The sequence below is a fragment of the Cydia splendana genome, chromosome 1 (genome assembly GCF_910591565.1).
Source record: "Cydia splendana chromosome 1, ilCydSple1.2, whole genome shotgun sequence".
NCBI classification, from domain to species: domain Eukaryota; kingdom Metazoa; phylum Arthropoda; class Insecta; order Lepidoptera; family Tortricidae; genus Cydia; species Cydia splendana.
In genome coordinates, this window is record NC_085960.1 from 12,432 (window position 1) to 138,826 (window position 126,395).

At 38.3% G+C, this 126,395-nt stretch overlaps 2 protein-coding genes across 3 annotated transcripts; one reads left to right on the forward strand and one right to left on the reverse strand.

Moving 5' to 3' along the window:
* Positions 1–7,295: 7,295 nt before the first annotated feature.
* LOC134791615 (uncharacterized) lies at positions 7,296–113,607 on the reverse strand. 2 transcript variants are annotated; one of them, XM_063762784.1, is made up of 8 exons: positions 113,383–113,607; positions 69,202–69,393; positions 15,594–15,705; positions 15,406–15,506; positions 13,608–13,784; positions 8,517–8,634; positions 7,763–7,875; positions 7,296–7,594 (listed from the first exon to the last, which is right to left on the reverse strand). In XM_063762784.1, exons 1-8 carry the CDS (start codon positions 113,494–113,496, stop codon positions 7,370–7,372), a joined length of 1,152 nt encoding a protein of 383 aa, XP_063618854.1. In that variant the 5' UTR covers positions 113,497–113,607; the 3' UTR covers positions 7,296–7,369. The 2 variants fall into 2 exon arrangements, with proteins under 2 accessions (XP_063618854.1, XP_063618766.1); XM_063762696.1 differs by having other exon boundaries at positions 13,608–13,802.
* Positions 46,219–68,720, forward strand: LOC134790925 (uncharacterized). The gene is made up of 5 exons (XM_063761940.1): positions 46,219–46,798; positions 47,181–47,243; positions 47,325–47,384; positions 51,721–51,826; positions 68,505–68,720. The coding sequence occupies exons 1-5, from the start codon at positions 46,719–46,721 to the stop codon at positions 68,718–68,720; spliced, it is 525 nt and encodes a 174-aa protein (XP_063618010.1). The 5' UTR covers positions 46,219–46,718.
* Positions 113,608–126,395: the final 12,788 nt, after the last annotated feature.

Consider the following 126,395-nt stretch of genomic DNA (forward strand, 5'->3'; position numbering starts at 1 on the left):
GAATAACATAAGCAATAGCGATATTAGTGTCGGTGGTAGATAATCTAATATACGCGTTGACATATCGTTAATATCCTGCGAATCTTTACGTTTGATATTTTTACATGCTTTCACCATTTCACATAAGGTAAACTGTTCATAATGGAATATAGGCGGCTCCTGTAGCAAATATTTATCAAGATATTGTAGGGCGGTACGGCAGCACGGTGGCCTATTGTTATTATTTATGTCTATGTAGTAGTGGTTTAGGAGTGTAGCAGCGGCCGCGGCGCGAGTAGCATCGCAGTTACCTCACGTGTTGCTAGCGAATATGTCGAGCGCTCTGTTTTTATTTTTATTATCACTGCACGTCTTGGATGATATTACGCGCCATACACTTCGGCACATGTTATCATTACAATTTTCAATCGCTTTGTTTACGTAGTGGCTGCGCGTATCTGCTAGTTTTCGTCACGAGTGATGGGCACTTCGAGTATGTTCGTATGCCTTTCGAGGTTTGCAATGGTCCTGCGGTCTTCCAACGACTGATGGATACAATCTTAGGTAATTTGCGTTTAGGGCGTGTCATTTGCTCATTGCCACAGAGACTCTAGAGGAAAATGTCGCTTGCTTAGATAATGTGCTGCAACTCCTTGAAAACAATGGCCTAACTATAAATATGGCAAAATGTAATTTTTTTCAAACAGAGGTCACTTTCCTAGGGTATCTGGTCTCACAAGAGGGAGTGCGGCCTAGTGATCGTAAATTGAAAGCAATAAATGAGTTTCCCACCCCAAAAACTGTTCACCAGCTAAGACAATTTCTGGGACTTATAAACTATTTTCGAAAGTTTATTAAAGATTGCGCTTTACTTTGTAAGCCTTTAAGCAATTTACTAAAGAAAGACTCTGTGTGGCAATGGAGCGACGAGCAAGACACGGCGGTAGCAAAATTAAAGGGTGCGTTAGTAAATAACGCAGGGATGTAACGGATGTGGTTTTATCGGAACCGAAAACGGAAACAGATGTTTTCAATTTAGTTTAACGGAACCGAAAACGGAAACGGAACCGAAAAAGGAAACGGAACCGAAAACGGAAACGGAACCGAAACCAGAATCGGAGCCTGACTTTTTAACGATGTAGTCGTTTTCCCCTTTCTAGAATAAACCTTCAGACAAAGTATACACTTAGCCGTGTCCCCACTAACTTCATCAAAATAGTTCCAAATCGAACTTGATTTCGGCTTCATTGTTGCTTTTTTTTACACACTAACATTCACCACACACACTACACACAGTCAGTAGTCAGTACACAACAGAACGCATACGATTCGACACGAATAAATCAAAGTATACAAACAAACAACAAATTAGTGTAGCACGTGGCAAGCGGGCCGATGAGCGAATTACTGGTATGAACCTGTTTGTTTTTGATGTACGCTGCCGCCGCCGCGCGAAGCATTGACATCCGTTATAACTTCCGTTTCAAACATAACGGAACCGGAACAGAAACGGATGTGTAAAACCAAACGGAAGTTCCGCCTTAACGGAAACGGAACCGGAGCTCCGTAACATCCCTGAAATAACGTCACATTAAGCATTTTTGATCCCAAGTTGCCAATCAATCTATATACTGATGCGAGTCGCGATGGTCTTGGTTGTATTTTAATTCAAACCACGGAAAATGGCGAAAGACCAGTGCATTTTTACAGCCGACAGACAACTAATGACGAAAAGAAATACCATTATTTTGAGCTTGAGCTATAATACAACACAGAGCTGGGTCACAAATGCAGCATGTTGACGCTTTGAGTCGCAACCCAGTTAAAAATGATGACTTAACTACTGAAAGGGATGAAGTTATGTTAATAACTGAGGGCGATTGACTTTTATCGGTGCAATTATTAGATCCAAATATCAGTCAAATTCGAGAAATTTTACAGTCAGGCGAGGCCGAAGCGAATAAACAATTGTTTAATGAATATGAATTAGTCGGTAATAAGGTATATGGCAGGTTATTCGATTAAATCACGATGATGTCGGACATTTTGCGGTGGACAAGACAGTCGAAAGAATAAGAGCTAAGTACTGGTTCCCACGGTTAAAGAAAATTGTAGCAAAATACACAAAAAATTGTCTCAATTGTATTTATAACAAACATGTCCACGGCAAAAAGCCCGGCGAGCTTTATCCTATACCTAAACATTGCAGACCGCTTCACACGCTGCATTTGGACCACTTGGGCCCCTTTGTCAAAACTACGCAGCAAAATAGCCACTTATTAGTAATGGTAGACGCATTCACTAAATTTGTGTTCATATCTGCTGTCAAGAACACAAAAAGTCAAATCGTTATAAATGAATTAAATAAATTGTTTAAATTGTTTGGGCCACCAAAACGGGTTATTTGTGATGCAGGTAGTGCTTTCACGTCAAAATTGTTTACTGAATTTTGTAAAAACTCTGGAATTAGGGCTCATATTATTGCCACGGGTGTTCCTCGCTCAAACGGACAGGTAGAGCGTTATAACCGGACCATTTTAGACGCATTACGTAGTTTAGGCGCGGACACTGATGATAATAAATGGGACCAACATATTACAAAAATACAGCAGGGAATTAATAGTACAATTAATAAAACAATAGCTGCGGTGCCAAGTGAAGAATTTTCGGGTATCGAATTCGGACTAGTAATGACGGAATCACTGATGATGATAATGTTGAGAACTCGGTCGATGTGACGGCACTCAGGAATCAAGTCGATTCCAACATCAAAAATAATGCCGTAATACAAAAACAAGCGTTCGATGTTAAACGTAAGAAAGCGCCTAATTATATGGTAGGTGATTTGGTAGTACTGAAAATTCCGAGCCAGTCAAATGAAGGACAAAGTACAAAATTATTGCCGCTTTACAAAGGGCCATTTCAAGTAACTGAGGTTCTAGGCAAGGATAGATAGGAAGTGAATGTCACTTACTATTTTATCGGGTATGTGGTGATACACGACTTGTAATCTGAACATTACAAGTTCAAACCACAATGGGGAGTGAGTTGGCCGGCGATGGGATAACAAACTCCACCCGAATAAAACAATTTATTTACTTGCACTATTCTTTTAAGGCTGCTTCATTTATACCTATACAGTTGTCGAATAAAATAACTTAGACATTTGTGTTCTGTCCTTAGCTCCTGCATTAGATCCGGACGTGACTCGGGACGAACACGTACTCCAGGCTGGCCGGATGTTGTCCCTCAAGCGTTTCCGGCATATTTATTGGACTACAGCGCCATCTATGGAGTACAGCTGGACGTGGTGACTCATCGGACCGACGAAGTGGCCTCCCACCACTCGAACTTCCATCACCACGCAGCGCTACTGCAGAGAAACGGAGGTGGGGACGTGATGATGAAGCCCGGGCCAGCACTTTGCCATCGAGCAGCGTCATGAGCGGTCACAATTGTATCCTCCAATTGATTTACTTTCCTAAGCTAAGCTTATATTGATTTGTGGTAAAGTAACTTTGAGTAATTTAGTAAATCATTGATCTAGTCAAGTATCCATTGCTTTTAGTAATTAGTTTTGCAGATATAATATGTAACTGTAATAAATAAATATATTGGAAGACTACTAAGTGATTAAATATATACGTTAATTTAAATAGAACTTACCTTCACATATATGCCCTGTATTATACTTATGTTGCAAATAAAAGGTATTAATATGTACTGTGCCTCTTTTCTTTTACTATAGCACCCTATTTATTGTCTGTACTACGACATAATTCAGATAAATAAAAATACTTTCAGTTTTACAATGTTAAAAGAAACAAAGTTTTCATACGCCATCACAGTTGCTGAGAACTTTATTACCAAAAAATTTGAAAGATTATGGCGGGTAGATTCACAACCTGCTGCGTGTTTCGTGGTCAATTGTGTGTTATTCCAGCCGTGTATGATAAGTAATTTATTTACATCAACAGTCAATTTAAAAGTATCTAATCTGTTTTCGTGTATTAATAAATATCCTGAAGCCTTTCTTCAAAGTTGTTTACGTTCGCAACATACTTAGACGCTATTTATGCCTCTCCCCCCCTGATATTGACGTTGATATTTCTGGTTAAGAATTACAGATGGCACTTCAAAATGGATGCAAAAAAGTTTCACCAGAGGGCTCTCTTTGTCCTAAATATTATACATACTACTCTTTGCTTAAATCTATCAGTCAAGGGCTCCACCTCCACAGACTTTGCAATAAATCCAGGCGATTTTTGATCCATTGCCGCCTATAGTGCGACATGAAATTGTAGAAATTGAATAAAATGGAACTCAAAAATGTCCATACTAAATTGTTGCCATGTGTATTAATTGTGTAAGCATTTTACGTCAAAAATGTGACAGTTACGTAGAAAGTGGTGCTCTCATTTATTTTCTACTAAATATTTTATGTCGCACTATACGATACCTAAGTAGGTGCAACAAAGTCAATCGCTCTATAATATTTTTTGGTTAACTGCGAGTTCTCAGTTCGGGGCGAACTACTAGTTTATAATTAACGTAAATTGTAACAAATGTTTTATTTATACGTTATATGAATGTTTTATTTTTTTAATTTGATCAAAACGAAATGAATGTTATTAAATATTTATCATCCAAAATCATTTTTTTATTTTAATAGTCAATTGTACCAGCAGACATAAGAAAAGAACTCAAAATCTGCATTTGATTACTTTGCCTCACATGTGAATAAAATGCAACTTTCAGGTGAAAATATGTTTTCACCACACCATCTCGGAAAGGCTTACTTTGCACTTCAAAAACTGATAGCAAAGTTGCATTTTATTCACATGTGAGGCAAAGTAATCTAATGCAAATTTTGAGTTGTCTTCTTATGTTTGCTGGTAGGTATACTTTTAAATGATGATTTTGGATGATAAATATTTAATAACATTAATTTGGATTTGATTTGGTTTGATTTTGTTTAATAATAATAATAATAATAACGGCCACCGGATGCTACTGTCATGAATGACTTCTGGCGTAGCATCTGGTCTGGCCTTGTGGACCGCGAAGTACCGTACTACAAGTACTTACCTGCGCCTGTTCTCGAGAATGGTCGTGCCACGCTCTATTGGGATCGATCTATCATCACTGACAGGACTATTGTCGCCAATAAGCCTGACATCGTGCTGATAGACCGATTGCAGCGCCGGGCCGTGCTCGCCGACGTCACCATCCCCCATGATGAGAATCTCGTGAAGGCTGAGAAGGACAAGTCCAGTAAGTACCTAGACTTGGCTCACGAGATAACCGCCATGTGGGATGTTGATTCGACGATCATTGTCCCGATAGTCGTTTCAGTGAACGGTCTAATAGCGAAGAGTCTCGACCAACACCAAGAGAGACTCTCGCTGGGTGGTTGGATCAAGGGTCAGATGCAGAAGGCGGTAATTTTGGACACGGCGCGTATAGTACGTCGGTTCCTCACTCTGCGGCCCTGACCACCGGCAGCTTGGGCCACGCCCCGCTGCCGGCAGCAATCTAGGTTAGGTTTTTTATAATGTGTTTATATGTAAGGTTTACTCGGGTAATTCCGAATGTCGAAAACTGTCGGATAATTCCGAATGAGACTTTTATTATGATGGAATTAAGGGTGATTTTCATCTGAATTTCGGAATTATCCGACATTCGGTAATACCCGAATACACCTTATTTTATATTGTTTTGTAAATGTTTTTATATTTTACTTTTATATTCATATTATAAATAACCTAACTTAAGAGGAGAAATAAATAAGGAGAATAATAATAATAAAATCATTTATTTCAGGCAAAGCCCATAAAAATTTTAGTATCTGTACAAAGCAAAACTTAAGACTATTGTTAATAAAATACAGAGTCACAAAACACAGACACAACCGGATGAGCATAAATTCATTAAAACAGTCAATATAATAAATGTAAAAATAAAATTAAATAATTGAATTGTGAATTACAGAAATAAATTAAATTAAAAACATTAAAATAATAACAATAAATGTAAAAAATCGATCGACAATAATAAATAAAAAAAGATTCAATAGCAATTATAATAAAAACATGTCATCAATTAAAAATTACCAATTATAATTTACGAATGTCGAATGAAGGCCGATCCATCTTTTAAGCATGGGTGAATCCCACCTGTCGGCAAACACCCTTAGAAGGCCGCTAGGGCTCCCCCGCATCCGTTCTAACAATGAGGGCTATTTTACATTTAATATTTGCTTCGGGTTGGTGTGGTGAAAAATTTTGTGATTCACTCGGGGGCAAATTTTATTTAAGTAATCCTCGTGCTTCGAAACCCTCGCAACGCTCAAGATTCAATTTATCGAACCACTCGCTACGCTCGTGGTTCAATTTTGGAATATATCGCTTGCTCGGGTATCAATATTAGCACGAGCGGTTAAACAACAACTTTGCCCCCTTGTAAAACAATAGTACATTATTGTCGAGGCTCGGAAGTAGCTACTTGCAGGCTGAGGATTCGTTTTAAACGGACGACCTTGGGAGTCCGTTTAATTGAATCCGAAGCCAGCAAGTAGCCTTCCAGCCGAGTCATATATAGTGCTTTTCTCAAAAATGGTGCAAGAAATATAAATATAATAGGAATATTTTACAAAAGCAACGTTCGTACGTATATATTTTCACAGAAAAAAGTAGAAACAATTGAAAAAATTAGCTTTGCCGCCTTTTTATTTTTTTTTATAAAAAAATAGAAGTGTATTTTTCTGCCGAAAATACGTCAACCTATTTGATACAGCTAAATAGTCGCGGTACTAATCATCTGTTTGGCTGTTTAATGGGCCTGTGCCTTCATTTGATATGGCCATTTCAACTTTTAAAAAGTTTGAAACTCGACAAATAATGGAATTTGTATGCAACATTGCAGTCCTAAAATCGAAACTGCAATGTTTTTAACTTTTTAATTTTTGACTGACCATAAACTACGCGCTTCGCGACCTATTTTTTAAACGGCAAAGTCGACTTTGCCGTCCATTTTTGAGAAAATAACTATTCCCGTCCTGTTGCGTCGCAGCCCGTCAGCGGTGTCGCTGTGCACTCTGATGCCGCGCAACCAATTGCAGGCGTTCAGAGACACAGTTGCAACCTGGGTCAACTCGAACAGGTACGAACTAGGATCGAATTTTAACCTGTAGGTACCTAATCGCTGTTTGCTCCTTATTATTAATTGTCTTTAGAAAACACCATGTTATAAGCTTTTTATAAAACGCGGCATAGGTTGTAAAAATTAAATAGTTTGTAATTATTAAAAGTTTATTGAGTATCTTGGCTTACTATTATGTAATTTTTCTGACACATTTAGAAAAAAAAGACCATAACTTAAGCCACTACGCTCATGTGTCCGTCTCCGTCACCTTGACTTTGACAACGACGGAGTCAGAGGGCGCGAGCGGCAGTGGCGCGACGCGCGCTGACAGGCGCGTGCGCACGAGGTGCGGCTGCGGGGGGCCGCGGGGACGCTCGCGGGGTGGGGGGCGCGAGCGAGGACGGGGCCTGGTGGGACTAGAGCTCTGGTTACCGACCCTGATGCTCCTCTCTTCATCGGTGAACCAAGGCGACTGTCAAGGCAAAACAAATGAGTTAACCGCCATTTGTAAAACTAGATGCGAATTGTTTTACATTGGTCAGTTCAGTTTGTAAAGTAGGTATAGTGGTAAGTTTATGGTGTTAGTTGGTGTGCGTGTATCGGTATGTAGGTACCTACAGCGAGTATGAAAGGTTCTTACTGTGAGGTTCTTGAAGAAGTTGTTGACGAGGCAGTCGACGTAGAGCTGCGAGCGGTCGCAGCCGGGCGGCCGCGTGGCCATCACGTCCGCGTTCTCGGTGAAAAGGTTCGCGGCTGCAAACATACAAGAGCTTAATTTTGTATGAGACGCGACCTGCCCTTTATTTTTGTAAATCTGCAATGATGATGATATTGATGATTGGAAAAGTGTTGGTTTACTTACCTATCGACTAGACTCCAATACAAACATATTACCTTCATTTTGAATAATTTTAATCTAATGAGTGTAACATAGGTACTAGGCACATTTTGTATAAAGACGAAACTGGCGACGACCGGTCTGGCCTAATGGGTTGGGTAGTGACCCTGCCTGCGAAGCCGATGGTCCTGGGCTCGAATTCTGGTAAGGGCATTTATATGTGTGATAACACAGATATTTGTTCCTGAGTCATGGGTTGTAATCTATGTATTTATGTATGTATTATGTATGTACAAGCTTTGCTTAGTTTGAGGACTTTGGGGCTAGATTGATCTGTTTAAGATGTCCCCTAAAAAAAAGGCTAAAATGGCCACGGGCTGTTAAAACCATTACAAACTGCATGAGCTCCGCAACGGCAACGTTCCGTTTGCGAGCGCATCCCTTTTTTATTTTTATTGCACAATACATGAAGGTACAAATGGCGGACTTAACGCCTTAAGGCATCACTTCGATATCGCGAGGCAATTTTATTCTGAATAGTGAATACTTAACGTACTTGTGACGCATTTAGTAGATTCCTCCAATAGTTGCGGTATTAAATCAGTTTTGTAGTAATACATCCTTATCGTCTCGTGAACGACGGGCAAAAGGAACTCTCCTTCTCTATCATTCATCTGAAAACGTCAAACAAATAGAATGGGTAGGTACATTATGGGTACAGTATACGGGTGTGTAATGATCCGTATAACAATTTTTGATATATTTTTAAAAGATATAACAACTTTTGATATAATTTCATGGTGTATTTGATTTATCACTTAAGCGGTATAATGAACTTTTGATATAACAACAAAAAAACTATTTTCATGGGGTATAATGTTTAATCGATACAAAAGCTATTCGATATAACGTTTACTGGATATAATGAATATTTGTTATAAGTATTTTATTTTATTTTATTTATTTTATTTTATTCGGGATGCTTACTGCCTAATATACATAGGTTAATAGACTTATCTACTATATGCAAATTACAAGCTTCCACATATATAATGCTAGATAATGTAAATATAAAGGTCTCAAATTAGCAGAATATTACACTATATAGGAATATTCCTGATAAACTATATGAACGCAAACTTAAGTCAGGTAACGTTAACTATCTATTGAAAATTATATTTTTAACATTATTGACCGAAGTGAAGCGAAGGTCTACGTTTTGACTCGGGCATTTTGCTTTCGTATGTCCGGATGTTCTCCTCTACAGGTCGCAATTCTTAACCGATTCTCGTGAAATTTTGTGACCGAATTTTATGTCTAAATAAAATTTTTTTGTCAATCCGGTTTTTGGAAATTTTTAAAAATGGCGGAGTCGTGATACCTGGCGCCTAAACAAATAGTCGTATCGATATCATAAGACTTTTTTCTTTTTGAAACATGTTTACAGAGTTAATAGCAAAAAATGCAGAAAAAACTTATCGCTGGTTTAGGCGGTATTTAGATATTTAATTTTAACTAATTTTAATTTGAGAAGGAGTAGCTAAATTTCGTCAACCCATCTAAGAACTATTTGGCTCAGTTTGTAAACGTTCGCTTTTTCTGTTTGCACAGAGGGTCTGGGTTCGATCCCCAGTAATTGTATGCTGGGATATTATAACTTTTTGTATTTTTTTACACATAAATTTCGTATTGTTTTTCTTTAATTTACTATACACCGTGTTTTTATTGAATTCCGTTAACTTCGGGGTATAGTTAAGTACGTTTATAAGAACTAAATGGTATAGTTAATTTTCAAAAAAAAAAAAAAAAATTTGTTTTCTTTTTTGTTTTTTTTTTTGTTTAAAAAGTAATTAAATGTAGCATATAGCGTTGTTGTAACACGGGAATTACATTTAACTCAACCAAACAATTGAAATCTGTGACATATCAATGTCATTTCGTACATCAATCGACCGAGATTGTACTTAAGTTTAGTAGCAAATGTATGAACTCATTCTAAACACTAATCAATATGTAAGCCGGCCCTAAGGCAAGTGTACACGCTTGTAGAGGCCTTATAGTAAAAAAATAAATTATGGATTATCTCCGAAATGGACTTAATTAGAACATCGGTGTCTTTGAGAAAGTTACTTGATTTAAGCTCAGGAATGCACCCTTGAAATTAACGGAAATCAAAAAAAACACGGTGTATTTAAAGCTCTTAGCACCATGTTATTTCAAGCTCTGCTCGCGAGGTCTACAGCTCACAGAGCCACTAGTTAATCTAGCTGTGAAACAAATCTACATCGGGCATATCATTAAGTTCATTAAATAACCTAATTGTACGAGGGAAGAAACATTTTTTACGAATGTTATTGCGAGAAAGAGGGATGCGAAGCAAGGGTCTTCTGCGCAGTTGCGAGACAGGTATATAAAATTGTACTTTGCTCACAAGATCCGGGGAATCGACTATACCTTGGGCAATTTTCATTAATAAACTTACGTCATTTGCCAATCGTCTCTTAAATAAAGGGACAAGATGGAATTTTTTGCATGACATAGAATAGTTGTCCATAGATAGCTTAAATTTAAAGGAGAGGAATCTAACAAACTTCTTCTGAATTTTTTCAATATTTTCTGCATACACCTTATAGAACGGGTTCCATATTTGAGAAGCATATTCGAGTTGAGATCTTACATAGGCACGGTATATGATTTTAATTGTTTTCTTTTTTTTGAAGTCACCAGCAGAACTAATCAGAAAGCCAAGAGCTTTATAAGCTTTGTCAGTAATACTTTCTACATGCTCATTAAAAGTAAGTTTATCATCATAAATGACACCTAGATCCCGGCAGGACATTTTAGTTATAAGGTTTTGTGATTTAATTTTGTACACACTTTTATAAACATTTCTTTTCCTAGTAAAACTCATACTAAAGCATTTTGAAACATTTAAATCTAAATTGTTGTTTTTACAATACAAATCCAGTCTATCTAAATCGTCTTGCAATAATTTTGCCTCAAATTCACTATTAACTATTTTGAAGATTTTCATATCGTCCGCATAAAGCAGAACATACTATTAATAAAAATTGAACCAATATCGTTGATAAAGATCACAAATAAAAGTGGCCCTAACAATGATCCCTGGGGAACTCCGGAGGGTACCCTTATCCAGGACGACTTATACGTACGACGTATTTATGGTATAATGTATTCAAATGTATAAAAATAAGTTGAGGTTATAATAAAAAAAGTCGGTTCTGGCGCTTCGCCGGCCGCTACCGCGGCACGCTCGCTTCGCTCGCTCGGCTCGCGCGCTGTAGGGTCGCAGTTCTACCTAACACTCCTCCTCGCTTCGCTCGTCGTCGTACCTAACTGAGACCTGCCTTAAGTTCGAATACGTAGGTTGTTATAATAGTAGTAAATATTACAAATTATACCAGTACTACATTATGCCAACTGAGCGTTATATCGAACATAATTATATCACATATACGTTATACGGTGTTAATGTTAGATTAGAAGTTGTTATATTACAAGTTCATTATACTTGACGATAGTTAGACTCTCTAAGAATATACCATGTATTGTTATAGCAAAAGTGCATTATGTCCCTCAATCGTTATATCGACTAAAAATATATCAAAAGATGTTATATGGACCGTTACGCACCCACAGTATACCTACGAATAGGTTAAGGAAACGCCTAATGAACGTGCCTTTCGTACTTTCTAATCAAGAATTAGAGTTTAGACTAATATATTCATATGTTGCATCAGATCTTCAACTACTACCTATCCACCTCATCTTCTACTCTACTACATATATGCGAAAGCGTCATTAAGTGTGGGGTTACGTGGCGTGGCCCCAAGGTGGAGCATTCGGATCGGACTACGCCCAGCTTTTAATAAAAAAACCGAATATTTGCAAAATGCGCCGTGATAGTTCTTAGCTAAGTTGACGAAATTCGGCTACTTATTCTCGATACGAGTATAAACTAAATATATAAATACCGCCTAAACTAGCAATACAATTTTATTCCGTTTTTTGCCATTTACATGTCTCAAAAAGAAAAAACACTGCAATGATATCGATACGACCAGCTACGACTATTTGTTTAGGCGCGAGGTATCACAACTCCGCCATTATAATCCTATAACTGGATGGACAAAAAAATCTATTTATTCATAAAATCTGGTCACAAAATTTCACGAGAATCGGTTGAGAATTGTGACCTGTAGAGGATAACATCCGGACATACAAAAGCAAAATGTCAAAACGTAGACCTTCGCTGCGCTTCGGTCAATAATACTAGGTCTATTAGAAGTACCTATTAAAACAAATTAATTGACCGAAGTGAAGCGAAGGTCTACGTTTTGACTCGGGCATTTTGCTTTCGTATGTCCGGATGTTCTCCTCTACAGGTCGCAATTCTTAACCGATTCTCGTGAAATTTTGTGACCGAATTTTATGTCTAAATAAAAATTTTTTGTCAATCCGGTTTTTGGAAATTTTTAAAAATGGCGGAGTCGTGATACCTGGCGCCTAAACAAATAGTCGTATCGATATCATAAGACTTTTTTCTTTTTGAAACATGTTTACAGAGTTAATAGCAAAAAATGCAGAAAAAACTTATCGCTGGTTTAGGCGGTATTTAGATATTTAATTTTAACTAATTTTAATTTGAGAAGGAGTAGCTAAATTTCGTCAACCCATCTAAGAACTATTTGGCTCAGTTTGTAAACGTTCGCTTTTTCTGTTTGCACAGAGGGTCTGGGTTCGATCCCCAGTAATTGTATGCTGGGATATTATAACTTTTTGTATTTTTTTACACATAAATTTCGTATTGTTTTTCTTTAATTTACTATACACCGTGTTTTTATTGAATTCCGTTAACTTCGGGGTATAGTTAAGTACGTTTATAAGAACTAAATGGTATAGTTAATTTTCAAAAAAAAAAAAAAAAATTTTGTTTTCTTTTTTGTTTTTTTTTTTGTTTAAAAAGTAATTAAATGTAGCATATAGCGTTGTTGTAACACGGGAATTACATTTAACTCAACCAAACAATTGAAATCTGTGACATATCAATGTCATTTCGTACATCAATCGACCGAGATTGTACTTAAGTTTAGTAGCAAATGTATGAACTCATTCTAAACACTAATCAATATGTAAGCCGGCCCTAAGGCAAGTGTACACGCTTGTAGAGGCCTTATAGTAAAAAAATAAATTATGGATTATCTCCGAAATGGACTTAATTAGAACATCGGTGTCTTTGAGAAAGTTACTTGATTTAAGCTCAGGAATGCACCCTTGAAATTAACGGAAATCAAAAAAAACACGGTGTATTTAAAGCTCTTAGCACCATGTTATTTCAAGCTCTGCTCGCGAGGTCTACAGCTCACAGAGCCACTAGTTTATTTTCAGTTAATACTAGGCCTATGTCACATGGGTAGTTAGGCATGTGAGCCAATTAAACTTTAGTCGACGGCTGCGCGCCAGCTAAAACATAAAATGTATGTTAATACCTATTCTTTTAATAATATTATTACGATGATATATTTTTGACGAGTTAGGATCAATACGAAAGTTGGATCGATTGCTGGGGTTACGCATGGCATCCATGTTCAGGTGCTGTACTATAGTCGGTAGTTGTTATTGTTACCCAGCCCATGTCGTAGAAGAGGCAGCGCCAGGCGCAGCCTTGTAGCGCGGGCGGCGTGGGGTAGCCGAGCGGCGGCGACGGCACGGGCGGGCGCGCGGCGCGGGCCAGCACCTCGCCCACCGGCAGCCCCTCGTCGTCGGCGCAGAAGCCCAGCCAGCTGCGCAGCAGCTCGACCAACTGCAACTTGTTCTCGTGCTGACCAATTACTTCTAAATGTCATTATATCCAAGTATAAATTGTTCTAATTAATAATCATATATAAGCCCCCAGGGCAGATTGTGGCGGTCCCATACCCCCGTGAGTCGGTCAGGCCCCTCTCTCCGGCTTGCCTTCATTGGCCGGCTGGAGTGAACACTGAGGTGGAAGTGAAATATGCCTAAGACGCGAGTTGGCACCGTGGGTGCTTATAGCCACTGGGTAGAAAGCAGTGCACACCTCTCCACGCCCTGAGCCGCTCATGTGATGTTGTCCCCTTGTCGCTCCGTGAGAGCGGCCGTTTTCGGGGACCCATATTGTGAGTTGGCGAGTCGCCACCTGGCCCATTTTTTCATGTTTTTAAGCATATGAGCAGGACAGGTGCCATAGTCACCTCCATAGTCCCGGTTACTAGTCCACTAGCTAGCAACTCAACCCAATAGCCCGGTTTCTTTTTGTACCTTTTTCATACAATCGTCCTACACTAACCGGGGCTTGTCCTTGGGTGCAATATAGTGCAAACAAGGATAATCGTCGGTTGGTGTCACATTACATTTAGATTAAATTGTCTTATTACAAGGGGCCTCTACGTGTTGGCTTCGGCCCCACGCACGCCTTCCGAATGTCCGGGACCTCAAAAACAAAGTAATTAAGTGCGACTCACGCTTGACTGCACATTTCTAATAGGTTTTCCTGTCATCCCTATATTGTATTTTTTTTTTTCAAAATTTTAGAACCAGAAGTTTTGGAGATAAAGGAGGGGTAGGGATCGATGGTCGGTCGGAGAGACAGCACGAGTTATCCTATAAGGGTTCCGGTTTTTGCTTTTGAGGTACGGAACCCTAAAAATTAAGTAAACTGTCCCGGTTTTCGATGATTATAACAACGTTTCAATGATGATGACTCAAACGAGGGGAACCCTTGAATATTGCACATTTGTAAATATGAAAGTAGGAATATAATACAAATACAAATAATTTATTACCATAAAGGTTGTATGTATACTACTGTATTGTATATATATATATGTATATGTGCTGCGATACATTTTATCCATCAGACTTCAAACTAGGCTGTAGTGTAGGTATGTGTGTGGTGTGTGTGTCCACCCTGTCTTCAATAAAACGACAAATCTAGATGAAAGGTTACTTTTTTACCCCGGAAAGTATTCCCCCAAGGTCTCTGCCTAATTAGGCCTCTAACAAAGTAAATTCATGGACTAACTTATTCATACTGTGCCTTAAACTGTTTTTTGACAAGTTTTCACAGACAATAAAATATGACATTGATGCATCAAGGCGGTTTGTTAACAAGGACCTACCGGTAAATTCGAAAATCGAAATTTAGTTATCTGCCTCTTTATCGCTCGAATGGGCAAGAGTGATAGAGAGATAAGATAACGAAATTTCGATTTTCTTGTTTCGCGGAAGACACCCAGATTGTGACAGATAGTGGTAGGTAGTGGCGCTATCTACGCAGAGTTTCGCGTAATATTCCCTATTGTTGAAGTCCCTAGAGGAAGGTCTCAAGATTGCTTATAAAATTGGCACTTGCGTTGCTTTTAGTAGGTATTAGGTACATACATACATTGAAGGCCTCTTACCGTAATCTCGAGATATTCTTCTTTGATGAGGCAGTTCTTCAGGAGCTTGCCTTGCTCGCAGTCCGGCACGTGGCCGGGCAGCTTCGCGTGAGGGTAATTCACTGGAAAAGGGATGACTTTGAGTTCAATAATAATAAGTTTAATGTTTATTTTTATGTGATCGTCTAACTTATATTATATTTGCATACCATATACGCAACGGCTGGCCTTCATACTGGTTTCCCACCCTCCCCCGAGATAATTCTCCATGTGTGCCAGCATCACGGGCGCCTGGAACGTTCCCTCAATATCGTCGTCTAACTGCAACCATAACAACTATAGGTACGTACCTATATATTATATATTACCTCTCTCATAACTTTTTCTGGTCACAATAGAGCCATTATTCGGAATGACCAAATGTCTTAAATTATGGGATTTGAGAAATCTTAAGCCCCCTCCTCACTCGTGCGCGAATCGCGGCGCGAAGCCGCGAACGCGAGTGTGGCGTCGATTTTCGCAGACAGCGAAATCGACTCCACACTCACGTTCGCGGCTTCGCCCGCGATTCACGCGCATAGTCTGGAGGGGGCTTTACGTCCTATGAACAACTAGAGCGAGTCTGCCCGATTCGAACTTTTTCGAACATTTCTTCAATAAAAAATTATAATACATATATAAGTACAATACAATTAAATTAAAATTATACAATTATACAATTATTGTTGATATAAAATTTGATTATTCATATTACTATGCTGTATTTTGTCGGCCATTTTAAGGCGACGGTAGCGGTGGGTAAAATTTTAGATTCTGTCAATTTACCCCATTTCACACACAAGCGCACTTCACGCACACTACCTCACTTTACTGGGACAGGTCAGTGACCCATCATGTTTTTTTAAGATTGAACTTTTAGTTTAGTATTCACACTGGCCTCCTTTGAGGATAAAAGCGTTCCATTGAAAGATGAAAGAGAAACAATGCATTCCCAAGTAACACAAAAGTAGCTGAATATTGTTTGAATAATAGAGCATGCCGTACTGTATGCTGAATAAGGTAGCTGTATATCGTCTGTATAAGCGCTATTACAGACGTTATACAGAAGGTTTGGGCGCAAAGTGGGCAGTGCCCACGCCGCTTATTACTGAATAACAGTAATGTAATAGCTGTATAAGTGTATGCCCATTGCCCACACATTGAATCGCTGAATAACACTTGTATAGAGGCTGTCAAAAGCTTCTATACCGCTTTTAAACCAAACTTATCCAGCTTTGTACACAATGCATCAGTTATTCACAAGTTATGAAGCTTTTGGTACCAAAGTGCAATTTTACGGAAAATATATTCAGATATTTGTGTTAAATCAATGATTTGTCTTCCATTTTAATTTGTGAACTCGTGTCTAAGTGTAGTTTCTGAAGTGAATACTTACAAAATAAGGAGGACATCACCCATATATTTATTTGATGTTTACATAACTTCAATTTCATTTGCGCATGCGACTTTACTGTTAATATATATATACATTTCATTTAAAATTTTAGAGCGCCGCGTAAATAATGCACTGTTTAAAAAGTAAATACCGAAAATTTAAATTTGTATTTTTTTTGCGGTGTTTAGATGTTTTAGTGATAGAAAATGTACTTTAACAAGTTATGATACGATAAAACTAGTTTTATAAATGAATAAAAATGGGATTTTCAGTTCATTTTAATTCTATATAATTGTACAGCTTAGAATATGAGCAACCGTAATGGCGTCCGACTATGCTGAATATAAGCTGCTGCCACAGCTATTATTGTGCTAAATTTCTGAATAAGCATTCACATTATTCGCGTTACTAAGCTACATGTTAGATAATAATGGTTTTAGAACAACAAGTTTTGAATAACATCAGTATAATAGTAATTGTTTTCTCAATCTTAAAGCCTATTAGGGTTCTATACACAAATAGTAAAAACCACATAGATCCTCACTAGTTTGATGAGAAACATTATAGGTATGTAACACGGGCAATATTCAATCCTACTTCCTACTAATATTATAAACGCGATATAATATTTAAGTTATATGATAAATCTGGGGGCACGGCAGACTACACAGTTATTTTTTCCGTTATCAGTTCCGACAAATATGTAGTAGGTAAAGGTATACGCAAAGATGTACGACGTGAGTACGAAGATGTGTATAGTATGAGTATGGTGTGGTTACGAGTATGGTATGAATATGAATATGGTATAGGTGCGAAGGTGCGGGTATATTAGTAGCGGGTATCACGGGTATGAGTACAAGTATAGTTTGGTATGGGCAGTATTGTTTAGGTATGAATACGAGTATAGTGTGGGATAGGTATGAGTAGACCCACTTGAAACCTAAAAACAGTCTGTTCAAAATCGACAGGAGAATCGATTTCGCTATATTTTAATGGGGGTGATTATTTTATTTTTCTCATACCCAGTCCAGTCTACAAGTTTTTAATGCAACAATATCAATAACTAGCATTTGACACCTTGTTTGCCAACTAGCAACAACCTTAAATGGCCATTGGTAAACTTTATCTCGTTGCAGTAAGGGATGCAAATGGTCAGTTAACAGTGTTTACGATGGTAGCTAGCAATTGCTAGCTACCATCGTAAACATTTGTAAAACAATTGTTTTACATCATTAGAACGACAATGCATCTTGTGTAAAATAACCAATCGAAGAGAATTGTTAAGAAAACTAAACCTCAATTTTTTAAAATAATGGTTGGATTAAAGAATAAATACGCAAGATGCGTTCAAACTAAAATAAAAACACGCTCAAGCTCAAGGCAATCAGGCTCAAGTAGCACTGTTGACCGTGTATAAAGCTACGGAACCCTCTCCACCGCGCACTTGTTGATACTAAGCAGTAGTTTGAATAGCGCTACTCATTGCGTTCATTTTGCAGCTTTTAGCAAGAAAAGATAGTATATGTGTACTAAAATCGCTATAACTTAAGTATAAGTGTTGTTTTAGTATTTATTATTCAGACGTTATGTCTATAAAAGCCATAATTAACCCATATATGCAGCTACTTAATAACAAATAATATGTGAATTTCATTACAGCTTCCAGTAATAGCGTCCACCTTTATTCAAAAACTAGCATTAAAACAGAAACTGCAACCGCTTTTATACAGTTGAAAGTCTTCACCGACGCTTCTTTTCAGCATTTAGTAGCCACTATCACATTTTTCTTAATATTGTCTGCTTAATATCTCACAACACAGAATATATCAATGACCTTTTATTTATGTAGACGTGTGACGTTCATAGTTGATAAAACTAAAATTTGATCCAACGATTTTGACAACTTGACAGGTTGGCGTCACCCATACGACTAACTAAATATAGGTTCCGGAACCTATATTTAATGGCTCACGATCGTGCGCCTGGTACCATATCTACCTCAATTTACTTACATCTATGGAATATATACAGCTAATTGCTGCTAATGCTGCTATTATGCAGCTTTTAGCAACCACAAATGCTTTAAGCTGAATTATGTCTGACTAACTGTGTAAGAAATAAGTATTATTCAGCTTTAATATGCAAAACCGATACTATGCAAAATGTATTCAGCATTTATTGGTATATAGGCCCCACTAGGCCTTCTTATTCCGAATTTAGTAATTTCCACCGCTTATACACAAAATTTATGCAATCTTAATTTGAATAAGATGATAATTTTACTCTATTATCCTGCTTGTGTGTTACTTGGGTTTAATCTTGCTTTCCTTGTCTGTTCATGTCACACGTGACGTACCTATTTAATTCATTTGATTGTTGACTGTTTTACTACCTAATATTGCTTTGTCAAGATACGCGTTTTGTACAATTAAAGCGAATAAAACAAGATGTAATTAAGTCAGATGTAAAATATTATTTACTACTCTTTATGGTTTTTCATAAGGTGCAAAATCCATTCAATGGGAATTTAAATAAATAAAGTTTCGACAGGGTGGCAATTCCATTTTGGCGGATAAAGCGAAACAGAATAGTTCTATCGAACCAGCTTACAAATTTTCACGAGAATCAGTTGAGAAATGTGTTCTGCAAAGGAGATTTTTGCCCAAGCTGAAATTACAAATTGGCTAGTGCACATTCGCCAAAAATATTTATATTTAGTGAAACGGAGACCTTTGCTAACGTTCGGCCAATGATGGTTTAGGTACAACTATAAAAAATGGTTGTCCCTGCTGTAATTTTAATATCTTTATATTTCAACCGGTATACATATTTAATTAGAATTCAACCACTATAGTTTTACATTTAAAATTAATCGGTATCGCTAAACAATAGCGGTACCTTACTACTTATATGATACGTTCACGACATCGGTATCTGCATAACTTGATTGTTAGTACCTAAACTAACCTGGAAAATAATCTCAAAATCACCGAAACATTTATGTACAGTCACCTGCAATAATATGTTACGTCATTGGCGCCAACTTTGCCTCCAGGGAAACTTTGCCCAAAACGACAATTTTAAACAAATTCGTTAATGTAGAAAAATTTATAATAGTTATGGCCACCCTGCTATTTTTAATAGAAAATAGGTTATATTTCTGACAAAACTATATACCAAACTTGTGCATAACTTGACTTGGGAATTTTCAGCGAGTTAACTAATATAGGGTATATTTTGGCGGGCAAAAAATTGATAAATAAGGAATGCAAGTAGAAAAATTTGAGAACCCTTTAACAAATATTTCCGGGTTTGAGTTATAACACATGAAGCATAGATTATATTTATTGAGATTTAAACTAAAAAGGCCTAAATACACAAAAGTTTTAGCGGTGGGCAAAGTAATCCGGTAATTTGGCATCCATACCAACATTGCCCACCACCAAAAACGGATTAGGGTTGTCACTTTCATCTAATTTACCCAACTTCGCAAGTAAAAGAAGGTTATGTTTGTACACTAAAATAAGTTTATAAATATATACTGTATTGATTTGTCTTATTATCCTTTATTTAGATGTTTTATCCCGTTAACGAATGAAAAACACAACAAAAATCATATTATTAAACTATTGTAACAGATTTTCTCAAAAGTGACAACCCTAGCCTTTGTAAAATGCTTAGGCGAGCCTTATTTGGAAATGGGCAAAAACGGGTAGGCAACATTGCCCAGCAAATTTATTTAAAAGTTTTTACACTTATGTGCTAAGTTATTAACAGGGAATGGTAGGATTGCCCAAAACCTTTAAGTGATCCTTAGACATCATCATCATACGAGCTGTATTTGAATACCAAATTGACGTGGGTAATGTTGGCAAAAACCCCGGATATCTTTGCCCGCCCTCTAAAACGCAAAAAAATGGGTGAAAATACGATAAAAAAATATTTTTCAAATAAACTGATGCGTTTGATCACAATGGACGTGCTGAGCAAAAAAAGTCATAAGATGTGATTTGTTTTTTGAGAAATTCGTGTTTTTTCAAAAAAAGCGGGCAAATTGGTGATAATGACGGTAACTACTCTTCGAAGGCCGCAAAAATATGTGACATGCTCTTATGGTTCTACAAATAAGATCGTGTCAGATATTTTTGCGGCCTTCGTTGTGTAATATAAATTGCAGGTGACTGTACATTTGGAATAATTATTTTATTTAGTTTCAAGTTTAGTACGATAATACTTCAGATATGCAATATGCACAAAATGTAGACCTACTTAATCGAAATAAAACATTGCTTTTTATAGTAAATTTATTAAACATTCGATACATAGGTATACATAACAATAACCAGGCCACAGCGGTATTGGCCTGTAAGCTTCATCTCGGTCTCCAAAGCCGCAAAAACTCGCTAGTACTTAGTGCTGGTCTAGCCGTTATTTTTTCTTGAAGATTTTCAGAGAACAGCACTTACACGCATTAAACATATAGACGGAACTAACGGCATAATCATAATCATTTATTCGTCGCGATCCATGGTATTACAGATCTAGGTACAAGACTTTCAGGTATTACTTATACGAATTACATAACCCTTCCTGTTAATAGGCAATATTTTAAGATAAAAGTTCTATAATATAATACAAGATTACAATTGTCATCAAAATTCATTGACGTACAGAAGTCAAATACGTTTTTAAAATGCCGTTAAATGAATATCAGCATAATGAAAATTAATCCCAATCAGTAAAGATGAGTCTTTAAACTTTTTAAGCGAGTTTTGAAGGAACATAATACTTAAATTCGACTGTAATCGTATTGTTTTAAGATAGTTTACTGCGGTTTTCAACCATTATGACCCGTAAATAACAGCAAATCAAATTTAAATGAGACGCGAGCTGATATTTATGTAGGTACCCTATTTTTGAAATACAATTTATCTACTGGTATGCTTTCTCGTGTGCGTATATGATTTAATGTCAATATAATTGTCAAAAGCAAGCAAATCAAGCTGTCATTTTCATTTGAAGAATATACGTGTGCTCCGGTGCAGCCCCAGCGGGCATCTGGCTTGAAGAAGAATTTTGAGTGATGTCGTCAATGTATGGAAATTGTTCGAAAGTTTACATTTGAGATTGAATTTCTGTGTTGTCCTTGTGAGTAAAAACATAAATCGATAATAAATTGGTAGTTGAATTATCTAGCTTTCAAAATCACACAATAATTCAATTACTGTCAAAGACAAAATTGTTTTGCTTGTTTCTCAAACGGAACTCCATATTTTGATTTTTTGAAACTTTTAGTGTCGATTTGTAGAGAATAACAGCAAATTAAAAATATAATGGCATGAAGAGTCGGTACACGGTCTCTTCGTGAACAAATTTACGAGTAATTTAATGCAATTATTAAACATTTATTGTACAAATTATGGTCACAAAGTGAGGTCTAAATCGAAAACGTCATATACCGGCCCCTTAAAGGCGGGTATTCGTCGTTTTTGATTGACACTGTTTAAAAAAATATAAAAAAATATTATGCTTAAATGTAACTTGTAAGCAGATTTGTATTTTATTTTCATATAATATAAATATAATATAGCGACAATTTTTAATATTATAATTTTTTACTTTTTTCTTTATTTATTTTTCATCTCAAGTTAGGTTATTTATAATATGAATATAAAAGTAAAATATAAAAACACTTACAAAACGATAAAAAATACATATAAACACATTATAAAAAACCTAACCTAGGGTGCCGCCAGCAGCGGGGCAAGGCCCAAGCTACCGGTGGTCAGGGCCGCAGAGAGAGGAACCGGCGGACTATCCGCGCCGTGTCCAAGATCACCGCCTTCTGCATCTGACCCTTGATCCAACCACCTAGCGAGAGTCTCTCAAGATGTTGGTCGAGACTCTTCGCTATTAGACCGTTCACTGAAACGACTATCGGGACAATGATCGTCAAATCAACATCCCACATGGCGGTTATCTCGTGAGCCAAGTCTAGGTACTTACTGGACTTGTCCTTCTCGGCCTTAACGAGATTCTCATCATGGGGGATGGTGATGTCAACGAGCACAGCCCGACGTTGCGATCGATCTATTATCACTATGTCAGGCTTATTGGCTACAATAGTCCTGTCAGTGATGATAGATCGATCCCAATAGAGCGTGGCACGACCATTCTCGAGAACAGGCGCAGGTAAGTACTTGTAGTACGGTACTTCGCGGTCCACAAGGCCATATAGAAGAGCAAGTTGCTGGTGAATAATCCTGGCTACGAGATTATGTCTGTGCAAGTACTCGCCTTTAGCAAGATGAGAACACCCGGAAATGATATGCCTGAGTGACTCTCCGGGACGGCGGCATGCCCGACAAATTTAATGTCGACCGTACCGTCCTTCAGGATATATTTCCGATAGTTGTTCGTCATCATCACTTCGTCCGCAATTGCACAGGCAAAACCCTCGGTTTCTCCGAAGAGGTCCCCGAATCGTAACCAGTTCACCGACGCGAGCAGGTCCACATCGGGTCCCGTGAGGGCTTTGTAGAACCGCCCGTGTAGCACCTTACTCTCCCATGCCGCCTTGCGATCCGCAGTACTTAGTACCACAGGTTTGCGCCAGTTCTCGTTTGCCAAGGAGAGCGACGTGAGGTTCCTGTCTACTGCCACTACATCACGATTTTTTTTATTATTAAAGACCTCTCGACGAGTATAGGCCTCCTCCATTTCTCTCCACTTTTTCCTATCTTGGGCTATTTTTGTCCAGTCGTCGTTTGTAAACTTTGTAAGTTCGTCCGCCCTATCTTTCTAAAGGGTGATCTCTCTTTTTTTTACCGGGAGGGGGGAGGGGGGGTAGCCCATGCTGAGATTCTTTTAGTCCACCATTCTTTGTCGTGGCGTGAAACATATCCGGCCCATCTCCATTTAAGCTTTTTGCAGTGGGTTAGAGCGTCAATGACTTTTGTCTTCCTCCTTATCTCGGTATTTCGTTGCCTGTCGAGTTTCAGATTAAGAATAAGTACGATAAGTAGGTACTTCGTTCCATGACTCTCTGGCATGTTTCAATTTTTCTTTTTGTGTGTGTGGGTGTTGTAGATCCAAGTTTGGCTTCCATACGATTTCCAAACAATTCGAACTTTAAGATGCGTCAACTAATAGATCTTGAACAGCGACGGAATATACTATAGACATCGCTCTCTGTTCGGTACTTTTGTATATGTACGCACAAATACTACGTATTTTCTTTTCATTATTTTTAAATCGGTTAAGACTTTAATCAACTAGCATGTAAGCCTGCTACGAAACGCTTTTATGAAAGCGCGCAACACTGGAAGCTCGAGTGTTGCCATATTTTACATTCCTAACGATATCAAAATCGAAACGCCGCCGCCGACTGCTCGCTCCGAAAGCTTGAGCTAATATATAAAACCAAATTCAAAGATCAAAGTGTTCAGCACAAATAGAAGAAGTCTAACGACGCCAGCCTATGAGATTACTACATTCATCATCGAAGGACAGGGGCCCCTGGGTAGCGGTATCCACGTCACACACCAGCGGGCTCAGCACGGTTCCATTTTTATCGACTATCACTATGCGCGTCCCTTTCGCACTTACATACTTGTTAGAACGTGACAGGCATGGTGACAAGGGATAAAAACGCGACCGTGCTAAGCCGCCAGGTTAGTCCCAAATTCTGGATATAGCATATAGTCTAGATATCAAAATATTCAACATAATTGTGTTCGAGCCGGATATTACTATCTGGTATCGTTTTATACTTAATATTTGTGCTGTACAATAGTAATTTCCAGTAAATTCCTTTGTCTTTGTTCGTAAGCTAGCGAGAACCTACCTCCGCTTACAATTAAGTATAAATATCGAGTTTCCGACTACGTCGTGCGATATTTCTCAAAAATACTGATACGTACAGTTAGATCTCAACGAGATCATTCTAAGTATATATAGTTTTGTATGGTTTTGAGAACTTTTTGCGAAATTACATTCGTATTTATTTCCGAGAACCGGGCGGTAGTTACATACAGCGGCGCGCGAGGAATCATTTATCTGGTATTAATAGGTCTAAATATAGTTTGTCGCAACTCTTTTCTTTATTTTGTACAACGTACATTACATTACATTTAGTATTTACGTACTTAAGTGTATTTTTAAGGTTCAGGTATAACGTACCGAAAAACCAAGTTATCGTTTGCTGTCACAATTACAGTATCGAATAAACTGTCGCTCGTATTGCGTACGGCACAGAGTTCACATTTCTTTAGCTCGGGTTCTACCGACGGGAAATACTATCTTTGTCTTTAACATTGCATGTTAAAATACAACTTACTTTTAATTTGCGACAAATTGTATTACTATTTTATTAACTAACTAACACTTTGCTAGTACCTAGCCATTTTAGAGATCTTAAAACTTAACATAACGTATATACTATACATAGTTTAATCATCTCTTATCTCGTGATAACATTATTATTTTACACAGTATAATAACTCAATTTTTTGACAACCGGTCTGGCCTAGTGGGTAGTGACCCTGCCTGCGAAGCCGATGGTCCTGGGTTCGAATCCCAGTAAGGGCATTTATTTGTGTGATGAACACTAATATTTGTTCCTGAGTCATGGGTGTTTTCTATGTATATAAATATGTATTTATCTATATAAGTATGTATATCGTCGCCTAGCACCCATAGTACAAGCTTTGCTTAGTTTGGGGCTAGGTTGATCTGTGTAAGATGTCCCCAATATTTATTTATTATTTATTTATTTATTTATTAATTTCTTACAAAATGACCGCTATGGAGATTGAACAATTGACATTCGAACGTGATTTAGCGATTAACAATATTCAAAAAATTGTAGACTGTTCGAATAATGCAGCCGAATTCCGAGTTCGAGTTAAAGATTCGATCAAAAAATCATTTTTCCAAGTTCAAGCGAAAATTGAAAAGTTATCAGCAAAGAATGAGTCATTCAACCGCGATGATAATTTAGCTGTGAGAAATCAATTCGATTCCTTGTATTTTAAGGTGCAAGTTGCCTTAGATACACTTAAGGAGGAGCGTATAAACAAAGCATTGCGTCATTTACGTCTGCTTGCGGCGGACTTAATGGGGTGTCACATGCGAGTTGCTGCGCTCAGCAATCAACTCAATCGCATATTCGTTTACCGCGCTTATCGCTTCAAACATTCACAGGTGTTTTAACTGAATGGAATGCTTTCTATGATTTATTTAAATCACTTGTACATGACAACGTCACTTTAACAAATGTCGAACGCTTCCGGTATTTGTTATTGTTTTTAAAAGATGAACCGTATAATCTTAATATCAAGTCTATTCCTGTTACGGATTCTAATTACGAAAATGCCTTACAGGTATTAATTTCGCGTTATGAAAATAAACGAATTATTTCAACAAAACATTTTGACAACATGTTTGACTGTGAGTCAGTTAACGAGAAAAATGTTGAATCAAGTTTACGTAACTTGATGAATAGTTATCACGAGAATATAACTGCTTTAAAATTATTAGGTTTACCAGTTGACGACTGAAGTTTCGTACTTTTAAATATTTTGCTACGCAAAATTACACCTAATATTCGTAGGCGTTTTGAATTATCATTGAAAACTTCATGTGAAATTCCTGACGTGACCGAATTACTCGATTTCCTCGATAAGGAATTAGCGGCATCTGAAGTGATGACCGCGTCCGCGCGTACTGCAAGTACATCCGCGGGGCCTGCGCAGCGCGCGGCGCCCGCACTCGCTGCTGCTGGCGGAGCGGCCGGCTCGGCCCGGTCAGCTGCGGTGGGGTGGATTTCAAAATCCTGCGAAAACTTATGGTTCGGTCTTTATAAAAAAAACTAGTAGGTTGTGCGAGTTGCAACTTTTTTATATGTTTTTAAGAACTATTATCTTCATGTTCCTTCAATTACCATCTCCAATAACTTAATAGTTTTTTTTATATAAAATGTTTTATGTGTCTAAAATCATCACCGTCTACCGGAAAAATCTGAACCTTATTGTTTGCAGTGAAAATTATAGCATACCTATCGTACGATTGCGATTTTTCTTTTACTTATATCTTTTCCATGTTGTTGTTTAACACATGGGAAAATATGCAATAATTCCTTCACCGAGAAAGTACATTTAAAAATATTTAAAATTTTGTCACGAATATTCGTCAACACCGTCATGGTAATGTCAATGTGAGCTTATCTCCGTGTATGAACAACGAAATACCGCTAAAGGTCCTTGCCCTATTTTTCACTTTAATATAGAATGCCAAAAATGATTTCACTATAAAGTCACATCATTGAATCGTGAGAAATATTACGAACAAATTTGTAAAACGTAGTTTGTCACAACAGAGCATCATCACCGTTATGCTTTGGTTTAAAAAAGTTACAAATGATATATTAGAAATAATTATTGAAATGAATGGCAAACTACATGAAGTTTATTGTGTAGCATAGATATTAACTACTATTATTCGTATTCTAGAAATAAAAACAAGAAACTCTCAAATCGTCAACATCATACCCATCATCACCGGGAAAAAATGACGACCGGTGATGATTTCATGTGTATGGTGATGACGGTTCTCAGAAACTTTTCTAGTTATTTTATTAAGCTGTATGTTTGAAAAACGTTCTCTATGTCTTCTAACACTATATAATGTCTACCTTATAAATGTAGAATAAATGTAGAAGAAGATATGACTATTTTTTTCACACAAGAGGATGGTTAGTTTTAAATAACATTTTGACTGAAGTAGGCAAAATTTAGGTCACTTAGAACTTAGAACATACAAATGTTTATTTTTTATTATCTAATAATGTAAATCGTGCAACTTAGAGTCTGTAATTGCATGTCAGTCGTGTTAAAACAAAGTATTTAAACAAGCAACATATATTAAGTTTTAAGCGACCATAGGCTACGGTACTGGCTCACTATCGTAATGGCCTTATGTTTTTTGATAATATTATATTAATTGATGTATATAATTACAGCAATTAATAATTATACCATTGGGTAGTCACCAGACCCAATACCTAACATTTTGTAACTTATGACATGCATTACAAGTAGGGGTCTTGCGACTTATAAAACACTAATTATATATTAATGTTTAGCTATTAAACAATATATATATGGATTTAAATCATTATAGCTATTTTTAAAGTTAATTTATAAAACAACAAAAATACAAACTTATGCAATGAATCAAATTATTAAAAAAAAGTAATATATCATAAAAATTAAGCTCACTGGTAAGCCAGCAATTTTATAATATGATATAAATACCAAATTATGCAGTAGATAAAAGAAGATACGGGTTTAAACTGATAATAAGAGTACAATATTGTTAATATGATTTAACATTGAAAAAACCCAAAAAAATAAATGAATACATAAATTGCCTATTTCGGAATATAAATTATTTAAAATTATACAATAAAAATACTTGTTATATATTTGTTTATATGAATAAAATGTATTTTTTATAATTTTCTAAAAATAATTTATGTATCTAGTCTTATGTTCAAAAACATGTTATTTGTAATGTTTATTAAAGTTCTAAAGCCTTACAATTAAAAAAAGTTTTTGTTTTTTTAATACGTTTTTAATACATATATAAATTAGTTCCCAAATCGTCATTACCGTACATGCAGTGTCATTACCGTCTATAAAAGAGTCATTACCATACCATGATTGTCATCACCATCTTGCGTTTTTATTTTCCGAAAGCGATAACTTCAAATATAAGCCACAAATGATTGTATAAATACCATAAATATCCTCAATATACAGCCCCCTATTACTTTACCCAGCTAGAATCGTGTTAAATTAAACATTAAAAAAAAAATTTTTTTGTATGGTGAAATTTTTGGTGATGAAATCCACCCGGTGACGTCATCGCGCCATGCTATGGCGGGAAAACGTGCAATGTCGCTTACTCGCGCGCACTCCGATGTGCAATATAATTAATGTTAAACGAACTTACCTGTACGTGAAGTTCAATCATAATTACTCGAAGGGTTTCGTTCGAAGATATTAGCATATATTACACATGTAGTTTCACAACAGACTCGCCATTTCGCACTATATTTTGGAGAAACAAAACGCAAATAAAGATAAAAAAAAAATTGGGGTAGAAGTAATTATCGCTTTGATATTCCACCCGCGCCAAGGCGCCATCATTCTGTTTGGAGAGATGCTGAGCTGTTTCCTACATTTATTTCACGACCTGGGGTCAGGCTAGTCCTAGGGCAGGGAGGGTTGCTAATATCTTCGAACGAAACCCTTCGAGTAATTATGATTGAACTTCACGTATAGGTAAGTTCGTTTAATCATTAATTACTTTCGGGTTTCGTTCTCGATATTAGCATATATTACACATGTAGATGTTTAGAGATAGTGTAGGTCGTGAAATATTTTAATAGATAAGTAGGTACTTATAATTAAAATATAGATGTAATGATTTGTATAGCATATATTTATCACACAAAAAAGAAATCTGTATTATCAATATTATTTGTAACGTTATAATCGGTTCCTAAGTAAGTAGGTACTAATGTTAATTACACCATGTTTATTTATACATAGATAATATTAATCATGAAGTATTTAATATATTTTTTATTTATTAACCAGCAGTTTTCCTAATGACGTCTAGACTTACCCCTAATTTAAATGCCTTGGAAGTAGACGCATGTCTAGTGCTGTGTGCAGTGAACAAAGTGGTGTCAATACCGGTGCATGATAATGTGTTTTTAATCCACCTACTTAAAGTCTGGGATGTAACCTTATTATGAGGTTTTCTGAATGAAATAAATAACGAATCAATATCACTTCGTATATTATTAGTTTTATCTAAATACGTTCTTAGGGTGCTTGCGGGACAAATCTGAGGCCTGGGCGAGAAAAATGGTAATGAAAGCACGGGGTTGATGTGATCCAGGCCGTGATGTTTTAATTAGATCAGGAATTTGAATTATAATATCTGAATCTAAGATGTTTATATTTTTAATGCTTATAGTAGATAAAGTTTGCACCCGGTGAGCAGTAACTAAAGCTAGTAATGTTATTAATTTTTTGGTCAGTTTTTCAAGATTAAAATCTTCATTTGGATACCAATCAGCTAAATAATTTAACACTTTGTCAACGTCCCAAGTCAAATTATATTTGGGTAACGCCGGCCGTAAACGAAATACATCTTTAACGTATCGCTTGATTAAATCATTGTTAGTAATATCTTGATTAAATAACAAGGACAATGCTGATCTACAGCTATTGATAGTACCATACCTAGCGCCACTTTCATATACATACGTTAAAAAACTTAAAACATCAAGCTCTGATGCCTTATAAACATTAATGCCCTTCTCTTTGCAGTATGAGAACCATTTTTTAAAACAAGTATCATACTGCTGGATTGTATTGTCTGACAGAGACGCTATTATTATGGGAATAGACGGTTCTTGGACTCCTCTTAGTAGTAGCGACGTCCGGATAGCTTCCCGACAACCAGCGTAATCCGGCGATGTATTGCACGATCGCTACAATGAGAAATAATTAATTCATCGTAAGGTCGTAAAATCAAAGGTTTCGAAATAAGTAATCTTTTGAAAAGAGGGAACCATGGCTGTGTATGCCAATTTGGTACAACTACTATACCAGTCGCATGATCATCAATAATTTTTCGCAATGTCTTTAAAATTATCGATATTGGTGGAAATGCGTAAAAGAAAAAATCGCCCCAAGATATTGTAAATGCATTTATTGCAAATGCGTCCGGATCTCTTTGCCATGACACATACTTTCTACATTTGTAATTAATTCAGCTCGCGAATAAATCAATATCAGGTTCCCCGAAATATTTTTTAATCCTATTATAGGCATCGTCTGATAATTCCCATTCAATATCGGGGTGCGATTTTCTCGATTCGGCATCAGCTATGCAGTTATCGGTGGAACGAATGTAATCAGCATGAACAATAATGTTTCGTGATTCACACCATTTCCATAATTGTTGAGTAATATTGGTTAAATGTGGAAATTGGATCCCGCCCATTCTATTTATATACGATATTGCTGTCGTATTGTCTATGCGCAACAATATTTGTCAATTTTTGACGTATTTAGCAAAAACTTTAAGCCCTAGAAAGGCTGCTAGGATCTCTAGGTAATTAATATGTAAGGAACCCTCATGTTTATCCCATGGACCACTAGCAGTATCATCGCCACAAGCTGCTCCCCACCCCGTTGTTGAGGCATCTGTGTAAATCTCCAAGGAATAGTCATCGCTTTTTATTTTATTAACAGATCTGTGTATCGCCTTTCATCAACATCATCAAACATCAACATTTATTCAGCAAATAGGCCACAAGGGCACTTTTACACGTCATCATTGAATTTACATACAAGGAAAAATAATAACATCAACAATTTTATAAAATAAAACTAACAATTCAATCTAACGTATTACAATTACTAAGAGATGTATAAGGTCTCTTAATGTCGAATTACATAAAAAATACAGATACAAAACACAAAAAAAAAATCTATAATATTTAGAGGTGTAAATGTCTCTAGGTGTCAGAACTATAAGATTATATAGTTTATCGAGTTATCCTTAGAGATGTATAGGGTCTCCAAGAGTCAATATCCTGTATAATTAATACATTCATTAAGAGAAAAGAAACATACGAGAGCAGAATGAGGCGTCTCACTGTAATTAATTAATAAAAATAAGGTTACTAAGTATAATAGCTTGTGTTAGCTTAAACAGACCAGTCTCCACAAACAGCACCCGTTCACGAGTATGACGCGTATCTCAGCCATCGCCTCCCTCAACCTTCATTCGGGAAAGTGGCGACCCGATCAACGACGCCACCGTAAGCAAAGACTTTTAAGCGAGCATGACATGTTCAAGCTACCGGCCTATAATAATATTAAAATAGTAATAACATGTAGCTGTAAGACACGGCATTTTGTGCTCGTATGTTATATAAAAAGACAGTATAGCTTCACATAATTACTAGCCTAAGTTGACTTAGAGATGTAAAGGTCTCTAAGTGTCAGAAACATTAAAAATATAGGTATGTACAATCAAAAATAAAAATAAAATATATAAATAAATACTTACAGATGTATAAGGTCTCCAAGTGTCCAAAACTAAAATTAAATTAAACAATTTAATCAAGCGAGAACATCATTGTCTCATGTGTCAATTCTACTGGACACTAGCATATTTAATTCACAATGTAAAAAAAAAAACAATATTTATTTAGCTCTTATTATACTAATGAAATCAAGCTACCTGCTTAAAGGCATCTCTATCGTTTATAAAATTATTTACAGTGTAGTACGCCTTACTTAACAAGGAGCGCTTAATGTGCGACTTAAATTTGTGAAGTGGTAAATTCACTACATCAGTGGGGACTTTGTTATAAAAACGTGTACAGTTCCCGACGAAAGACGTACTAACCTTACGGAAGCGGTGGGCGGGCACAGCAAGCTTATGTTTGTTTCTAGTGTTATAGTTATGGATATCACTGTTAACCTTGAATTCGTGGATGTTTTTCCGAACATACATAATATTCTCTAGTATGTATTGAGATGCAACGGTAAGAATGTTAACTTCTTTGAATTTCTCTCTTAGGGATACTCGAGCGCCCAGTCCATAGATGGAACGTACAGCTCGTTTTTGCAGCACAAATATTGTCTGAATATCTGCCGCTTTTCCCCACAACAGAATTCCATAAGACATAACACTATGGAAGTAACTAAAGTATACCAGCCTGGCCGTCTCTACGTTTGTTAGCTGTTTGATTCTCCTCACTGCATAGGCTGCTGAACTAAGTTTTCCGGCTAGAGTGCCTATATGTGCATGCCATTGCAGTTTGGAGTCTAGAGTGACTCCCAGGAAAACAGTTCGATCCTCAAATTCCAGCGTATCACCTTTTATTTTAATCTTGCTGTTATTTACCTGCTTGACGTTAGGTAGCGTAAACTTGATGCATTTGGTTTTCTTGGCGTTCAAAAGCAAATTGTTTGCCGTAAACCAGTTTACTATGGTAGATAGCGCGTCATTAATGCTCTCGAAGCTATTTTCCTTTCTGTCCACTTTAAATATAAGGGAAGTGTCATCTGCAAATAACACTATATCATGTCTATCTTGCACAACTTTTGGTAAGTCATTAATGTATACCAAAAACAGGAAGGGACCAAGAATTGAACCTTGAGGCACTCCGAGGGCTACCGGAGACCCCGCCGATTGAGTTCCATTAATAACTACTCGCTGAGTTCTATCCGAAAGGTACGATACTTTAACCACCAATCAAATATAGGGGATAGACTAGCAGGAATAATCATATATTTATCATAATTTTCGTCGTCTTTGAGATTAAGATATTTACATCGTTCGAAATCTTTCATGTACAGCCAACCGTAATCTATAGCTTGACACGCAGATGTAAGTAAACCCAAGAACCGAGCAAATTCTCTAATTTTACACCTTGTTTGTTTTTTAAACTTGATTATTTTTTTTTCTATTTTTTGTTTTTTCTCTTCAGGTAATCTAACTTCAAATTTATTTGAATCTATGATATTACCTAAAAATTTGCAAGAGTGACTGGGAATGAAAAAACTCTTTTCTCTGTTTATTATAAATCCCAGTGATTCTAATAATGCTTTCGTATCATTCATGTTTTGAATGCATTCAGTGTACGAATCACCCACTATGAAAATGTCGTCTAAATAAAAAGCAGATAGGTAGCCCTTGGACCTTAATAATTTAGCAACCGGTTTTAGAATTTTAGTAAATACAAACGGAGCTGTGCAAAGCCCGAACGGTAAGACGTTAAACTCATATAAATTGCCATCCCATTGAAAACGTTAATATTTTTTAGAATTCTCATGAATTTTAATTAAGAAGTATGCGTCTTTAAGATCAATCGTACACATAAAACGGTTTTTTGAGATCAGTTTTAAAGCTGTCCTTAAATCCTCTAATTTGAAGTGCTGTGTCTTAATAAATTTGTTAAGCTGTTTTAAATTAAGTATTAGACGCTGTTGCCCATTTGGTGTAGGTATAAGGAAAATACTTGAAATGTATTGTTCTTTACAAGGAACACACAGCTCCAATAGATATAAGATTTGAAATAGAATCTTCGAAAGCTTTATATTCAGATTGTGAATATTTTGGTTCGTTGGGGACGACAGTTTGAACAACTGGCGATGTGAAAGATATTTCATAACCTTTTATCCAATCAAGTATCACTGGGTTATTAGTGATCATAAGTCCACGCGTGGTAAAAAAGAGAAAGTCGCCCAGCCGGCTTACCGTGCATTACCAGATCTAATGTCTGTGACGTGGATATTGATGACGCGACGATGTCCTCGAGTCCCTGTGGTGTCTCGTCGTCGTCTGCCTCGTCGTCGTCTGCCTCGAAGTCGGAGCTGGATTCGTCGACCGCCAGTTCCGAGTCCCCCCCGACGGAGGCGGCCTGCGATTTGTAGGGGGGCCTCGTGCGTTTAAAGGCTTGTTTGTTGATTTAGGCGCGCCAGCCTTAGTATTTGTAGGAGCAGTAGACCTCATGTCTGCCCCGGTTTTACTAATAGCCTTTGCTGACTTCAAGGTTTCCACCAAATTGCTGCCAAAAAGTAGATCTTCAATCTTTGTTTTTTCTAGTTGATCTTTCAGCTCTTTTTTCATTGTTGACAGATCAAAAAATCTGCGTAACATCGAATCACTGTGTTGCATGTCGCTTAAGATTCGCGCTGTATCCATTAATAATCTAAGGACCTCCTGGTTTTTGTTGTCAGACGTCATAAGAAGTGTGATAGCTTTACTGAGGGATGACAAAGCGCAGGAGTTTAAAACCTGCTTATTTTCTATCCCTTTCACCTGCCTGCCGGCCTGACTTTCAATCAAAGATGCCCGTATCTCTGGATTGAGCGTAGGAGCCTTAATCAATTTACAATTTCCAGGGATCAAATATTTATCTTTGATCTCTGCGCGGCTTTCTTTACTAAGACCTGAAGTGGCCAAGTGATTTAATCTGATTGCCAGATCACTCTGTATATCGTCACCGTATTCTTGTATGACAGTTGGGTCTTCGCCTAATATTGCCAACAAATCCGGGTCAAGAGTCGCCTTTGGTATTTCAACTGCTGCTTGTGCCGGCTGCAGGGCCTCTGAAGGCGCGGCAGTACTTGCATCAGCAAGGGGTTGTATAGCGGCAGCGGTGAGCGCCGGCACTGAAGCAGGCGCAGGCGACGGCCCTGTGACGACGACAGCAGACGGCAACGTTGCAGCGGCAGCGACGGCGGCGGCGGTAGGTAAAGATTCGACGGCGGCGGGTGAAGGCGCGGCAGCGCCGGCAGACGTTGGTTCGACCACGGCGGGCGTGAAGGGTTCGCAATCATCGACTTCGCTCGGGTCCGGTACCGGCCAGTAATCGTTCCAATAGGAACACCCAGGTACGGGTTCGATGACGTCATTGTCCACGTTGGCGACTGATTCGCATTCTAAATAAAAATATAAATTAGTATATTTTTAAGGGGTAGTGAGACTCCTTTAATATGAGAAACACGCAATCCCACTAAAATTACTGGTATTTTACATTTATGTCACGGTGGGAACACCCTAGGAAGGAGATCCCGATTGTGTACATATCTTGGATTTGTAAAGCCCCATATGGACAGTCCGATTTTCCAGTGGTTTAATAATTTAAATACATTTTTCGTTAGGTACTGGCACAAATCAAATATATATATGGATTTGGAAAGCCCCATGTGGACAGTCCGAATATCCAGTGATTTAATTAATTGACGTTACACTTTTGTAACTAATTTTCTATGCCATTCATAACGATATTTCTATCAAATAACCGACATTGACAACGTCGAAAAACCAATTTTTATAATCTATGTACACAAGGAAATCAGTATAAATAACTACTCACCCTGCGGGTCATGAAGCGAAACACCGTCACTACACGAAGACAAAGAACTATCACGGCGGCGGTAACGCCGACTTTTAATCCTACGTTTTAATTTTCGCAACTGTTTTTCAAGATGATCGTAATCATCTTCATCATTTTTACGTTTCGGCATGATTTAAAACCTATGATATACTTTAAACACTCAAAGGAAACACTAATTTTAATTTTAATACTGAGAGTAAGGTGCGAAACAGAGAAGCACTAAATTGTGAATGATGGCGCCTTGGCGCGGGTGGAATATCAAAGCGATAATTACTTCTACCCCATTTTTTTTTAAATCTTTATTTGCGTTTTGTTTCTCCAAAATATAGTGCGAAATGGCGAGTCTGTTGTGAAACTACATGTGTAATATATGCTAATATCGAGAACGAAACCCGAAAGTAATGCACCGCGCAATACTAACGCTTCGCTTGCGCGTCAATCGCGTGCTATGAGCATACATGGTACAACTGCGGTGGATTATTTAAATAAAATTAAATGCGCGTATTGTAAGGATAATGCACATCCCTTATATAAATGTGAGAAGTTTAATACGCTCACTTTAAAACAACGAAAACACTTCGTGGAACAAAATAAACTTTGTACCAATTGTTTATTTAGTGGTCACGAGTCTAAAGACTGCAAGTCGCGCCATGCTTGCCGCGTCTGCACTCAAAGGCACCACTCTTCATTGCATGAAGATGCGCCTCCTCCAAACGTCTTACTGACTACGGAGTCTTCTTCTTCCCCTGAGTTGCGCTCAGTAGCGGAAACCTCCACGTCCACTCCATTACATGGAGCTACGGGGCAACCTTCTAGTAAGAACTGTACGGTCTTACTCACGACTGCGCTTGTAAATTTACGACCCTTGAACCAGGGGCCTTACACGCCGCGGTCCGTGCGAACCCTTGTGGATCAAGGTTCGCAGACCACACTCATTTCTGAGTCGTGCGTCCAACGTCTCCGCCTGCCGCGGTACGCCGCGCCACCGGGTACCACTCTCACCGGTATTGGTGGCGAAGTCCAACCACGTGGTTACGTGTTGTGCGAGGTCACACCCCACAAAAAACCCGAACCGAAGCTTCACATCGAAGCTTATATCATACCGGACTTGACAAGCTACATAGCTTATATTCCTAAATCGATTGGGAATATTCAGAAGTTTCAACACCTTCAAAAGTTTGATCTAGCGGACCCAGAACTGCGTTCAACGCGGCCTGTTGAACTGCTACTGGGATCTGATTATCTGGATAGCATACTGCTACTGGATAATATCAAGGGTCCACCGGGCACACCCGTGGCCATCAATAGCATTTTTGGTTATTGGATAGGTGGTAGAATTTCATATGAAAGTATGAAACGACTAAGTGTCAACTTGAGTACTTGCCAACTTGACGTGAAACTTCAAAAGTTCTGGGAATTGGAATCCATACCAGAACATCCACATCTTACAAAAGATGAATTACGCTGTGAGTCGATCTTCGTCGATACTCACACACGAGGTGTAAATGGGAAATATACAGTTTCTCTACCCTTCAAAGAGAATGCTCCGCCATTGGGCGATTCTCGTGCTATAGCTCTCTCACGTTTAACTAAACTAGAGGCACGCCTGTCTCGCGACCCTGCCTTACGTGAGAACTATAACAAGTGTATCCAAGAATATTTAGACTTGGGACATATGGAGCCAGTCACTGACTCAACGAGTCCTGGCACTCCCCCCTACTACCTACCACACCACGTTGTTGTGAAGGGTTCCATATCCACTTCGGTTACTACGAAGTATCGTATCGTGTATGACGCTTCATGTAAGACTACATCAGGCTCCAATTTCACCACGGTGACAGGTGCGACAATTGAAAAACATCACTGTTGCTGACGTCACAGGCATCCATGGGCTACGGTTACCGCTTACCACCGGGCGGGCCGTATTCCTGTTTGCCACCATCATTGTTTTATTAAAACTTTATTATATCGGAAAAAAACAGATATTTCTCTTGCTAAGTTTATGACAATTGTCACAAGAAACACTACAATTGTCACGAAATTCCGACATATAACTCATTACCTGTCAAGAATTACCTACAATTCTTCTAAATCTTGACAATTGTCAGAAACTTCGCAAAAGAAATATCTGTTTTTTTCCGATATAATAAAGTTTTTTTAAATAATACAATGATGGTGGCAAACAGGAACACGGCCCGCCCGATGGTAAGTGGTAACCGTAGCCCATTGATGCCTGTGATGTCAGCAACAGTGATTTTACAATTGTCGCACCTGTCACCGTGGTGAAATTGGGGCCAGGTCGTTCTCTTAACGACAATCTTCTCACTGGTCAGAAATTGCATCAAGACATTTCTGAAATTTTACTGAAGTATAGACTTCATAAAATCGTATTTACAGCTGATCTCAAAATGATGTATCGCTACATCGGTCTTTGTAAAAAACACCGTGACTTCCATCGGATTCTTTGGAGATTCTCTCCCCATGATCCCGTAAAGGAATATCGTATGTGCTCTGTCACATTCGGTGTCGCTTCCGCGCCTTTTCTCGCTTTGCGAACACTTCGTCAATCAGCAATTGATGAAGCTGCTAACTTTCCACTTGCCTCGCAAGTACTTCTCAACGAAGTATTCGTTGATGATGTCGTTACTGGAGTTGATATGGTTGAAGATGCTATCACTCTTCAACATCAGCTAACTTCCATTTGCAAAGCAGGAACCTTCGAACTCCGCAAATGGACCAGTAATAGTTCTGAGTTTTTATCGCATTTAAACGATGATGCTTCCAATCTCGATGACGCACTCATTCTGTCAGCACTTGACACTGTCACTTCCGTCAAGGTCTTAGGGCTCAAGTGAAACCCTAAATCTGACGTTTTTTCCTATCAAACGGATGGAGTAGCTAACTCACGCAAATGTACAAAGCGTATAATGTTGTCAGAAATCGCTAAGATTTACGATCCCCTCGGATTTCTAAGTCCAGTGACTGTATTCGTGAAGCATTTAATCCAACTTTTATGGGTATCAGGCTCAGGTTGGGATGCTGCCCCTCCACAGGGTATCTGTGACTTGTGGTTTCGGTTCATCGACGAACTGCCGTTGCTACAAGATATTGCGTTACCTCGTCATGTGCTTCCTAGCACACATCAAGTGTCACTTCATGGTTTTTCAGACGCATCTGAAAAGGCGTACGCCGCCTGCGTCTATATTCGTGTCGTTGATTCGAATGGTGCCATCAGCACCCACCTTCTCATAGGCAAAACAAAAGTTGCGCCTTTGAAACGGCTCACTATCCCGAGATTGGAGCTATGTGGTGCTCATCTATTATCAAAATTGATAAAAAAGGTCCTCACTGCTTACAGCAGTAGATTATCTTTCGACCAAGTCTACGCTTGGTCCGAATCCACTATAACTCTTGCCTGGTTACGTTCGTCTCCAGACAAGTGGCGGACATACGTGTCTAACCGCATAGCGGAGACAACAAGCAACGTGCCTGTCTCGCAGTGGCACCACGTTCAATCCGCAGACAACCCCGCAGACCCAGCGTCGCGTGGTGTTCTCCCATCTCAATTGAACCATCAACTATGGTTCACGGGACCTGCTTGGCTCAGTAAAACTGACTCTGAGTGGCCTAAGACTAACGTCATATGCCACACCGACGAAGAACGTCGCAAACATGTTCTTCTCACACAAACCAATGAACCTAAAAGCTTAGAGTTCATTGAGCGAGTCTCATCGCTTCCAAAGATGCTACGCGTCATTTCGTATATGTTACGATTCATAAACAAGTGTCGTAAAGCCAATAGTCCTACGACTAAACATGTCACAGTTCCTGAGACGAAACAAGCTCTCAGTCGAATTATATCACTTGTCCAAAGTGAATGCTTTTCGGAAGACATCTCGCGTCTCAAAGACGACGACAGATGTACAAAACGTCTTCAGAAACTGAAACCTTTCTTGGACGATGCCGGACTCCTCAGGGTCGGCGGCAGAATAAATCGGGCCAACGTACCGTATGATGCCAAGCATCAGATTCTGTTACCCAAGAAACATCATTTCACGTATCTTCTGATAGATTTCTATCATAAAACACATTTACATGTGGGACCTCAAACTTTACAGTTTGCCCTCGCACAGTCCTACTGGATCCTGTGTGCTCGCGATGCTGTGCGTATGCGTACACGACGCTGCGTATCTTGTGTTCGTGCACGACCTGTCGCACCACAGCCATCAATGGCTCAGTTACTTACTACTAGGGTTCGATCACTTCGTCCCTTTTTAAATACTTCCGTTGATTTTGCGGGACACTTCTTTCTTAAATCAAGTAAACTTCGTAACGCGAAAGTTTATAAATCATACGTAAGCGTGTTCGTTTGCCAATCAACGAAAGCGATCCATTTGGAATTAGTTCCCGATCTCTCAACCGAATCTTTTCTGAACGCATTGCGTAGGTTCATATCCCGACGCGGGTATTGCAAAACAATCCGTTCCGACTGCGGACGGAACTTTGTAGGTTGCGACAGGTATCTTTCCGAACTTTTCACGTTTCTACGAAACGAGTCAAATCAGACTGCTATAAACAGCCAGCTGACAAACATGCAAATCACCTGGCAGTTTAATCCTCCATATGCTTCGCATTTTGCCGGTCTCGTCGAACGAGCCGTAGGTAGTCTGAAACGACATTTCCATCGTGTCATAGGTACACTAAAACGAACTCAGGACGAATTTAATACTTTAATCTGTCAAATTGAAGCGGTCTGTAATTCAAGACCTCTCTGTCAACTCAGTAATGATCCGACTGATCCATTACCCCTTACTCCTGGACATTTCCTCATCGGGGAACCATTAACGTCTTTACCTGAATTTGACTTGTCTAACGACAATCCAAACCGCCTCGCTAGATGGCAGGTTATTCAACAAGCTGTTCAACATTTTTGGAAACGCTGGAGCGTAGAATATTTACACCAGCTTCAACCAAGAGGTAAATGGTTCCACGACAATACTAACACACCCCTTCGGGAGGGTTCTGTAGTAGTGTTGATAGACAACACACTGCCACCATTGCAATGGCGTCTCGCGCGCGTGCATCAACTGCATCCCGGCGCCGACGGTATTACCAGAGTCGTAACTGTACGCATCGGTAATACTCTTACAAAGCGACCTGTAGTTAAGGTCTGCCCACTGCCTGTTGAATAGGCATCTCTTAGGTATAGCATTACATGTTTTTAGTCCTAAGTTACACCGAAAAAAATAATTTTCTACAATACTACCAGAACGTATAGTAATAAAAAATATAGTTATACCTACTAAAATCCGGTAGTAATAACAAAAAATGTTGTATCGTGTAAAACTTGTTTTTTAAACATCACTGTTTAATTCTAGTTAAATGCAATTTAGTACTGCTTACAATTTCGTTGTATATGTAAAGATGCAAGTGTTGTAAATATTAAACGTTTGTCTCGTTTAATATATGCATCGTAACACTAACTATTGATATGTAAAAATAAAGATACGAGTGTACACGTTACAAGTTATTATGTTGTGGTTACTATAATGCATTGTAGTCTCAACTAATCAAACAGTTATGCCAACACCACGGTGTATGCGCGGGTGGCGGGGGGCGGAGAAAGGAATTGCGCAAGTCACAGAACAGCAGCCATTACGCCAGCGTCTTACGTTCCGGCCGGTCGATGTTTTATTTACGTAGATCCTGTCCATAATTTTATTGTAAACTAGTACAAGTGTATAGTATAAGTGCGTGTTGTTTGCGTGTTGCTGACACAGTGAAATGTGCGGGCTCCGATTAAGGAAAAGTCCTCCCGCACCGATGTGGATAAGGAGGGATTCACACTGGTGGAAAGGAAACGCAAGGCGCGCAGGGCGCCTCGTAAAACTCTGTGTGGCACTGCGGAGCCGGTTAATTCTGGCCTACGAGTTGCGACACCGAGTAAGGCGCTCTACGTGTCTCGCCTGCATTACTCCGCCGGGGCCGACGAGGTGGTGGAGTCAGGGACAGGAACCGGTTACCTTAACCGGGGTTTTTCATAGGGTTATTTTAGAGGTGTTTATAAAAACCCCTACCATAACGGTAACCGCTTAATAAGGTAACACTTTGATTCGGTAACCGTATCAGATCGAGTTAACCTCTGTTACCGGTAACCGAAATAAAAACCCAGTCTATTCAGTTACCTCATTATGAGGTTTTTGACCAGTTCAAACGATTGTAATCTTTACGCACACTTAAATTCAACTTATTATTGAATAACCGAGGTTGGCATGGGCGGTCTATGAAGCCTCCAACCTCCAACACAAACAAGTTTTTTTGCCTTTCCTTTGTTTATCTTTATACCTACCTGTGTGGTGTGTTCTTATTATAAATAATTTTATATTATAACTAAAATAATTAAAATAAGTAAATTAAATAAATTAAATAAATTAAATAAATTAAATAAATTAAATAAATTAAATAAATTAAATAAATTAAATAAATTAAATAAATTAAATAAATTAAATAAATTAAATAAATTAAATAAATTAAATAAATTAAATAAATTAAATAAATTAAATAAATTAAATAAATTAAATAAATTAAATAAATTAAATAAATTAAATAAATTAAATAAATTAAATAAATTAAATAAATTAAATAAATTAAATAAATTAAATAAATTAAATAAATTAAATAAATTAAATAAATTAAATAAATTAAATAAATTAAATAAATTAAATAAATTAAATAAATTAAATAAATTAAATAAATTAAATAAATTAAATAAATTAAATAAATTAAATAAATTAAATAAATTAAATAAATTAAATAAATTAAATAAATTAAATAAATTAAATAAATTAAATAAATTAAATAAATTTAATAAATTAAATAAATTAAATAAATTAAATAAATTAAATAAATTAAATAAATTAAATAAATTAAATAAATTAAATAAATTAAATAAATTAAATAAATTAAATAAATTAAATAAATTAAATAAATTAAACAAATTAAATAAATTAAATAAATAAATTTAATAAATAAATAAATTTAATAAATAAAGTCAATAAAATCAACAAAATATAAATAAAGTAAACAAAATAAACAATTTTTTTAGTATTTTTTTTAGTTCTGACGGCACATCACTAAAACTACTTTAATGTAGCAAACCAGTAAGCAACCGATAATAAAGGTTACCATAACTGAATGAAAACCTGTTAAAAACCCTTAACAAAAACCCTATCGCGATGGGGTTTTGAGATTAACTCGGTTAAAGGTTAGGGTTACCGTTTCAATAAGGTTACCATTACAATCAGGTAACAGTATGATAGGGTTACCGAATGATAAGGTAACCGAATCGATTGGGTTACCGAATTGATAGGATTAAGCGTAAAGAGGGGTTTTCCGGTCCTTGGGTGGAGTACGTCTGCCGGAAGACTGGCTACACGCTGAGGGTGCACCAGCTACAGTCGCGTCACAATGTGCACTTCAGTTCATTTGTAGTGCGCGTGCCGCGGCCTCTGCAGGACACCATCGCAAGCGCGGACTTCTGGCCGAAGGGTGTGGTGTTTCGGCGGTTCCGGGGCAACCTGCCGAATCCTACGCCGAGTCAGACGACGCTACGGAGCCACGCTGTTACGTCGTCGCCCAAATCCAATGTTTAATTTGTATGTCATTTTTGTGTCTATTGTTTTCTTTGTGGAGACAAAATGTTTTTTTCTTTTGTAGTGTCACAGTGCCTTGGTTTTACTGTAATGCTGTGTTAGTTATTTGATCAATAAAATAAAAAAAAATAAGTGTGCTTAAAAACTTGTCTGTATTTACTAGAAGATAGCAGTGTACTGGTTATATATTGTTCACGTAACCAGAACCCACTGTGCTGAAGGGACTTCTAAACGGGCCATATGTTCACTGCAATATGTGGCCGGCAACTATTAGTGTCCCTCTCTAACATGTGAGTAAGAGGACACCAATAGTTGCCGGCCACATATTGCAGTGAACATATGGCTCGTTTAGAAGCCCCATTAGCACAGTGCGTTCTGGTAACGTGAACAATATAAAACCAGTACACCGCACAAATCGTTCAGTTACATATACTGAATACCTTGTTATAACAACAGGACAGGAACGTATATGTTACTGTATTATTTAGTAACCATTAACAGACCGGCTAGTTGCGTTTACTAAAAGTCTTATACCCACTACTATACACTTCATAGAATTAACAAATTTAATTTAACAAGAATGGTCTGGTTATGTTTACAAAGTGTCCTGTCGTCACATATACAACAAGACAATATAGTACAGCTAACCAGATTCTGGTTACCAGTACCAGGTTTTTTTTTCAGTGTAGAATAGCATTTTGTATGATAGTTCTTAAATAAAATAAGCATTATTTTATGGCCGGCGGCATGTTCGGTACTTTTGTATATGTACGCACAAATACTACGTATTTTCTTTTCATTATTTTTAAATCGGTTAAGACTTTAATCGACTAGCATGTTCCAAAACGGGATAAGCCTGCAACGAAACGCTTTTATGAAAGCGCGCAACACTGGAAGCTCGAGTGTTGCCATATTTTACATTCCTAACGATATCAAAATTGAAACGCCGCCGCTGACTGCTCGCTCCGAAAGCTTGAGCTATATAAAACCAAATTCAAAGATCAAAGTGTTCAGCACAAATAGAAGAAGTCTAACTACGCTAGCCTATGAGATTACTACATTCATCATCGAAGGACAGGGGCCCCTGGGTAGCGGTATCCACGTCACACACCAGGTCAGTCCCAAATTCTGGATTATGCTAGTCTAGATATCAAAATATTCAACTCTCCATAGAAAAAAAAAACTTCCAAAAATGAACCCAGACACACTGACACTGGCACCTATTCCTTCTCTATGAATATGTCCCACCACTTACGCATGTCTATAAAATGTGTATCTATATCGGTAAGATTCAAAAGTTGAAGTATAATATTAAAGCGTTTTTGGAACAGTTTGGAACAGGTTTTTGGGACTTTTATAAAATGCCAGAGGTCTAAGGTTAATAAAATTGTGAATTTATTTAATACACTCTTCTAGGTAGGTATCATTAAAATGATATACAAAATCACACTCAAATCCGTGGCACCAGGTATTTCTGTGTACCTAGTTAGATTACTTGTGACAAATAAGAAAATTCATTACAGTAAATACAGTATTGACTCTATATTTTCGTAAATATATATTTAAATATCTAATCCATATCGTTTCTAGATTTATTAATTGACGTATCTTAAAGTTCGATTCGGGCCGAGTATCGTCCACGTATTACCATTTTATCATAAAGCCTTGAACACGCTCACCTAGCCCATGTGCAGGAAGAAGTAGCCCCACCCAGGTGCACGTAGCGGTGCAGGCGCTCCAGCGTGACGACAAACACACGTGCCCCGCAGAGCCTAGAACACGCTCACCCAGCCCATGCGCAGGAAAAAGTAGCCCCACCCAGACGCACGTAGCGGCGCAGGCGATCCAGCGTGACAACAAACACACGTGCCCCGCAGACCCTAGAACACGCTCACCCAGCCCATGCGCAGGAAGAAGTAGCCCCGCCCAGGTGCACGTAGCGGTGCAGGCGCTCCAGCGTGACGACAAACACACGTGCCCCGCAGAGCCTAGAACACGCTCACCCAGCCCATGTGCAGGAAGAAGTAGCCCCACCCAGGTGCACGTAGCGGTGCAGGCGCTTGTTAGAATATTGTTGTTCTATGTACAAATTGTATTACGTATGAAACTGACCTCTGTTTCTCTTTGACGTCCAATGTTGATAATATATTACACTATTTAAACACTTAACACAACATCACGTGAATTTTACTGAATTTGTTATTTATGTGGGTACGATACGAAACCACGGTTGACAAGAGAAATAGTAAGTTAACCTACTACTAAGATTTGTAAACTACTTTGAAGTGATTATATTTCGTATTAATATTACTGATTAATAATTATGTATGACGGAGTTTATTGAAAAGATGTTCTAATAGTTTTATTCTGCTTAATTCGATAAATGGACGAGGTACATGACAAGTGGCATGATCAACCAGTTGCCAGGTAGAAATTGGTATAAAAGGGACCGACCCAGCCATTACTGATCATTCTGCTTTGAGCATTCTGCATTCTGCTTTGCCCTGCAGCACTGAGTTAATCATCGCCAAAGGAATATTGAAAGTTAAGTAAATACTATGTTGGTAATTATTGTAATAATTATGTACTTACTTGATTAATTAGATGGATTAATTAATTAATAATTAATTAAATCATCTCTTACTGAATTATAAACTAATAGTGATTGTGTTTGTAAGTTGTTGATTGGATAAGGTTAAGGCCGTTCCCTGAGCCAGAAATGTAAAAATACCCCAATAATTATCCTATTTTTCTAAGAAACGGTGATATTTGTAGACGTGGGAAAAATAAATATAATTCTTGATTATATTATCTTTAATAACACAGCTTTCGATACACGATTCATAACACTTCGCTCGATACAATTTATTCCCAAAGTAACCTCCAATTCGAATTTTTACTCCAACTTTACTCGTTTCTTTACTATGTGACACTATGAAACAAAAAAAGGAGAAAATCAATCATAACTATAACAGTAATTTGACAGCTTTAGAAAAACGATAATTAGAGGCAATATTTTTAAAATAAATAAACATCAACTAATTCTATCGTAACAAAATATCGACTCCGGCCTGCATGCTCTATCTCCGTCCGTCTTTCGAAATGAGACAGTGATGGCTGAGCGCTCGTGCCAGACGGACCTGTACTAGGTGTCCCCAAAACAAATATAAGATTTACTTATAAAAACTGTGCTGTGTTGTGCGTCCTAGTGATATACCGTGTGCACCAAAACCTTTAAGTTATAATGGGTAACAAGCAATTGAATAAAAAGAAGACATCTCGAAAAAGACAACTCGGAAGATTCCAACAAACAATGGAACTAACGTAAGTAAAAATGTATATTTATTACACAGTGAAATACGTAATTATTACTTAATTTAATATATACTTGATCGTACTAATTAGTAATCCATATAACTTAAAACATTCTAGAATTTAATAATCGCTCCATCTACCGGTTAAGCATTGTCATCAATTCATCATCTAAATAGCTTAAAAGGATATTGCGATTCGCGACGTTTACACCACGCGGCACTAGCGCCGCTGCCTTGCACGGCAAAGACAGAAAACATTGCCGTCTATGTGTGCGTCTCCGTGAGTCGTAGTTACGCGGTTGCGGTGTAGTGGGCCTTCCTATAAATACGAGCACCCACCTCAGCTCGTGATTTGTCATGCGTCTAAACTTTTTACTTTTTTGTCTTTCTAGGAAAAGAAGAAAATTGGATAATTTCACAGCCGAACATGATACTATATCTTTAGACTACATCGAGTGAGTATAATTATTTGACTTGTGCTTTTTAGCCCTACCTACGTAACACAATACACTACTACAATTTATCTTTATTTACAGACTGCAAAATATGGAAATGGAATCTCCGATTTCATCAACCACTGACATTCAAAGTAACGAGTAAGTTCTAATTCTAATTGTGGCATTATCTATGAAAAGGGACCTTATTGTCTATGGCGCTTACGACGCACTGCGTCGCACGGCGTGGTATTTATATCAGAGCATCGTTAATAATGGCGGAAGCGCCATCGACAATAAGGTCCCTTTTCATAGATAACGTCACATATGTAGGTACCTATGTCGCGCGTAACTTCGTGCGTTGCGATAAATACCTACCTACTCAAGTACTCACAGCGGCGGCGTACGAAAAGACCTTAGTTAGATTTAGATACTGTTTTCCTATCAGTGCAGATGCTTATATCTTTTTATTAATTGAATTGATATTCTCAATTATTTGGACATATTTTGTACTTATTTTCCTAGATGGCTATTAGTACTACCTACTTAGCAAATGTTCGCCGAAAACTAAATAAAATGTCGCCAATCAATAATATCGTACGAGATACATTGCCCTCATCAGTTATTTGATATTCTCCAAGAGGTACTTAATTTAAAAAAACCGGCCAAGTGCAAGTTGGATTCGCACACGCAGGGTTCCGTACCATTATGCAAAAACCGGCAAAAATCACGTTTGTTGCATAACTATTTATTTTATTCTGTTTTTAGTATTTGTTGTTATAGCGGCGATAGAAATTCAATCATCTGTGAAATTTTAAACTGTCTAGCTACCACGGTTCATGAGATACAGCCTGATGACAGACGGACAGACGGACGGACGGACAGCGAAGTCTTAGTAATAGGGTCCCGTTTTTACCCTTTGGGTACGGAACCCTAAAAATGTACACTGATAGAATGTAATAGGGTTGCCTGAGTAAGTCCCGGAAATTAAAATCCCGGGATTTACCGATTGTCCGTACTTTCGTTATTCTTTTACGTATTTTTTAATGAACTGGTAGTTATTTTATATTATACCTACCCTACACAATAGTAAATGATTTCCTTTTCTTGAGCGTGTTGACCGATTTTTTATTTTAATAAAACTAATAATCTTGGGCAATTATTTCCATTTTCAATTTCTCATTTACCTGTGATAGAGCATTTTTAGGGTTCTGTAGCCAAATGGCAAAAAACGGAACCCTTAAGGATTCGTCATGTCTGTCTGTCTGTCCGTCCGTATATACAACCACTTTTTTCTGAAACTATAAGAACTATAGGTACTGTTGAAACTTGGATTTTCCAACAAAAATAGAAAAAAACAATACATTTTGGGGGTTCCCCATACTTAGAACTGAAACTCAAAATTTTTTTTTGCATCAATCCCATACGTGTGGGGTATTTATGGATAGGTCTTCAAAAAATATATTGAGGTTTTTGATATATTTTTTTTCTAAACTCAATAGTTTGCGCGAGAGACCACCTCCAAAGTGGTAAAATGTGTGTCCTTTAACTTCTAAAATAAGAGAATGATAAAACAAAAAAATATATATATTATGTACATTACCATGCAAACTTCCACCGAAAATTGGTTTGAACGAGATCTAGTAAGCAGTTTTTTTAATACTTACCCCAACTAGCAAAATAGTCGTATAAGAATTGATTTACTCAGCCTGTAATCGTATAACAGCCGAGTTACGGTTGTTGAAACACCAATATATCGTATAATAGCGGTTAACTCGACTATTTAGCAATTTTCGCTAATTAGTGCTATAATCATGTCGTATAAACGTTTATAGCACTATCTTTTAGCACTTTTATTCCACCTTTTAATAAATGCTGAGTTAGCGCTACTAAATCACTTTTATTCAGCATAATTGTTCTATTAAAATCATATAACAGCTATAGAATAGCTAATTGTCTGAATAAGGCGCTTTAATACAACTGTTACTCAATTCTCTTCTCTGTTGCTATAAAAGCTTATTAAAAGCAATCCAATAACCATTTGGCAACAATGCTGCTGTAACAGCGCGCTTATATCATAATTCGGGTAATGGGGTTCAAACCGCTGTTATAGGAGCTGAAGTGTATTTACAGGTTTTATTCAAAATGTATTCAGCTTAGAGTACTTTTAAAGAGTTTTGAACTACATTAACAGCACAAGTCAGCCATGTTGTCGTTTCAATATAGTCCGGTGGCCAACTGCATGAAACCCTACCTGATAAAAAAATAGAAAAATCCTACTCTGTAGGGGTAGCTGACTTTTAGTAGCATCAACTGCTCTTGGTCGGCCGCGGCTTAATTTGGCAAATTTTGCGCAAATGGCAAAATAGTGGCACAAAAATTCATCAAAAAAAAACCCCATCGTATAATAGAATTGAGGACAGCAAAACAAAAGTGGTCAGCTACATCCTGTGTTGGCAGGTTCCTGTGTCCTACCGAATTTGTGGTACAACGTGACAGCTACAATTTACCTCATCGAAAAATAGAATGAAAAAAAACTGATTGTAATACCTACATTAAATTTGTTGACGTATGTCTTGGTCGGTCTCACCTTAGCCTGGCAGCTTTTGCAGTCCGTCCGCATTAAAAAAAATGTCAATGGCAGCTATCCTACCATACAAGTGACATTCTATTTTTCGATGAGGTAAATTGTAGCTCACTTGGTACCACAAATTCGGTCGGACACAGGAACCAGCCAACACAGGATGTAGCTGACCACTTTTGTTTTTTGATGAATATTTGTACCACTTTTTTGCCACTTGCGCAAAATTTGCCAAGTTAAGCCACGGCCGTCCAAGAGCAGTTGAAGCTGCTAAAAGTCAGCTACCCCTACAGAGTAGGATTTTTCTATTTTTTTATCAGGTAGGGTTTCATGCAGTCGGCCACCGGACTATAAATCCATAAACATGGCGACATCATGTGCTATAAGTGTAGCAGTAAACTCAGTTACTCGACTTATAGTCGAATTAATGAGATATAAGAGAAACTAGATCGTGTAAGCAAATTTTTACTTATTTTAATTAATATTTTTTTATTGAAATTTAAGAAAATAGACGGCCCATGAATATATATGAACCAGTGCCTTTGGTTTTATCAATAAAGTATTTTTCGCGCTAGGTTTTACTGTATTACGTGTACTTACAGACAGTAAAAACTTATGTACACAATCACGGTAAAAATAAATGTCATGGATGACAGCAGTAAAAAAATACTTAAGTACCTTTTTGTTTTATTAGACACGTGAAGACGATTAGGCCTCAAACATAATAAAATAATTGTAATATAATCGCTTACCTGAGATCGTTTTTAGCACATATTAGTTGAATAAAAGCATTTACTGCACTCTTACACATTTAAAATGCCGAGTAAAAGCAATTCGGCTACTTTTACGAAACATTTTTGCTGAGAAAAAGCAGTGCGGCTGCTTTTATAGAACACTTTCACTGAGTAATAGTAAATTGCTAATGTTTATAGAACAAATAGTCGAATAAAAGCACTATCGTTGCTATTAAAACACTAGAAGCGCTTTTATCCACTTTTACTCAACTCTTGCAGCATCGATTTGCTTCTTATACAGCGCTTACTCGATTTTTATAACACTTTTAGTCTGTATAAGTGCGCCTTTTCGCGTTGAGTAAACGCTTACAGGACTTTTATTCGACTGTTTTTACACCTTGTATAGCACCAAAAAGCGAAAATAAAAACGTGCTCTCAACTTTTATAGCACATAGATTTGCTAGTTGGGACGTCACAAACCGCAATTTTATTATGTTACTTGCTAGATGTTACTATTTGGCTACTTTGTTGCTACAAAGTATTTGACGCCGACTGTACCTGTAACCAGCACAATGGTTTATTTACTTTCAAGTAGTTTTCTCCATTGTCATCACTTGTTATAATATAGGTACCTACATAAAAATTTTGAAATTAGTCTGTTTCACTTTTCGAAATAACTGCATTTCTGGAATGCTGCGTTTCGCGGGTCCATGATCAATTTATGAAATAGTAATGGACTAATTTATAAATTGAGTGATGTTGTAAAGAAATGACTGGCTGCTACAATTCTTCGACCGACAGATTTGTCCGGATGCTTAATGAGAGGCAAAATGTGGCTGTTATTGTTCATCATCACTTGATGATAAAAAATAGTGCGAAAAATAGTTGACATGAGTTGCGTATTACCTATTCTCACATGTATCGTACAACGTTTTACAGTACATATAGCCCTATAGGTTAACTGGAAGAGATCCCTCAAAGGGATAAGTTCGCCTTTGTACTTCTTGCTAATTGTATGTTATTTTTAATATGTCTTTTTGTACAATAAAGAGTTTACTACTACTACTAGCCCTTTAAATATTTGACATAGTTACGTAATGTGTGTGTGCATTATCGCACTAGTGCGGTAAAGTCCATATGTGCTGTAAAACATCATACATTTATTTAATTTTGGTTTTGACAGTGAGGCGACCGGCTCAAACATTTTGAACCCACGCATTGCACAGGTGGATGAGGTGGATGACACTTATCGGGTTCCTAGTATATTAGAGGAAGAAGATACCCATGAGGTAGGTGATTCATGCTAATTATGCTTATTGATTGTAGAGCAGAGAACAATTTTAACTTTTGTACTAACTACCTAGCTAGAATAACATTGTTTCAACTTCGTGTGCCAGAATTCCATAGTAAATTGATTTATCACACGATTCGTAGTCATTATACAGGGTCTTACTTCTATTTCTCTCGTTGGTTCTTTACCACCGGTGCTTTATATGTACAGTCGACGTCAAATATATGTATACATTTTTCACCTTATTACAAAGGAGTATGCTGCAATAGGTACATATCTTTGACGTCGACTGTACATGATGTGACAAATTGTAAATGCTAACACATACAATATATTTTATTTTCAGTTACAAATATCGTTCAATGTGGAAGAAGAGCTTCCTGACCAAGGACCGGAAAACCCCTCTTTACGCTTAATCCTATCAATTCGGTAACCCAATCGATTCGGTTACCTTATCATTCGGTAACCCTATCATACTGTTACCTGATTGTAATGGTAACCTTATTGAAACGGTAACCCTAACCTTTAACCGAGTTAATCTCAAAACCCCATCGCGATAGGGTTTTTGTTAAGGGTTTTTAACAGGTTTTCATTCAGTTATGGTAACCTTTATTATCGGTTGCTTACTGGTTTGCTACATTAAAGTAGTTTTAGTGATGTGCCGTCAGAACTAAAAAAAATACTAAAAAAATTGTTTATTTTGTTTACTTTATTTATATTTTGTTGATTTTATTGACTTTATTTATTAAATTTATTTATTTATTAAATTTATTTATTTAATTTATTTAATTTGTTTAATTTATTTAATTTATTTAATTTATTTAATTTATTTAATTTATTTAATTTATTTAATTTATTTAATTTATTTAATTTATTTAATTTATTTAATTTATTTAATTTATTTAATTTATTTAATTTATTTAATTTATTTAATTTATTTAATTTATTTAATTTATTTAATTTATTTAATTTATTTAATTTATTTAATTTATTTAATTTATTTAATTTATTTAATTTATTTAATTTATTTAATTTATTTAATTTATTTAATTTATTTAATTTATTTAATTTATTTAATTTATTTAATTTATTTAATTTATTTAATTTATTTAATTTATTTAATTTATTTAATTTATTTAATTTATTTAATTTATTTAATTTATTTAATTTATTTAATTTATTTAATTTATTTAATTTATTTAATTTATTTAATTTATTTAATTTATTTAATTTATTTAATTTATTTAATTTATTTAATTTATTTAATTTATTTAATTTATTTAATTTATTTAATTTATTTAATTTATTTAATTTATTTAATTTATTTAATTTATTTAATTTATTTAATTTATTTAATTTATTTAATTTATTTAATTTATTTAATTTATTTAATTTATTTAATTTATTTAATTTATTTAATTTATTTAATTTATTTAATTTATTTAATTTATTTAATTTATTTAATTTATTTAATTTATTTAATTTATTTAATTTATTTAATTTATTTAATTTATTTAATTTATTTAATTTATTTAATTTATTTAATTTATTTAATTTACTTATTTTAATTATTTTAGTTATAATATAAAATTATTTATAATAAGAACACACCACACAGGTAGGTATAAAGATAAACAAAGGAAAGGCAAAAAAACTTGTTTGTGTTGGAGGTTGGAGGCTTCATAGACCGCCCATGCCAACCTCGGTTATTCAATAATAAGTTGAATTTAAGTGTGCGTAAAGATTACAATCGTTTGAACTGGTCAAAAACCTCATAATGAGGTAACTGAATAGACTGGGTTTTTATTTCGGTTACCGGTAACAGAGGTTAACTCGATCTGATACGGTTACCGAATCAAAGTGTTACCTTATTAAGCGGTTACCGTTATGGTAGGGGTTTTTATAAACACCTCTAAAATAACCCTATGAAAAACCCCGGTTAAGGTAACCGGTTCCTGTCCCTGTTCCTGACAAAACCGTCGGTCGAAGAATTGTCGCAGTTAGTTACCATTCGATTCGATTCCTCACATTTTATCCAATAAAAGATTGTATGGAAACTATATACATAAACGCAATATTTCACCGACAAAATCGCAATTTTCTTGTTTTGTTCATACTTCAAGATGGACTCTTTGTGACCTTGACGTCACGGTCACATATCGTTTTGTTCGGGGCGTTTCGCGAGTGAAGTACGACTGTCGGACTTTGACTATCATTTCTGACTTTTGTATTCCTTTAATGCAATGGATCCCATATAGACTTTTGATCCTAAAGACAAACCTGATCGATTGATACCATAAATGAAAATTAGTCATCTAGCCTATTATCGATAAGTATATATGTTTTTCTTCATCAAATTATCAATAATTTTCATTTTTTAGATTGTTCCCTCTATAAACTCCTAATAGTCTACCTTGGTGCCAAATTTCAAGTTTCTAGGTCAGCTCGAAGTGGGTTAGGTTTTTGATCTATTAGTCAGTCAGTCACAAAAATGCCGGTTTTAAAACGTTAATTTATGAATAACTGTTAGAGCTACGTTTACGAAATTTTGTATTCTAGACAAGATAAGGGGCTTGAATAAATGTGCAAAATTGCATGTGAGTAGGTAAAAGTGGTAATAAAATTATCAATAGGAAGGATCAAGAAGTTGTTGCAGCCAGAATTAAGAATTTACCAAGGAGAGGACATGTCACTATTGATAACCGATAATGATCTTTCGCGTGTGAAGCCTAACAATCGGTATTGGAAATGGTCACCTCACTATATCGCGGCAAGGACTGACAGATGAGCATCGCCGCAATGGCGGCGTCGTAGGTCAAGCTTCCCAAGTTATGTCTGTTTTATTGTATTAAATCCTTTATTTGATGATGATTGGTGTTTTAGTTTAACAGTTCAGAAGTGCGATAAGTAATTTCAGTCCACAATACATTTTACTTTGTTAAATGATGTAGTTCAACCACACAATGGTTGCCATGGAAACAATGCCGGTCTGCATTATTTTATCATAATTATTTAATTGAATTCGCATCAATCATCATTGAATAACAGACATAAATAGTTTCTGTAGCCGTAATAAGGCTTTACGATTATACTAAAAAGCTGTTAATCAGTTTACACGTCATCAAGATTGTGTACGTGACCTTGAGTTATGGTCAAGTTTGTGATCAGATAATCCATGTTAAATTGGATTACAATGTATGGTAAGCTATGAGGTATCGTTCCAATTTGTTGGGAAAAATATTACAGTCGTGTGACTTACAATGGTGTAACTTTGTAGTAGTTTTTGTGAATAGTTTTGTAAGTGAACTTTGGTGTGATAAATATTTAATTTTATCAGAAATCTAAGGTAAAATCACAAGTTGACATATCCACATAGGGGCTATTCATAAATTACGTCATTTCAAATTAGGGGGGGGGGTCTGGACATCGGATGACGGTAGCATGAAGTAGGAGGAAATGGGGTCATTTGAAGCATGATTTTTGGATGATTATAGGGGGGGGGGGGTCCAAAATCGTCAAAAATCGATGACGTAATTTATGGACAGCCCCATAGTATGAGAAAGTATGTAATCATTTCAAAAAGTTAAAATCATTACTATAATTGGCAAGTATGAAATATTATACTTACTCATGCCAAATAAATATTGGTCACTCTTGGCTACTGCGGAGTTCAGTAATCATAGAATTATTACTTACACAGAAATGACAACCCAACAAGGCTATTTGTTACAATTATATCATCAATCAATATCATCTAATTGGCCTCAAATTGATCAGAATACAGTAATTTCCATAGCGCTTATAAAACTTGTGACTAAATAAGTTGGCCGGTTTACTGGTTGAGTAAACAAGACATTTATTCAACCACCTTTATTTCAAAAGTGAAAACAAAAATAGTAGTAGGTATCTGAAGTAATTGATTTAATCATTGTCATGGTTCTTTACTTACAACCCAGTTATGAGGAACATTGAAGTGGCTAGTGTGTTAGATATTTTATAGCACCTATGCACTATGCAGAAAATAGAAATAAAGATCTTTATTGGATTCATCCAAGCTTGTGCACTCACTGTGGTAAAATTTAGGCACATGAAATCTAGTGCAATGTCACAACATATTTGTGTATAATAAATAATATAACACTTTAAACTCTCGCGTTTTGTACACATATTTAATTACACAAACGGGTCTACCGCGATATAATTTCATTGTTTTTACCTTTAATTCCGACGTTTCAGCTGAGTTGCACCAGCTGTGGTCACGGAAAGACTGACGTCCCAACAAATGTCAACGGAGATATTAATAAAACACCACTAAACTACCCGAAATTAGTTTATAAAAATGTTCGGGGTAGACAAAGAAATTGCAGCTACCCGTTAAAGTTTAATGTTTATTGTCCACGGCACGACACGCAACACTCACAGTATCCGTACACTGGTCCGAAGATATATCCGCTGGTTTCAACATTTGAATCACTGGTCCCCAAGTAGACGATAATTTGTACCCGTCCTCACGATTGAAATTTTTAGGGTGTTTTTTAATTTCAATCGCCTCTCTCACGATCCGCGGATAATAGTGTCGCTCGTTGGAGAGGACTTTGGGTTTATGTAGCTCAATCCAGTGATTCGTTCCTGTTGTCAGCAAGTGCTCAGCTATTGCGGATTTGTTTACATGGCGATTTTTAACAGCTGCTATGTGTTCCTTCACCCTCTCTTGAACGCTGCGCTTAGTTTGGCCAATGTGTATGTGTAGCTGTTAAAAATCGCCATGTAAACAAATCCGCAATAGCTGAGCACTTGCTGACAACAGGAACGAATCACTGGATTGAGCTACATAAACCCAAAGTCCTCTCCAACGAGCGACACTATTATCCGCGGATCGTGAGAGAGGCGATTGAAATTAAAAAACACCCTAAAAATTTCAATCGTGAGGACGGGTACAAATTATCGTCTACTTGGGGACCAGTGATTCAAATGTTGAAACCAGCGGATATATCTTCGGACCAGTGTACGGATACTGTGAGTGTTGCGTGTCGTGCCGTGGACAATAAACATTAAACTTTAACGGGTAGCTGCAATTTCTTTGTCTACCCCGAACATTTTTATAAACTAATTTCGGGTAGTTTAGTGGTGTTTTATTAATATCTCCGTTGACATTTGTTGGGACGTCAGTCTTTCCGTGACCACAGCTGGTGCAACTCAGCTGAAACGTCGGAATTAAAGGTAAAAACAATGAAATTATATCGCGGTAGACCCGTTTGTGTAATTAAATATATAATAAATAATATTTGGAGATCATAAATGATGACTTGTGTTAATGCAATAAGTACTGAATAAATTGTTGGGTTATGTTTTAATTTATCATAAAATGCAGTGGTATTAGATTATGGTAAGATAAATGCAACTCTTAGATTGTTGCTGGGCATGTAAATCAAAAGATGATTATCTGGACTACCTATATGAAACGAATTGTCACAGTGTAACTAGCTGTATAGCTTTAGAAATTTATAGAGGTGACTAGAGTTGATTATTAATGAATTGAGTTACATTTACCTAAATGAGGCAAGAATTTAAAATGTCACAGACAATTTCATATACACACTATTAACTTGCAGTTTGTAAACTTTATTCCAACAACATAAGGTCTACTGATGATCGGTTGAAAGTATTGCTGTAAGTACTTGACTGTTTTGTGTGTACTGTCCTCTCCACAATAAAATGCTTATAGACCTAGTCATGTCAAACATTATGTTGGTGGCTGCAAATTGCCTAATCTTTGCAAAGTGAGTACATGGAGATGAATTACTGTGTATGGTTCTTATGTGTTTGTGTATTATGTAATCAACTATTGGTTATGAATGAAGTATGGTCTTGTGTGGTAAAATATACTTACTAATAATTCAACTTTAACACAAGCTACTGCACATACTTTGCATGTTCAAAAGCGAATTGGAGACTTTGTTGTGGTAAAATATGATGTTTAAATGTACACCTAGATGTACTAAATGAACAAAATGAGTGTTGTGTAACAGTACTTACACTGACTAATGGATATTTGTTAACATGTTCTCAAATGAAATAGTGCAGATTAGCATGCGTACTAGGCCGGTGCTTAGTGGATAATTCCATACAAGTTCAGGTGGATTGCAAGCCCAAGAATTGAAGTAGCATGTACGTTGAATTTGCACATGCACTGCAGGAGGCAGTGAGAACAGCGGTGAGATGAAGTAACAAATTGAGTGGAGACAACTGGTATGGTTATTATAGTATATGCAAACCTGTAAGTGTGAATTGAATTGTAGGTAATAATGTTTTGTTATTGAATGAAATTTGTGTCATGTTAAGAGGGATGAAAACTAAATTCTAATTAGTTATGCAGAGCTTGCCAATATTGTTAGATATGAGATATCTATCTCACATAGGCGGCTTGTTCATATGGTTATGGGCAAACTGGTTGACTGGTAGTAAAAGTATTAACTGGCTAAAATTAGGCCGGTAGGAATTGAAGTCTATTGATGGTGTGCTCCATGTAGATGGGGACTTCCAAGAACAATTAAAATTATTAATATGTTATTTGTGTGTGTGTATGGCTTCATATTGAAACAATGATTTTTATAATGTTATTTCTTAATTACCTAAAGTAAATTATTGATAAATTAACAGTGTGAAGTGATAATATTCAATGAGTCAACATGTTCAATTTGTTTGTTAAATGTTGTATTATCATGACATGTGTTATTATAAAGTCAATATGACTCCTAGAATGGATATTGCGGCTCGTGGCGGTGCGGCTGCTTGAAGTGAGTCCTCTTCCTGACTGAACTGCAGCTGAAATGGGTTGCAATGAAAGAAGAGTCTGCAATGAGAAGTGACTGCAGATGTTATTACTTACTAAAGTTATCCAATTGAATGAGGCACATAACTTTACAAGTTTACAGTAATGGTCAATATTATTAACACATGTTGTTTCACCAAGTACCTACTTGAAGTAAGTTTCTGGATGTTTTCATGCAAATGAATCATACTGCCTATGCCTACTTTACTGATAATTGGCATGACTTATAAAATGTCTCTTTATGTCTTGTCTGTTTGCAATTTTTCAAAGACATCATAATATCAAGTAATTAATATGGATGGATACTATAATAGGTAGATTTAAAAAAAACCATCTAGTAACAAAACAAATAAAATTTGAATAGTACTTATGCTGTGTGACTGAACTACTGTGTGTGCTAAAGCATAACTACCTACTGTTGGCTGGTTAAAGGGGTGTGTACGCAGATCATTCTAGCATTCAAAGCTGCCTCAGATGGAGGAAGAAAGGAAATGGTCTTGTTGAGCGACCTATTCTGAACAACATTTTGTAAGTTAAGTTAGTAAACATTAGTTATGTATAGCAAGTTTATGCCTGGAGGTTTGCTTGTTCATATACTTGCTACTTGGTAGTATCTTTACATCACACACTTTACCATATATTGTTTGGTGTTGACAAAGGTCGAATTGATGAGAGAAACATGAAAATCGTTTCTGAAGGCAACATACCTTATGTCTGAGGTATGCATGTTAGTGTAATTATCAGAGTGGATGCATTATAAAAAAGGGAAGAATATTTGGCGAGACAATGATTCTCTGGGTCTCTGGTTGGTAGTCGTGTGGTGATAACGCCGACAGGGCTATTACACTTAAGTACAAAATTGTCATTGTTGCCAAACTTGTTATGCTGTCACAAAATAAGGTTATTGCCCGTGATAAAAGAAATAAATCCATGTAAGCGTAAAGTCGCCTTAAGTTAGTCAAGACATGGTGGTGAAAAAGAAAAGTTATGTCCGCCAAGTTTGGTTGCCTCAAGGGCTCACAGAAATGTTTACATGGTTGCCTCAAGGGCTCACAAGGTACGTTAAAGATGTAGGTACATGGTTGCCTCAAGGGCTCACAGAAATGATTACATGGTTGCCTCAAGGGCTCACAGAAATGATCACATGGTTGCCTCAAGGGCTCACAGAAAAGATTACATGGTTGCCTCAAGGGCTCACAAGGTACGTTAAAGATGTAGGTACATGGTTGCCTCAAGGGCTCACAATGACAATCGAATGTCAGTCTTACTCATTGAAAATAGAACACATGTTTGAAGTCCCGTTTGTAGGAAATATATATCCCTTCGCCTGGTAAAGGGTTAAAGATGTAGGTACATGGTTGCCTCAAGGGCTCACAGAAATGTTTACATGGTTGCCTCAAGTGCGCACAAGATACATTAAGGCTTTACGTGGTTTGAGAGCATTTGTGACTTGATACATGATCGCCTGGAGGGCTCACATACATGATCGCTTGAATGGCTCACATACATGATTTGCCTTCGGGGCCTGGTACTGGACAACCTTTGTGGCTTGGTTGTTGATAGCCTTTGTGGCTTGATACATGATCGCGTGAAGGGCTCACGTACATGAATTGCCTTTGGGGCCTGGTACTGGACAACCTTTGTGGCTTGGTTGTTGATAGCCTTTGTGGCTTGATACATGATCGCGTGAAGGGCTCACGTACATGAATTGCCTTTGGAGCTTGGTACTGGACAACCTTTGTGGCTTGGTTGTTGATAGCCTTTGTGGCTTGATACATGATCGCGTGAAGGGCTCACGTACATGAATTGCCTTTGGAGCCTGGTACTGGACAACCTTTGTGGCTTGGTTGTGATAGCCTTTGTGGCTTGATACATGATCGCGTGAAGGGCTTACATACATGATTTGCCTTCGGGGCCTGGTACTGGACAACCTTTGTGGCCTGGTTGTTGATAGCCTTTGTGGCTTGATACATGATCGCCTGAAGGGCTCACATACATTATCGCCTGAGGGACTCACACACATGATCCCCTGAGTGGCTTACATACATGATCGCCTCAAGGGCTCACTTTATCGCCAGAAGTGTCTTACACAGCTGAAACAACGCTTAATGAGCGCACATATTCGCCTGAAAGGGGCTCACCCAAATGAGATAATACTTTATTAGATCGTGAATGTGACTTAGCGAGTATTTTTGAATTTATTGAGAATCCCATGCCTGGTACTTAGCGAGTATTTGCAGAAGATTTTGTAATTAATTAATACGTAAATTATATGTACGCCTAGCGAGCTCAAGAATATGATCACCTTTGCAAGACCAGTTTAAGAATCGATTTAGCAAACTTATATAGTACAGATCAGCGAAGTTAAAATAGTGAGCTCGGAAGATGATAATTATGATGAGGCTTAAAGAGCTAGTTGACAAGATATGAAGTTTCTGTAATAAAATGACAATTGACGATATTATGTATAATATTATTATATCTGCTTAAAGAGCTGACGATTGGAGAACATGATATTTATTTAAGAAAACTGGAAATATACAATATAAACCTGGTTTTGAACCATAACGGAACTACCTGAGAGCTGACGATTAAGATTGATTTACCAGCTCGTAATAGTCCCAATGATCTGACAAATTTTGATGCATAAAATGGCATTACGATATGACACCAAGAAAATTTATATTGATGTAGCCTAAAGAGCCTAAACATCGGAAGATGAATTGTGGAACTGACCAAGTCGGTTGGTTTTGTTTTCTTATTTTTAGCACAGTTAACATCGCGTCCAATGAAGTCGTTGAGCACAACTGGCTACCTACGTCACGAGTCCCTCGGTGCAAGGAGTACGAGGACAAGAGTTCTATGGTGCTGATTGCTGACCTTCGAGGGCGAAGGTTTTTTTCATCAGGAGGCCGAACTGATAACCGATAATGATCTTTCGCGTGTGAAGCCTAACAATCGGTATTGGAAATGGTCACCTCACTATATCGCGGCAAGGACTGACAGATGAGCATCGCCGCAATGGCGGCGTCGTAGGTCAAGCTTCCCAAGTTATGTCTGTTTTATTGTATTAAATCCTTTATTTGATGATGATTGGTGTTTTAGTTTAACACTATAATATTTTAATTCATTTTATCTACACACATGTCATTAGTGCTCTATAATGCGTTCAGAAACCGTAGGAAATGACAAGCTTTATTACAACCAATTTTACTATGAGAACTTTCTTATCTGTGGTAGTAGGAAAATTTGTACTTTAATGTACATAACGTTATAGATTTTTGTAGGTTATGAGTTTAAATTTGGAACAGCAGTCAAAACTCAAGTAGGTCTCTATTCTAGTATCCATAGATATTAAAACAGTTATCGATACGAAACGTCAATTTAGTATGTTTTTTAAATATAAACCGCACGATATTTGATCTCGAGTGACATGAGAATAGGGACTTCATTCTTTTGTCTAGGAGAGGTCTAGGAATTAAAAAAAACTACGGATGTGTGACATGCGTGAAAAAAGTTTACATTCACCGCCATTTGACGTACAGTTTATCTTTTAGTTAGTTTTAAGTATGTGTTTAGATAAAGTAGTGTATGTAACTGTACATAATTAGGCATTAAAACACTCGTGTGATCCTATTAAGAAACTCACTAACGTTCGTTTCTTAAACCCACACTCGTATTTTAATACCTCTCATTATGTAGCAGTCACATAAACTACTATTAAAATGTCATTCAGATTATCAATAAGAGTTTCTTATACCGTATTCGAATTAAAAGAAATATTTTATTAATTACACAATTCTCTCTAGTTTTTGCTCGTATTTAGTATACAACTAACTAATTATTCGTATAAAATTATTTATCGTAGAAACACTCGTATAGTTTCAAAATAAGCTATTTTATTTTGTTGGCATTGTCAAACCCATTGACTATTTTTGTTTTGCTTTAATATATGGTCAGTCGTAAAAGTATTAGCGTCAGCAATGGATTTATATAATGTATTTCTTTAAAAAACATGATATTTCATGCTAAGTAACAGAAAACAGTCAAATATTGTACCGGAAATATTAGTCCAGAAAATCCCGAAAGTACCGGGAATTTAATTTTGAAATCCCGGTTCTTTGCTTGTCTCTAAATCCCGGGAATTCCCGGTACTTTCGGTACCGGTATTTCCCGGGAGCAAACCCTAGTATGTAGGACTGTAGGTACTGTAAAACGTTGTACGATACATGTGCCAATAGGTAATTCGCAACTCGTGTCGATTCAAAACACTCCCTTCGGTCGTGTTCGAATTTATCGCCACTCGTTTCGAATTTCCTATTTGCCGCACTTGTAAACGTAATGTAGGTAAGTACTATTACAATATGGTGCTACTTTACCGCATTAGTGCGATAATTAGAACATTACGTAACTATGTCGAAAATTTAAAGGGCCATATTATGTACTGTAAAACGTTGTATGATACATGTGCGAATTACCTATTTTTCACACTTGTATCGGTATGCCCAGATTTTTTAATAAATATCGATGATATACCTGCACAGTATACCTAATAAATAATGATATTATAGAAAACTTGCAGTCATTAATTTGTTTAAATATAAACTGTATTTACCCTTATAATTAAATATTATTGAAATAAGAGTTGACTTCATTAAAATGAATATTTAATTTGCACTATGTTTCATTTATTTTTCCAATTTAACTTTAACGCCATCTATGAGATGCAGCATGCTTTTTTTCAGTATTTAGTAATACGTTTTACAAATCAGTGTCCTGTTAGTTCATTTAAGTCGCTACTTCTTGCGTGGCGCTGTTGTATCGTCATTGTATCTAGGGGCGGGATGGGTGGCGTGAGGGGAGGCTCGATTGTAGATTTCATTTGGGTACGGGAACGGCCTTAATAAACTGGATTATTTAATTTAATAAAACAGTGTTATTTTCAATTACATCTGTTTATCATTTTATTTATCTTACTTAAAACTTAAATAGTATCCAGTTATTGATTTAGCAGTTTTACATAAGTAATTATGAACCACCCAAGTAACACACAAGCAGGATAATAGAGTAAAATTATCATCTTATTCAAATTAAGATTGCATAAATTTTGTGTATAAGCGGTGGAAATTACTAAATTGGGAATAAGAAAATATGTGGGCCTAGTGCGGCCTAAATGCTGAATAAATTTTGCATAGTATCGGTTTTGCATATTAAAGCTGAATAATACTTATTTCTTACACAGTTAGTCAGACATTATTCAGCTTAAAGCATTTGTGGTTACTAAAAGCTGCATAATAGCAGCATTAGCAGCAATTAGCTGTATATATTTTGTGTCGTGAGATATTAAGCAGACAATATTAAGAAAAATGTGATAGTGGCTACTAAATGCTGAAAAGAAGCGTCGGTGAAGACTTTCAACTGTATAAAAGCGGTTGCAGTTTCTGTTTTAATGCTAGTTTTTGAATAAAGGTGGACGCTATTACTGGAAGCTGTAATGAACTCCACATATTATTTGTTATTCAGTAGCTGCATATATGGGTTAGTTATGGCTTTTATAGACATAACGTCTGAATAATAAATACTAAAACAACACTTATACTTAAGTTATAGCGATTTTAGTACACATATACTGTCTTTTCTTGCTAAAAGCTGCAAAATGAACGCAATGAGCAGCGCTATTCAAACTACTGCTTAGTATCAACAAATGCGCGGTGGAGAGGGTTCCGTAGCTTTATAAGTTTATACACGGTCAACAGTGCTACTTGAGCCTGTTTGCTTTGAGCTTGAGCGTGTTTTTATTTTATTTTGAACGCATCTTGCGTATTTATGGGCATTTCTCAGGAGGGCCATTTTTACGTGTCCGGGGCAATAAATGATTGAATTTACTGTTCAATAAATCTGAATTAATTTAGGCATGATCTTCAGCCTATGTTCTGTCTGGGACACTATCAAAATATTTATTTATTATTTATATAATACAAGAAAAAAAAATTCAAATGCCAAAAATGATGTTCGGTGGGAGTGTCCCGCACCCAGATTTTATGAAACAAAAAATTATTACTCAAGATGGGGCATTAGATCGCAGTTATTGTGGGTATTCACGCATAAGGTATTAGTTAACTTATCATATTCTTTATATCACAATAATGTGTTTGCTCAACTCATTGAATAAAACCAAATTTACTATGTGTCCCGGGCTAGGGCCTGATTTCGGTGTAATTTGCAAAACATGTCGGTACTCCTTCAAAGTTGTAAACCAGGAACTCAGTGTCTCAAACATAGTATGCTTTAGTTGTGCCTTAACCGTTGAATAGAGTAGAGGTACAGTCACAGTATATTAAAGTGATTTTTTAAAGGTTTCACCGTCCTTCGGTGGGTTTGGTTCTATGTTTTTTTGAGATCGGTGGTGCAATTTACTCCGAAAGTTTCAGTGCATTTATCGTTATGCAAGTGCTTAAGAAATCCTCGAAAGTACGTAAATCCATCATTATTACATCTCCTCTGTATCACTCATGCTATTTCTGTAATTGCTAAAAAGCGATTAATTTTGACATCACTGGTGTTGATTTCCTTGGATTCGGTGGATTTTTTGACCACCGATATCAAAAAAGTGATCACTGAATTCAAATCCTGCTTTGTAAACTAGCTTGTTGTACTAATTTATCACACCTAAAAAGTGCAAGATACGTTGTATAAACGTAAAATTATGTTTGTAAGTAAATTAAGTCATAATAGGTACAAAAAATCACTAGTTTACTATGAGTAGTTTTTTAAACCAGACGTGTGTTGAAACTTGTAGACCCAATGTTTCTTTCTCTGTCTTGATGTTCTCTTCAAACCAATGAAGTAAATTATGTTAATTGTCCTCTGTATCACCTGAGGCCCTACACCTCGATAACTTTAAACGTGTCAGCCATGTTAAATGAATGCAGATCCCACTTCTTTTACAATAACTTGTGTATGTAAGTATTATGCACCCAAGGGACGGGATGTTCAGAACAAGGGATTAAAAATAAAGTGGCCTTCTAATGTCGAGATCGCTTCAAAGGCACTGAGCGTACCTTACTGATCGATATTTCTAAAGGATAGCCATATACACAAATTGAATATAGCAAATGTTTTAACAATCTTCAATGTCTTACGTCTTTATGTCTAAATATAGGAGTTACAAATTAGCTCAAGTGTTTCAGAATGCTGTAGATCTCCTCCTCCATTTTCAAATAATTAACAGGTTATTAGATCTTCAAGCATTAGTCGACTACTTCAAATAGTTTTAAATTGATGGAGTTCACGCTTTAAAACTCTGTTATTCAAAAATACTTGTTTTCCGTATTGCATCACATTGCTTTATAAGTACATTAAATATTTTTTGAGCATTGAACACCACTCAAAAGTTTCTTGTTTATCGAGTGTAGGTAACATAAGTTTCTTTTTGATGCGTGTGCGGTCGGATTGTGTGAAACAAACATCTTCTCCTTTATGGCACTAATGTGCGAATTTGTGGTCGACATGTCTGAAACTCGTTCCAGGACCATACATCGCCCACCACCCTATTATATGAGAGGACAGTCAAATAGTGTGGGATATCTTCTAGAGATGTTGTTTTACAAGCCGTAATTAGGTTATTTTAAAATCTTGGGTCTATATCTATTAAATTTATGTAAGCTTTCGAGATCATTAGCCTTATTACATCGCTTATAATCAAATAAGAATGAAAAATATGATTAAAATGTAATATGATTGAGATATAAAATTGAAACGTGATTTTTGTGTATGCATTATTGAATTCGGTGACGCCAATTGATTTCAGTGCCTGCACATGATTTCGGTGTTTTTTCAATCTCAAATATCTTAAAAACTATAAGGTTCTAATGGAGGCCTCCACTACCAATATTTTTTATTCTAAGGCTAGATTTTAGGAAATAAAGTCGCATATCAAATAAGTAAAAAAAAAAATTTGGCACCGAAGTCAGGCACCGAAGGTCATCTCTGAGAAACGCCCTTATTCTTTAATCCAACCATTATTTAAAAAATCGAGGTTTAGTTTTCTTAACAATTCTCTTCGATTGGTTATTTTACACAAGATGCATTGTCGTTTTAATGACGTAAAACAATTGCTAGCTACCATCGTAAACACTGTTAACTGACCATTTGCATACCTTACTGCAACGAGATAAAGTTTACCAATGGCCATTTAAGGTTGTTGCTAGTTTGCAAACAAGGTGGCAAATGCTAGTTATTGATATTGTTGCATTAAAAACTTGTAGACTGGACTGGGTATGTGAAATGTAAAATAATCACCCCCATTAAAATATAGCGAAATCGGTTCTCCTGTCGATTTTGAACGGACTGTTTTTAGGTTTCAAGTGGGTCTACTCATACCCATCCCACACTATACTCGTACTCATACCTAAACAATACTGCCCATACCAAACTATACTTGTACTCATACCCGTGATACCCGCTACTAATATACCCGCACCTTCGCACCTATACCATATTCATATTCATACCATACTCGTAACCACACCATACTCATACTATACACATCTTCGTACTCACTTCGTACATCTTTACCTACTACATATTTGTCGGAACTGATAACGGAAAAAATAACTGTGTAGTCTGCCGTGCCCCCAGATTTATCATATAACTTAAATATTATATCGCGTTTATAATATTAGTAGGAAGTAGGATTGAATATTGCCCGTGTTACATACCTATAATGTTTCTCATCAAACTAGTGAGGTTCTATGTGGTTTTTACTATTTGTGTATAGAACCCTAATATGCTTTAAGATTGCGAAAACAATTACTATTATACTGATGTTATTCAAAACTTGTTGTTCTAAAACCATTATTATCTAACATGTAGCTTAGTAACGCGAATAATGTGAATGCCTATTCAGAAATTTAGCACATAATACCTGTGGCAGCAGCTTATATTCAGCACAGTCGGACGCCATTACGGTTGCTCATATTCTAACCTCTAAAATTAAATAGGAATTTAAAATGAACTGAAAACCCCATTTATATTCATTTATAAAACTAGTTTTATCGTAGCATAACTTGTTAAAGTACATTTTCTATCACTAAAACATCTAAACACCGCAAAAAAATTACAAATTTAAAAGCGGAGTACTACATTTTCTATATTTACTTTCTAAACAGTGCATTATTTACGCGGCGCTTTAAAATTTTAAATAAAATGTATATATATATTAACAGTAAAGTCGCATGCGCAATGAAATTGATGTTATGTAAACATCAAATCAATATATGAGTAATGTCCTCCTTATTTTGTATTCACTTCAGACACTACACTTTGACACGAGTTCACAAATTAAAATGGAAGACAAATCATACACAAATAGCTGAATATATTTTCTGTAACAATGCACTTTTGAACCAAAAGCTGCATAACGTGTGACTAACTGAGTCATTCTATACAAAGCTGGATAACTTTGGTTTAAAAGCGGTATAGAAGCTTTTGACAGCTTCTATACAAGTGTTATTCAGCGATTCAATGTGTGGGCTCACACTTATACAGCTATTACATTACTGTTATTCAGTAATAAGCGGCGTGGGCTAGCCCACTTTGCGCCCAAACCTTCTGTATAACGTCTGTATAAGCGCTTATACAGACGTTATACAGCTACCTTATTCAGCATACGGTACGGAATGCTCTATTATTCAAACAATATTCAGCTACTTTTGTGTTACTTGGGCAAGGTAAATAAATAAGTTCCTGACAAGTTATATCTTTGAAAATAATATTTACTATTAATTTTGAGTTTTAAATATTTAATATCTTAAAAATTATTCATTTATCTAACACGCTCTAGCGTGACGGCAAACACACGTGCCCCGCAGAGCCTAGAACACGCTCACCCAGCCCATGCGCAGGAAGAAGTAGCCCCACCCAGGTGCACGTAGCAGTGCAGGCGCTCCAGCGTGACGACAAACACACGTGCCCCGCAGAGCCTAGAACACGCTCACCCAGCTCATGTGCAGGAAGAAGTAGCCCCACCCAGGTGCACGTAGCGGTGCAGGCGCTCTAGCGTGACGGCAAACACACGTGCCCCGCAGAGCCTAGAACACACTCACCCAGCCCATGCGCAGGAAGAATAAGTAGCCCCACCCAGGTGCACGTAGCGGTGCAGGCGCTCCAGCGTGACGACAAACACACGTGCCCCGCAGAGCCTAGAACATGCTTACCCAGCCCATGTGCAGGAAGAAGTAGCCGCACCCAGGTGCACGTAGCGGTGCAGGCGCTCCAGCGTGACGACAAACACACGTGCCCCGCAGAGCCTAGAACACGCTCACCCAGCCCATGCGCAGGAAGAAGTAGCCCCACCCAGGTGCACGTAGCGGTGCAGGCGCTCCAGCGTGACGACAAACACACGTGCCCCGCAGAGCTTAGAACACGCTCACCCAGCCCATGCGCAGGAAGAAGTAGCCCCACCCAGGTGCACGTAGCGGTGCAGGCGCTCCAGCGTGACAACAAACACACGTGCCCCGCAAAGCCTGGAACACACTCACCCAGCCCATGCGCAGGAAGAAGCAGCCCCAGGCGCAGTCGTACACGTCGTTGTCTAACCAGCGGTATGTCCGGGGGTCATACGAGTAGTAACTCATGTAGGCGAGGGTCACGCCCCAGCGCTCCCTCTCCCCTACGCACGCCTCCAGTTCCGGCTGAAGGATTTGCTCGAAGTAATGACGCTTACGCTCGTTCTGAGGGCGGTAATACGTCGTGTTTTTTGGAAAGCAGTACAGTACGGCTACCACCAGTTTTGACATTGACAGATTAGCTCGCGTCTACGTAAATTACATTCTATACATCTCGCTTGCACTAATATGCGAGTACGAGCGAGATGTATATAGACGTGAGTGAATATGTCAATGTTAAAACTGGTGGTAGTGGTACAGGCGTGATTCTCAAAATAGTGGCATCTACAGGTTAAAGTTTTTTTCAGATTTAAGACAGAAATATTTTTTAATACTTCAAGTATCCCAAATTTCAAAAAGGGAACGAAATTATGGCAAGTTGAAGTTTTGTGATACAGGTTAAAGTTACACTACACAGGTTAGGAGGGAAATGTAGCAGCTTAAAGTGAGTTGTAATATAAAATAATATATAATCAAATTGAATGAGTCTAGAATCTCGTCCTGCATTTCCTGTGTGGAAATCCAGACGGCCAGCACGAGCTGACGTTATTATGCTAGTGTATGTATCGAGTCAGAAGTCACAATCACCTGTCAGGATTTATATTGATCACAGTTTAAGCAGGTTACAGTAAAAAATACATTGTTTTATATTTTATCTCTTAAATGGATAATAATACGAATGTCTCACTTTTAGCATAGATGAATATACCTTCATACAATATTGAAATAATATTATTACATTATGCCCCATATCAATTTCGTAAAATAATCGAGACAAGTTAAAGTTAACATTGTGTAACATTATGTTGTGAAACTGCGACACTTGGGTCATAATGGTCCCCTACGGTGGTTAGTTTGATACTTAGCTAATATTTTGTCACAGTTATGATCTAAATCTAATTTTGTGTGCGTGAGTGTGATGCGATACCGCGGATGTACAGGTTACAGTGAAAATATCCTTGGACAAACTTCGTGCGTGCATATTGTTGTACAAAAAAAATATATAAGACCCGTGCAACGTACATTTTAAAAGATATTGTCTATGTTATTATATAGCATGATATTTTATTAATATTATAATAAGCAATTTATTGGCATTCAAAAGTTACAAAGTAAAGAAATAATAACACATAATCTAAACATAAAACTAATTAAAAACTAAACTTAAATATAAATTAAATAATAATGGCAAAAAAATTAATAAATTAAACTAATAACTAAACATTCTAAACTAAAATCACCTAAAAAGTAAAAAACCTACAAATAAAAAATGGGCTCCAGGTCTATTCCAATAAAATCTAAAGAACTAAAACTGGAAGAGCGATGCATTTGGACAAGACAGGTTACAGTGAAAAGTGGTACTCTTTATTTTTTTTTCAATATAAGTATTAAATAAAAATAATGACTTGACCTCGATAAACATGGTTTTTGTTTATCTATAAACATTTTTGTTTCATATGTGTTCGCGAGCCTAACGCCATCTAGCGGGCATCCCAAGAAGAGGCGGAGTTTCCAAGCACGGCCGCGCGGGGGCGCGGCGACAGCCTCTACCACTTTACCATCCTACACGGCAAGGCACACAAGCCGCTCTCGCGATTATTTTGCATTTTTATATAAAGTCGCCATACTATCCAAAGTTATACAAATTAATTTAATTAATTCTATAAAACCAAAATAAGAAAAATCATTGAAGAGACCCGCCTGCTGCTCCTGAGACCTCCTGAAACGCTAACCTCCCAAACATTGCCAGGATCAGCAAGAAACGGTCAGGCCATCCATTATACACCTTCTTCCCTTCAATCGGCATTGTGCTAATACCGTGTCTATTTTGTAACCTTCCAGTGTCGAGCACGTGTCGCGTGGTGCACACGGCCGCCATTACGTGCCAACAACGAGTTTCGGGAATAAACTGTAAGTGCTTTACATTCTCTCACAGACACCATGGCTACTCCTAAAACAGCAGTGACTCCAATTTCCTTAACTGTAGATTTAAACGACCCGCGTGTCTTGACGCAAAGACGAGGCACACTCAAGGGTAAACTCACGTTATTCGCTAAATATGTCGCTACGCTTAATAAGGCTAATTTAACTAATATTCAAAAAGTCGAGTTACAATTACGCATAAATAATGCCGCGAGTTATTATCGAGATTTCGATGTCGTTCAAACTAGGATCGAGGAGTTAGCAGAGTCGAGTGACCTCCCTAAGCATTTAGAATACCACGAAGAGTTCGAGGGGCAATATTATCAGACAGTGGCCGCAGCGTCCGAATTAACTGACGTTGGCAACAAATGCCCCGCTGTTGCTAACGGCTGCCCCTGCCAGCGCCGATTCCGTGGGCTATAATATAAGGTTAAATTAATACCTACAATATCACTCCCCACCTTCGACGGTTCGTACGAGCATTGGTTAGGGTTTAGGGACACGTATACTTCTCTGATACACGATTCTTAAGGATCTAGGTGCCATACAAAAGTTTCATTACCTACGCGCAGCCTTAACCGGCACCGTTTTGCAAGTACAATCGCCATCAGATATATCAGAACGGCCAAGGCGCTCACAAATATCTGAACACGCCTCTATTGTCAAGGCGTTAGGGCGCGTGTTCAGATATTATGAACACCTTGGCCGCTCCGATATATCTGATGGCGACTGTAATTAAGTAATTGGGCGGAGGCGGGTCCATATGCAAGGAATAATTTGCGGCCGGTCGCTGCTTGCGATGGGTCTGTCTCTATGGTAGCTACCTGTCCGGTAGTTGGCATGGTGAATGGTCTCGGGGGGAGCACAAGTTGCGGAGATCCTCGAGGCAAAACTGGTTGTGCTCCTTCCCGAGGTTACTGCCTGTTAACTGCCTGGTTCTACCGTAGAAACAGGCAGAACGGAAACAACCAGTTGAACTATCTCAGGGTGAGTTTTGCAACGGATCGAACGCCGGGCTCGGAAGTCGATGATGTCATCCGTATGACTTCATGTGCAACGGGGCCAGGTAAGTGAACCAGTGCAAAGAACACCCTTCACGCAATCCCAACCTATCTATCCCTATCCCTCAGATGGATCTGTATTTGTGTGCCAACATCGAGAAGCCACTGTAGGTTCGTCTCCTTTGACGGAGGCGAGCATGCAGGGGCGGGAAGATTGGTGGCCACAAATAACGATCCATATCCCACGTAATCAGCCGTAAGCGATGATGTGGCATGTCGCAGCGGGCTTCTCATCCACAAAGAAGGATGATTAGCGGTAGAATGCCACCCGCGTGTTTGTGCCGTGCGCGGGGACCCGTACGGGTGGAGAAGGAGATCCTGGGAGCGGGCGCGAAGCGGGGGTCTGTTGTCGTTATCCCCGTTAGAAGAAGTTCCTTTGGCTCTAGATTCATCTCACACGGGAGGTCTAGACCTAGCCAGTCAAGATCAATCGGCTGTTGTGTCCAGTCAGATGGCCGCATGGCGAGTGTCCTGGGGTGTAGGGGTCTATAATCGGCGGAGCACGACTCCCATGTCGGCTGTGGAGCTGACTAGGGTTTTGGCACCGTGCGGATTCATGGGCAACGCACTTTGGGACGCTATATCAGCTTGGTATCCCTGATGCGTCAAAGCATCCCAAATGTGAGGCTCCGAGGAGGGTGGGGAGCCAAGCTGCTGAAAATTTCACTGGTGGTTTATGGATAGCATAATACCAAAAAGTCCAAAAACGACGGAAGGAGGAAAAGCCGGACCCGTACGGGATGAGGCAAAGGCGCATAGCGCAAAGGTTGCTGCACCAGCTCTTAGTGGGCCTGTCCCTGACAGGAACGCGAGAGTAGGTAGCGGTAAGGTTTGGAGGTCCGTGAGGACGGAGGACGCGCACGGCGCGAAAGGCAGAGGCCATGGTGGAGCAGGCCACTTCAAAGGTACCACTCGCGCCGAGCAAGTTCCCCCAGGGGGACCGACTAGCGCAGGTGCCGGAGGAGTAGGCAGCGGAACGATGGCCTACTGCAAGAGGCAAACGGTAGCACCGCTTCCAAATCCTGCTGGCGTTGCTCCGGGCGCCCTCGACAACGCGGCCATTCCTAAGGGCGTGGACGTGCAGTCGGGTGGAGGAGCCGCTAAGTCCAGGAGGCAGAAGAGGCGTGCGAAGGCGCGACTAAGAACGGACGCGGAATCGGTGGCCGGACCCTCCACAAGTGGAGCGGGAAGGCCACAGAATAAGAGGTCACTGGGGGCCAGTGGCGATTCATCTCTGCTCGCTGGTGACTCCAAGAGAGCGAAGGTAGGGGGATCGTTCGCGGAAGTCACGGCGAGCGAGAAGATGGCCATCGTCCCAGTGGCCTTTCCTGCCGAGAAAGTGGTGCAGGAGCATATGCCGGCCATCGTAGGAGCTCTGCTCCTATCTCTTGACGAGGCCGAAGAACCCATGCCCGACATCACACTCGGCAACCTCGTGGGGGGCGCGCTCAACGGGTGTGTAATGATCCGTATAACAATTTTTGATATATTTTCAAAATATATAACAACTTTTGGTATAATTTCATGGTTATACCAAATTATCACTTAAGCGGTATAATGAACTTTTGATATAACAATAAAATAACTATTTTCATTGGGTATAATGTTTAATCGATATAAAAGCTATTCGATATAAGGTTTACTGGATATAATGAATATTTGTTATAAGTATTTATGGTATAATGTATTCAAATGTATAAAAATAAGTTGAGGTTATAATAAAAAAGTCGGTTCTGGCGCTGTAGGATCGCAGTTCTACCTAACACTCCTCCTCGCTTCGCTCGTCGTCGTACCTAACTGAGACCTGCCTTAAGTTCGAATACGTAGGTTGTTATAATAGTAGTAAATATTACAAATTATACCAGTACTACATTATGCCAACTGAGCGTTATATGGAACATAATTATATCACATATACATTATACGCTGTTAATGTTAGATTAGAAGTTGTTATATTACAAGTTCATTATACTTGACGATAGTTAGACTCTCTAAGAATATACCATGTATTGTTATAGCAAAAGTGCATTAGAATAGAATAGAATAGATTTATTCGTAAGCACAAACAATCGGAACAGTACATAGTATAAAAAAAAGAAACACAAAATAAGATTAAAGTGCCACGAAATGGCCCCATCTCAGCATGTTGCTGGTGGCTTCCAGCGCTGATCTTCCGATGAGACCATCAAGTGAGAAGAATCACGGAAGGTAACAGACAAGAAGAAAAAAGACAGAAATAACATACAGTAAACAGTTAGTTATATAAGAAAAAAGTTACACAGCAAGAAGATACAACATAACGACTATTTACAATTAAGATTAATTAATACAAAAACAAGCATCGTGCTCTAAATCGCTGTATCGATCCGGTCCGACCATATCTTGGCTGAGCATTACAGCTGTATATACTACTAGCGCCAACGGTGGCTACACTAACTAAAAAGCAATGTCAGACCAAACCAACATCGAGAGTTCATGAAATCTACGTTAAAAAATCTTGTAAGATTAGCTTATTAGCAAAACAGCATTGTAGGATGACGAATTTACGAAAATGTACGAAATACTAACATAACAGCACTCTACTAAGTATGGCGTAAAGGAATGATGAACCCTTGTCAGGCCAAAGGAACAAAACACTTGAGGTAAGCATAACGCTACGTCTTACGTAGGCGAACAACGCGCGAACGCGGCGCGGCGCGGCGCGGCGCGGCTAAATCAATCCTTTGATGCCCATAGAAGTGTCCTACGTAAGCGATCTCGTTGCGAACGCGGCGCCGCGCGATTTGCACGCGAATGTCGGGCGGCGAGGCGCGGTGAGACGCGGCACGGAAAAAACAAACCGTTGTTGCATATGGAAGTGTCCTAGGTGAGCGATTTTGACGCGATGGCGAAGCGGCGCGGCGGCGGCGCGGCGCGGCGCGGAACGGGCGCGATCAATCCATTTGATTTTTAGACGCGAATATGACGCGGCTAGAGGCGTGGCGTATATAGAATTACCGGCTATGATTTGATTAGTCGACTCCCGTTTGATTTCTTTATAGGTTTTCCTGTAATCTATAGGCACAAAACTAAAAAAATATATAAATTCGCGGAAATTGACATAAAAGACTTAACTCCAGTAGCGTCTATGGCACTTACGACTATTCTGAGTTCGCTGTAATAAAGATTCGGCAAAGTAATTAATGTAATTATTTTAATTTTTTTAAGCTAATTGCGAAGTCTAGGTCACAGAAAAGAGCAACTACTTTCGTTTTTAACCGCCTTAAAAAAAAGGAGGTTCTCAGTTTGACCGGTATGTATTTATGTATGTATGTTTGTCCGTGATTTTGATGCGGTTTTCAGTGGGATTGAGAGTGCGAGTGCGAGTGCGAGTGGGAGAGGGAGTGGGTCCCTGTATTACGAGCGCGCAGCAAGATCAATCGATCGTCATAATGAGACAAAAATAAATAACGTGAAATAAAAAAGTAAAAATATAAATAAATCAATTAAAAAAACAAACATAAAAGCAAAATAACTTAATATAATTTCTTTAAAAAAACCGGCCAAGTGCGAGTCAGACTCGCGTTTCTAGGGTTCCGTACATAATTCCGACTCACGCTTGACTTCACATTTCTAATAGGTTTTCCTGTCATCTATAGGTAAAGAACTATTTTGTATATATTGTTTTTCAATATTTTAGACCCAGTAGTTTTGGAGATAAATGGTCATTTTTTGGCTATTTTCTTAAATAACTTCGAACCTATGTATTTTAAAATTATAAAAAAATGTCCATCTTTAGGTTACTAATGTACATATGTGTACCAAATTTCAACTTAATTGGTCCAGTAGTTTCCGAGAAAATAGGCTGTGACAGACGGACAGACAGACAGACGCACGAGTGATCCTATAAGGGGTATAAGGGTTCCGTTGTTTCCTTTTGAGGTCCTTTCAAAAACCCAACCCACTGAAAAGCACAAAATATTTTTTTATATACCCAGACCCCACCCCTATCCTTGTCCAGTCCCTATCCCGTCGTAAAGCCAATTTCTGCCAAAACGTAATTAATCCATACTATCCATACTATATCAATACTTAATATTATAAAGGCGAAAGTGTGTCTGTCTGTCTGTCTGTCTGTTACCTCTTCACGCTTAAGCCGCTGAACCGATTTAGTTGAAATTTGGTATAGGGATAGTTTGAGTCCCGGGGAAGGACATAGGATAGTTTTTATGTCGGAAATCATCCCTGAAGAGAGTGCAAAGGGGGGTGGAATTGAAAGAGTTAATGAATTGCCTAATAATTGAAGCAAGCAATGTGCGAATTGAATCATTGCTATTAGAATTATCCAGGCGCCATACCTAGTTTAGCTGCTGTCACTAATTCCACGCAGACGAAGTCGCGGGCAAAAGCTAGTAATATTATAAAAGCGAAAGTGTGTCCGTCTGTCTGTCTGTCTGTCTGTTACCTCTTCACGCTTAAACGGCTGAACCGATTTTCATGAAATTTGGTATAGAGATAGTTTGAGTCCCGGGGAAGGACATAGGGTACTTTTTATCCCAGAAATCCCTCTTAAAGGGGGTGAAAAAGGGGGTGGAAGTTTGTATGGGGAATCAACAACCTTTTCTTCAACGATTCTTCAACTTCTCCAACTCGAACTTTTCCAACCTTTTCAAATTCGTCAACTTCAACTTCTTCAACTTCTACTTCTTCAACTTCTTCAACCTTTTCAACTTCAACTTTAACTTCTCCTACTTCAACTTCTCTAACTTCAACTTCTTTAACTTCATCAACTTCTCTAACTTCAACTTCTCCTACTTCTTCAACTTCTCCTACTTCTTCAACTTCTTCAACCTTTTCAACGTCTTCAACTTTAACTTCTCCTACGTATTCAACTTCTTCAACCTTTTCAACTTCAACTTCGACTTCTCCTACTTATTCAATCTTTTCAACGTCTTCAACTTTAACTTCTCCTACTTATTCAACTTCTTCAACCTTTTCAACTTCAACTTCGACTTCTCCTACTTCTTCAACTTTTTCAACCTTTTCAACTACTTCAACTTCAACTTCTCCTACTTCAACTTCAACTTCTCCAACTTTTTTAACTTCAACTTCTCCTACTTCTTAAACTTCACATCTCCAACCTTTTCAACTTCTTCAACTTCAGCTCCTACTTTTTCAACTGTCCTTCAACGTCTACTTCTTCAACTTCTTCAACTTCTCTTACTTCAACTTCTCCAACTCGAACTTCTACAACTTCTCCAACTTCTTCAACTTCTACTTCTATAACTTCAACATCTCCTACTTCTTGAACTTCAACTTCTCCAACCTTTTCAACTTCTTCAAGTTCTCCAACCTTTTCAACTTCTTCAACTTCAACTTCTTCAAATTCGACTACTCCAACCTTTTCAACTTCTTCAACTTCAACTTCTCCAACTTCTTCAAATTCAACTTCTCCAACTCTAACTGCTTCAACTTTTTCAACTTCTCCAACTTCTTCAACTTCTCCAACTTCAACTTCAACTTCTCCAACCTTTTCAACTTCTTCAACGTCTCTAACTTCAACTTCTCCTACTTCTTCAACTTCAACTTCGACTTCTCCAACTTTTTTTACTTCAACTTCAACTTCTCCAACCTTTTCAATTTCTTTAACTTCTCTGACTTCAACTTCTCCTACTTCTTCAACTTCAACTTCTTCAACTTCGACTTCTCCAACTTCTTAACTTCAACTTCTTCAACTTCAACTTTTCCCACTTCTTCAACTTCAACTTCTCCCACTTCTTCAACTTCAACATCTACTTCTTCAAGTTCTCCAACCTTTTCAACTTCAACTTCTCCAAAATCTTCAAATTCAACTACAACTTGTCCAACTCGAACTGCTTCAACTTTTTCAACTTCTCCAACTTATCCTACTTCTTCAACTTCAACTTCTTCAACTTCGACTTCTCCAACTTTAACTTCAACTTCTTCAACTTCAACTTCTCCAACCTTTCAACTTCTTCAAGTTCTCCAACCTTTTCAACTTCTTCAACTTCAACTTCACTAACTTCTTCAAATTCAACTTCAACTTCTCCAACTCGAAGCGCTTCAACTTTTTCAACTTCTTCAACTTCTTCACTTCTCCAACTTCAACTTCAATTTCTCCAACCTTTTCAATTTCTTCAACTTCTCTAACTTCAACTTCTCCTACTTCTTCAACTTCAACTTCGACTTTTCCAACTTCTTCTACTTCAACTTCAACTTCTCCAACCTTTTCAATTTCTTCAACTTCTCTAACTTCAACTTCTCCTACTTCTTCAACTTCAACTTCTTCAACTTCGACTTCTCCAATTTCTTTAACTTCAACTTCTTCAACTTCAACTTCTCCCACTTCTTCAACTTCAACATCTACTTCTTCAAGAACTTCTCCATCTTCTTCAACTTCTACTTCTATAACTTCAACATCTCCAACTTCTTCAACCTTCAACATCTCCAACCTTTGCCACTTCTTCAACTTCTCCAACCTTTTCAACTTCTCCAACCTTTACAACTTCTTCAACTTCAACTTCTCCTACTTCTTCAACTACGACTTTTCCAACTTTTTCTACTTCAACTTCAACTTCTCCAACCTTTTCAATTTCTTCAACTTCTCTAACTTCAACTTCTCCTACTTCTTTAACTTCAACTTCTTCAACTTCGACTTCTCCAATTTCTTTAACTTCAACTTCTTCAACTTCAACTTCTCCCACTTCTTCAACTTCAACTTCTCCCACTTCTTCAACTTCAACATCTACTTCTTCAAGAACTTCTCCATCTTCTTCAACTTAGAAGTTGAAGAAGTAGACTTCTATAACTTCAACATCTCCAACTTCTTTAACTTCAACTTCTCCAACTTCTTCAACCTTCAACATCTCCAACCTTTTCCACGTCTTCAACTTCTCCAACCTTTTCAACTTCTCCAACCTTTACAACTTCTTCAACTTCAACTTCTCCAACTTCTTCAAATTCAACTTCAACTTCTCCAACTCGAAATTCTTCAACTTCTTCAACTTCTTTTCAACTTTATCAACTTCTCCAACATCTACAACTTCTCCTACTTCAACTTCAACTTCTCCTTTTCAATTTCTTCAAATTCACCTTCAACTTCTCCAACTCGAACTTCTTCAACTTCTCCAACTTCTTCAACTTCTCCAACTTTAAATTGTCCAACTTCAACTTCTCCAACTTCAACTTCTCCAACTCAAACTTCTTCAACTTCTCCATCTTTTTCAACTTCTTCAACTTCAACTTCTCCAACTCGAAGCGCTTCAACTTTTTCAACTTCTTCAACTTCTTCACTTCTCCAACTTCAACTTCAATTTCTCCAACCTTTTCAATTTCTTCAACTTCTCTAACTTCAACTTCTCCTACTTCTTCAACTTCAACTTCGACTTTTCCAACTTCTTCTACTTCAACTTCAACTTCTCCAACCTTTTCAATTTCTTCAACTTCTCTAACTTCAACTTCTCCTACTTCTTTAACTTCAACTTCTTCAACTTCGACTTCTCCAATTTCTTTAACTTCAACTTCTTCAACTTCAACTTCTCCCACTTCTTCAACTTCAACTTCTCCCACTTCTTCAACTTCAACATCTACTTCAAGAACTTCTCCATCTTCTTCAACTTAGAAGTTGAAGAAGTAGACTTCTATAACTTCAACATCTCCAACTTCTTTAACTTCAACTTCTCCAACTTCTTCAACCTTCAACATCTCCAACCTTTTCCACTTCTTCAACTTGTCCAACCTTTTCAACTTCTTCAACTTCTCCAACTTCTTCAAATTCAACTTCAACTTCTCCAACTTTTTCAACTTCTCGAACTTTTTTAACTTCTCCAACTTTTTCAACTTCCTCAATTTCTCCAACTTATTTATCTTCCTACTTCTTCAACTTCTACTTCTTCAATGCATCCAACTTCTACAAATTCTCCAACTTTTTCAACTTCAACTTCTCCCACTTCTTCAACTGAACAACTTCTCCAACCTTTTCAACTTCTTCAACTTCAACTTCTCCAACTTCTTCAAATTCAAATTCAACTTCTCCAACTCGAACTTCTCCAACTTTTTCAACTTCCTCAATTTCTCCAACTTATTTATCTTCCTACTTCTTCAACTTCTACTTCTTCAATGCATCCAACTTCTTCAAATTCTCCAACTTTTTCAACTTCAACTTCGACTTCTCCAACATCTTTAACTTCAGCTTCTCCAACTTCTTCAACTTCAACTTCTCCAACTTCTCCAACCTTTTCAACTTCTTCAACTTCAACTTCTCCAACTTCTTCAAATTCAAATTCAACTTCTCCAACTCGAACTTCTTCAACTTTTTCAAATTCTCCAACTTCTCCAACTTTAAATTGTCCAACTTCAACTTCTCCAACTTTTTCAACTTTATCAACTTACGTTATCACGTCAAAATTAATAAATAAATAAAAGAAAATAATATCTTAATTTCGTTACAAATAAAGAAAGTTCGCATTTTTGACTAATTGTAATTAGTCATCCATTTTGGGGGCGAAAAGAAGGATGTAATAAAAAGCAGATTTGTTTAAAAATTATGGTACCCAAATTACTAATTCCACGCAGACGAATTCGCGGGCAAAAGCTAGTACCTAATAAGCAAATTAATAACCACCCGGGTAATTGTGTACTTAGTTTTTGAAGGCGGTGCCAAATCAATATCCCAGTAAACCAAAATTTTAGACAACGAAGAACGCTGCACTTACTTGCATAACCACATAAAGACATAGGTTACTCATAATTTAAATACGAATTTACTAATAAACCGTGTCTGCGTGCGGCCATTGCGATCGTGGAGTGTCTCCCTAGTCGGACAAGGCCGCCGCGCCGCGCCGCGCCTTCGCCGCGTTCATGTGTGAGTAGGACACACCTATACGTATCAACGTTTTGTTTCTTCTTCGCCGCGCCGCGCCGCGCCGCTTCGCGTCTAAATCGCTCATGTGTGAGTAGGACACACCTATACGTATCAACGTTTTGTTTCTTCCTCGCCGCGCCGCGCCGCGCCGCGCCGCGCCGCGTTCGCGAGTTGTTCGCTTACGTAAGACGTAGCGTAAGTAAAATTACAAACTACAGGCAGCTGGTATCAAGTCTGTAGGCTTCTTGGCTACGTTGGTGATTAAGTAAATACAGTTTAATCTTTGTTTTAAAGCTATGAATACTTTGCAGGTTTCTCAAAGGCGGAGGTATATTGTTCCAGACTTTCGACGCGGCATAGCGAAAACTTCCCCGAAACGCTGCTGTGGCATGGCGTGGCATTAACAATTGAATTCCACAGTTACGGCGTTCGCGGAGCTTAATACAAGAAAGCTTATTGAAGAGATAAGGCGGAGTACCATATTTAAGCACACCAAAGAGCAGACAAGCTCCATTAGCATTATGTCCCTCAATCGTTATATCGACTAAAAATATATCAAAAGTTGTTATATGGACCGTTACGCACCCCGCTCAACGTCACCTGCAAGGGGAGGGAATCCGCGGCATGGCTCGGCACGGTACTCGGAGGTGGAGAGATTGCCGGGCTGCGCCTGAAGGTCGTGAGTGCCAAAGATCTGCCGAAACCGGTCAAGATGGCCTGGAGAACGGTGGTCGATGGCACTCAGGACATGGCGAGAGCCCTCAGGGTGCTGCAGAGGAGGAAGCCTAGGCTGCGCACGAGCGAGTGGAAGGTAGTCGACACCGTGGGGTCGGGGCCGAGCACCAGGCGAATCGTACTGATGGACCGGGGCTCGACACCAGCCACTTCAAGCTTCTGGAGGAAGCGCGGGAGCAGGGGCCTGGGGGGGCTGAGGTCGAGCCGTGTAGGGAGGGGGGAGAGGGGGGGGGGGGAGTAGCCCAGAAGGCTACGGTCGCTGTGGCGACAGGGGGGGCCCCGGAACGGGAGGCGCCACCAGAGAGATCAGTCGGAGGAGGCGGGGGGCATGGTGCAGCTAGGAGAGGACCATGCTGGACCGCGCATGTCTCGAGCATCGTCACCGATTTCATCGATGGCGGGCTCAGAGGATCTGCGTGGTCTGGCGGAACTCTACCTGGAGGGTACCATGTCACCCATGTCCTTCGACGACACGGTCCAGGAGGTGGCTGCTGATCTCAGCACCACCAAACAATAAACGCCGCAATGGAGGGCTTAAGGTGCGTACAGATTAATCTCCAGCACAATAAAGCAGCCACTGCCCTTCTGGCTAAGCTGTTAAAAAGCGATAAATTCGATATTGCTCTTATTCAAGAACCATACATTTACAAAGGCGAGATAAGAGGCTTAAACGGTACTGGCGGGACATTGTTATATGTTTGTCCTGAGAGTACTATGAGGACATGTATCTATGTTAAAAGTGGCATTGACGCTCTGCTTCTACATGCTTTCTGTTCCAGGGATCTGACTACGGTCAAGATCCAAAACAAGGGGGGGGGGGGGGGTAAGGCACTAATCATCTCATCAGCCTACCTTCCCTACGAGGCAGCGGATCCAATCACTGGGCAACTGAGGGATCTCGCTGCTTACGGCAGCCAGCAGGCGAACACCGACCTGATCATCGGCTGCGATGCAAATGCTCACCACGTCATCTGGGGGAGCTCGGATGTCAACAGAAGAGGGGAGAAGGTACTGGATTTTCTGGTAAGCTCTTCTTTACAACTATTAAATAAAGGCAATGAACCGACATTCGTCAATGCAAGGCGGGGGGAGGTTATTGATATAACGCTAGCGTCCAACAACGCGAGTAATAAGATTAGCTCATGGCATGTCTCTGGGGAGATTTCTTTATCGGACCACAGATATATATGCTTCAGGTATACGACTAAAATCCAATTAGAAACTATACGCAAACGGAATCCCAGGAACACCAACTGGTTAGCGTTCAAAAGCGACCTGGAGGTGGAACTGGGAGACCCTAAAGGCAAGTTAAACTCTATTATTGACATAGAACTTGAAACAGACAGAATAACACAAGCTGTCTATATAGCTTGGACAAACAACTGCCCGAAAAAGAAAGTCCTGGCGAAGAAGGTGCCCTGGTGGAACCCGGAGATTGCAAAACTCCGGAAGGAAACCAGGGCTGTCTTCAATGATGCTAAAAGGACCAATAACTTCGAGCATTACGCGCGAAAACTGAATACAGACACGGAATACAGCAAAGCTGTGAGGAAAGTAAAAAGGAAAGCATGGATGAACCATTGCGATCAAATCAGGTCCATACCGGAAGGCATGAGACTTACAAAGGCACTAGCTGCAACGAAGTCAGTTCCACTCACTTCCATTAGAAGAAGTGACGGAAGAATGACTGAAACGGGGCTAGAAACCCTCAAAGTTATGTGTGACACACACTTCCCAGGCTCGATAATACATCAGAGCGTAACGGACGATGTAGCAACCGGTGCAATGGAACAATCCATCAGCACGACCAGGTACAACTGGGACACGTCTAAAAAGGTATAGTAGATCACGATAAGATACAATGGGCACTATCCTCATTTCAACCATACAAAGCCCCGGGGCCAGATGAAATCTACCCCATACTACTACAAGAGGGCGCCAATGTACTAATACCGCACTTAGGTAGACTGTACAGAGCGTGCATAGCCTTCGGACAGTACGTGTGTGGAGGATGGTAAAGGTAACGTACTTGCCTAAACCAGGCAAAGCAGATTACACAGAAGCCAAATCATACAGGCCGATAAGTCTGTCATCGTTTTTCCTCAAAACACTGGAGAAACTGGTAAGTAGACAGACACATAAGGGATGGTCCTCTTAAGAGGCATCCGCTGCACCAACTGCAGTGTGCGTATCAGCCGGGTAAATCGACTGAAACGGCACTACACCTGGTGACAACCAGAGCGGAACAGGCGATAGAGAACAAAGAACTATGTCTGGCCACTTTTATAGACGTGGAGGGGGCATTTGACCGCACCACGTATCAGGCAATCAATATTGCAGCATCTAAACATGGCATAGAACCAACAATCTGTAGATGGATTGGTACTATGCTAAATAGCCGACTAATAAAATCCTCCCTTATGGGAGATGAAATATTAGCTACGGCCACGAATGGTTGTCCACAGGGTGGGGTTCTCTCACCAACTCTCTGGAGTCTGGTAGTTAACTCACTGTTGGAAGAACTAAACAAAGGCCCAATACATACGGTAGGGTACGCAGATGATTTAGTAATTCTTGTAAACGGGAAATTCCCGGGAACAGTATCGGAAATCATGAATAAAGCACTGAATCAAGTGGAGAGATGGTGCAACTGTCATCAACTCTCCATAAACCCAGGCAAAACAGTGGTAATACCGTTTACCAGGAAAAAGACCCTTAATGGCATGAAGCAGCTGAAGCTTTATGGAAGAGTACTGGAAATGTCCAATGAAGTGAAATATCTAGGCGTTACACTAGATAAAGAGCTGAACTGGAGAAAGCATGTCGAACTAACAACCACCAAGGCACTTAGAGTGTTTGGAATGTGTAGATCGGCTTATGGCAAAACGTGGGGTCTAAACCCAAAGGTACTAAGATGGATCTATACCATGATGGTAAGACCAATCATCTTGTACGGATGCCTGGCATGGTGGCCAAGGACACTAAAGAGCACATGCAGGGATGCCCTTATGAAAATACAAAGAACGGCATGCATGGCTATTACTGGCGCGTTTAGAACGACGCCAACAGCGGCGATGGAGGTACTGCTAGACCTCTCGCCGCTACACCTAGTGATACAATCTGAGGCGCGGAAATCGCTACACAGGTTGACCCTAACAGGCCTCTGGAGCGATAGCAAGCCAAAGACCAAACACACAAACATGGAATGTGACAATTTCATGAAAAGGATTACGAACATGGGCTGCGATAAGATGCAACCCAAGTTTGTGTTCCATAAGAATTTTAACGTTAAAATTCCAACAAGGGCTGAGTGGACCGAAGGTCTTGAAGCACCAATCTCTGATGAAAACGACATCATATGGTACACAGATGGGTCTAAGACAGAATCTGGTACGGGGGCAGGCATTTATGCAAATGACTTTAGTAGTAGTATAAGCATGGGCAATTACGCCACTGTCTTCCAAGCCGAGACATTCGCTATAATTGCCTGTGTGCATGAGAATATAGTTAGGCGAACCCAAGGGAAGAATATCTATATACTCAGCGACAGTCAGGCCGCTCTCAAAGCGCTCGAAGCTCCCAGAGTGGACTCTAGACTGGTATATAATGGCGTCCAAGCTCTGAACCAGCTTGGAAGGCAAAACAGGGTGCAACTGGTATGGATCCCAGGGCACGAGGGATTCATAGGCAATGAAAATGCAGATGAACTCGCCAGAGCCGGATCTGTAAGTAACCTTATAGGTCCGGAACCATTCGTGGGGCTCTCACAGGGAACCATCACAACGGCTATTAAAGACCATACCAAGACCAAACACCAAGAAGAATGGGATAGTCTGACGGGTCTAAAGCATGCAAAGCTCTTTATGCAAGGAATAGACTCCGGCTGGAGCAAAAAGCTTTGGAAACTTAGCAAAAGACAACTCCAAATCATAACGGGGGTGTTTACTGGCCATTACGGGGTCAAAGGATTTCTGGCCAAGATGGAACACTCTGACAACACCGATTGTCGTATGTGTGGCGAAGAGGAAGAGACAGTAAGACACTTAATGTGTGAATGTCACGCCCTCGCCAGACAAAGAATGAAGGACTTTGGAGCAGGATACCTGGAACCAAAGGACTTTAAAACGCTACCCATGAGCTCCATCATCCGACACATGGATATGGTGGGAAAAGCTCTTGAGTAGTTGACGGATCTCTTCTAGGGGGTAACTGCACAAAAGATCCCTATGGGTCGAAGTGTATCCGCAAGGGCCCCCGAAAACAATAAGATAAGATAAGTCCTTGGAATTTTCAGCAGATAACTATACGACCGCGTGGGAGTTTCTCGAAAACCGTTTCAATAATCATAGGTTACTAACACACGATTACGTAAAGTCACTTTTCAACACGCAATCAATAAACAAAGAATCGGCTACACAGATTAGAAAGCTGATTGACTCCATGTTGTGTTCCTTTCGTGCCCTGAAGACCCTAGGAGAACCTACGGACTCCTGGGACACGTTAGTCATCTATTTAATAGTCACAAAATTAGACGCGGCTACGGAACGCGAGTGGGAGGAACAGAAGGGCAACTAACAGTCAACTCTAATCGGCAGGATTCTACCTCTCGCATTAAGCTAGATCTGATTACTTTTTTTACAAAATCGTGCAGATATGTTGCAATCTATTGCGGCAAATCATTCCAGAAATACGCACTCAAATTCGCATGAAAACAAAAAGTCATCAAATCAGTCGCAATCACACAATGTAAGTACACGCAACGCATAGTCGAATGAGCGAGCGAAGCGAAGCAAAGTTCTTACATTCGACTTGGATCACGCGGCTGGCTAGCGGCACGTCCCGGCATTTCGATGTTTTTAAGCTGAACTGTCAGAAGATAGTTTGATACTCAAGAACTTAAGTAAATTTGTTCTAATTTAAATGAAATTGGGTAAACGTGTAGTTGAGGGCAATATATTTTAGTCATTAAATTATGAGCAGACTCGATCAAGGGATTATTGAGGTAGAAGAGCTTAGAAGGCCAAAAAGCTGTTTGTGAGAGGTCTTGCTATTCTGGTCATTTTATTTGCAAAAAACATGGTCGAATTTAGTATCAAATGAAAGTGCTCGGTTTGCACTTTTATAATATCGATTTTAAATCAGAACTTTATCAATCTTGTTGGTTAAGGCAGGCAGTAATCCTTCAGCATCAGAACTGATGAATTGGGAGGACAATAAGAAACATAAATGCCTCTACCTAAAACTTAGCGCACTACTTTAAAATTGACACATTCACCAATCGGTCGGTTATGAACTTACTTTGAAATCAGAACTTTATCAATCTTGTTGGTTAAGGCAGGCAGTAATCCTTCAGCATAAGAACTTTTTTTTATACCACATCGGTGGCAAACAAGCATACGGCCCGCCTGATGGTAAGCAGTCACCGTAGCCTATGGACGCCTGCAACTCCAGACGTATTACATGCGCGTTGCCGACCTTTTAAAAACCTGTAGACTCCTTTTTAGGGTTCCGTAACTCAAAAGGAAAAAACGGAACCCTTATAGGATCACTCGTGCGTCTGTCTGTCCGTCTGTCACAGCCTATTTGCTCCAAAACGACTGGACCAATTAGGTTGAAATTTGGTACACATATTATGGAAGTCTGTTACCCAAAGACGGACATGTAATAAAAACAAATGAATTTTAAGCATAGGGGGCTCTTTTAGGGAGAATATAAGAAAATTAAAAAACAAAGTTTTGCAAACCATATCGTGGTACATATTAAATGAAAGGGCTTATTTTGAGGATTTCAAATATATTTTTTTTATAATTTTATATGACATAGTTTAGAAGTTATTCAAGAAAATAGGCAAAAAATTACCAATACCCCCCCTTAACTCCGATACCACTGGGTCTAAAATTTTGAAAAATTTACACGTAATAGTTCTTTACCTCTAGATGACAGGAAAACCTATTAGAAATCTAGAGTCAAGTGTGAGTCGGACTTAAGAAAAAAAACGCGGTTGGGCTGTTTTAGGGACACAGCCGTAATGGTTTACGTGAAACTCGGCTTCTGCGAAGGCCGAAGGCCGAGCTACGCGTATGAAGGCCCGAAGCATCCCCCAGTAGCTTTTGTAAAAAAACGCACGGCCGAAGGCCGATATGCGGGAGGTTAGTGTTCAAACACAGAACAATTATTTATAGTACAAGTGTCTGAATGCGAAGGTCGAAGGCCCGGAGCCTCCGACATGTGCATGCTTCCTGCAAAGGAGATCGTCGATTTTGTTCTATCTTTTGTTAAGCGATTGGGCCCGATACCTATAGATTACTAGAAAAACGTATAAGAAGTCTGCAATTAAGCGTGAGCCGGACTTAAGAATTGCGGATAAGCTCTATCAGGGCCACAACTGCAATTGATTTACGTGAAAAGTGGTGTGGACAGCTAGTGCGAAAGTAGAAGGCCGAGCTCTGCGTTGGGCCGAAGGCCCGAAGCATCCAAGAGAGGTGTGCCTCCACGCAAGGTCGAAGGATGAGCTTTAGGAGATTAGTGCTCAAACAGAACAAATAATTGGTTGGTTAAGTACGAGTAGCTAAATGAGAAGGCTGAACTGCCGTATATCAGAGGGTCTACCGCGAACACCGAAGTTCGCAAAATGCGGGGATTTCTCTTTTACTCCAATGCAACCGTAATTAGAATGACAGAGTGAGATGCCAGCAATTTGCGATATTCGAACAAAATTAAAGATAGCTAGCCGTGTGTGGAAAAATTTAATGAACAGTTGAATGTACTTATGAACTTCGCTTTGCTCGCTCGTTCGAAAATGTGTGCAGTACGGAACCCTTGGGACGCGAGTTCGACTCGCACTTGACCGGTTTTTTTGAAGAACCCCATACTGTAGACCCTCGGGAAAACCTCGGAAGGGAGCTCATTCCACAGCCGGTGCGTCCGCGGGAGGAAATTCCTCTTAAATCGCAAAGTATGCGACCATTTAGGTTCTAGGGTGTGAGGATGAACACCCTGCCGACGGCGAGCGGTGCGGTGATAGAATGCGGCCGTTGGCATCATGTCAAATAATTCCTCAGAGCACAGCCCATTGTACAAGCGGTAGAACACACACAAGGAGGCAAAGTCTCTCCTTAGACTTAAAGGTTCAATACCGCTTGTGAGTTTGGGATCATCGACGATTCGCACAGCGCGCCTTTTGACTGAGTCGAAGGGTCCAAGCTGGCATCCACGTGCTCCTGCCCAAAGGTGACAGCAGTACTCCATATGGGGTCTGACTTGCGATTTATAAAGCAGCAGTCTTTGCCCTGGAGTCAAGTATCGCCTCGCTTTATTGAGCACACCGAGTTTTTTGGACGCCAGCGCAGCCTTACCTTCCAGGTAGCTGCGGAATTGGACGTCACTGGAGATGTCAATACCGAAGATCCCAATACTCCCTGACATGGTAAGGGCTGTGCCTTGGAACTGTGGGACCACAGTAAATGGGGTTTTCTTAGCGGTGAACGCGCAAACTTGTGTCTTGGTGGGGTTGAATCGAACTAAATTGTCCCGACCCCACACCGAAACTCTGGATAGAGTGCTCTCAATGTCTGACACAAGCTTTTCACGACTCTCCAGCACCACAGAACGAGGGATATTGGCACGGCCTGTGTAATAGGCATCCCCAGTACTGTCGTCTGCATAGCAATGAATGTCATCGATAGACATCATGTCATTGATGTGCAGCAAAAACAGCGTAGGGGATAGCACAGAACCTTGCGGAATGCCAGCGTTAATGTCCATGCTATCGGAGCAGCTTCCGTCTACTACGGCTCGTATGCGTCTCCCGGACAAAAAGCTAGCGATCCATTTGCATAGTCCCTCCGGCAATCCATAAGATGGTAACTTCGACAGGAGACCCCGATGCCAGACCCGATCGAACGCCTTCGCTATATCTAGGCTAACTGCCAATGCCTTACCTTGACTCTCAATGGCCGAAGCCCAGGGTGTGTGAAATACACTAGAAGATCACCAGTCGAGCGACCGTGGCGAAAACCATATTAGCGGTCGCTGATCAGATCGTGTTCTTCTAGGTATCTCAGGAGCTTTGCGTTAATTATACGCTCTATGACCTTAGAGTGAAGGGAGGTAATAGCGATAGGCCTGTAATTCGATGGGTCCGATCTATCACCCTTTTTAGGCACAGGGTGTACAAGGGCCGTCTTCCACGAAGATGGAACATGCCGTTTGTCGCTAGAGAGTGTGAAAAGACGCGCTAACATGGGACACAACTCAGGAGCACACTGCTTAAGCACAAGAGCTGGTATGCCGTCTGGTCCGCTCGACTTATGGACGTTCAGGGATAGCAACTCCCGCCGAATATCCCTCCACGTGAATGAGATTTCTGGCATGGAGTATACGCACCGCGGAATGGTGGGCGGCACGGCGCTACCGTCGTCGTTCAGGGTCGAGTTCGAGGCAAAGAGAGTACCAAGAAGATCGGCTTTCTCTTTTCCACTGTGGGCCAGAAAATCATCAGCTTTCCGCAGTGGTGGTAAAGACGACTGACAAAAATTTCCCTCGGCAGCTTTGGCGAGCGACCAGAACGCGCCACTCCCAGTGGGATAGCCCGCTAGTTTCTCACCAATTCTGCCGACGAAATCGTATTTAGCCCTGGCAATGGCTTTTTTACTGGACCTCGAGGCAGCGTTTAATTTGCGTTTCACATCAGAAACGTTCGGATCCTTATTAGCTACGGCCTTGGTCCAAGCCCTGTAACTCCTGTAAGCGGCTGCTTGCGAACAGTAGCTTCTTTACAATGCCGATTAAACCAAGGACGTCACTTTGCTCCCGCAGCTATTACCGAGTTCGAATGAAACAATCCATTCCCAGCAGTATTGTCTCGGCAACATTGGCTGCGCAGGAGTCAGGATCGTCTGATGTGAAGCAGAGCTGCCTCCACGGGAACGAGGCGTAGAATTCACGCAGTCCGTCCCAATCTGCTGACTTATATTGCCACACGCGTCGCGAGCTAGCTGGCCGTGGTGGATCGGGCCGCGCGCAAGGTGCCTGTGTCCGGACGAGGCAGTGATCGGACGAACCGAGAGGTGCATTCACTGAGACGGAATATCCGTCCGGACGTGTGGTCAGCAGGAGGTCCAGTAAAGAGCTCGTATGGTTCTCGATATCTGGAATTCTCGTGGGAGAATGTACCAGTTGCGAGAGTCCATAGGCCAGAGAAAAATCGTGAGCAGCCCTCCCTGCGTGGTCGGTGGACCGGGAACCAAGCCACTCAACGTGGTGGGCGTTAAAATCAAGATACAAAAATGCCACCACTGGCGCAGGCAAGAATCATATTGTTTAATACTGTTTTTAGATAAAGAGGCAATCATTATCTCAATTGCCTTGTTAGGTAACATTCTTCTCTTCATTGCCTCCCTGACAATATGCAAGCCCCCAGGGTAAGGTGCTGGTGTAAGGGGTGTGTTGATCTGGAAGGAGATGTTAAAAGATTTTTATCTGGACCAAATGTGAGAATTTCAGATATTGCTAGTGACCTTAGTAAGGGGTACCAGGATTGTGTATACCACATAGGGAACACCACTATACCTGTGGCCTTGTCAGTAACTATTTTTCGTAACACCTTTAATAACAATGAGAAGGGAGGGAATGCATAAAAGTAATCGGACCATTTTATTGTAAAGGCGTCAATATTCCATGCAAAGGGGTCACGGTGCCAAGAGACATATTTAGTACATTTATTATTGAAACGTGAAGCAAACAGGTCGATTACTGGGACACCAAGAGAATCAGTTATACTGCGGAACACCGATGGTGATAATTCCCATTCTATGTCCTCATTAGACAAACAACGAGATTGATAATCTGCCTCAAAGTTGTCCTTTGATTTTATGTAAGAGGCATATATCCACAATTCCCTTGCTTCACACCATTGCCATATCCGTTTCGCCAGGTTATTTAATTGAGGAAACTGTACTGAACCCATCCTATTTATATATGAAATTGCAGTGGTGTTGTCAATTCTCAGTAGCTAGTTTGTTAGTGCACGACACCTTGCACTTTGTGACTATGCGCTGAAACTTGTCACAGTTGATTCTTAGCTGGTCATGAGCAGATACAGACCGGGAGACCTCGAGAGCCCCGTCTCATTTAGTGGGGGGGAGGGGGGGAAGTTCGACGCCGCCGCGCTTCACTTGGAGCAACATTTCTCTAAAACTATACCTATTAGGGAATGTAATATATCATTTTCGGGTAAATTAAGGATGAGGAATCTAGTTTTGGAACAAAAACAATGCACTTTCTAACAAAAAAAAAGCATAAAGTAGAAAAGACTAAAAAACGTATTTTTGATTTTTTCATAATTACCAATTTTTTTTTAAAGTATAGCAGGAATCTGAAAACAAAAAATACAGTCGTAAAGCTACACTTATTACGTTTAAGAAAATATATAGTTTAATACACAAAACTGTTGATAAATGGGAGATAAAAAATAATATTAAGCGTGGGCCAGAGTGATCTCAATACAAAATATTATGAATGTGGGAAAGTTACTTATAATTTGTTCTACAATCGTTTATTTTTTAATAATTTCGTAAATGACTCGTAAACGGTAGCCCACAGCAAAAAAATATCTTTTACGTAAATAATCTGTTTAAGATTTCTTATAAAATAAGTGCTCCTTTTTTTCGCTAAGGTCAATATTAAAAAAAATATTGAAGGGAGAAAATAAATACTAAGGTCCTCTTTTTTAGTCATTCGTAAATAACTCGTAAAGGATGTCCAATAGCAAAAAATATTTTAACACAAGAATAATTAGCATAAAATTTCCTACAAAAAAGGTTATTCAAACTTTTTCGCTAGGATCAATATTTAAAAAGGGGACCTTAGAATTTATTTTCTCTCTTTAATATCGTTTTTAATATTGATCCTAGCGAAAAAGTTCGAATGACCTTTTTTGTAGGAAATTTTATGTAAATTATTCATGTACTAAAAATTGTTTTGCTATTGGCCTTCGTTTACGAGTTATTTACGAATGACTAAAAAAGGGGACCTAAGTATTTATTTTCTCCCTTCAATATTTTTTTTAATATTGATGGTACCGAAAAACAGTAGTATTTATTTTAAAGAAATCTGAAACAGATTATTTACGTAAAAGATATTTTTTTGCTGTGGGCTACCGTTTACGAGTTATTTACGAAAAACAAGAAAAATAAACGATTGTAGAACAAATTATAAGTAACTTTCCCACATTCATCATATTTTGTATTGAGATCACTCTGACCCACGCTTAATATTATTTTTTATCTCCCATTTATCAACAGTTTTGTATATTAAACTATATATTTTCTTAAACGTAATAAGTGTAGCTTTACGACTGTATTTTTTGTTTTCAGATTCCTGCTATACTTTAAAAAAAAATTGGTAATTATGAAAAAATCAAAAATACGTTTTTTAGTCTTTTCTACTTTATGCTTTTTTTTTGTTAGAAAGTGCATTGTTTTTGTTCCAAAACTAGATTCCTCATCCTTAATTTATCCGAAAATGATATATTACATTCCCTAATAGGTATAGTTTTAGAGAAATGTTGCTCCAAGTGAAGCGCGGCGGCGTCGAACTTCCCCCCCTCCCCCCCACTAAATGAGACATGGCTCTCGAGGTCTCCCGGTCTGTATCTGCTCAAGACCAGCTAAGAATCAACTGTGCCAAGTTTCAGCGCATAGTCTCAAAGTGCAAGGTCCCCATACAACGGTGTGCAGTAACAAAGCAGCTACAGTAAGATTTCGCAGTTTCTGGAGTTGTTAGCGAAACATCTCAATGCAAAAAATGCTGCTAACAACTCCAGATAGTTTATATGATTCTCTTTTTCCCTCACAGACCAAACCCCCTTTGCACTTTTCCCATTACAAACGGAACCCCATCCAGATAATGAAGCATCACTATAAATTTCCAACAAAAAATTGTATTGCTTAATAAAACAGTATCTATGCATTATGTTTTCTTTCCACCACCTCAGATCCTGTTTTGCTTCCGCACTTACAGCCATATTACCCTCATAGTTTCCCCCCAAACGTTCCAAAGCTATAAATTTATCCCTCTCTAGGTTTTTTGTATACATAAAACCATAGGAGATAGCCATGCATACAGAGACTAAATTGCCTAACATCTTTGCAAATTCCCTAATTGTGCACTGATGTATTTTTAGAAATTTGTTTGTAATGGATAATATTTTTTCACGTTTCTTGTCCGTGGGACTTAGAGTCATGTTAAGGGAATTTACTTTAAAACCTAAAAACTCTACGACATTGGAAGGAATAAGGTTACTCTTTTCTTCATTTATTACAAACCCTAGGCAAACTAAAAGATTCTTTATAATATGAACATTATTATTGCACTCATTATATGAGGATCCAAAACATATAAGGTCATCTAAATATATCACTACTCTTATGCTTCTCTCTCTTAAATACCCTATAATAGGTTTTAAAAGTTTGGTGAAAACATATGGGGCCGAACTTAATCCAAAGGCTAGACAGTTGTATTCATATAGTGTGTCATTAAATTTAAACCTTAAAAATCTCTTGTGGTCAGAGTCAATGGGGCACATATAGTAAGCATGTTTAAGGTCAATTGTGCACATAAAATCACCCTTTGTTAATAATTTGCATACCGTTCTAATGTCTTCCAACTTAAAATGATGATCACCTACAAAATTATTTAGCTTTTTTAAATTTAATATGAATCTATATGTGCCATCTTTCTTAGGAATAGTGAAAACACTGGATAAAAATTGGATAGGATCATTTTCACACACTGATATTGCCCCAAGATTTAACAGTTCCTCAATTTCCTTCAAAATAATTTCTTTGTCAACCTGATTGAAGTTATTATTTTGAGGTATATTATTTTGGGAAGGCTGACTCAAAAATGGAATTTTATATCCCCTTATCCAGCCCAAAATGACAGGATCTTGGGTTACATTACACCAACATTCATAAAAATAAAATAGTTTGCCTGCAAAAGGTACCTTTAAGGATATCTGGCATGGCCTCTCACTGACGGTCCCATTGGCTTGATGTCCAGGGGTTTGAAGGGGCGGCGGGGGGTGTTGTAACGATGAGCCCCTCGATATGACCCTCTCATTGGGTGGGCTTGATTGGTTGGGTGCAGGCGCCGAGGGGTCTGATGAAAGTTTTTTGGAGTGTGCGGGTTCTTCGCAGTATGGGCTGGCTTGGGCTTAATTATATTCGAAGCCCGCTTCATAGCAGAGTAAGACTTTACTGAGGTGTCCAGATTTGAATACAGGAACTCTTCTCTCTTATTATCTTTCAGGGATTCTACTAAGTTCTTATCCAAAAATGGATTAACCAATCTCCTTCTTATTTCAGTGTATTGAAAATGTAAGTGACACAGAATGCGTGAGCTCTTGGGCCTCGCCCATGTCTTGTTCAGGCTCTTGGGCCTCGCCCATGTCTTGGTCAGGCTCTTGGGCCTCGCCAAAATCTGTGTCGGCGTTCACATTTTCATCTTGGGCCACGCCCGTGTCTGAGTTAGCTTCATCGTGATCCAACTCCTCTATTACTTCAGGGTCTAGCTCCTGGTGTTGAGCTAAAAAATATAAGATTTCTTTAGAATTTTTAACTTTATCCCACGGATAAAGGCAGTCCCGTCACACGGGAGTGCAAATATTCACCTCTTAAAAATCTTTATCGCACCGATAAAGCACATGGCGTCACACGACATGTGAATAAGTGAGGTTATGAAAATTTTTTGATTTATTTGTAATGTATATATATTCACTTACAAATATCCCCACGGGACCTTTGTACATTATTTAAATTGTTGTAATACACATCTAAAGCACTAGAATTTATAAGGAAGGCTGATTGATTTGGCCCAATACTTACCATTAGACTCGCGGTATTTCGCCAGTCTTTTCTCTAACCTTTCTATTTTATGTTGCAGATTTTCATTTTTTCTCTTAGGCATGGTTTATTCTTCAGAAAAAACAACTTAAACCAATAATTTTCGTATTATCAAAATTAAAATCTTATAATTGTATCGGTCGCGTTGAGCGCAAAAGGAAAAGTGAGTGTTGCCAGACGATGACGTTTTTACTTTTTAATGGTATCTCTAAACTTGCGTATGTAGCAGCGGAAAAGGGAGAACTACACTGTTAAATTGTCTAGGACTAAATGCGAATATAATGATGCCAAACTTACTAGCCCCTCCCGCTCAAACCCCCGTACACCGCACCGCACGCGCCGTTAAATGGATTAGGTTAGGTTTGAACTGCGATCCGCACAAAACCGAAAAAAGTGGGTTAGGTTATGGTTAGGTTAGGTTAGAACTCCGAGCCTTACAGAAACGAAATGCTACTAGAAATGTGGTTTTGGTTAGGTTCGAACTGCAATCCTCACAGAACCGAACTGCTATCAGAGAAGCTCGTGAGGCTAAAACTGCGAGCCTTACAGAAACGAAATGCGACCTACTAGAAAAGTGGGTGGTTTTACCTCCTTTTCTACATAGTGCACCATCTATGTACAATAATCTTTCACCGGCCCCCATAGAAGTCTGTTTTTTTTTCTTGAAAACTATTTTCTACTATTTTATGTCGAACTATACGAGTAAGTAGGTGCAACAAAGTCAATCGCTCTATATCATTTTTGGCAAACCGCGAGTTCTCAGTTCGGGGCGAACTACTAGTAAGTATAAGTTTATTTTTACTTCGAATTTTAAATGCTTTTTTTTAATGATGATGTTTATTGTATTGGTCTAGACATTTTTTTATATACTTACACGGATTTGACATAAGAAACAAACAAAATAATGAGTTTTATATTAATGGATATGACTTTCAAAATAAAAGGAGGTATAATAAAGAAGAATATTGAATTGAATTAGGATTAGGAACAGAGTTTGCGGGTATTCGGTATGTTTAAAGTACAGATTTAATGTTGGATTTTAAGGGTTGAATTTTAAGGTCTGTAAATATGTTTGTAACTGTGTGTCTATGGAAAGTTTTAAAGTTATAGTTTGGTTATTGATTGTTTAGGTCGTACATTGGAATTCGTTTGTTGTTAGAAAAGTGCGTTAGCAAAGCGGTTGGGAAAACTGATACAGATAAGTTTTTCAAAGGACGATTAGCCTGATCAACTAAGAGTTGCTGAAATTCTTATTTGTTGAAGTTTTCATAGTGTTTGAGTTATGTGGTTGCATTTTGAGTGTTTTGAAAGGGAAATGAAAATTAATGCTAAAAATATATATATGCCTATCGCATCTTCGGTGGCCCGAGAGGCGGCCTTGATCGATTAGGTTAGCATGGGTACGCCAGGATACAAGGCAGGCACCGAATCCTTGGAGGTCTGACCATGATTCGGTCGAGTATCAATCGCGGAGACTCCTTGGACACACGGAATGATATTGTGTATGGATGTGTTAAAAGAACTGCCTGTATGAATAAATAAATAGTATGTGCGCGCGCTTAAAAATAAATATCCTTGTATCCTGAACTAATAAATAAATATATGAAGTATATAGTAAGGTCGGCCGACCACGTATGTAAAATATATTATATAGTAAGGTCGGCCGACCACGTCCTTATGTAACATCGTTGCGTACCCTTGATCTTTGATTCCAGTGAAGCATAAAATATGTCACTATAAATTAATAAATAAAATGAAAAACAAAGAAAATATATTTAAATGAATGACGTCATATTTTAACATGAAAATGTGAAAACTGAGTAAGTAAATGATTAAATAAAAAGGTTAAGACTTGCAAGTAAAATAAAAAAAATTGTAATCATGACATGAATTATGGACAATGCATACGTACTTATACTAAATAAACTATGAAAACAGAGTCTCTGAATGAATATGGATATATCCAGAACATATTATAATGTATTATATAGATTTTAATATCCTGTATGTTATTGTAAGTTTTGTTTTTTTACGAATAAGTTGAAATGTTAATTAAGGGTTTATTTAGTCTATTTTTTTTATTTATAAATTACATTAAAATTAACTTTAAACTAAACTAAATTAAAACTAAGCAAAATAAAGCCACCACCAAGAACTCAATCAAACAACCCGTCCCGCGCCCTTCCAGACGCAAAGGTGCCCATCACGCTCGCCGCGTTGCCACGCTGGACCGCGATAGACAGCCTCTGCCTCAGGAATGACCCGGAACGAGGGTCATGACCTCCCTCCCTCAAACGTTGCCCCAAGTCGCTTAAAATAATAGTCTAATTTGGTTTATCAATTCGCATTCATATGAATATGTAAGTTTATGTTATGATTAATACCTGTTAAAGATATTTAACCAGTTCTTCAGTAGGTACACCGACTGTGTATAAGCTGTGTGTATAACCATTTTTTTTTTCATCCAAAATAAATTAAAAATGTAATTTTGTTACTGTTACATTTTTTTTATTACTTTTTAAATTTTGTTTGGATTTTTAGAAAGCAAGATATTATGTGAAATTAGTGTTTTTTTAATTTAACAATTGTGTTTTTACTTAAGTTGTTTTTTTTTGTTTTTTGTGAAACTTTTATTAATCCACACTTATTTTCTTTGGTTTGTTTTCGTAAAACATTTCTTCAAGGTTCATTTATGCATTTTTACTTTCGTTGCTAAGATTGTTTTAACAAACTACTTTATAATAAATTTTAGTATAAAAAAGGATTAAATTTAAAGAAGATTAATCTTTTTTTTCTTCAAGGGGGGAGGTGTAGTGTGTGTGCTATGCCTCACCCTCACACAAGCATAGCCAACGTATATAAGTGCATGTACGTGTTATTTAAGTAATTTATACGTCTAACGCAACGGGATAAAGATGGTCGTTTTTTAGTACGTTTACCCCTAAAGGAATCAGCTGATGCGCTCGGCGATACCTTCGATGTAGCCAGGAGCCAGGAGTAGGTTCTTATCATTAGAACGCAAACTCGAGCGGCTCCCGGACTACAAAAAGATGTACTGCGATTTTATGCGTGAGTACATTGAGCTAGGGCACATAATGTCACTTATAGAAATAGAATAGAAGTAGAATGAATGAACGTTTTCAATGGATGTATGCCCACTAGTTCAGGGAAATGCCTGAACGATTTGCAATTAGTCGGGCCGACCATACAAAACGATATTTTTTTCATATTGTTACGTTTCCGCGAGTACAGATACGTCGCCTGCGCAGACGTGGCAAAAATGTACAGGCAAGTCCTTATTCAACCCGACAACGGAACCTTCAACTAATTTTGTGGCGAGAGAACCCTTCGGAGCCGCTAAATATTTACCAACTTAATACGGTAACTTTCGGTACTTCTTCTGGAGCCTTTTGAGCTATCAGCTGTCTCAAACAGCTGGCTGGCAAAAGAATGTGCTGACGAAGAGGTCTCTCGCACCATATTAGAAGACTGCTACGTAGATGACAGGAATAATGATAAACACGCTTATAATTGACATATGTGAAAAGGTCACCGACGTCCTTCAGTCAGGTTGTTTCCCACTCCGAAAATGGGTGTTTAACTTTGACGTTTGTTTGACTACGACAAGTTGGAAAATGTAATAACAAATAATCTAAAAACCAACAACAGTGCGAGGAATGAACATCAAATACTAAAGAAATCAACAATTAACCTTATAAACAGCCGCACACAACTAATTCGAACTCCAAACAAAACAAAAGAAATGAAAGAAGAACTAAAAGCATTATTCAAACTATGTAACAAAGCTATAAAGAGAGACTACAACGAGCATAGAAAAAAATTTATTGAAAATGACCTACTAGAAGCAGCAAAAGGGCTCAAAAAGAGCTAACTACAAATAAAGAATGGATACAGAAACTCAAAACAGGACAGACCGAAATCAAGATAAGAGCATCATAAATGTAGCTACGAAATTTTACAAGTTTATAGTGACTATCCGGATATTAGAAACAACGAAGAAGATGATTCCTGGGAAAATATGCTAAGCAGTGACTTACAATCAATGAGCGAACAAGAAGTAAGTGCACATATCAAAAAACTAAAAACGGAAAAAAGTCCTGGGCCCGATAACATAAGTAATGAAGTGTTAAAAATAGGTGCACCACTATTGCTTCCTTACCTGACACAAATGTTCAATGCGATACTTAGAGCAGAACAAGTTCCCAAGCAATGGTGTATATCAGATATAGTTCTTCTCTATAAGAAAGGAGACCCACTAGACATTGGTAATTATAGGCCAATCAGCTTACTGTCTAGCATAAACAAATTCTTCACATCAATATTGCTAAACTGCATAAGTAAGGTGTTGGACAGTATGCTTGACAAGGCGCTGGAGAAGACTGTGCCGCTCCACGACGCCCAGTTTGGGTTTAGGTCAGGTCTATCAACAGAGGCTGCAGTTCTGTGCCTTAAGCATACTGTCCGATATTACACAGATCGTAGAACACCAGTCTACGCATGTTTCTTGGACTTATCCAAGGCATTCGACCTGGTGTCCTACGATCTCCTATGGAAAAAGCTAAGCCAAGCTGCGGTACCTGGAGAGCTGGTTGAGCTGTTTAAATTTTGGTACAGCAATCAGAGTAACAGGATAAGATGGGCGGCTTCGCTGTCTGACTCCTACAAATTGCAGTGCGGGGTGAGACAGGGAGGTATAACTTCGCCAAGGCTATTCTGCCTATATATGGACCACCTGATTGATGAGCTTAGCGGTACTCGAGCGGGTTGTTCAGTCGGAGGACAGTGCTTCAATAACATCAGCTACGCTGACGATATGGTGTTACTTAGCCCCTCGGTTTGCGCACTTAATAAGCTACTGGCCATATGTGAAAGATACGCAGAGGCACATGGCCTCAGGTACAATTCTAATAAGACTGAGTTACTAATTTTCAAAGCTGGCACAAAAACATACAACATAGTACCACCAGTCATGTTAGGGGGTGTTCAGTTGAAATTGGTGACTCAGTTTAAGTACCTGGGGCATTGGGTCACTGCGTCTCAAAATGATGACGTGGATGTAGAGAGGGAGCGCAGGGCACTATCAGTGAGAAGCAACATGTTGATCCGCAGGTTTGCAAAATGCACAACAAGTGTTAAATTAACCTTGTTCAGATCGTATTGCCAAACTTTTTACACTTGCAGCCTGTGGATCAACTACACGAATAAAGCTTATAGTGCTCTGCGCGTCCTCTACAATAACGCATTTAGGATGCTGATGGGGCTGCCGCGGTACTGCAGTGCCTCGGGGATGTTCGCGGAGGCCCACACGGACGATTTCCGTGCTATTATGCGCAAACGCGTCGCGTCCCTGATGCGCCGTGTGCGCGGCAGCACCAACGGGCTCTTGAGCGCGGTCGCAGGGGCCCATGACAGCCCGATATTTGGGCACTGGGCGAAATCTCACGCGCCACTTGCCCGGTATGACCAGTAAGAACTTATAAGTAAAAAGAATTTGTAATTTAATTTAATTTATTTAGGAATGTGTATTATGTAGTCGTTTTTAATTTTTAATTGTTTAATGTAATATAATGTGAGTGACTGAGGAAGAATGTATACAAAGTAAAAAATATTTTTAATTATATTATTTAATTTATTTAATTTATTTTGTGAAATTCCGGAAATCTATTGGGTGTGTTTTTGTAATTTATTTATGTTGTATAGAATATGGATATCTTGTCCGAAATAAAATATTTTTTAATTTTTTTAATTTTTAATAACACAGCAAATAGACAAAAATTAACCAGTTGTATAGAATATGGATATCTTGTCCGAAACAAAATATTTTTTAATTTTTTTAATTTTTAATAACACAGCAAATAGACAAAAATTAACCAGTTGAACAAGCTGGCTTCCGCGGTAGCTACTCCACTATAGACCATATACATACGCTACAACAAATTTTTGAAAAATACAGTTTGTTCAACCTTCCTCTGTATGTAGCCTTTGTTGACTATAAAAAGGCTTTTGATAGCATAACTAGTGTCCGACCGAAGGTTCGGATTCGGTTTCGGTTTCGGCCAGTTTCGGCCTAAAAATCATGTTTCGGCCATAGTTTCGGTTTCGGCCAAAAAACGGCCGAACCTTTCGGCCGGGCCGAAACTTACGAAATCGTACTTCGTACTATGAAACTAAACATGTGACAAAGATTAAAAGTTGGGGAACAATTAGGTAGGACAACAATATTAATATACTGATTTATGTATACATACATTAATTGTTTTACAGAAAACACAATTCCCCTAATCAAGGCGCCACTGGACGGTCGTCGCAGTCGTAATGTGTATAAATAGTGGAGTGGCCAAGTTGAAGAATAGCAACTTTCGTAGGACTAAAAAGGTTTATACCGACAAGTGGTATTGTTGGAATCAGCATGGTCTACTGATTATCAAAATGCATGTGGCTATATGAGTAGATTACAAATATACCTATAACATAGTCTAACATGTTCACCACTTGGTCTAACAAATTATTAGAAAAAAAAATTACGATCTAGAGTTGAATTTGAACTGCTCTAAATTGAAAATGGCTGAATGGATTAGTCCAAAATTTATACAAAATGACTGAATATTTTGTATACTATGTCTAAACTACTATGCCTACAGACACAAATAACTACCGACCAATTACACTAATACCAATCCTAAGCAAGGTTTTTGAAAAGATTATCTATAGCAGAATTGATAATTTTGTCACTAGATATAACATTATAATTCCTGAACAATATGGGTTTCGGAAAAGGAGCTCGACATCATTAGCTTGCTTTCAGCTTATAAAATATGTCACCGACTGTATCGATAACAGAATTCCAACAGGGACCTTATTTCTTACATATTGTACAACATAATACAATGTAATTGTCTTTGTACATATTTTGCATACCATTTATGGTTAAACATAAAACCTACCACCTATCGCATGAACACCGATGTACCTGGTAATGTTTATTGCAAATAAAAGATTCTTCTTCTTCTTCTTCTTCTTCTTCTTGATATGTCGAAAGCATTCGACCTAGTCAATCACAAAATACTTCTTAATAAAATGGAGCGCTACGGAATAAGGGGTAAGGCCAATGACTGGATATTGAGTTATCTTAGTAATAGAAGTCAATGTGTAGAAATTCCAAGTATGATCGATAGTGAAAAAGTCCCAACATTAAAGACTTACGGGTCTTCCTACCGGCAAAACGTTAATGGGGTCCCACAGGGAAGCGTTCTTGGTCCGCTTCTCTTTCTGCTTTATATTAACGACCTGCCCAGTGTCTCATCTGACAAATACATATTGTTCGCTGACGATACGTCGGTAATAATTAGAGCCAACCTAGGTGAATCACTTGAGGATAAGATTAACTACTATGTACTAACTAACTCTACTTTGACGAAATTGCATCAATGTCTGTCTAAAAATAATCTAAAGATAAATTTAACGAAGACCAAAATTGTTCAGTTTAAAACACACAAGTCTAATCATGCTCCACTCACCACTGAATTTATGCAAGAAAAGATAGAAGAAGTCGATAGCACAACGTTTCTCGGAATACGGCTAGAAAACGTGTTAACTTATAAATCACACGTAAAATACGTCTGTGACAAGCTGCACCGGTTTGTTTATGCATTAAGGCGCTTAAAACAGATTGTTTCTCGTAAAGCAGCTATCACCGCATATTATGGTTACGTCTACTCGAGCCTTACCTATGGATTAATAATCTGGGGTAACTCGACCGAAGTTTATGATGCTTTTAAAGCTCAAAAGAAATGCATCCGTGCCATTTGTGGCGGTGGACACAGAGAAAGCTGTAGGCAGTACTTTAAAACATTACGCATTCTGCCCCTAGCTTGCATATACATTAGGGAAATCTGTATTTTCGTTAAGCAAAATATTCAACTATTTAAATTACAATCTCAAGTCTCAAATCGTTCTTACAGATATAACTATAAACTTGCAGCACCATTTTACCGCCTAGTATGTAGCCAAAAACATGTAAGTATATTATATGTGCATCAGAATTTATAACAAACTGCCATCAGAATTCAAAGAAGACTGCCTCAATATTTTTAAGAAAAAAGTGACAAAATGGCTTCAACAAAATTGTTTCTACAGCCTAAATGAATATTTTAATTATAATGCCATTTAATTATTGGATGAATATTTCTATTAATTATATTTATATGTGATTTAAAATTTGACATTCTAATAAATGACTTATGTGCCTAATTTTACTTTATTTTGCAATACTTACTTTATTTTTTCTTGTTTATTGGAATTCTGATAATTGACATATTTGTATCTCCTGACTTAAAATATTTGTAATTTAGTTAAGTTTAGTTTAAGCAAACCTTTGCATGCTTTGCTAAGCAGAATGTATTGGACATTTTTATATTGTTAAGAACTTGTTTTGTGTACTACATTCTTGCAAATGAATAAATGATTTAATGATTTAAAAATAATTAACGAAATATATCCAAAAATAAGAAAAGTAGGTACATCAAGTTGAATAACAGTATAAATTTCTGTTACAGTAGACTACTAAATACCATTTTTTTTACTGAAAACATACCATGTGGGGTCTGAAAAGAAAGGGCTTAGTCAGTAGATTACAAATATATTTAAACGCCCAAATAGTGGAAATGGTATAGTATGTTATATATTTTGTAATTTACTCATAAATCGGTTTCATTTAATACATCACATGGTATATTTTCAGTGAAAGAAATAGTATTTTAAAAGTTTCCCATAACAGAAAATTATACCGTTATTCAAATTGATGTACCTATTTCTCTAATTTTGTAATATCTCTGGCTAATTATTTTTGAACATTATATAGAGGATATTTACAATCACTTGGTATGTATTTTAGAATATTCCATTAAGTAGTTTTCAATGTAGAGCAGTTCAAAATCAACTCTGCATTGTGTAATTTTATTTCATATTTATTTATTTCGTAAATGCACGGATACATTACACGTCAAAACATTTTAAAGATAAGATTAGCACTTATTATTAAGTAATTACATTTCCATCATTGGCAAAAGGAAAACATTCAAATCATACGATACTTTTTCTTCTTATTTATTAGATCAAGTAGTGAAAATGTTATAAGTACTTAGTATGTTATATATTTGTAATCTACTCACAAAAACCTTTCATTTGGTACCCCACATGGTATGTTTAAAAGAAAAAAAGTTAGTACTGCCGACTTTTAGACGTCATAAAAACTCATTCCACCACTTTAAGACAAGACCACATGCATTTTGATAATCAGTAGACCATGCTGATTCCAACAATACAGCTTGTCGGTATAAACCTTTTCGGTCCTACGAAAATCGTAGATAAGGTAGTTTCTACGAATTGGCCTCTCCTCTAAAAAGCGGTTTTATGACATATTTTCAACGATTTTAACAAGTCTACAAAAGGTTCGGTTTCGGTTTCGGTTTCGGCCGAAACTGGGGCCAATGCCGAACCTTCAGTTTCGGTTTCGGTTTCGGCAAAAAAACATGTTTCGGTCGGAAACTAAGCATAACACACAAGTCAATCTGGAAAGCACTTAAATCCTGCGGAGTAGACAAAGCCTACATAAACATAATCAGAAACATCTACAATCAAAGCGTCAGCAGAGTAAGGCTGGAAAAAACTGGAGAGGAAATACCAATAAGAAAGGGAGTAAGACAAGGAGACCCCTTATCACCCAAACTTTTCTTCTTGAAGAAGAAGTCTTCAAAAAAATCAACTGGAGTAACCAAGGACTGTGGATACGGGGCAAATATCTCAGTCATCTCAGATTTGCAGACGACATTGTCATCTTCGCCGAGTCATCAAAGAAACTAGAAGAAATGATGCAATCTCTGGCAAATGAGAGCATGCGCGTCGGACTGTAGTGTACATGAACATAGAAAAGACTATAGTAATTACCAACTCTAAAGCTCGGATAATAAAAGTGGATGGAAACGAAGTGGAGTACGTAAACGACTATATTTATCTAGGCAAACAAGTGTCCTTCAATAAAAAAACAAAAAATGAAGAAGAAGTCTACAGAAGAATAAATAACACATGGAGAAAATACTGGTCATAAAAAGAAGTACTTAAAGGCGACTACCATCCAAAGTTAAAAAAAAATAATGGACACTTGCATACTACCTTGCCTGACATATGGTTGTCAAACATGGACATACACAAGTACAATAAAAAATAAAATTTCCATATGTCAGCATGCCATGGAAAGGAGTATGTTGAAGCTAAGACGAAAACATAAAGTCAGAAATGAAGAGATCAGGAAAAGAACTAAACTTGAGAATGCCCTAAAACAAACACTGCGTCTAAAATGGCAATGGGCTGGTCATGTGTCAAGATACACAGACAAAAAGATGGACTAAGACTGTGACGGAATGGACAGGACCACCTGGAAAAAGACATCAAGGAAGGCCACAAAAGCGCTGGTCAGACTACATAGTTCAAATAGTTGGAAAAACAGGAATAAATTGGATTAAATTAGCTACAGATAGAGAACAATGGAAGGGACTCGAGGAGGCTTTTACCCAATAGGATCCCTATTAGTGAAAAGAATTAACAAATACAAACAACAACACATAAACTAACATTATATTCTATGAAAAAACACTACATTGTATATTGTACAAAATTTCGCTGAAATAAAATAAAGCTGTAATAATAATAATAAAAAAAAAAACAATTCTGTAAAATCAAAATAAGAAATGTCATTGAAGAGACCCGCCTGCTGCTCCTGAGACCTCCTGAAAAACGCTAACCTCCCAAACAATATGAAAAAGAGCAAATGAGCATACATTCAATTCAAAGGTTAAGATGCCACTATTTTGAGAATCACTCACTGTAGAGTTGTGCAGATCATCACTAGTGCGCGCAATTTAGTGCGTAGGTAAGGTAAACGAACTAGTGCTCAACATGCTAATGCCCAATAGATGACACCGTGCTGTGCACGTCTATTGACAATGACTTAAGTTTCAAGATGACATGTACTGGGACCGCGTCGAGCACCAGTACGTTTACCTTATCTTCTAGGTACCAACAATATTTTAAGTTTGTATTTTTTGTAAGTTTCTTGAGTTTAAGCTAACTTCTTAATTCCAACTTACTTTTATTTACGATATTCATCAACGAAAATAGTCTTGTAACGGTTTACCGTTATTTAAATTAAAATTCTATAAAATAAGAAATAAACTAAAACCTAACTTTAAATTACTATAATACACATTTCATACATATTATCTAAGAAAATATACAAAACCCTTAAAAACTAATAAATAACACAAAATAAATCTACGAACAAACAGAATTGACGACTGCATTTGCTATTAGATAAAACTAGAGGCGAATACAAAGGACTACGTCACGTCACCCGGCTCGCGATAAGCGATGTGCACCGGCCAGCTAATGGGACACATACGCATCCGCGACATTCCTACTACGGCTTTAACAGCCAGAGGTCAAATCGACTAAATACTCAGATACAATTTTCAAGTCATGATGTGACAAATTTTTTATATGGTGTAAAATTAATTCTAATATTAAATGTGTTAAGTTCCAGTTCCAGTAATTCCCCAAATAGGGTGAGTGTTTTGAATATTTTGTAGTTTTAAGAACAAGGTAACTTTCATAGTAGTATAATAAGGAATCATTTTCTTCTTACCATTACATTTTCATTTAGTTCTTACTGGGTACATTTGACTATCACTATCTGCTTATTGACTGTAATTTTCCTATAAAAATAACGCTGGAAATAACAAGCTTCTCGAACCTTCTGGAAATATGAGTCTACCCACTTTATAAAAATCTTGTAGATTATAATCAAAGTTATGCTTAATTCTAATTTAAATGTACAATATTACATGCCAAATTGTAGTTAACATGCATTAATAATGTTTTTAGTTGCTTTTAGTTGTAGAAGTACATTTAGTAAATTTAACTTCACTTTCTTCTTTGTTTTAAATATAAAATGATGATTCTACTTGTGACTGCCACATCATTGATCACCATTTAATTCTTTGGGGTTCACTACACCAGCCTTCTTTCTCATTAGCACATTAATTTGGCCTAAAATCCGGATGTCGCAGTCACTTGTACAAAATTGGACTTTTCTTGAAATGGCCAAATTACCGGAATTCCAGGGACCAAGTCTGGGGTTGGAGTCGGAACCTAACAACCTGAATTCGCATGCTCCGCTATTTCCGGAAGGTTCCCGTGCTGGATCCGGAACCCTTTTTTTTAAGACGGCCACCTCCAAGTGCGACGTTCTGCGACGTAGTGCAGGCAAGTGACCCCTATCAAGGACTCGTTTCACCACTGTTAATTGCCAGCTCAGAAAAGATCCACGACCTTGTCTTTCCTTTAGTTTTTTATTTATTTATTAATTATATTTCGTAAAATTTACCCAAGTTAGTTTTCTTCCGTCTCATTTTGCAATCTACCTACTTCATGCGACGCTAAACGTCACAGTCTTAATGATTAGTAGATCAGAAGCGGTATCATGGTCGCATTTTTTTTTCACCTGTCATGCCATGCGTCACACAGACTCATAACATTCTGTAATAGCGTTATTGTTTGCTACAAGTTAACTTCTCTTCTCTATTCTTTGCTTTTCTCTATCCTTATTTCTGTAAATTTCCTTTCCCTTTCGTCCTTGGTGGTGACATGGCCCTTTCGGCCACGACACCAATCTCTTCACAAAAAAAGCAGTCGCTGGTCATTGTGTCGACCAAACTGTGTAATTACTTAAAAAAAAAACAAAAAAAAGCCATGCGTCACTTTCGCACTTACGTATTTGTTAGAACGTGACAAATGATAAAGAGCCGGCCGTCTTAACTTGTAACTTTTAATAATGGAAGTCCCTTTCTAACAAAAGCTGTCAAAAAGTGACATCCGCTTATTCCGCTTGTATTACAAGTTACAAGCTTTTGAGAAACGGGCCCCAGATCCACTACTCATCACGACGACCCTATAAGGAGCCTAATATATAAAGGCTGCTATTTAACTGATCACCAGATATAGTAAAATTTAACACCAAAACAATCTATTTTACCACCCTAAAACAATAAATGATCACCAAAATTATACTTTTATTTTAATGTGAAATGATTATCAATTTTATTACATTTCGCTATCCTATTAAAGGAAATTACACCAAACTAATCATTATTAACCCAAAAATAGTAAATGATTACCAAATTTCAAACCCCATTTTAATGTGAAATGATAACCAAAGTTTTACATCTTGCTATCCTATTAAAGAAAATGACACCAAAATAATAATTGTAAACCCAAAAATAGTCAACGACCACCAAAATTACAACTCCATTTTAATGTAAAATTATAACCAAATTTTTAAATCTTGCTATCCTATTAAAGCAATCATTTGCTAATATTATTTAATATTATTTTGGGGTCATCCCCAAAATAATCATTGTAAACCTAAAAATAGTAAATGACCACCAAAATTGTAACCACATTTAAATTAAAAAGGTGCAAATATTTAATATATCGTAATCCTATTAAATTAATTAATCCACTTCGTCACCTTTTTCTAGTAGCATTTCATTTCTGTAACAGTCGCAGTTCTAACCTAACATAACCTACTTTTCTAGTAGTATTTCGTTTCTGTAAGGGTCGCAGTTCAAACCTAACCTAACCCACTTTTCTAGTAGCATTTCTTTTCTGTAAGGGTCGCAGTTCCAACCTAACCTAACCCACTTTTCTAGTAGCATTTTGTTTCTGTAGCTGTTAGTTTCTATAAGGGTCGCAGTTCCAACCTAACCTAACCCACTTTTCTAGCAGTATTTCGTTTCTGTAAGAGTCGCAGTTAAAACCTAACCTAACCCACTTTTCTAGTAGCATTTTGTTTCTGTAAGGATCGCAGTTCAAACTTAATCTAACCCACTTTTCTCGCACCATTTAGTTTCTATAAGGGTCGCAGTTCCAACCTAACCTAACCCACTTTTCTAGTAGCATTTCGTTTCTGTAAGAGTCGCAGTTCAAACCTAACCTAACCCACTTTTTTATTAGCATTTCGTTTCTGTAAGGATCGCAGTTCTAACCTAACCTAACCCACTGCTATTATATCAGTTCGGTTCTGTGAGGATCGCAGTTCTAACCTGCTTTTTAACTTGGGGAATGCTTCTACGCATACCGCCGGGCGGGGGAGAAACCCGGACGGTTATGTGGGACTCAGGGCTGTAAAGAGGCCCCACTACCCACTAAACTCCATGGTGTCCTCTCGCCGCTATAGTTGCGAGGTTACGGGGAAGCTAGCGCAATGCGTCCGCGACCCCGCAGCGGCTATCCTGACTAGGATCCATACCCCTATTTTTTATAATCGTCCCAGTGCAGTCGTCGTCGACGTGCAGTTCTAACCTAACCTAACCCACTTTTATTGTAGCATTTCGTTTCTGTAAAGGTCGCAGTTCAAACCTAACCTAACGCACTTTTCTAGTAGCATTTCGTTTCTGTATGGGTCGCAGTTGAAGCCTAACCTAACCCACATTTCGAGTAGCATTTCGGTTCTGTGAGGATCGTAGATCTAACCTAACCTAACCCACTTTTATAGTAGCATTTCGTTTCTGTAAAGGTCGCAGTTCAAACCTAACCTTACCCACTTTTCTAGTACCATTTCGTTTCTGTAAGGGTCGCAGTGCTAACCTAACCTAACCCACTTAACTGATAGCAGTTTAACCTACTTTTCTAGTAGCATAACGAAATGCTACTAGAAAAGTAGGTTAGGTTAGTTAGGTATGCGGTGCGGGGTACGGGGGGTTGACTAGTAATTTTGGCATCAGTTTACTTTATTGGATAATATGTATACATTTTTTGGTAATCAAAGTGGTTTATTTAGGTGAAAATATTACATTAATTTGGTCTTCAAGATTTGGTGATCATTAATGATTTTTGGTGGCCAAAAAATACAAAAGTACCACCGTTTTAATTACGACTGCACTTCAAATTGTATTCATATACCAAATATACTGAATGATCATCAAAAATCATTAATGATCACCAAATTTTGAAGACCAAATTAATGCGATATTTTCACCTAAATAAACCACTATGATTACCAAAAAATTTATACATATTACTAAATAAAGTAAAATGATGCCAAAATTACTACCCCCTCCCGCTCAAACCCCCGTACCCCGCACCGCATACTTACCTGACCTAAACTACTTTTTAAACCGACTTCCAAATCTCAAAGAAGGAGGTTATCAATTCGGTTGTATTTTTTTTATGTTTGTTATTCCATATCTCCGTCATTACAGGACCGATTTTGAAAATTCTTTTTTTGATAGTATGTATATGCATACAGATTGGTCCCGTTTTTGTCAAAATCCAGTTCTGATGATGAGATCCATGACGAATCGGAGAAATCCTCAAATCATAAAGGCATGCATATAGTGATTTTTGTGTTTTTTATAAACAAATCAAGCATTTTCATTAAAAACTGTCGCATTTGATGAAGTGGAACTGCTGATGATGATCAGAACAAAACTCTTCAACGACCCATAGTTCACGTTTGGCGATTTGTCCTCTTCGTTATGTTTGTTAAGCAAGTTTAGTTTTTAAGCCACATTTCTGTCAAGCTCGAGTTCTGATGATAGGATCCATAAGGAATCGAGGGCACTCCTCAAATCTTAAAGGCATATATATAGTGATTGTTGTGTTTTTATCAACAAATCAAGCATATACATTAAAAAAAGTGACATTTCAGGAAGTGTAACTGCTGATGATGACCAGAACGAAACTCTCTAACGACGCATAGCTCGCGTTTGGCGATTTTTCTTCTAAGCTATGTTTTTTAAACAAGTTAGGTTTTTAAGCCATATTTATGTCAAGCTCAAGTTCTGAATATGGGATCCATGAGGAATCGAAGGAACTCCTCAAATCTTAAAGGCATACGTATAGAATTTTCTGTATTTTCATCATAAAATAAAGCATTAACATTAAAAACTCGCATTTGATGAAGTGGAACTGCTGATGATGATCAGAACAGAACTCTTCAACGACGCATAGTACACATTTGGTGATTTCGAATTTCGATTTTGACTTGGACTGGGACCCGGACTCGGATCCAGATCCGGACTCGTACCTGGATCCGGTTCGGACCCGGACCTGGTCCTGGACTCGGATTCGGACTCGGACCTGGACTCGGACCCGCACTCGTACCCGGACTCGGACTCAGACCCGGACCTTGACCCGGAAAATCACTATGATACCTAAACTAAATAAACCACTATGCTTACCTACCATAAAATGTATGTAGGTATAAAGTATGATGATGCCAAACGCCTCCCGCTCAAACCCCCGTACACCGCACCGCATGCGCCGTTAAGTGGGTTAGGTTAGGTTTGAACTGCGATCCTCACAGAACCGAACAAAGGTGGGTCAGGTTAGGTTAGAACTGCGAGCCTTACAGAAACGAAATGCTACTAGAAAAGTGGGTGGTTTTACCTCCTTTTCTACATAGCGCACCATCTACAATAATCTTTCACCGGGCCCCATAGAAGTCAGTTTTTCTTTTCTTAAAAATTATCTAGTAGCATACTGAAATGCTAGTAGAAAAGTAGGTTAGGTTAGGTTTAAACTGCTATCAGTTAAGTGGGTTAGGTTAACACTGCGACCCTTACAGAAACGAAATGTTACTAGAAAAGTAGGTTAGGTTAGATTTGAACTGCGACCTTTACAGAAATGAAATGCTACTATAAAAATGGGTTAGGTTAGGTTAGAACTACGATCCTCACATAACCGAACTGCTATTAGATAAGTGGGTTAGGTTAGGTTAGGTTAGAACTGCGACTGTAACAGAAATGAAATGCTACTAGAAAAAGGTGACGAAGTGGATTAATTAATTTAATAGGATAACGATATATTAAATATTTGCACATTTTTAATTCAAATGTGGTTACAATTTTGGTGGTCATTTACTATTTTTGGGTTTACAATGATTATTTTGGAGTCATTTGCTTTAATAGGATAGCAAGATTTAAAAATTTGGTTATAATTATAATTTTACATTAAAATGGAGTTCTAATTTTGGTGGTCGTTTACTATTTTTGGGTTTACAATTGTTATTTTGGTGTCATTTTCTTTAATAGGATAGCAAGATGTAAAACTTTGGTTATCATTTCACATTAAAATGGGGTTTGAAATTTGGTAATCATTTACTATTTTTGGGTTAATAATGATTAGTTTAGTGTCATTTCCTTTAATAGCATAGCAAAATGTAATAAAATTGGTAATCATTTCACATTAAAATAGAGGTATAATTTTGGTGATCATTTATTATTTTAGGGTAGTAAAATAGATTTTATTGGTGTTAAATTTTACTGTATCAGGTGATCAGTTAAATAGCAGCCATATATAAACTCAACTTCGGACAGCGGGAACTGGTTCAAATCTTGCTTACTTGCATGGTTTGCCTTAAACTAACTAACTAACTAACAAACAGTTAATTTAATTTAAGCTTGCACAATAGTTACAAAAAGTAGATACTTACTCCAAATCCAGTTTCTATTTTAAGTATATGAAAAGCAGTACAATAACTAATAATAATAACAATTAAAACGTTTATCATGAAAGAGTACTTAAAGAAGGTCATCTCTATAGTCATAAAATATAACACACATAATATTATGAAATGAACATTTACAGAAAATGCACAAAAACAAAAAAAAAATGCAGCAAATAATAACGCAGTGAAATCTTGATAACGATTGTTGAGTCGTTGGTAGCGTATACTTATTTGAATTAAAAATAAGTTATAAAATTTGTTTCGCAAAGCTATAAACTTTACCTTGAGTAAGTACATACTATGAGGTGCATATATTTATACTAGATATGATTTATGTATTTGTTGTCGTCAAACGACGACGAGAACTGCACGTCTAAAGGCCGATATAGATACATGTCAACGCAAGCGATTTGACATTAATTAGAATAAATATGTTGTAATGCTAGTTTGTTTTGTTGTACGAAATATTTAAAAAAAAACAGTCAAGTGCGAGTTCGTTTAACTCGCGCACAGAGGGTTCTATACATGATACAAACTGACAATTTTCTCATGTAGTTAACTATAATCACGAAAGACGTTACTTGACCAGAAGTATACTACGAGGTGCGGTCCAAAAGTTTCTGGCCTGACATATAAAATAAGAGCATACATTTACAAAACTATTTTTATTTTTAGATATATGAATTCCTCTTCTATTTCAACACACTTTTTAAATCTGTAAATTAGCTTTTCTATCCCCGTGTAAGTTTGTCCTTACTTCACCGTCTGAAGAATATCGTCTTCCCCTTAAGTCTGCCTTAAGTTTCCAAAACAAAGAGTAGTCACTAGGAGCCTGGTCGTAAATATACGGTGCGTAGCGAATTTCCTCAAAGCCATACTTTGCAACAGCAGCCTTGGTAATTAAAGTAGTGTGAATGTGTGCATCGTAGTCGTAGTAGAGAAGGCGCACACCTCTGCTACGTTTTCCCCGAAGTGTGTGCTTGATCAGTTGATCACCTCAGCCAATATTTATAGTAGGGGAGCCCAAGAGGGGATTTGTGTAGTTACTCGAGCGCGTCAGATTAAGATAATGAGTGATATCTTGCTACCCCGTGTAGTCTACCTTTACCCCTCTTAGATATATTAAAAAATAATGTTTTTTAAACTATATCGTGTTACATATCAAATGAAAGAGCTCATTTTGAGAATCCCAATTTTTAAAATAAATAGTTTAGAAGTTATTTAAGAAAATAGCCTAAAAATTATCATTCCCCCCCTTTATCTCCGAAACTAACGAGTCTAAAATTTTGAAAAAAACACTCAAAATAGTTCTTTTAGTACCTAAAGATGACAGAAAAACCTATTAGAAATATGCAGTCAAGCGTGAGTCGGACTAATTACTTAGTTTTTGATCCGACCCCTACGGGTTTTTTAAAGGTAAGGGGCTATTCATAAATTACGTCATTTCAAATTAGGGGGGGGGGGGTCTGGACATCGGATGACGGTAGCATGAAGTAGGAGGAAATGGGGTCATTTGAAGCATGATTTTTGGATGATTATAGGGGGGGGGGGGTCAAAAATCGTCAAAAATCGATGACGTAATTTATGGACAGCCCCTAATTCACTCGCGTTCCACATTTCAAAATACATTATTAAAAATTGGGTAATGTACGGAACCCTTGGAACGCGAGTCCGACTCGCACTTGGCCGGTTTTTTTATATATCTACAGAGATTCAGAGGATTGCCGTGGTCGTATGCCACTTTATCTTAAAATAATAAATAAAGGACATTTATTTGTATAACAAATATGTATATTTCATTTATTTTGTTAAACATAGGTTACATGAAAGATGGTAGGTACATAAATATACATTGGCCTCTATGCTTTACCCACTATGCAGGTGTACAAAATTGTCTCGTGCGGTTATCAAATAAACGCATGCTTATGTCTAAAAAAACCTACCTATTTGAAAACATAGTCATACATTAACATTAATACTACTACAAATTTCACTTAAAATACAAATTGAAATATTGTCTTACAATTATAATACAAAATTTAAATCCAATGTCAATAGAAAAGAAAATACATTTAGATATCAATAATCAATACAATTCTAATACAAGTCTGAGCCATTATCATCATTTATGTATTCACTAATAGTATAGTAGCATTTGTCAATAAGATACCAAGTAAACTGTTTTTTGAATTCATATATGTCAAGTACTTTAAAATTGTTTGGAATTTTATTAAATATTATCGGTGCCATGCCTAAGATGCCATTTTTCACCAGCGCGGTGTTACAACACTGTAGGGTTTTCAGATTCTGACTATATTGTTGACGTGTTGGAAATCTCCGGCTTTGAGAAACGCTGCTGTATAAGTTTAGGTTGGTTTTGACAAATATAGCTACTTCTAGTATGTATAACGATGCCAGTGTTAATATTTTAAGTGACTTAAAGAAAGGTACACAGCTCTCTCTAACTTTTAGTCCGCACATTGATCGTACACAACGCTTTTGCGCTTTGAAGGCTATTTCTTTATGAACTGAGTTGCCCCAAAATATGATGCCATATCTTAACACCGAGGCTACAAGACCATGATATGCCGTCAACATTGCTTCAAGGTTAACAGTTTTTGACAATTTAAATAATGCAAAGGCTGATGTACTTAGTTTTTTACATAAATACCCTATATGATATTTCCAGCTAAGCTGGTCGTCAATCATTAACCCTAAAAATTTTGTTACCTCTACATTCTCTATTTTTGTGCCATTGTAGTCTATGTCCATGTCAATAATTTGTGTTCGCTGTCGAAAGTGCATTAGGTTCGTCTTTGTTAAGTTTATTAATAGATTATTTTCATTTAGCCATTCAATTATACTGTCCAATATGCTACTGATGTCATGCTTATAATCATTCAAATTACTACATTCAATAATTGAGGTGCTGTCGTCAGCAAAGAGCACCATGTGATGACGGATATCATTAGGAAGGTCATTAATATATACCAGGAACAGAAGTGGACCCAGTACACTTCCTTGGGGGACGCCGATAAAAAGTAATATTATAGAAATTTACAGACTAGGTCGTCAGACTAGTCGATAGGTAATTAGGTACCCTGGTAAATGTGCCTAGCACGCTGCTGGCGTGTAATAATAAATATATAATACATATGTATTTAATAGTAGGTAGGTATATATATATAATACCTACCTAAAATTTTATTTCTTAGTATACATAGGGGCTGTTCAAGTATTACGTAAGCACTATGGGGGGGCGGGGGGGTCTTTCCAATGTGTTTGGGGTAGTGTTGTTCATAATAACTATTCCAAATTTCAAATCGATAGCTTAGTTAGTTAGTTCTCGAGATATTTATCAATGTGACAGACAGACAGACAGACAGACAGACAGACACAGACGGACAGAGTCGCACGCACCATAAGGGTTCTTTTTGTACTTTTTTGGTACGGAATCCTAAATATAAGATGTTTTTCTCCAAAATTATCTTAATTGACTCGGGCATGCCATCTCCATCACTCTTGTCTCTCGGCCGCTTGTTAGCAAAAGTATGTCGAGATGCAGAGCGCGTGCGGTCGCGGCGCGGCGGCCGCGGCAGATGCGTCGCGCTTGTGCGGCGACATGGGCGCGGCGCTGCTGCTGCTGCTGCTGGCGGGCGCGGCGGCGACGGCGCGGGACTCGCGGCGCGCCGTGGTGCCGGGCGCCGTGCGGCTCGGCGCGCTGTTCGCCGTGCACGGCGCGCCGGGCGGCGGCGGCGCGTGCGGCGCCGTGCGCGAGCACTACGGCATCCAGCGCGTGGAGGCTACGCTGCGCGCGTTGGACGCCATCAACAAGGACGCGGCGCTGCTTCCGGCGCTGCCGCTGGGCGCCGAGCTGCGTGACTCGTGCTGGGCGCCGCACACGGCGCTCCGCCAGACCATCGACCTGGTGCGCAAGGCGATCGACCCGCAGGCGCACGCCGCCGCCACTTGCGCTGCGTCTGACGCCGCCGGCACTGCCGAGGACCAAACAGTAACTATTATCCTCTTTCATTAGTGTCATCAAGTTGCATTCAGGTATTAAGCTGACTTTGACCTTTGACCTCAGACCTCAGTCTGCGTCGGTCTACCTACACTTGCTCCGTCGATATGGAGCGAAACATATGTCGAATTGTCGATATAAGTATTTATATACAGGGTGGAATTTTCTAATACCACCTGTGCCCTGTTTATCAAAAGCTTGTAACTTGTAATACAAGTAGAAGTCCCTTTCTAACAAAAGCTGCCAAAAAGGGACTTCCACTTGCCCGAGTCAACTTGTCGCTGATTTAGTTTAGAGTAAGTACTTTTCCTCCGGTGCCCTGTTTATCAAAAGCTGTAACTTGTAATACAAGTGGAAGTCCCTTTTTGGCAGCTTTTGTTAGAAAGGGACTTCTACTTGTATTACAAGTTACAAGCTTTTGATAAACAGGGCGCCGGAGGAAAAGTACTTACTCTAAACTAAATCAGCGACAAGTTGACTCGGGCCGCACTTTGTTAATAAATATGTGTGACTTTATCAGACATTGTCGTTTGACAATATTACATACAAAATAGCCAAGGGGGCTCGCGGGCCGCAAGTAAGAGGTTCGGGGGCCGCCTGTGGCTGACCGCTGCTCTAAATAATGGAGATAGCAAGTTTCAGTTAATAAAACATTCAGTTAACTTCGAAAAGAAACAAAACTGCAATCAAAGATTTTTAAAAATACGCTTCCCTCACCCAGGTATCCATTTTCCCTTAAAATTTTCGACATAGGCACGTACTTATATTCCTCATTACCGCACTAGGGCGGAAAAATAGCGCCATACATATAAATTAAAACACGACCGAAGGTAATATTTAAATCGACACGAGTTGCGAATTTCCTTTTCGCACGTGTATTGTACAACGTTTTACAGTACATAATATACGGCTCTTTTAATTTACAACATACCTACCTAAACTAAAAATCGTAATTCAAGACCAAAAAAAGTAAGACAATGTTGCCACTGTAATAATTTGTTTGGAAAATAGTAAATTCCTTTTTATAAATAAACACGCTAAGATAATTTAGGTATTAATTGGTAATTTTACTCCTAGGATTAAAAAAGTACTTTTATTTACTTATTTTTACATAAATACAAGACGCGCTAGTAAAAAGTGGCAACATTCGGCTCGATTCGGAAAATGAATTAGATTTCTACTAGACTTCAACAAGTTACGACGATACAGATAATTTAAAGATATGTATTTGTAAGCTAAATATGTCAAATTTGACGTTTCCGCGATTCTGGAGGTCCTCTTGAACGATTTCGACAAGTTATGACTTAGATATCCAAGTCACATCTAGTCGATATCTAATGTAGATCTAGTTGATCTCTAAATCGTCTCAAGATCTTGTGATTATCTTGAAATCCGAATAGGCCTGTGTACGGTCCGTACAAAGGTTAACATTTCGCCCGTCAGCACTTTACGTCACATAGCATATACTTTATTACCTATTTTAAGACAGTACATGCCCGACCGCCGCGGAGTGTATTCATTAAGCCGCTAATTGTATCATATTATCAATAAATCGTTATTTCGGTGGAAACTGCAGTGTTATCATTATCAACTATCATCTCAAGACTGTACGAGGAGCATCATCATACATATTTTTGGTCCTTCGAAGATTTGAATCAGTGCACAACTTATACCTGGACCACGCCACGTGTCGACGCAACGTGACCAGGAGCTGTGACACCATCGCCGTGTGAAATATCAAAGCCGTCAGTATCAGCATTAAATATCAAGATCAAACAATATATCAAGATGATCAAGAATATCAAGATCAATTTTTCAGCAAGTTTGTGTGAATGTGAACTTTGTGCGATAGCGAATCGGTTAGGCGGCTTCCCACAAGCGGGTCTCACCGTCTGATTGAGAAGGCGCATATATCCATGAAGGACACTTAAACACAAATTTTCGACGATCTTCGTTCGGAGTTGTATCATCATTATCATCGGTTGTTTAGTTATCATATCAAATTATTGGCAAAACTTCTAAAATGGAGGGACTACTAAATAAACAAGGTCAACTTGCCATTGCTATTGAAAAGCTCCTTATCAATTTAAAAAAAGACGGCGCTGAACGTAAGACCCCTCAAAATATCCAAAGACGTTCAGAAACTCTAGAGCAATACTGGAGAGAGTTCCAGACAAATCATGTTGCTCTGTGCGAGTTTGAAAATTAAGATTTTATTTACTTTGCCGAAAATCATCATGATCGAGTATCAAGCATTTATCACGAACCTCGCAATCTTTTGCAACAGTCTCTAGCTATAGAGACAAAGTCTATAATCAGGCCCGCTACTCCCCAGTTTAACTTAAAAATGGACTGGAATCAGCCACCGGAAGAGCAAGCCAGTACCTCAACCTCGCAACCTTCGGTAGCCAAATCTAACGCTCAAAAGGCTGAACGCGGTAATCAAAGTAAGTTGGAAGAGATGTACCGTAAACAACAAAGTAACTTCAAGGCCTTCCAACGCGCTATCAACAACACTAGATTAGAATTACTCACCGAACGGTGGGAATTCGAAGATGCTTTAAAAACCGTGCAGGCACGGTGGACCGCCATCGACACCTTACATTGGGAAATCGACAGTGAACAAATCAACGAAAAGCCGGAATACGAAGAAACCTACAACCAATGCGAACAAAAATACAACGATATCAAAAAACGTATCAATATCAAGATGTGGGACTCTTCGCACCGAGAAAAATCAACTCCAAAAATAGAAATACCCATCTTCAATGGAAATTATCATCAATGGACATCATTTAAGGATTTATTCACAGAAACTATACACAAGAACAACTCTATATCAAACGCGCAAAAAATGCAGTTCTTTAAAAGTAAGGTCAAGGGCGAAGCGGAGAAGCTTATCCAGCATGTAAAAATCAGTACCGACAATTATCAAGTTTGCTGGGAAATTTTAAATCATCGATACAACAACACCAAATTAATATTCAGTTCCCACGTCAACATCCTTCTTGGACTACCCACTATGCAGCAGCAGACTGCCGTAGCAATAAAAAGGCTCCACGACAACACTAAAGAATGCCTTCACGCCATACTGAATTTGGGCGTTGACACATCTACGTGGGATCCGTTAATTGTACATCTACTAGCACAAAAATTAGATGCTGACTCTCATCACGACTACGTCGAGCATGTAGCGGACCCGAGGGAGCTACCTACACTGGCTGAATTTTTATCATTCTTAGAAGCAAAATTTACTGCGCTAGAATTATCTCGGCGAAAACAAGAGCAAACGCAACCTGTTCAACATACCAACTACGAAAAAAGGTTTGGCGGCACGCCTTCGTCATATCAAAGCCCCCGCTCCAAAGGTTATATCAAAGAAAATGGAAATTATCATTATTCGCCAAACAAGAATTATCAAGGAAATCAAGCAAAAAATCATCAATCATTTTCAAGCAAAAATTTCAAGTGTCCTTGTTGCACTTATAATCATGTTCTATTTCGTTCGATGCTCGAAGTTTCTAGGCATGACACCCGAGACGAAACTTGCAACAATAACAACAAAGGAAATATGTCCGAACTGCTTATACAAACATTACGGCAATCCATGTTTGTCGGAAAAACGTTGCAAGCAATGCAACGGCGAACATAATACGATACTCCACGAGGCCTTTGTCAGCAAGAAAAAGGGGGCCACAAATGAACAAAGTACATCAAAAAACGTGGTACACGTGTTTCAAGATGAAGATTTGGACACTCTATTATCGACTGCCCAAATTAAGGTGAAGACAAAGGATGGGTCTTATATCAAGTTTAGAGCCTTAATCGACCCAGGAAGCCAGCTAAACCTTATATCAGAAAACGCTGCCCAATTACTAGGCCTACCACGCCAAAATTACAGTGGTACGGTCTTTGGAATCGGAAAAAAGGAGAGTAGCTGCAAAGGATATACTATTATCAAGGCCGAATCTATGCATACGGATTACACATTTATCACAAAAGTTTATATCATGAACCGTCTTACCATAGACTTACCAAATGAATCATTTATCAAGCCTTTATGGCCGCATCTTGAAGGCTTACAGCTGGCAGACCCCGAATTCAATGTCAGCAACCCCATTGACATTTTATTGGGCGCAGGTGTTTACGCAAGAATCATTTTGGGCTCCATAGCCCTGGACTCTCATCTTGGGTGGCTTCTCTGTGGTGACATGAAGTCTTATCATTGCAATATGGTTCTAAACAACATTAAAGATATCAGCAGATTTTAGGCAATAGAAGACATTGCCGAAAATTCGGACAACTTATCATCAGAAGATCAATATTGTATCAATCAATACAAATCAGAAACCACGCGCCGCGGCGACGGACGCTATGTGGTACGATTACCCTGAAACCGGACATTGAAGAAAAATTAGGGGAGTCAAGAAACAAGGCTGTGGCACAATTTTATCAACTTGAGAGAAAACTTATGAAAAATGAATAATTATCGGAAGGGATCATTTATCAACGAATACTATGAACTGGGACATATGCGCGAGTGCGAAAGAGACACAAAACCTAGCAACTACTTACCACATCATTGTATGCAACGCGCTGAATCATCAACTACAGCTCTTCGTGTTGTTTATAACGCGTCAGCACCTACATCGTCGGGTTACAGCTTGAATGATGAAATGTACAGTGGGCCCAATTTACAATCAGATTTATTTAAATTGATTGTAAGATGGAGGCAATATAAAATTGTCTTTCTCGCGGACATAGAAAAAATGTTTCGCCAGATATTGTGTCACGAAAAAGATCAACTTTATCAGAAAATTATTTGGAGAGATCATCCAAAACAAGCACTACGGGAATATGCCTTAACGACGGTGACTTATGGCACAAAGGCCGCACCATTTTTAGCAATGATGACTTTAAAACAGCTGGCCCTCGACGAAGGTCATGAATATCCTGAAGCAGCAAAAATATTGGATCAAGATTTTTACATGGACGACCTTCTAAGTGGCACGCACGATATCATATCAGCAAAGAAATTGCAAACGGATCTTATCGACCTCCTTAAAGCAGGGGGTTTCAACACTTTCAACTTACGGAAGTGGTCATCGAATAACCCTAGATTGCTAGAAGGCGTGGACACCACAAAACAACAATCATTCGATTTCAAACATCAAGAGTCGCAAAAAACCTTGGGGCTGCGATGGAACCCTCAAGACGGCGAATTTACATTTCAGCTCAAAATACAACCGTCGCCGACTGGTAAAACGACGAAACGGTCACTGTTATCAGACATTTCGAAGATCTTCGACCCTCTAGGGTGGTTGTGCCCTACAACAACAAAACTGAAGCTATTATTTCAATCGGTCTGGAAAGAAGAAGATTTGAAATGGGACGATCAAGTATCAAAAACAATTGAAAACGAGTGGAAAAGTATCAAGCAAGACCTATATCAGATCAATCATATGAAAATCCCTAGATGGTTACAAAACGAAGGAAAGGACACGATCGAATTGCATGCCTTTTGTGATTCCTCAGAACGTGCGTATGCGTGCGTTATTTACAGTGTTATTCGAAGCGACTGTACTGGATCAAGCTCAACGCCCCCAAAGATAACCATCGTGGCTGCCAAATCTAAGCTCGTGCCAGCCAAGAAAGCTGTGTCCTTGCCCAGGCTGGAGCTGAGCTCAGCGTTGCTACTTTCCAAATTATTGAAAAACGTCATGGAAAGTTTATCAAAAAATAATATCAAGCTTTTCTGTTGGACGGATTCGACCGCCGTTTTAGGATGGTTACAAGGTGATATCAACCGCTGGAAGCCGTTTGTATCAAATAGAGTACAAATTATCAAAGAAATTGCACCTTCGGATTGCTGGCGTTACGTCAAATCTGCCGAAAATACGGCAGACTGCGCGAGTCGCGGAAGCAGCGCTACGCAATTAAAAGAACATCCCTTGTGGTGGACAGGACCTTCCTGATGGCTATCTACATTTGAAGAAAACCCCCAAGAAGAGAAATACACAACTGATGAAGATATCAAAGTATCAAAACAAACAAACGTCACGACGGTACAAGGCAATAACGTCGTAAGTGACTTAATTATCAAGCACAGCAATATCAACCGTATGACGCGAGTATTAGCATGGATACTACGCGCCGTATCAACATGCAAGCCTACAGTACCTTATCTTACGGTGGCGGAATTACGAAAAGCAAGAAATATTATTATCAAACATGTGCAACAAGAATCATTTGGAGAGGATATCCACAACTTGTCTCGACATGGGCAAGTAAAATCAAGAAGTAACATTTTATCACTAAATCCCTTTTTGGACGACAATGGGCTGCTCAGGGTACGAGGAAGAATAGGAAAGGCAAATATTGACCCAAACATGAAACATCCACTTGTCATCCCTCACAAAGGTCACGTAACCGACCTTCTCATAGAAATTGCTCACAAATTGACCCTTCACGGTGGAGCTCGTCTGACCTTGAGGCAGCTCCGATATCAATTTTGGATCATACGAGGGAATCGAGCAGTTAAAAAATATATCAATAATTGTGTCACTTGTATACGCCACAGAGCTATGAAGCAAGAACAAATCATGGGAGACTTGCCGGCGGCGCGGTGTAACCCGACACGCCCGTTTAATCACACCGGCGTTGATTATACAGGCTTTATTGACGTTAAATCAAATAAAGGCCGAGGTATAAAGACAACGAAAGGATATGTAGCAGTATTTGTGTGTATGGCGACGAAGGCCATACACCTCGAACTTGTATCAGACCTCAGCAGCTCAGCATTTTTATCAGCTCTTCGCCGAATGGCAGCGCGTCGAGGAACTCCACGGCACATTTACAGTGACCAGGGGACAAATTTTATTGGAGCAAACAAGCGACTACACGAGGAAATTATAGACTTGAAAAACACCTTGGACGCAGAGTTCTTCACGACTATATCAGAGATGGAAATTGAATGGCATTTTAATGCCCCATCATGGCCCAGCGGGAGGCTTCAGTAAAAAGCCTCAAACATCATCTTCGCAGAGTCATGGGTGAACAGAAACTGACCTACGAAGAATTATCAACTCTATTATCCCAGGTGGAAGCATGTCTTAACAGCAGACCGTTGTGTGCTATCTCTGAAGAGCCGGACGACTTGGATTTTCTGACGCCGTCTCACTTTTTATCAAGTGGTCCAAATTTGACAATATACGAAACCGAAAGAGATGAGCGGACGAGATGGCAACTTGTGCAAAAAATATTCTCTGACGTATGGAAGAGGTGGAAATCAGAATATTTGTGTGAATTATCAAAACGAAGCAAGTGGCAAAAACCAAAAGAGAACTTAAAGGTCGGAGACATAGTTATCATTCACGATGCCAACTTGTCAGCCGGAAAGTGGGCACTTGGCAAGGTTGTGACCGTTCACCAAGGTCACGACGGATAATGTACGTGTAGTATCAATCAAAACAAAGAATGGATTGCTCAAGAGACCCATTACCAAATTATCAAAACTGCCTGTTAATCAAGAAACGAAAGAAGATTTGAAATCCGACCCCGAACCGAAAAAGGCAGAGCCCGACGTTAAAAAACGACGTCCTAAGAGAAGGGGAAACTTACTGACACTTGCGCTCATGCTATTATTCGCAATAATATCACCCGTCCAGTGTGAGCACAGCCTTACGAACATAAATAAACATCAAGGAATTTATTTCGACAAGATATCAAATATGCACCTTATTCGCGACGAATGGAAGCTTATTGCTTATTACAACATGGGACCTTATTGGCAAGGACAAAAATTATTAAAATAATATCTGCACTCATTAGAAAACATGTGTATCAAGGCAGATAAGCAATCAAAATGCGACGTTATTCTCATACAACTAAGGCACGGATTCGCGGAATTAGAGTACTACAACAGCATAATGCTAGCTCAGCAGCTCACTCGCCCGGCTCGCCGCCGGCGCGGCCTGGCCAACGGAGTCGGATATGTCGCGAACACTTTGTTTGGAATACTGGACGAACGTTTCGCTCAACAGTACGAAAAGGATATCAAACTTATCAGAGATGATGAGAAACACCTCGCGTTGCTGTGGAAAAATCAGACTTCAGTGGTTGAGGCTGAATATAATTTACTAAAAAGAGTAGAAGAGGCCATGCACAAGCAACATAAAATCCTCAACCGCAACTTTATCAATCTTGAAAAAGCGACCAATGTTTTGGCAATGGAAGTTGTCGCTGTCGAAAACACAAGTGAATTTATGTTATCATCGATTATCACTAACTCAATAATGGTGAATCTAAAAAGTATTCAAGAAACATTATTAGATACTATCACCGACGTTCACCATGGACAGTTTAATTTTCACTTACTGACTCCAGCTCAGCTAAGGAAAGAGTTAAGCATAATTTCCGGCCAGTTATCAAAGGACTTACTTAACTATTCCAATTGAAAACATACAAACAGATCTACAACACATCTATCAATTGCTCAAGGTCAAGACAAGGATGACGCCCAAGTACCTCATATTTGAAATCAGGATTCCGTTAGCCAGCCGGGATGACTACGAAATCTACCACCTGATACCTGTACCTCAACAGCAAAATGAAGCAATTATCAGCATTATACCTATTTCCGAGTATGTTGCCATGAACATACAAAAGGACTCTTTCATACCGCTCTCAGAGAAAGAAGCCGATGAATGTAAACAATATGATATATCAAATCACATATGCCCTTTACAAAGGCCAATATATCACATGAACGAAGACGACAACTTGTGTATCAAGGATAAAAATGAGGCAAAATGCATGAGTATCAAGCAACCTTGCATGGACAAATGGGAAAGGTTGAATAAACAAAACAATTATCAATTCTTTACCTGCGGTCATCGAACCATAAGAAGCATATGTGAATCTCAAGTTACCGCCGAGCAAATAAGCGGTGCAGGCATTATTTCTCTAGGAGACGGTT

Coding starts and splice junctions, on each gene's coding strand:
- LOC134790925 (XM_063761940.1), top strand. CDS start 46,719: ATGGGTAACAAGCAATTGAATAAAAAGAAGACATCTCGAAAAAGACAA. Junction 46,799..47,180: donor CAACAAACAATGGAACTAAC/GTAAGTAAAAAT, acceptor TTGTCTTTCTAG/GAAAAGAAGAAAATTGGATA. Junction 47,244..47,324: donor ATATCTTTAGACTACATCGA/GTGAGTATAATT, acceptor CTTTATTTACAG/ACTGCAAAATATGGAAATGG.
- LOC134791615 (XM_063762696.1), bottom strand. CDS start 113,496: ATGACTATAGAGATGACCTTCTTTAAGTACTCTTTCATGATAAACGTT. Junction 15,507..15,593: donor GGCCAGCCGTTGCGTATATG/GTATGCAAATAT, acceptor TCCCTTTTCCAG/TGAATTACCCTCACGCGAAG. Junction 7,876..8,516: donor ATCTACTAAATGCGTCACAA/GTACGTTAAGTA, acceptor GTATGTTTGCAG/CCGCGAACCTTTTCACCGAG.